The sequence below is a fragment of the Thermobia domestica genome, chromosome 12 (assembly GCF_964235325.1).
Source record: "Thermobia domestica chromosome 12, izTheDome1.hap1.1, whole genome shotgun sequence".
Taxonomy (NCBI): domain Eukaryota; kingdom Metazoa; phylum Arthropoda; class Insecta; order Zygentoma; family Lepismatidae; genus Thermobia; species Thermobia domestica.
In genome coordinates this window covers 21,460,558-21,563,220 of record NC_137465.1, presented here as the reverse complement: position 1 = coordinate 21,563,220, position 102,663 = coordinate 21,460,558, and the positions used below count along the sequence as shown (strand labels likewise).

Here is a 102,663-nt window from a genome sequence, read left to right as displayed (position 1 = left end):
CTTCCTAATAGCTATTGCATTCTTTGTAACATTTTTCACGGACACACTTCTTCAACGTTTGGCTTTATTCCAATTATCGTTTAACGAAAGTCAATAATTATTAAAGAATTGCAATTGATCGGCCCCCAGCCCGGCCCGACCTGAAGAGAAATCAGAGTCGGCCAGCCCAAGCCCGGCCCGGCCCAAAGAAATAACAGTGTCGGCCCGCCCAAGCCCGGCCCGGTCCAAAGAAATAGTAGAATCGGCCCGCCCAAGCCCGGCCCGTGCAGGTCTCTACTATCTAGTGTTAGCAGCAAGAGTAATCTGGAGTAGGTTTCACATGATTCGAAAAATGTTCAAGCCATACACTAAAAATTTGCGGTTGCATCCATCCACTGCCGTTACAAACTAGAAAAAGTTCCTGGACGCACTCCGTCCTTTAGTTCTGGCTTCATCCATTGACCGGGAAATATTAACATGGGTGGAAGCAAGTTACCTCCAGCGTTCGTGCAAATAACTATTGTGACCAAGACACCACAATCTGCAGAGGTGATAGTATCTACTTGCTTCTTCCCTTTCCGTGCTAACACTTCGTTGGATTTCGACTGCACAGCTGTAATGTCTGTTTCATCTACATTAAAAACACGTTGAGATGGATAACGGTGCTCATTATTGACAGTTTCTAGGAAATTGAAAATCTTACCTATATTCACTTTATTAAACTCATGTACTTTACCAATAGATACTGTATTGTCTCAGGTGATCGGACACTTAGTTCCGATCGGAGACTTTGTTAGTAGTGATACGAACAAAGAATGTAGTTGATTTTATTTAATACTATTTTTTAAATATATCCAAATTGGTACGGTATAGTTATATATGTTCAAAACAAAAAAGATGCAGTATCTTTAGAAGAGGATAGAAATAAAATAGTGAGTTAAACATTCTGACAATCAAAAGTGGGTCCTAGTTTAAAATTCTTGAGAAACACTGGCTTAGAGAATAAGGTGCTGATAGAATCGAGCTCAAATTTGAGATGAGAGATTTAACATTTACATTATTTGACTGTATTTATTATATTTGTTTATTTGTTCATATTTATTATATGAGATTACAATCCATTTATTTACATTCATTTATTAAGTGTATTAATTTACAATATAATGCAGCTTTTTTTTAAACATACATTTCATATTTATTTTCTAACGTATTGTTCACATGTTTTGTAACATCTCTGAATTGTTGAATGTCTTACAATACATGATATAAATAATTTAAAAAGTTACATGCAAATAAGTATACATATGGTTATATCATTGTACATTGAATGTTAAATGAAAATTACTTCATTATTATAAATATTGCAACATAGGTTCCAAAAATACATTTTATATATTATTAATTAGCAGAATTGCGTGAGTTTGGTGAGAGGAGGGTGGTTACAGAAGGAAGATTTCTTCCAATGCTTTTCCCGGTGGAAGCGTTCCTAGCATCGCTGCTACGTTCCCTCTTTATGCTTATGTTTAAAATTTTAAATACAGGGTTATTACAAATGATTCATTGAGTATTGTATGAATGTATTTCATAAAGTATTACGTACAAAATAATGTTTCATACATCATTTGAAAAAGCACATTTTCAAGTTTCTTACACATAGTGATGGGTATATTCCCGGGAAGATATTTTTCGGGAATATTCCCAGGGAATATTCCCGAGAAGATTCCCAGAAATGGGAATTTTCCGGAAATTTATGTACAATCACAAAGAAAATTGCATTCTATTACTATATTATGATTTCAAAGTTAAATTCGTTTTTATATCACAGTATATATGTATTTATGTATATATGTATTTATTACTGTTGTCCCCAGGGGAGTCTTTAGAATGTATATTCTGAACGATGTTATGTTATTTTGTTAATATTTTATTATATTTAGAGAGTACGCATAAATGGATATTTATTTTACAATATGTTCTATGAAAGTAAATATGTTTCAAAAATGGTATAGTAAGTCCACATACTTTTAAACAGCTAAACAGTTTAAATTCAGTGGATTTTCTAAACTTGACTCCACTACTGATATTATAAACATATTAAATTTTGAAATGTTATAAACAAATTAGGTTGAGTAACTGCCAGAAGACACATGTCCCACCATTTTGTCAACATTTGCGCATAAATATGTATGTTCACAATATTTGCAAGATACTTTCCTATCTTTATAATTTTGCATGTAACATTGCCACACACGACCTTTCTTCCTGCCCATTTCTCGAAATTTCATGCGTTAATTCACATGTAAAAGAAGTCCGAGTACCTCTTCAGAAATTCGAGTCAGAGTGAGGAGATAGACCGACGTCTATTATTAACGGTGGTTCTGAGTTTATTAATAGTAGTTCATCTCTATTTCAACATAATTCTACATTACTTTACAAAATGGATCCTTTTCGTCATTTGTAAATTAGTACTTTGCTACTTTTGGCTATTGTTTAGCTTTGGGGGGCCAGATTTTGCACCTACTAATTTGCGATATTCTATTCCGATGCGGTTATTTTATGGTTTCATACATTAAACTACGTTACCATCATTAAATTCAGACAGCATTGCCAAGCGAGCGTAAGCGAGTAAAGGCAGGTTAGAGCCCCGCAGGGCACGTTGTTTTCTATCTGAGTTACCAACAATTCACTTTCTTCTCTCACATAAATCACTTCCACTTATCTTTACAATTTGTACAAATTCCCTACTGCCCTAAAACAAATTGTGCTCGATACTTTCTTGACTACTTGAACACCACTATCAACTAATTTCTTCCGTAAATCATCCTACTTTTAATCAGTTTTGGCCCCCCAATACTAAACAATTACCCTACTTTTTAGTGCAAATGGAAATGGAACTTAAATATCATATTATTATTTATATAAAGTACAGTCAAAGGATTTTAAATTTTTTAACCTCCAAATTCTTTAAAACCTATAAGTGAAATGAAATGAAATCTTTAAGTTTTACGTCCCACGGATATGCCGGTTAGGCTAAAGGAGACGGTGATGATGAGTAATGAATGAAATGGTGGAATGAAGAAAGTGGGAGGAAACGGGAGAACCCCGAGAAAACCCACGCACACGGTGTTTGTCCACCACAAAGTTCACTTGGCGGGGGCTGGGATCGAACCCGGGACTCCAAGCACCAGAGGTGAACGCTCTACCACTGAGCCACCGCGGCCCCTAAAACCTATAAGTAAATCATAATATATTAAAATAAAGTAATTAGTCATATTGTTCTTATAATTTGGAAGATAAAGTAAAGAAATGGAAATAAATTTCTTCCCGAGAATTTATAGGCCAGGGAAAAAAAAACGAGAATATTCCCATTTTTTAAATTCCTTCCCACCGGGAATATTCCCACTGCCCATCACTACTACAAATCATTATAAACGTTCTATGTGCGCTCCTCGTGTTACACGACACATCTATGTGGTAGTAAACCTCAGCCCATACATGTTCGAGCATGTCCCTGTCATTGTTCGCTAGCGCAGCAGTGATGCGATCCTTGAGTTCAGCCAATGTTGTCAGCAAAGGTAATACATACACATTGTCTTTCACATATCCCCACAGAAAAACATCACAAACTGTAAGATCAGGAGACCTTGCAGACGATGGTGACGGATTCTGTCTTCACATATTTCATCACACAAAATGCTTTCTGTTGATTATTCGCCATTTTGCAAACTATTATCACCCTGCCACCTGGTGAGTCACAACGGAACTTTCAATGACATAAACAAAACTTTAAAGCAGTGGCGGCGGTTGGACGTTAAAAGTGAGGGGGCAAGACATGATCTGAATATTTGTATATAAATGTTAGTTTTCCTGGTTGTTTCTAACATTTTGTTTGACGAAAGGTTGTATAACTAATAGGATACTATATTTTCAGTTAAAATACCGTATATCGTATATAATAGTTTATTAAGTAAATTGAGAAGAACAACGCAAGTAGATACTAGCCCTTTGTACTCTTAAACAACGAAAGTGTAAGAAGAGATTTGATTCCTTGCTCATGAACATCTTAAAATTCTGTCTGGAAAATTGTGTGATCAGATTATTTAATAAATTTGCAAAACAAATAAATAGAAAAGATAATATTAATCATAGTAATGAATAATGATGTTTGTTTTGCAAAAGTTATATTGAAACTGAGGATTAATGAAAAACTTAATATTTAATTTTACACATGATATTAAATGTATGTTATTACTCTTAGAAAATGAAAGACAGTAAATACTACAAGCATATGCTACGACATTTAAAGAAATATTTGCTTTTGCAACTTCTTGAAATATGTTCGTTGCCATTAGCTGCAGATTTCACTTTCTTGGAACACATCAAAACACAACAATACTTACAATCCACACTTCAGTTATACAAAATAAACTTAAAACCTAGAATTATGTTAAATTTACTAAATTTTATTGCATATACACTCGTATGATCTGTCAGGAAAGTAAATGTACACCTATTTTTCGAGTCTGGCATTCCTGCGCTCCATCCGTGGAGAGTATGAGAATTAAATCAATCAAATGTTTACTGAGGGGCAAAAAGAAAAGCTTAATCTGAATAAGACATTGCAGACGGGCACAAGCTGTGAATACGAATAGTGCATAGTGTAAATAAAGGACGACACCGAAAGAGAAAGCCAGAAACAGCTGTTAAACTTACAAAAAAAGAGTAAAAATTGTCGAAGTGGGAACATAAAACACAAATACAACAAATACGCCGACAACTAAACGATCACCATGCCATGATCTTGGTGTAGTTGTTAAGGTGTTGGCTTACAAATGCAAAGGTCGCCAGTTCGAATCTTAAGCGAGGACTTTTTAAAAATTTTTGTTAATAATACATGCAGCTCATGAGAGATGGTAAAAGAGGTCGTATTTAGTTTTTCGTAGCAATTATTATTGGTAATGTTTAGTACTGATAATACTTTTTGTCTTTGCGTATTGCTTTTATTCTTTTCTTCATTTCCAAAGAGAAGAATATCCGAACAAATGTCACCAAAATTCCTCATATTTTGAATGTAAACGCCATTTGCAATTAGTGAAGAATAAAAATTGAACGTTCCGATGTAGCTGCAAAAAGTAAAAAGAAAAACATGGAAGTGGACCATACTCATGGTTATTAAAAATACAATTTCTACATGCCTTACACCTCCCGACCACGTTTCTACGTTAGCAAGTAAGAGGCTTGTGTTTAGGTTAGGCTCGTCAATACGTTTTGCAAAGGGGCCCGGTTTAGCTCTGACGCACCACAGGTGCCAGAAGGGAGAAAAACACTTTTTCTCTCTCCCTCTGTGTGTCTATTTATCTATCTATTTGTATATATATATAACGCTATTTGTGAATGCCATAACCACCCTAATTTTCAGCGGATTGAGACGAAACTTGGCACAAACATTAATTGTTGAAATATCTTGATGAGTTCGTTAACCAGAATAATCAGATGAAAATGTTCAAAATGGTGGCCCTTCAAACTCTTAAAAAGTTCCAAGGGAACCAAATTTCGCCCATAAATAGGTATTCAGAAAGTTTGAATAAATTTTCCTCTTTTACTGAAATATTTGTGTGCAGAAACTTATTGAAATATTGGCCCCGATTAATCGCCTAAAGAAGGTTCACGCCCTTTTGCTATGATCAGGCTTTTTTTTTTGCAGGAGGGGGTTATTTTCCTATCGGAACAAGATGATTGTTAGTGATGATATGAAATTACACATTGAAAGTGAAGTAACTTGTGTAACGTGTTATTTGAAAGAATAATATAATAAATGTGCATTCCTCTAACACAGAGAACTGTAAATCATGTATTTCGAGTTCGGGAGCCTGAATGGCGAGGAGCGTTATTTGATTTGCTTTTTAGTAACACATTGCATTGCAAATAAAGGTAGGCAACATTAGTGGTAAATAAAATAATAATAATAATAATAATAATAATAATAATAATAATAATAATAATAATAATAATAATAATAATAATAGGTGTTGTTTGTGGCAAGGTAATATCTTAATCAATTCTTCTTAAACGTAATGATTGTAACGCCATATCTCCCTTACAAACAAAATATTAGCAATTTGTATCAAGAGAACGGGAAACTGTAGAGCGATGGGAGCAACGTTGGACAGTATGCACTCATAGTACTCAGAAAAGTAAGCTATTTCAATGCAAAAGGAACGAAGAGTCATTGTCATGGGTACTCATGGGGCCACGGCAGAGCCCTCTTTAGGCAAAGTATCAATAACTTATATCGAGAGGTGATACTGGGATGGGACCAACTTTGGACACCGTGAACCCATAAAGCGCATCGAAAAAAATAGGGGGGGGCGCCAGCCAGCCTTACTTATTTCCACATAATAATATAAAATTATGTTGTCGAAATATACACACGAGTTAGCTGCTAATATTTCATATTATTATTATTATTATATTATTATCGACAGCGTCTTTTCATTACGTGTGCGTGTTTGACATGAAGCCAAAGAGAAGATCCATCATTCGTAGAAAGAATAATAGTCAGTTCCTTTCACTGTGAACGACAACGAAAAATACGAAAAGAGTGGACTACCTGTAGCGTAAAGAAGCAATATTTTCTCTCAAATGGATAAAAAATCAAGCCGAGATTGATTCGAACTCGCATGGACGGCGCGAAAAGCCAGTGCTTTGTCCACTTTTTTTTAACTGACTCACTGAACGTGTTTCAGTAACTTACTTATTGCTAATTTTACTTGCTTCACTCGTTTAACTTGCTTTTTCTAATAACTTATAACGACAGGGACACGAACACAGAAACATCGAGAACAGGAAAAAGTCATAGATGCTCTCCCGCCGGGTATCGAACCCGGAACTCCATACACCAAAGGCGCACGTGCTAGCGACTAGACCAGCGAGAAGGGCACCACTCTCTTCCAGTGTCGTTAGGGATTACAACCACTGTATTGGCAGCTATCACTTCTGTGGGTTGTATACTATGATCACATGTTTCTTCTTTGCTGGAAGAGTAAAACCTACATTATATGTAATACATGAGGTATTTAGACCTACATGCTCTTCATATAATGTAATAAAAGGGTCATGCTGGGAATAAGAAAAAGAACATTCCTTGAACAAAACGGAAACTATTGGCATCAGAAATATTTTTCTACGAGGCATGCGCAGTAGTATATTTCAGAATAGTTACTGTTTTGTTCAGTAAACGAAGAAAGGGGTATAAAAAAGCAAATATGTCGCGTCAACGGGATCGACCAGATTTGACAGGGGCGGAAGCAGATGTATAGTAATACAACAACTTCGCTCAGTTGATACGAGCCGAGCCGGTTGATATCACTACCCGAGTTGGTCTTCTGCTTCGGCTCAAGAATTCGACCGTGCAGGTCTCAGCCTTAATTTTAACAACTACAGTATATACTTATATTGGTGATTACGACATTTGAGGCTGTCTCGTAATAATAATAAAAAACTCTTGTCTTCTCGTTATCTAGACGAGACGAGATACACTAAAATTGCCCCACGAGATGCACCAAAATTACGAGAGGAGACGCACCCTTGCCGTGAGCAACACTAAAAGTATCCCACATTACTGCCTACGTTTCTCATGGCTTTCGGTTTCCAGTCTAATAAGGCCATTATTTCAAAACGAGTTAAAACGAGCTGAACGAGCGAGAGAGCCATTATAAAACTCGACTCAACTCGAAACTCGCCCTCGAAAACAGCGCCTTGGCTTGGAACTCAACTCAAGAAAAATACCTTTGACTCGACTCGGATTGAACTCGAGTCGAGTCGAATTTTGGCTCGACTCCTGCTCATCCCTATTCGTATTTGTATTTTGTTTCCACTTCAACAATTTCTACTCTTTTTTTTCTTCGTTTACCTATTGTTTCTGGATTTCTCTGTCGGTGTCGTCCTTTATTAACACCATGCACTATTCTTATTCCCAGCTTGTGACGCGCTTCAATAATTCAGTTTAGGCTTTTCTCCTTACATTGCTTTGACATGTGATTGATTTAATTCTCACTTTTCGCGCACGACCGACGAAAATGTTTTATTATTATTATTATTATTATTATTATTATTATTATTATTATTATTATTATTATTATTATTTTATTATTATTATACTATTGAACTTGCACGGCGAAATTACTGTATAATACGATATCATTTCAGTAATTTTATTCCATTGTATGTTATTTAATTTATTAATGGGCACTAAATTGTCTCCAGATCAACGAATAAATTAACTACGGCATGCACTTTGGTGGAAATATCATTACATGAACATGTTTGGAACGAACCAATAATCTTATTGTAATGATATTTCCTCCAAAGTGCATGCCGTAGTTAATTTATTCGTTGATCTGGAGACAATTTAGTGCCCATTAATAAACTAAATAACATACAATGGAGTAAAATTACAGAAATGATATCGTATTATACAGTAATTTCGCCGTGCAAGTTCAATAGTATAATAATAATAATAATAATAATAATAATAATAATAATAATAATAATAATAATAATAATAATAATAATAATAAAACATTTTCATCGGTCGTGCGCGGAAAGTGAGAATTAAATCAATCACATGTGAAGTCAATGTAAGGAGAAAAGCCTAAACTGAATAAGACATTGAAGCGGGTCACAAGCTGGGAATAAGAATAGTGCACGGTATAAATAAAGGACGACACCGAAAGAGAAATCCAGAAACAGCAGGTAAAAGGAGAAAAAAGAGTAGACATTGTTGAAGTGGAAACATAAAATACAAACACGAATAGGGATGAGCACAAGTCGAGCCAAAATTCAATTCGACTCGAGTACAATTTGAGTCGAGTCAAAGGTAATTTTCTTGAATTGAGTTCCGAGCCAAGTCGCTGTTTTCGAGGTCGAGTTTCGAGTTGAGTTGAGTTTGATAATGGCTCGCTCGCTCGTTCAGCTCGTTTTAACTCGTTTTGAAATATTGGCCTGATCAGACTGGAAAGCAAAAGCCATGAGAAATGTAAGCAGTAATGTGGAATACTTTTAGTGTTGCTCACGACAGAGGTGCGTCTCATCTCGTAATTTTAGTGCATCTCGTGGGGCAATTTTAGTGTATCTCGTCTCGTCTAGATAACGAGAAGAGAAGAGTTTTTTATTATTATTACGAGACAGCTTCAAATGTCGTAATCACCAATATAAGTATATACTGTAGTTCTTAAAATCAAGGCTGAGATCTGCACGGTCGAATTCTTGAGCCCAAGCAGAAGACCAACTCGGGTAGTGATATCAACCGGCTCGGCTCGTATCAACTGAGCGAACAGCTCTAGTCGGCTCGGTTGGGATGAGCCGATGACCCGAGCCGGCTTAGTTGGAACAAGCCATCGACTCAGCTCAATTGAGCCGATGGCTCGAGCTTTCTCGGTTGGGATAGGTCACCTACTCGGCTCATGTGAACCGGTTCGAGCCAGCTAAGTTGAAACTAGTTCATCAGCACGTTTCAACTCAGCTCAACTAACCCGATGGCTCAAATCGGCTCGGTGTGGTGAGCTGTTGGCTCGGCTCACTTCTCGATTCGGTTCGATATTGAATGAGCTGTAAGCCGAGCCGCTCGAGCCGTTGAGAAGCACAAACCCGGTCCCAGCTGTTTTGAATATGTTTGGATGAAGCCTATAACTTTTAACAATTTTTTGCTCGCGCCCGAATACTTGCCCCTTCGGAACTCAAACCCAAAATGAAATGAAATGAAATCTTTGAGTTTTACGTCCCACGGTTATGCCGGTTAGGCTAAAGGAGACGGTGATAATGAGAGATGAGTGAAATGGTGGAATGAAGAAAGTGGGAGGAAACGAGAGTACCCCGAGAAAACCCACGAGCACGGTATTTGTCCACCACAAAGTTCACTTGGCGGAGGCTGGGATCGAACCCGGGACCCCAAGCACCAGAGGTGAACGCTCTACCACTGAGCCACCGCGCTCCCCAAACTTAAACCCAGAACGTGACCGATGTTCTTGCCTCCTGAAGACTTCCAGACGACCGAGATCGACAGTCAATTAGCTTTTACTATTCAGATACAAACCGTATATCTTTTAAAGATTATACATGGAGTTGATATAATAATAATAATAATAATAATAATAATAATAATAATAATAATAATAATAATAATAATAATAATAATAATAATAATAATAATAATAATAATAAAAGTTTTAAACTTGCCCTGAAATTTGGCAAAACTTACTTACAAGTAGAGATTTCGGGGAAAGGGTTCCGTACCTTCAAGACACACCTCTGCAACTACCAACATTTTAAACTAGAACCTTTCATTGAAGTTTCATGTAGAAAGTATTCTACTGTATGTTTTGCGGAAAATAACTGTAATAAATATAACTTAATATCACGCAACAGTAAGGCATATAATAAACTAATTTTTAGAATATGCAGAGGTAAAAATAAAAGCTTTGCTACAAAAATACCTACACAGAGCATAATTCAATGAGCTCTGAAATACAATGTAACGAAATAGCCTATGAGATTCAGTCTACAGAGCAATTGTTACTTAAGGAATGGACATATTTCGAGAATCAAGACAAGACGGGAAATGTTTACGATACTTTTCGTCTCGTCTCGATTCTCATCTCCAAAGAAAGACGAAAATTTTGATTTAGCCCTGACCCGTCTCGAATGTAAAATGTTAATTCTCATGTTATTTTATTTGTTTTAGAAACGAGATGAGAAACTCCTCTTCTCGTGAGCAACATTAAACCAAACCGAAATATTCTTTCCAAATGTCACGTTTCTCCTTGTAATGGTATGACCTGAGCGATAATTTAGCTTCTAGCTTTTAATCTTCTACGAGATAATAATAATTATTATTATTACTATTATTATTCCTGAAGATTTGATAGTTCAAGTATTGAAACATCCGAGTATTCAAATATCTGAATATAATAAAACGTATGTTATCGCTGATCAATCGCCATGAAAAATTCTAAAGTAAGAAAAAAAATTGCAACGTGCATTCGCAGAAGCACCTTGACCACTGAACCGCGATCGCTACGCGGTAAACGATCCGTCTTTAGTCTGGCTACGTTAGGTTTCTTTGTCTCCGCTTGCAAACTTGTATGTTATATTTTTCGATTCAAAATGTCTTTCGTATTTCTTTTATGAAGTGGGCAAAGTTTACATTAATAACTTGAGTTTTTCTTAAACCACTGGTTCACAAGTTCGTTCTTTCTCCACACGAAACTACAAATATGACAGATTGAATTCTCATACTCCCCATTTCTTTCAAAGCAGTCGCCATTATCTGGTCAAAGACTTATTTCCGCCACGATTCATATTAACCAAAATAAATTCATTTTTCGGAAGCGGAACTTTCACTTTCCGGATTTCGCAAAATTATGGAATTCAGTTATACTCCGGAATTCAGAAGAATTTCGGAACTCGGAAAGAATCCGGAATTTAGAAAATACCGGAATTGAGAAAAACTCCGACTTTCGAAAAAATCCGGATTTTCCGAATTCCGGAATGTTAACGAAATCAGAAATTTCTAAATTCCGGATTTTTCCGAATGCCGAAATTATTACAAAATTGGAATTTTCCGAATTCCGGAATTTGTCCGGCTTTACTTTCGGGAGTCCGAAAACTAATAATTCCCGAACGGGCTATCCCTAGTTTATACACAACCTTTCAGAACACTAAGCTAGTAGCTGTCTACAAACAAACAAGTAATGCAAAGCATGTTGTATCCTGCAATACGTCATGTATTAAAATCCGACACCATGACCCTTTTATTACATTATATGAAGAGCATGTAGGTCTAAATACCTCATGTATTACATATAATGTAGGTTTTACTCTTCCAGCAAAGAAGAAACGTGTGATCATAGTATACAACCCACAGAAGTGATAGCTGGCAATACAGTGGTCGTAATCCCTAACGACACAGGGAGTGAACGTTGCCATCGCCGCTGGTCTAGAGGTTAGCACGTGAGCCTTGGGTGTATGGAGTCTCGGGTTCGATTCTCGGCGGGAGAGCATCTATCATTTTTGACTGTTCTCGATGTTTCTGTGTTCGTGTCACTGCCGTTATGAGTTATTAGAAAAAGCAAGTTAAACGAGTGAAGCAAGTAAAATTAGCAATAAGTAAGTTACTGAAACGCGTTCAGTGAGTAAGTTAAAAAAATAGTGGACAAAGCACTGGCTTTTCGCGCCGTCCATGCGAGTTCGAATCAATCTCGGCTTGATATTTTATCCATTTGAGAGAAAGTATTGTTTCTTTTCGCTACAGCATGGATTTTCTCTTTGGTTTCATGTCAAATATGCTCACGTAATGAAAAGACGCTGTAGATAATAATAATAATAATAATAATAATGATAATAATAATAATAATAATAATAATAATAATAATAATAATATGAAATATTAGTAGCTAACTCGTGTGTGTATTTCGACAATATAATTTTATATTATTATGTGGAAATAAGTAAGGCTGGCTGGCGCCCACCTCCCTAATTTTTTCGATGCGCCTTATGGGTCCACGGTGTCCAACGTTGGTCCCATCCCACTATCACCTCCTGTTTTCTCGATATAAGCTATCGACATTTTCCCTAAAGAGGGCTCTGCCGTGGCCCCATGAGTACCCATGACAATGACTCTTCGTTCCTTTTGCATTGAAATCGCTTACTTTTCTGAGTACTATGAGTGCATACTGTCCAACGTTGCTCCCATCGCTCTACAGTTTCCCGTTCACTCGATATAAATTGCTAATATTTTGTTTGTAAGGGAGATATGGCGTTACAATCATTACGTTTGAAGAAGAACTGAGGAAGATATTGCCTTGCCACAAACAACACCTATTATGATTATTATTATTATTATTATTATTATTATTATTATTATTATTATTATTATTATTATTATTATTTTACTTACCACTAATGTTGCCTACCTTTATTTGCAATGCAATGTGTTACTAAAAAGCAAATCAAATAACACTCCTCGCCATTCAGGCTCCCGAACTCGAAATACATGATTTACAGTTCTCTGTGTTAGAGGAATGCACATTTATTATATTATTCTTTCAAATAACACGTTACACAAGTTACTTCACTTTCAATGTGTAATTTCATATTATCACTAACAATCATCTTGTTCCGATAGGAAAATAACCCCCTCCTGCAAAAAAAAAAAAAAAGCCTGATCATAGCGAAAGGGCGTGAACCTTCTTTAGGCGATTAATCGGGGCCAATATTTCAATAAGTTTCTGCACACAAATATTTCAGTAAAAGAAGAAAATTTATTCAAACTTTCTGAATACCTATTTATGGGCGAAATTTGGTTCCCTTGGAACTTTTTAAGAGTTTGAAGGGCCACCATTTTGAACATTTTCATCTGATTATTCTGGTTAACGAACTCATCAAGATATTTCAACAATTAATGTTTGTGCCAAGTTTCGTCTCAATCCGCTGAAAATTAGGGTGGTTATGGCATTCACAAATAGCGTTATATATATATACAAATAGATAGATAAATAGACACACAGAGGGAGAGAGAAAAAGTGTTTTTCTCTCTTCTCGCACCTGTGGTGCGTCAGAGCTAAACCGGGCCCCTTTGCAAAACGTATTGACGAGCCTAACCTAAACACAAGCCTCTTACTTGCTAACGTAGAAACGTGGTCGGGAGGTGTAAGGCATATAGAAATTGAATTTTTAATAACCATGAGTATGGTCCACTTCCATGTTTTTCTTTTTACTTTTTCAGCTACATCGGAACGTTCAATTTTTATTCTCCACTAATTGCAAATGGCGTTTACATTCAAAATATGAGGGATTTTGGTGGCATTTGTTCGGATATTCTTCTCTTTGGAAATGAAGAAAAGAATAAAAGCAATACGCAAAGACAGAAAGTATTATCAGTACTAAACATTACCAATAATAATTGCTACGAAAAACTAAATACGACCTCTTTTACCATCTCTCATGAGCTGCATGTATTATTAACAAAAATTTTTAAAATGTCCTCGCTTAAGATTCGAACTGGCGACCTTTGCATTTGTAAGCCAACACCTTAACAACTACACCAAGATCATGGCATGGTGATCGTTTAGTTGTCGGCGTATTTGTTGTATTTGTGTTTTATGTTCCCACTTTGACAATTTTTACTCTTTTTTTGTAAGTTTAACAGCTGTTTCTGGCTTTCTCTTTCGGTGTCGTCCTTTATTTACACTATGCACTATTCGTATTCACAGCTTGTGCCCGTCTGCAATGTCTTATTCAGATTAAGCTTTTCTTTTTGCCCCTCAGTAAACATTTGATTGATTTAATTCTCATACTCTCCACGGATGGAGCGCAGGAATGCCAGACTCGAAAAATAGGTGTACATTTACTTTCCTGACAGATCATACATCCTTAAACACAACACTTCATTCGTATATTACACTACAAAACAATGGAAAAGGTAGAAGTTGTTTCGTATCACGCTCTTTTTAATCGATATTCCTTACTTTAGAAAGAAGAAAAGACATTTTAGGAACTGTCAATTTTTGTGCAATTAAAGAATAACTTGTGAAATAGGCCCTACTTTTTTGCATAATGTTCTTTCGATTAGCTTCAAAGCGGCTCACTAACATATCGAGCCCTTGTAAGAAGAAATGAAAGTATGCTGAAATTGTGCTCCAATAGGTTATTTTTTGGGGTTATTTTCTGTGGCGATTAAAACGCAATTACTGTAGCTTTCTTTACTCCACGGGAAGACAACCAATACGTATTCACGCAACAGCAAATATTATATGGCAGCATTTTTTCCTATTAATCAGTAACACATACAAAATCGTTACATTTCCAAATGAAACTATATACATTAATTGGTTACTTAAAAAATGTGCGGGGGCAACTGCCCCCTTTGCCCCCCCAAATCGCCGCCCATGCTTTAAAATATGCCCTTTCGATTCGTTATTAGTACAAATAGGGGTACATTAAATATTTGAACTTATAAGACTTTAAAACCTGATGAATCTCTTGTAATAACCCTGTATATTTACAAGAATAACATTATGAAAATACAATATTAAAGAAATGTTTTAAGGTTACTGAATTACATTAGTGTTTCAAAGCAGTGATTTATGAAAACTTGATATATGTTAGGATATTAATTTATTCAATGAGCGTAAACGTTCTTCAAAATATGATTTTTCTAAAATTTTCTAAGCACATTCTATGTGAGGTTTGTTTTTATTAATCCACATGAAGATTATTTATTATTATTATTAGCCATTCTGCCTTTCGGCAGGTCCTGGGACTAATGAGGATTTTTTTCAATTCTAGATTTGGGCCTGGAAATGTTTCTTCCACTTTTGTTTATCTTCAGCTTCCTTTTTTTAACTCCCAATATTTTCTCCTATCTTTCAAATCATCGATCAGCTGTGTTCTTCTTCCTATTCCTCGTTTCCCTTCCATCTTTCCTTCTATGGCGGTGTGAAGGAGACGATTTCTTCTCAAGATGTGTCCAAGCTAATTGGCCTTTCTACGAAGAATAGTGGCTAGAAATGTCCTCTTTACTCCTATCCGTTTTAAAACATCTTCGTTTGTTGCTCTCTCTGTCCATTTTATCTTCTCCATCTTCCTCCAACACCACATTTCAAAGCTCTCCAAATATTTATCCTCTAACTTCCGTAATGTCCAAGTCTCTGAACCATACAGTCCAATGCTCCATATATAGCACTTGACCAACTTCTTCTTAAGTTCAATATTGAGCCTGCTAGTTAAGGGTGATCTTTTCTTGTTGAATGCTTCTTTAGCTATGGCAATTCTTGATCTGATCTCTTTAGTGCAGCAAGAGTCTCTCGTCAAAATACTTCCCAGATACTTGAAATTATCGACCTCTTCAAGTTCTCTTTGTTCTACTCTGATCCGTAAGGGCGTGTTTCCACGGGATATTCTCATGACTTTGGACTTTTCGATGTTAATTTCCATTTCATACAGTTTTCCAAAGTTATCTATTTTGTGAATCATCTCCTGTAGTCCTCCTTCAGTTTTAGCTATTATAACCGTATTATCTGCATACCTCATCTTCTTAATGATTTGTCTTCCAATCTTGAAGTTTCCAGTTCCCATTAATGCTTCCTTCATTAAACATTTACTGTAAATGCTGAATAATTGGGGCGACAAACTACATCCTTGTCTGACTCCTCGTCCAATCTCCAGATTATTGGTTTCTCCTTCATTCAAGTGCATCTTCACTCGTTGTCCTATGTACAGGTTTTGAATGAGTCGTCGATCTCTTCAGCTGACTCCGATTTCATTAAGTATTTTCAGAAGTTTCGTCCAATTGACTCGGTCGAAAGCTTTTCGCCAGTCGGTGAAGCACAAACATAACTCTTCCTTTAGATCAAGAATTCTTTCTGATATAATTCTCATCAATCTAATAGCATATCTGGTTCCATTTCCTTTCCGGAATCCAAATTGATCTTCTTCTAACCTCTCGTCTATCTTGCTTTCCAGCCGCCTGTTCAGTATGTGTGCAATGATCTTTTCAGTGTGGGGAATTAGGCTAATGGTTCTGTGATCACTGAACTTCTTTGCTTGATTTTTCTTGCAATAATGCAATCATTGTAATATCAAGAAAATGCTTTGGCCATCTTCCACTCAAGTAGAACTTGTTAATAACTGAGGTCAGTACTTTCATTGCATTTTCTCCTAATTCCTTGAGCAAATCTAGTGGTATGTCGTCGTCTCCAGTGAAGATATGTTCCTTTAAAATATGAATCTGTACTACAATCTCGTAATCCACTATTAACCAATACTAATAAGATGAAGAAATATATAACACTTTTTTCGAAATTTCATTAATTTTAATAGATTTTAAGATAAATACCACTTATGATTAGTCCATCTGAAGTAATAGTTTTTAAGAAGAGCCATAGTAGGAAATATATGTAAGATATACTACCTTACTGTATCGGTCTCTGTCTTATGAATTAAACGACTGCACAATTTTTAAAAACCTAAGTAAACCTATTTTATTTTTTCTAGGAAGATACAAGGAATGTTCAATTCAAGGAGTAGCTTGTTTTGCCCAGCAGCTAGGCAAGTATAAATTCCTACAATAGTTATAAGATATAATAGGAAAATATTTGTCCTAAGATTATGATATATTAATGTATGGATCTCACTTCAGTCAACAAATTTTTATCTGTACGAGTAAATCCTTATGCATAATTTCTGAGAAAGTTTACAAAATCTAATTTAAATAGGGAGAGATGTATGAAATAATCAAAGACACACGAACGTAAAAATATGTAAAAGTAGTGTATGCTGGCACTTCATAAACCTCGTCCTCTTCGAAACACTGACACAATGTTCACACTACTGCAATTAAATACCAATTCTACCACAAGTAAAGCATGTGTGCACTGTCCACAAAAATGGAATTAATTCAATACTATATCTAAAACTTATCTCGTGTCGAAAACAAGGAAAAAGAGTCTCTCAAAATTGTTTTGAAATTTGACCCAATTAGAAAGGATGTTCATGGCCATTGGAATCAGAGAAAGAGAATTGCTTTCAAGTTCAATAGGTCTGTTGCATTGTCTAATGTCTTCTGCTTCATTGAGATGATATATGTTTTTATAAACCTGACTCCATCAAAAATAACTATATCATTCTTTCACTCTCTCGATCACGCGATATGACGAAAGTTCGCATTAATGGGTTCATATATTTACATGTGTTAAATTAATAAAGCCAAGAATATGCTTAATGGGTATATTTTGTTCATATTAAGTACACTAATTGCCAGAACTTCGTGAGTTTTCCACTTCTATCTATACATCTTTTCCACTGCCTGGTCGGATTAATCTCTTAACTTTCAATACAGCCGACCGAAACAGAATACCCCCAATTCTGTTACTATTTCCTTATGTTTTTACATAGAAATTAAATTCTTATAAATATTAAGAAATAAACGTAATTTAAAAGGCAAACAAAAACGTTCTTCCCATTCTAGAGCAGTGATAAACAAAGAACAACACAGTGGACGGTAAGTACTTTTAGGCTTCGAAATAATCTACGCCAGCATCGGAGGTGGCTGTGAAGGGAAAGTGGTAATCTGTTGGCACAAGGTCTAGTATGGTGCATGACACAGTGTTTTCCAGGCAAGCTCCTGAAATGTCTTCCGAGTCCTCTTTGCCACACGGGGCTTGGTATTATTGTGCATGAACAGCACACCCTTGCGATAGACCAATACCAGCTTCTGCCGCAATGCACGGTGCACCTTTTCCAATTGTAGAGAGTAGGGAATTAGCAATGATTGTCTGACGAGGTGGAAACACCGCGTGCCGACAATTCCATCATACAGGGAGTATAACCTTTCGGGGGTGCAGAGTTGGTCTTGAGGTGTAAGGACTACGGTTACGTGGCAACAACCAGCATCTGGTACGCTTGGGACTGTCTCAGAGAAGCCACTTTTCTTCACCAGTGAGCAAGCAATCATAGATGGATGTGTTAATAGTGTGTGAGGTACCCACTTGTTTAACTTATATGACTTCCCTATTCCTTGCAGGTGCAGTCTCACTGTTTCGGTGGAAACATGAAAGATTTCTGCAAGTTGATCACATGTTAGTGCTCTGCCTCCATGATAGCTGCTTTCAGGACCACATTATCCAATACATCTGGTCACCCACTGTGAGGTTTCTTCGGAAGCTCACACCTCCCGAACGGAAGTTCTGGAACCATTGTCTTTCGCTGCGTTCGTTCATGGTATTCTTCCCAAATGATGGCAACTGACAGACTTACTTTAAAGTCATTCAACAAACACATCCGAACAAGATCCTTCGATACCTCCGTTTCTCTTCGGCACTGGACGAGCTGTGTTTGCGTAATGTGCCTATATTACTGACGGTCGATAATCAGTCTGACTCCCGTTCCGTTGGCAGAGATGTGCTTAATTTCGTTTGCTCTTTGTGGGCGCGTGATTAATGGGACGTGAAAATCTACAACAATTTTTTGGTTACCTTGTAACATTAATTCAAAGCAACTGTTTTAAGTATTTCTTGTCGATCATTTTGTCGATCATAATGACCTAATACCGATGATATTAATAGAGATTATTTCGATGTAGTAAATTCAATTCAAAGTAATTTGTGAACATTGTGTTTGAAGTACAAGTCACTGTAAATAGCGCTCTATAGAACTGATTAGAACAGATAAACACTAGACGAGCCAAACTGTTTCTTTACAAATAGTAGAAAATTTGAATCATGTCAGCAACAAAACATAACTTGCTATAGAAATCAACATTAATTCACTGGCAATGAAACGCTTATGATGTCCTCATAGTAAACATTTTTATCTGGTTGAAAGCTATAAAAAATGAAGTAGAAACATTGTGTAATAGCGTTCAACTCTATTCAGGGTTGCTGTGATTCTTCATGGAGTGGATGCTCTACACTTCTAAATCAGAATAATTCACCTCTGATATTGTGCCAAAATAATTTTTACAAAATCATTCAAAAACATGAAGTTACAGTATTGATTAATAAAATCTTACCAATACTTGAAGTCACATTGCCCAAGATAGAAATCTGATAAAATATATCTACCAGAGAAGGTAAAAGTTTCCAAGTTAAGTGTAAGGCGCAAAGATACAGTTACATATTTTCCTATTGCTTCAGACTAAAAGTCATTTTATTACAGAAGAAACGACACGTATCCATAACACGAGAAATCAAAGCTAGCTTTGAATAACAATTGTAGAAATTTGAATTCAAACACAAACTCAACAAAAGCGTAAGTCATGAATTATCTTAATCAAATTTTAAAATTGGCACAAGAAAGTCAACATTTGAGGAATTTATTATTTCAAAGAATTTTCTCATTTCAAGTAATATTATTCATTTCAAAAAACAATGGTAATTATAAGAACAATTCAAATATCTCTTCTTCAATATATAATGCTCATTGCAATAAACCATAACATTTCGTTACAATGAATAACCTATAGCTAAATAAATACCCAAATGTGTAGTGCATATTTAATTCCTATTAACTTCATTTTAATCTTATTTCCTGAAATTAGTAATATTTTTCGAGTGGTGCATGAACGAAATACAAGTGATATCGCTATATATATATGGGTAACCAGGGCAAGAGTGAACACTTTTTGTAAATCAAAGAATTGTGGTGGAAGGGTGACAGAGAAAAACGTAATATGTTCTTTATGTGAAAGCCTGTTATCTCTAATAACATATACAGTTTAATTGCGGCAAATCAAGCAGAGGATACAGAGGAATAACATAGTTTTGACGAAGGAAAAATTTTGTACTCTTGCCTCATGTGGTGGGGTAAGAGTAAACAGTGGTTGGGGCAACAATGTATAGTCGAATCAAAACATAGAAACGTAGGCATAAACACCAAAAAATACATTGAATCACAGATATATATATGTGTACTGATTACATGCAACTAAGGAAGTTATAAAATACCAAACAGATTAGTGTCAAATGGAACTGGCAATAAATGTTACTGTATAGCATACATGCTATAATAACAAAATATGAAAATAAGAGAAATCAGTTCAACATTCATCATGAAGCACAAAAATGTTACTTGTGTTGCACACAGTGGTCACACAAGTACATAGACTTCCTTTGACTAGCATTGGAACATTATTCGTGAAACCACTCGCATATGATACAGGAAATCCTCATTTCATCGTTTGGTGTATCTGAAAACAATTTCCCACTGAATTGGCTGGGCGTACCCATGAGTGTGGATGACTTTGATGCGAATTTCTACCGTCTTTTGTGTTCCCGTGCGACATGATGTATGCTCAACAACTCGGGCTGCGAAATTCTAAACGATAATTCAAACGTTTTGTTGGTAGTCTATAGCCGCCAACTTCTGTCTCACCTCTGCAAATGTTTCTTACTCAATGTTACGCGTTGGCTCCTATATTTTCTTTACCCAACTTTAAAACAAGCGGCAAGTGTGAACGTTCACACTTGCCCCGTACACTCTTGCCCCGTTTCAGGTATCTTCCAATAATTGCCTGCCATCTCCCGCCAGAGAACTTTTTTCTTTTGCGTACCACTGATAAGAAATACGAACTTATTCAGGTTTTCCAGGAAATATTTCCAATCCTGCACCTTCAGCTGAAACTACGTTATAAACTGTGACACTTACCTAGGAATCTTTTACTTCTTTCCTTTTGCAACAAACTTCCTACTCTGCTGCTCTTCACACTGCACACACACGGCTCCCCTCCTTTTCCGTTCCTACATGTGTCATGCCGCACTAATTTTCAACATTCGTTTGTTTACCGACGTTCCACTTCTTCGTCAATAGCATTTTCACTCTTGCCTCAGCGATCACTCTTGCCCCAGCGATCACTCTTGCCCTGGTTACCCATACTTCGTTCTTTGAGTATCAAGAAAATATATTTTCCTTTGGGTGAATGTGTTTTTACCTACATATTCCCCACTCACATCTAGAATTAACAAATGTATGGGCCACATTAATAAAAAAAATCGTATGCTGAGTTTCTAGACAAGTAGATACCAATGTTATTCCACGGTAGTGAGTGGACTAGAGTTTTTCGATAACTGAAGAAAATATCTATAAGAAATTTAAAGTGTCCCTTTTGCACAAAATCCATGAAGTGGTGGAAAAATCTATAGCTATAAATGTTTACTTTTTTGAAAATTATTTAGTGATTTGTTCTAGCTGAGATATTATATGAGAACACTCTCCTCCCGAAACATCAAAATGCTGACAATTCAGAAGGTGTATACTGTGATCCACCTCATATTTCCAATCATAAATAAGAAAACTTGAACATCGGAAGAACCACAGAGCACATAATGAAAAAGAATATTCATTCAAACATAAGTGTAAACCACATTCAATTAATCAGTAGTGTGTTTTAAATGACTATTTCCACTAAATTTTGTTTTGTTTGTTTGCTATTCCTTTTTAATACTTTCGGTTTGTTTCTTTGCTGTCCTTTATTAGTGCTTTTGCATTGACAAAGCATAACTTTAAAAATCTCAATGCTGTGAACATAATTGTAGTTAATGTTAAAATTTTAACACATGAAGTTCCTCAATACAAAATACTGTATTTTAAGTGTAAAAACGTGCTTTCATTCTTTCTATTCCTCAGAAACAAAATTAGCTGCAAATTCTATAAATAAGTGCGATTGTATGATCACATGTGATTATATAGATGTGTCTCTGGACAAGGTATATAGCGGAAGGTAAGTCGTTGTTTTATACTCGATTCTGTATGTAGTGTAATCTGAATTCTGTATGTAGTGATTTGTTTATACATTTTCTGTTTTATTTTATGATATACGATTATCTCACAAAGATATTTTTTTAAAAATCTGCAAGCTCGTTTGATATTTTGTCGATGAAATCGTTCAGGATAACATTAGTTGTGTTATAACATTCTTCTTTCAGGAAGTTCCTCGTTCTAGAAGATTACCGTTAGTGGGTTCATTTGTACAGCTCTTTGTTCTAGAGTGCTTCTGGTAGATTTAATGGGATTAAGAATTGAGGAATCTCCTGTTCAAACCATATAATTGATTTACTGACTTTTCAGTGTCTCTGTAACTTACTCATTTGTACGCTTGTAATCCATGTAAACAAATCAAGATTGACTGCACTCAGACAAAAAAAACGTTTCGTGACTGTAAAGTTAGGAATACCTTTCTCCAAGATCTTGACAGAATAACGTTCATGAATTATCGTGTGGATGATAGGTAATGGTACTGGTCCCTATCCCTACTGTTCCCATGATGGCTAATGGTACCGTTCACGAAATGGGCAAGAGTATTATTTTCTTTTCATTTCCTTCGCCATTACCACAGCGCTATAACTCCCATACTATTACAATCACGGATGTGCTGTGGATAAAGTCATGTTTTCAATTCTGTCCACACCATTTATATCTAAAATTACTTGTCACAAAAAATCATCTGGGAACATTACATTGGACTGTCTTTCTTGATTGCAGTCGCATTGTTCTCGTCCCTCATTGTAATAAGGTACGTTGATGGTATAAGATAACATAACACACTTTACTAAATTCCTGGTGTATAATCTAATACTATTAATACTATTAGTTTGACGTGAAATGACTATATGCAGGAAGAATGAACTAAGAAAATAATCAACTTAAGTGAACTGAATACAGATTGACACGATCTAGATCAAAATAAATCTTATTTTGGGCACATTGTATCTCGTAGAGGTCAAAATATATCTTTAAAAAACTTATAAAATACGATTCTAAATATATTATTTTTGCTCGTTGTTTTCGTTTCTTTATACAAGTTGCATTCAACATTTGTAGCTGTTACGTGGGTACTGTGCTAATGGGACGGTACAAGAACAATCAACACTGCTCACGTAAAAATTTAATTAGAATTTTATGAAGACAATTTACAACTGCGTCTATCTCCGAAATACAACAAAACAAGCACTTCCCAGTTAAGATGGATACGTGATTCACTGGCAGAGTTAGTCGTAACTATGCGGAAAGTAATGTTAAAAAACAGAAACGTTCAAAGAGCTAAGTATGAAAATGAAATAATATTATGAAACTTACTTCATTATGTGTCAGTGCTGTTCTATTTGACTACAACCCACTTGATTCAGTTCCCCTCAAATAATCGAATACCCTAGCAATAGGAGACATAGTGATTGCCAAAACACCTGTTATGACGTCCTTGAGTGTTTTATCGTCTGAAAATCGTCGTTCACGCAGAAGACTTTTCAGAAGTAAAAACAGAAAATAATCATATGGAGCTAGATCTAGAGAAAAAGATGGATAGTTAAACTCTAAAGAGCCGCATTCCATGTTAATTGCTTTCAGTTTGCGAACGGTTGAGGTGGAGCAGGACGGTGGACTAGAGCAGCATCATACCAGTCGAATACCTTCCACGGCATTTCTGTTTGACAGTCTTCCGTGAAGACAGGAAAATCTCACCCACCTGTCATTAACTTTTGATATAATCAAAACTGTATGATTGGTTTTATGAACAGCGCTAGGCGAAATAATGAGTTCATGAGTTCATTAACTTTAGAATGGCATTCTTGCAAAATTATGGTCTCCATTTTGGGACATTTCCTTTGAAGGTGCCAGGACCAGTTATCCTTTAATTGATCCCTTTTTCTGCTTAAATTTCTTATCCAAAACTCCACTTGTTAGTATGAAGGTGCATTGTCAAACAGAGCGCACAAATGGTCATGCATTTCTTTAGAATTCTTTTGTGATTTCTTTTGTAGAGAATTTAATCAGAAACCGACGCTGTAATCACGCACTTTTGCTTTAGATCAGCACTATTTTGATCTCTATATTCTCTCAATTCAACTACATAATGCTAACTGATTGATAGTTGCATCTGTAGTAAAATAAGGCAATATTGCATCCACAAGGGTTGCTGGGAAAGTTTCTGCAAACTACTACTGACAGTGACGCAAGTGTTCCTCTGTTATAAAATGGTGAAGAATAGACGTTATGTTTAAATTATCTTTTGTTGTTTATTTATGTCTATTCGTTTATTTTTCAGAATAGTTTGAAGAAGTCGTTTTTAGTGAAAATTGAAATTTTTCTTGAACACTTTAGGGTAATGATTTTTATGAGTTCACCAAAACAATGCATCAAGCGACGTCATTGGGCTTTTAAGGATGAATCATCTCTAATAGGACTGCGTGCAATTGGTTTTCCGAATTCCAGCTTCGTTACACATTTCACAGTGGTCATTGTTGTAAAGGTTGTCTGTTGTAGCTAATACTGTTGATAGTATGCGATAAATAATTGAGAGAGATTCGGAATGTGGCATACCGTGAGATTCAGGCATTCTTGAACATTGACATGAAAGCAATGCACACGATTCTAAACAAGTTGACCGAAGATTAGAACAGGTTCATGTCAATTGGTGTAAAGAACTTCTCAAAAACCTCAACCGAGGTAAGTCAAGTTTGCTGTACTACTTCGTAACAAAAGACGAACCTTGTATGTGTTAATACAAAATCGAAAGTTTTTGAGTGTTTCTAGGTAAGCTGACACCAACAAAAGCTGTTCTTTCTAAGAGCACTGCCAATCAAATAATTACTTGTTTATTTGTTACATCGGACATGTGGCAGCCATAGTCTTAGAAGATCGAAGGACTGTAAATGATAAATAGTATAACCAGCATACAACAATTTGTTTGACAGAAGGCACCAATAAACTGCGTAAAACAAACCATAATCATAGGATCATTCTTCAGCACAACAACACCAGATCCCACTCAGAACTTGACTTTTTTCTTGTGTAAAAATATATCAATTTTGGACGTGAATATTTTGAAAAGCAATGAAACCACTTCCAGAATTCTGTTTTTTTTTTTTTTTTTTTTTTTTTTATTGGCTGCAGAAACTCATCTAGCAGCTCTCGTATAATTAGTGTAGTTATGTTTTTCATACAAATATCAGCATACTTTGAACAAATTGCTGTGAAGAAAAGCAATGAATTATGACTGAATACTATCAAACGGACAAATATTGAAGCCTTTAGAAAATTGCAATTATTTTGATCTTATTGTATCCTCTAATAATGTATTGTGGACTTATACATTTTTCTATTTTTTTCTTTTTACTTATAGGCAAAGCAAAGTTGGTGTTTTTCTTTATTTACTCTCAACATTCCCAAAATTAAGATATAAAATTGACGTTATATTCGGAATGCTAGAAATAGTAGGTAAGATATATCTTTTGTATTTATTTTTTTAATTATTTGCATACTACACTCCGCGATTCTACATAGGAAAACAAATTTGCAGACGTGTGTTCTGAACTTCAAGTGATACATTATCTCCATAGTTGTTTTTGTTACATCTGAAAAGTTGCTAGGTCCTGAACAAATTCTTCAGGGGTAGATGACTCTCAAACTACTAACACAACGAATATAGAGTTAAAATCAGTCTTTTGAAATATTGTAGTAAATAAATTTATATTAATGGGATCAGATGAATGAGTTTCGTTGATATATCTGCTACATGTTAACTGACAGAAAGCTAATTTTTGCCCACAAATTGAGCGTTGTAATGTTAACTTTATTTATTTATAAACTATCTATGGAGGTTCGTCTTCGAACGGGAAGTGTAGGCTTATGGAAATATTAGAGTTCTTCTCCATTGAGATAAGCATTTTAATTTTAAAAAATATGACGAAACCAGGTTCGGAGCAAGTGCTAATTAGGTTCCTAAATTAATTTCAAACAATTCAGCCGTTATCCTGTGATAATGAACAGGTAGTACCGAAAATATTATAGAAATTGTCCTTTTTCTCTTTAGATGCGAAATATCGGAAAATACTGAAGTTCATGTCCACTGTTTCAATAAGTATCATAATGTATCAACTTTCTTCTTCCTAATTTGAGAGACTCGTAAATGGATTATTCTATTTTGGCATACATCTTAAACCCTTTCCTCTCCGTTTGAATACACATTATAATAAAATTGACATTATGGAAAACACGATAGAAGACTGTGAAAAATTTAAAACTGTTTAGAAGTTTGCCCGTAATGATGAGATGTATAACATTTATTTCAGTGTGGTGAGAATTTATAGAAATTGTCCCTTTTATACTTTAATTCCTTTAGGAATATGAAATACATGTCTTCTTACTTTTATTGACAACTTTATATAGAAAATGTTATTTTTCTGACTTGAAAGACTCGTAAGATACTGTATTCTAGGCATATACAGTATGCGGCAAAACAAACAGTACTGAAATCACATCGTTGCCATTTATTTATTTGTTTGTTGTACAACATAATGAAACATAAGAAATATTGTCAAATGGATGTCAACTAAACGTTGCTCAACCCTTATTTAAATTTAAGAAGACTCGTGCCTGCATACCATGTATTCAAAATGTTGACCATTACATCGCACACATTCTTCGTAGTTGCCCTATAGATCCATGGACATGTTAGTGAACATGGGTTGCTGGAACCACAGAACAATGAGCAAATCTTCTCTCTGAACTACGGTATACTGGTAGGGAGTTATCTGTTCGGAAAATGGCTTCCTTCAGCATACTCCATATGTAGGTGTCTGGAGCTCTGAGGCCAGGAAGTGGGAAGGATATGGAAAATCCATTTTGCGGGAAATCAAGCGATGTTCAAATTCTCGTGAGCAGAAGAACAGGTGACCCAGTTGCAATGCCCCTTCTTTCTGCATCCATTGTTATTGTAACGACAGATTTTTGGTGCGGCGGAAACCTCGCAAAAGATGCAAGAATGGATCAATAATCAACTGGCGATCGATGTATCGATCAAGGTACACATGGCTTTCATCACTGAACCATATGTTATTAATGAAGACTTCATGTTCATATGCCACAGCTCTAGAGTAATACAGTAGACGTGGGTGCTCATCTCCTGCAGTAAGATGCTGCTCCACACCGTATGAGCGGAAATAGTGCTCGTCAATAAACACCTTCTCCTCTGTTGTAAATAACATTATCTTTGCGCCAACTGCACACTACGCTAGTCCACACACGGCTGAACACACAGCTCATACCATGTTGCATCTTCACGCCATCCCTACGCGAATTTCAGTACTGTTTGTTTTGCTGCATACTATATTTGAACTCTTCTTCCCTCTTAGATTATGCATTTTATTGAAAGTATTATAATAAAAACCCAGTTCTAGTAAGTACTAGTGCAAAACTTAACTTAAAACGGTTCACCCATTTTCCTGTGCTCACTATCGTTTTGTTTAAAGATATATATCAAATAAAAAAATATTTCTTTGCTTACTGTAAAAGGAACAACCTATTGCCGAACACTCACTACCAGCTGGTTTGTGTAAACAATCCTAAGCTCCTCCATCCCCAACACTTCTAATTAAATTATTAAATTATAGTCCCAATTCAATTATCATTTTTAGTTTTGTTGTTTTCTATTGGATTTCTAGGTACGTATTTTTATTGGCACATAGACTTTTTATTGGCACATAGACAATTTTTAGATAATTACCTATTCATCCTAGCATTTTCCTATGTCATTATTTTTTTGTCATTATGTAATTGTTTTATACCTAATTATATCATAAATACTGTCACAAGTTTGAATGTGAATAACGCAGACAATATTAACACCAAGGCAATGTATTTTGGTCATGTTTTACATTTATGTTGTACACCTGATACACGAATCATTTTTCGAAATGTCTCCCCTTGGCCTTGATGTAGGCACAAAGTCTGTCCGACCACTGGTCAATGGCATTACGTACCACGTCCATGGAAAAATTGTTCACTGCTCGGGTCAAGGATTGTTTCAGACTGTCGACAGATCGATGCCGTTTATGGCAGACCTTTGCCCAAAGACTGCTCAAAGTTTGTAGTCCAACTGGTTAAGATCCGGGCTGCTAGAAGGCCAATCAGTGGTAGGAATGAAGTCGAGGTCGTTCCGTGCCAGCCAGTCCTGGATTGTTTTTGCGTTGTGGCCTGGAGAGGAATCCTGCTGGAAGATCAACCTTTCTCCAGGGAACATGGTAGCAGACAGTGGTTTCACTATAGGTGTTAGCACTGTGTCCTGGTACACCTTGACAGATGTTTTAACACCTTGTTCGCAAAAATACAATTGGGTTGTGCTTGAATAGCTGACTTCTCACCAAACTATCACTGAGGCAGGATGATGTTCCCTCTGAACCCTTGGAGCTTCCTCAGCAGCTGCAGTAGATGACATGGCATACAGTCATTTTGGGCGTTGTAGACCTGCTCAATTGCGAACACCTTTTCGACAGTTAACAGAATATTTCTGTGCAGATTGTTGGCGTAACGCCACAGCAGTCTCTTAAAGACCCTCTGTGATATTAATGTTTGGATCAGAAAGTGACCAGTCCGCCTCTTATACGCCCGTAGATGTAGATCACTCCTGAGCACACGAGACATGGAATTTCTGCTCATTTTCATCTCAGCAGCCATCACTCTTTGTTTTCCAACAGGATTTCTTCAAATTCTTGCTGCGACTGCTTTCTGGACCTGCGTGGTTCGTGCCGTTCGTAGTCTGGCACTCCTTACGCGGTCAGCTGCCGTTCCGGTCTCGGTGTATCGCTGTATGGCGCGATACACGAATCTCTTGCTGATTTATAGGGTTTTCATCACCTGCTGTCTTCCCGACCTTGTGTACTGCTACAGATTTTCGCAATCGCCCCACTTCATCAGAACTCAGTACAATATGAACGTATGTCATGAGCAGTCAAACACACACTACATGCATGTTCCGTTTTATATACAGGTGGCAGCACTGCCGCTCCTGATGCCTACAACTAACTAACTAACTAACTAACTCTATGGCTTATGGAACCCGGAGGTTCAGTGCTGCGTTCACAAAAGCTCTCCACTGACTTCTATCCTTAGCTAATTGCATCCAGTTTCTACTTTGTATTCCTATCTCTGCGAGATCCATCTTAATATTATCCTCCCATCTGCGCCTAGGTCTTCCTAATGGTCGTTTTCCTATGGGTCTACCAGTCAAGACTTTGAAAGCGTTTCTACTTTCTTCCATTCTAGCTACATGACCTGCCCACCTAACCCTCCTAGACTTGACGACCCTAACAATGTTGGGTAAACCGTATAAACTATGTAGTTCCTCGTTATGGAGCTTCCGCCATTCCCCATTCTCGTTCCTCTTGGGTCCGAATATTCTTCTCAGGATCCTGTTCTCAAATACGTTCAGTCTATGTTCTTCCCTACAACGCCACTCCAAACTTTGTGACAGTATGGTATAACTAGGTATATTGTTATTTAGCAAGGCAACGAACACCTTAAAATACAGCGAAATAACTGATGAACAAAGAAGTAATATGTGAATATATTTACATTAGTTTAAACGGAGCTAAATGTCAAATAGAAACATTTCGGATATTAAAATAAAAACAACTTATATTCACGATATGATCATATTGCAAACACTATTTTTGAGCCTCGCTGTGTACTACAAGGGTACAAATTAGCACTTGTATTTTTTTAATTCCCGTTTGTACATAGATCCATAATGCAACAAAAAGTGTATTTACCTAAAATTGCCATTTAGCTTGTTAGACCTAAATACATTCATTTGTGGTAACAATGCTTGTATTGTTTTATGACGCATTATGTGCTTCGATTAAACATACCGTTCGCGTAACATAGGAGTTACGAAAGTCAGAAATAAATCAAATTTCTAATGTAATTTCTTATCTTATTCCGATAATATAGCAGAAGCCCTTGGCATTCTCCTAATGTATTTTTTAAACTTTTTTCTCGTAGTCTCCTTTGGAAGTATTTGCAACTTCTTCTTTGGATTTAGTATACTTTCCATAATTGAGTTGATGTACTTCCTATTGGCTGCGATTTTCTCGATCGTTAACACGTCGTATGGTCGAAAACGTCAAGCTAATCTCAAATTAAGTCACAATATTCGGAGAAATATTCGCCAACAACAACTCCAACATATGAAGCAGTATACAGAAAGACCTAATATGATATTATATCAAAAGGCGAGACTTGAGCATTGGAACAATATGAGAGACAATGGTAAATGTAGATCTGGTTACAATCACAGACGCATTGTTCCATTCGATGGAGATATACATTTAAGGTAAAAAAACTATCGTTTCTTCTTGAATTATATCATGCATTACAAATTCAAACGTGTCAGCGGGATATTGTAATTAATAGATAGTTAGATGGTGTTAGTGCAACATCATTTTAAGTATATTATTATAATTTGAAATGCAATTGAGACAATGTAATTCCTAGTAAAAAAAAATGTGTGTGTTATAAGTATTACTTTAATGTCTTTGCAGCACAGTACTATTTCTACTTGTAATAGTTATTAGTTACATTATTATTGCATTTTCTTCAGTTTATCCCAGTAATTTTGTTGCATATAACTTTCAGTAAAATTCAATTCAAACAGTGGAAAAGACAATTGTATTGTAATATATTTTTTGTAAAGATTGATTTAGTTCTAGAACGTTCCAGCTACTATTATAGTTTAGAGTCGGCACTGGCCTCGGCATGATTTTCGCCACAGGCGGAGTACGGCTGCCGTCGATACTAGGTGTTTTTCCTCTCCAACACTATATGACTAGCTTCTGCCTTGGTGACCCCGCCGATTCTTAACCTCACGAACTGCCACTGCCAGTTTCTAACTTGTACTTTGATTCGTCTCCTCAGTGCATCCTGTCTAATCCATATGAACTCGAACCTAAGTTATCCACTCCGGAAATCCATTGGAATGCCACAACTATAGGTCACTGTGCAAAAACCAAGAACACATTGGCACATATAGCAATTGCCTTGTCTGTTATTTATTGAAAGAAAGTTTCATAAAGATTTCCTTTATATATATTTGTTTGAATTCCTTTAACTCTGAAAGACTGTCGGGTACAGAGTATATAAGCCTTGGATGTAAAACATTTAACCTCATATAGTGATGCTATCGTGTATAAATGCTTTCTACGGTAAGAGTGACTAGGATGCCAGACAGTATAGATCATACTGGAGAGTGCGATTTTAGATGAGAACAAAATGTGAGTGCAAAGTTGGTTTAGGTAAGAGTCTCTAAGACCGACAGTATATTAGGTACAAGAATAGTAATAATGTCCAAAGAGATTAGAGCATAGAGTTCTTTTACAAAAATATCACGAAAAAATGAATAATAGACAGAAATCAATCATACGTGAGACGTATCGCACAACATTGAATAGGATCGTTACCAATATCCGTAACAGCAGAGTGCAAATCCCATTAGACGTCTAGAATGACAAATTCTACAGGTACAATAGAAGTTCTACAATAGTTATATATCTTCCACATCCGCGGTTGAGTTATGGTTTGAAATACTCTGATAACAGCAGTCAACGCAGCAGCGTGAAGAAATGAAGTCAAGATCATGAAACATTAACCCTAATTAATATCTCCCGATTAGTTGTCTAGGTCATTGTTTTCAATAATAGATCGAGTTTATGTGTTGTCGAACCCATACCGATATATACTTCACATATCTACGTACTGTCGTTGACCTAGAGGAAATTGTGAACTGGTGTTGGCGAGAAAGTCATGGTATTGTGTTTATATTGTTATTACTACGAACGGATAAATTACTGCTGCTCATTATGTGGACACTTTATGTGACCAGAAGATATAAATGTACCTTACATACGGCTAGAACTATTCGAAAAGATCAGAACAGACATCACTACTTCGACAGAAAGTCTCACAGAGAGTTTATGTTGAAGTGGTATGATCTCTGAAAGATTCAAAATTGGAACAATTATTGACAAACGTAATAATGCCAGAGTCAATATGGAAGGATATTATTTGCAGTAGTGTTCTACTGTTGATTGTACAAGAGTTACTGCTTGTGTTGAACAGTTCCCTGTAATATTGCGATTTGTAAACCGACACCATTTGAGTAGAGATTAATTCTATGTTACATGTTGAGATCGTCAACTCTTTTACTTTCAATACTATTTTATTATACAAAAGAGATGCTACAGAATTTAAACCAGTGCTGGAAGATTTATACAAGATATCTACATTTGTCCTCAATATATTATACCATTACAATCAAATCATATTTTTCCTAACACAAGTCCTTTAAAAAAATAAGAGGAAAAGAAAGAAAAGAAAAAACTAAGAGTAACATAAATACCATACTGTACGGAAATTGGAAATCCAAATTTCCTACAATTTATTTTGATAATATCCTAATTTCTCACACTTAATATACGTCATTAATAGGGAAATCGGTCTTCTAGATTTCCCACACTTAATATTTCTAAATTATAAAGGGAACTGGTCCTCCAAGTTCCCTATGACTGACAGGTATAACATGTGGATAAGAGGAAGATGGAAAATGTTGTCCCAACGAGCAATAGCTCACTTTAAGGAACTAAGTATTTCTTTTTGCTATTTTTTATGTAGCAATGTGTCAGTATGCACTGTCTTCATTTATCATTTTTATGGCCACTAGATTATTCAGCTATTCGAAAAGTGTTTTTTTTAATTTATTTTTTAAATAAAGGTATTGCTTCTGTGTCCTTTATATCTTTTGGAAGACTGTTATAAGTTTGAGTAATGTTATGCTTATCGCTATTTATATCATACTTTGTTGTATTAGCATTATCAATATCATTCTTTTTTCTAGTATTATAATTATGTACCTCTTTCCTCTTTATTAAAAGTAGATTACTATGTATATTATTTGAAAGTACATTATGGATATACATACAAGATTGAATTTTAATTAATAAATCGAATGGCAGTATATTTGATTCCATAAATAAACTCTTACTTGGATAGTCCATAGGTAGACCATACATTGCTCTAATGGCTTTCTTTTGTAATATTATGAGTGGTTGTATTTTTGATTTATTAGCATGTCCCCAAATAATACACAAATATATCAAATGACTTTGTATATATGCATTGTATACCATTCTTTTTAAGTTCGTTGTTAGTTTTTTTCTCAAGCGGTACATAATACCTACAATGGGAGTAATTTTCTTTTCTAAATTTTTATATGTAGTTTCCAAGTTAGATGTTGATATATTATTATCCCTAAATATGTAGTGTATTCGACTCTTTTCACCTCCAAATTCTTAATTCCAATTTTGCTAGAAAGAATTATCTTTGACAACGGCTTGTGAAAATTATATAATGAGATTTTGCTAAATTTAATAACAACGAGTTTATGCTTAACCAATGATATAATGTAGATAAGTCTTCTTTAATGTATGTTATCAGTTCCTCTACAGTATCAGCTTTATAGAATATAGCACTATCATCAGCAAATAAAGCTATTCTACCTCTTAGCTTAAGCAGATGAACATCATTTACATAAATTAAAAACAGTAACGGTCCCAATATGAAACCTTGTGGAACACCATACTCTATTTGAGCCTCATTACTTTATCTTCCATTTACTAAGACATATTGTGACCTATTAGACAGGTACCTTTTAAACCATGAAAGAGATACCTATGAATCCGAAATTTTCTAGCTTTTGAAGCATCATGTTATGTTTGAGGGTATCAAATGCTTTCTTTAAATCAATAAACAATCCTGCTGCAAGTTTATTGTTATCCAAACATTCTTGAATTTCTACTACAATATCAGTTACAGCATTTAAGGTACTTGATTTTTCCTAAAACAATATTGATATTTATAAAAATCATTTATAGACTCTACAAAAGTTACCACTCTATTATGTACACACTTCTCAATTAATTTGGAAATGCAGCTTAATACTGATATTGGCCTATAATTATTCGGATTTAACTTATCTCCACTTTTATAAAATGGAATGACTTTGGCAGTTTTACATTGCATTGGAAATTCGCCTAGAGTAAAGGAAAGATTTACTAATTCAGATTTTATCACTAATCGATGATTTCAAGAATAGATGAAAATACTAGCAGTTACAGGGGGAAGCTGACGATCGAGGAATGTCCAAGAAACTTTTTCAGAACCTAACTTAAGGAGCGAAAAGAAAATCATATTATTAGCAAAAGCTAAGGCAACCTATGGCTGTTAGTGGGATAAAAACTTATATGAAATTAGGTATTAAGTTATTTTTTATTTGTTTAAGTGAAAATATATCTCCATATAAAAAAGTAAATATGCATATTTAAAAAGTGAAAATAGTTAATATATCTTGTCCTCTTTACTGGCCTAACGGGTAGTCTGTAAGTCTTGAGTTTCAATTCTTGGTGGAAGGGCGCAAAAAAGAATTTCAGGTGAAGTGGTCAATGTCATTAGTCATCGTCTCCTTTAGAATTAAAGGTCATAAAGGTGGGACGTTAAACTTTAAAAAATGTAATTTCACTTACAATTAATTAAACATAATTTTTATGGGTGATAATCAGATGAACAACTAATAATATATAATGAAAATTTATGTAGTTACAAAACAAAATGTTTAATGACAGTGTATCAGCTATTGTATCAAAAACTACAAATAACTTTAAATATATTATTACTAAACTAATTTTAATAATACAAATTATACTAAAGAAACAATTTTACTTTTTTCGGTTCTAAAGCGTCACTGTGGACAAAGACAATGGCAAGATGAACGGACCTACTCGAGAAGTTTTAAATGTGATTCGCAACACAATTGTGGAATTTTTCCAATACTCGTCTCTGGATACTGTAAAATACATAGGAAGACCTCCACATTGGATTTTCAGGTTTGATTATTTGTTACATCACACTAAGTTCGCACGTGCCTTTTTATGTGTAATAAAGTAAAATTAACAGCAATCTTGAGAAAACATCAAATTTTAATATTTTACAGCGTTTTATATTAAAGTAACATATTTGGTCAAATTAGAATCTTATCGTTATAATTCACATTTTATGCTCTTTACATTTCTTACCTATTTACTTGATCAAATATTACGGTTTGTAATGAGGTCGTGAGGAACTTCGTTTCAATTGCTTTCTGGGATTTCTTCCTTTTTCTTCTGCTCTGTCAATCAGACTTCGTACTGATACGTGCACCAATATATGCTAATGGGTTCTGGTTAGAAATCAAAACAAATTTTCCCGAGAAAATTGCCTTCCGCACAAAACAATTAGTGATTTTAATAAATAAACTCTTTCGGACTCGATACAACATACAATTTTTCGATAAAATCGATTCTGGATAATGCTGAACATTGTCGGTAAATTTCTACAAAAGATCAACCAAAAATAATTATTCGACAGCATATTTAGATCAAGTGATTCCAAAATATAATTTAATGCCACTTTCGTTTTTACTCCAGTAAATAGAACCGGTGTGTGAAGATATCTTTTGATTTTCGTTTTCAAATACACCGAATTATTATTTTCGGTTTTGTAAACATAACGGATACGTCGAAATGCACTTTGGTTTTCTGACCAAAGCATATCAAATTAAAGTGTTTACGTTGCGGAACCGAACCCCAACTACATTTCCTGTTCCATTACCATTGAAAACAAAATTTAATGTTTCATTACCATTGACAACTACATTTCCTCTTTCATTACCATTGACATAAATTTTCTGTTCCATTACCATTGACAGATACATTTCCTGTTTCATTACCATTGACAGCTATATTTCCTGTTCCGTTACCATTGACAGTTACATTTCCTGTTCCATTACCATTTGCAACTACATTTCCTGATTCATTACCATTGACAACTACATTTTCTCTTTCATTACCATTGACAACTACATTTCATGTTTCATTACCTTTGACAACTACATTTCCTGTTTCATTACCATTGAAACTATATTTACTGTTCCATTACCATTGAAAATTACATTTTCTGTTTCATTACCATTGATAAATATATTTCCTGTTCCATTACCATTCACAAATAAATTTCTTGTTCATTCCTTTAATTTTCTACGAACATACTTTTTCATTGATCATACGTACACTTCAGTCTAAATGAGAGTGAAGTTTTTACTTGCAGGTGCTTTGGTTGAATAATCTAGTCTATCAGGCTTTTTGTGCGATCAAATCCTGTTTAAGGAATAATCTATTCGTTTCATTATTCATTTGATTACAGCCGTACGTTCATATGATCCCCTTTAGCCTAAACAGAATGTGCGTAGGGTATAAATCTTAAACATGAACAAATAAATATTTCATTTTCGGTTTTTGTCTTTGAAATAAAATAAAAGAAATGACGTCTTTCAATTTAGAGTCAAACGATTATTCCCTTTAGGCTAAAGGAAAGGTATGATTAAAGCAAGTGAATGATGATGGAAATATTGGACAAATTAGAATACGAGAGGAAACGGGAGTAGTGCGAGAAAACCCATAGACACGATCTTGTGCAAAACAAACTTACTTGGGTGGGGATCGAAGTAGGAACACCCATGTACCAGGAAAGCGCTTTACCACTGAACCACTCTGCCTCCGTATTTTAACTTTAATTTAACAAATATTACAATTGAGGGACATAACATCATTGACATTTACACTTTTGGTGTGTTATTGGTATAATACATTTTTGATAATTTATTATACCTGTATCATTAGTATGGTTGAATCAGTTCATCCTTTGTTTCAGATTTAAAAAATTATTTGATATTCCTCATAAAATTTAAACTTACACTATAATTTTATTTAGTCCAATAATTCAAGTGCAACAATAACTGTTAAAGTTATTAGAAAGGATGTATATAAATTAAATATATTTGTTTTACTTTCCAATGTAATAGAACTTGTATTCCTTTCCTGATTCTAAGAGGCGTAAAATAATTGATTTGTAAGAATATTTACATAACAAGTAATTTTATATGATTGAGAAAATGATATTATAATGAAATATGTAAAATAAATACAAACCTAATAATACTAATAACGTTTAAATGCTTGTCTAACGCTTACATTCGGTAGAAATGCATTTGTCGTCGTTTGAAGAAGGAAAAGAAGCGATATTCGAAATCATGGGAATTGCAGCTCGCATGTAGATTTGTGAGACTTTTGGGATGACGACGAGCGTTGTAGCCTAAAGGGCATGAGGGTGAAACTTCAAGTAAATGAAAACAACTATTTAAAAAAAGAAAATCGAGAATATAGGTTTGTGGAAAACCGGGAAACTCATTGGGGTGCTTTTGGATTTCGGATATGTGCGTCATTCCTCTGCTCCTGGGCGTTGACGAGCCATCTCCATGTATCGGCGTCTGCTTCAGATTGGTGTTAAAATTGGATGGTGTATCTCGGATATTGTCCCGTTTGCCGAAGAATGCGCTCAGGAATGTCGTATTAGATTCTTAACGGCACGGTCTCCGGCGCAATGATTGCCCTCTCCACATGAAATTCTCTCGTTTTTTGCTCTCAGTCACACACTCTTCTTTTCCGGATTCTGGAACGTTATATATACAAAACAAAGAAGAAAGATGGCCGTCGACAATGCGGAAATTATTCAAGGTATGCATGTGAAAGAATTGAGGAAGATGAAACGTATAAGGGACTCTCGATTTCTATAGCCTAATTATTACAGTACAAATCAGTTACATAAGATTAAGTTACTTAAAATTGTAATAAATAAAAAAAATGAGGAATCGTCTGCTGAACAATGTGCTATTGTATCACCAGAATTTTATAATATTTACTGTCCGTTTCTAACTATAACAGCTTTTCGTTATTCCCAAGAATAATGAAAAGAAAAATAAAACTGTCACTAAATCTTGAATCGTTTTTAAATTGTGTACTAATAAAAAAACTATGGGGGGATTCAATTTATCTACACTAGTAATAATAGAAATAATTGGAATAATAAATTTAAAATAATTTAGGCCGCATTATGTCAACAGGAATTAACATAACTCACTGCGAATAATCTTAATTTTTTTTAGAAATCTAAAATATTTTCGGAAGCTGGCTATTTATGAAAGTGAAATCCGATAAATCAGTGAAATAACATATTTATCTCTTCTAAAGAAAGTTGGGTCGGAATGGAGAGATCGAAGACTCATAAGAAACATGTATATGAACTAACAAGTAAATGTTAGAATTGCAGAGGAAATGAGAGAAGAGAGTGCAATTGGAAGGGGGTTCGTCAAGGATGGTGTCTCTCGCCTACATTCTTTAATATATATCTAGAAGAGATAATGAGAAAAGAATAATGAAAAACTTCTAATTTTGCTTGTTTGCTAAGAAAAAAAGAAAAAAGATAAATAAATGATTACTTACATAAGTATTACATTTCGGTTCTTTTACGACCCTGTTGTAAACAACCATTTTTACATAAAAACAAAACAAGAGGAAACGATATTTTATGTTCAATATATAAAATATACATTAGGGAGAAAATACAAGAACAGACTTTTAGATACTCACATTCATTTAAGAAACATACTGCACTACATATCTCTGGGGTCCCAGAAAGACCGTACGGTAGTACACAAAGGTTAAACGTACATAAAATGTAATTACTTATGTGGAATCTATAAGGATTTATTTCGAGTCATACATAGTTAATACTTATAAATTATTAATTAAGCAATATCAGCACAATACATAAACTATAGACAATTATCACTATTTACCTATAGGACAGCGTAGTATTTCACAAGCTTTACCACCAACGTACATGAAACGTTCTACCATTAACGCCGTAACGATATTCGGATTTGGACATTATTTTTTTTGTTCAAATCTTAAACTAAAAATGTAAATAGTTAAACTTTTAATTAATCATAATTTTTACTTATGGCATATACAAATTGAAGGTTTGGTTATTAGTATTAATAACTTTAATCCAAATCGTTCATTGAGACATCCAAATGTTCATATTTCACTATGCATATTAATAAATTTAAACTCGGAAGTTTGATAAGAATTGACATTATCCAAAATTTTAAAAAATGTAGAATCAAGTTTAATTTTACATCTCAATGCATTTCAGATTATTTTGGGCTATGATATGGATTACCTTTGCAGTATTTTGTGCTTTGGCAATAAGGTCTCTTTGGTTTACCTACTTCTATAATTCCGTATCTTATGAATTAGTCGAAAATGAACCATCATGGAAGACTGAATTACCTGCAATGTCTATATGTGATTTGGACGATCATATCTGGGATATGTAAGTAAATATTTACAGAAATAAATATGACATACTGTATGGTCTGAATGTGACAAGAATATTTTTAAAGATTTTAAATATTTAGTTTTTGTGTTTGTTTTGCATGAAGTATGTGTATAATTCTTAGAAGTATATGACAACATGGGTAGAGAGTAAATGACAACACACATATTATTCTAGTTAAAAGGGTATTTAACGTACAGAGTACATAAATGAATAAAAAGAAATAAATGACAGAAGTACATATTACAGTGAAATAAAAGCAGCTACAACAAACAAATAACTTATTATTGGAAATAAACGGCGTATCTTTGAACACATTTTTTTTAAATGTCTTGAGAAAAAAGGAAAGGATCTCATTTTTTCACCTTGATATGATTTATTGAATAATAAGTATCATATTTAACAATATTACAGTTACGCAAAAATTATGATTTAAGACTTTGTAACAATTGAGGAGTTCGATGTAAGAATTGTGTAAACGAGGTTAAGTCCTTTTTGCATCCAACGCATAACTGGCTTTTACCATACTTGTTTAGCCTCCTATCAAACTTTCAACTTAATAATTAGGTTCTGGAGGTGAGGGAAGCTCTTTGAATTATGAACAATATCAGCCAGAGTAACGTGAAAAGATCGTTTATCAACAGACAGGACTGTTTCTATTCCACCAAAAGCTGCTCATTTCCCTCCAAACACCGCAATGCATACTGATACCAACGGGAATTAAATGCTGCATATTATATTGTTTTATGTAAGAAAAAACACTTCTTAAATTCTCAACATCATTTTTCTTAAAATGCATATTTCAGACTTCCGCTCTTATTGCATCGAACTCCTCAATTTTAGGAGTCAACTCTATAACCATTATACTATATAATACTCTCGTGCTGACATTACACTCACTAGAATGGTAAGGGTATAATTCTCTACTAGTTTCGTCTTAATATGTGGATGGCTACAGTTTAGTATATATTTTTAAGTTTTCGATAATAGTTTTTATTCCCACCAAAACTACTTACGAAAGTAATCCTTCACATCATTATATTCAGCTTAATAAGATATACCGATTTCTGTATGTCTCAATTTTGGAAGTTTTCTTTTCCGTTATGCTCTAATAATGTTATAGAACTTGACAGAAACATTGTGGTATATCAGTAAAGACATTCACTGAGCACAAGTAACAAACATGAAATGTATGAACACTAACGACTCAGTGGTAGTTTGTCCAAATTCATGAAGCTGTACCTGAGAAATAAAATTCACTCACTGTTACACACTTCACTTCCGATCTAAGTATTAAATCATTCTAGAGCATTAGAGAGTTTCATCTGAACATCCAGAGGTCTCCTCGAACACCATAGAGAATAGTCTGATCACTGTCTGCAGTGGCGTATTTAGGGGGGCTTCCGGGCTTAAGCCCCCCCCCCAAAATCTTACTATAGTAAAATATATGAAATATATTGCAGAATTTTCACATTTTCAGGCAAAGCCACCACCACCCCGAAAGTTAGGAAAGCCCCCCGAAACAATATCGTAAATACGCCACTGACTGTCTGTGTTATAATAAAACGGTAATGTTATATTATAGAAGACAAAAAATACTACTTTAATTCTAAGATCAGCACTTTCACTACAGCAGATGAAAAACAAGCAAAAGAACAAAACTCGCTATCAATGTTGCCATAATGTAAATCCAACATCCTCTCGCCTTGAGCTACGTTGAGGGGACTAGTAACCCAATCACAACGAATACATCATTTATTTCTAATATAAAAAAGATCTAATCTGGTAGGAGGTTTCACTTTTCTACCAGTTCAAGTTGTAACAGTTTGAGGTTTTGTTTCACATTCACTTTTTGTGTTTTTATCACTTACTCCGTCTATTGGTTCATCGCTAGGATAAATTGCTGGTTCTTTCAACATCTGTGGTATCTCATTTTAATGAACTTTCCTGGGGAAAACTCGTTGCATTGGTCTCATCATCAATCCGGTACGTGTCTTCAACCGCACAAGTCGTACTTCACAATCACGTACAGGTAATATTTCTACAACTCTTCCTAAACGCCATTCTAAACGTTTCAGGTTCTCATTTTCTACAAGTACAACATCTCCTATTTTTATTTCACTATGGTCTCTTCTAGACTTCGACTGTTGCACCAACTGTCCCACATACTCACTGCGAAATCTACTGCATAACTGTTCTCTAAGTTTATAACAGTATCTCAACCGTTTTTGTACGTAAACGGATTCCAAGTTGTTGGGATCCGGTATTTCTACTTCCCTAACTTACTGCAGAAACATAGATGGTGTTAAAGCTACGAAATCCGAACTATCATCAAAACATAAGTTAACGACCGACCATTCATGACAGCTTCACGGTCACACAGCACTGTAATGAATTCTTCATAATTTAGCGAAGCCTTCCCAAGTATTCCCCTTAACCGTCCTTTCATTAATCGAATTAAACGCTCCCACCATCCACCCCACCAAGCAGCACTGGCTGAATTGAATTTCCACTTGATGCGTTTCACAGTTGCAAAAGACATTATACATTCCCAATCCAATCTCCTCAATAAATTTTGTGTTCCAACAAAATTCATGCCAATGTCATTGTAAATGATCGAAGGACGGCCTCAATCTTCTAAGGGCTAAAAGAAAGTCACTAGTTGATAATCCGGAAACAAGCTCCAAATGCACTGCTGTATAAACTGCAAGGTAAATATACAAATCCAAGCCTTTCCTCCATCTCGTACTCTTACTGGTGCGGTAAAGTCCACTCCCGTTACTTCGAACACTGCTGCATCTCTGATTCGATCTTCGGGTAGAGCTTCAGGGATTGGTTCCAACTTCTTGGCAGTATATTGTTTACATATGACACATTGTTTTACTATAGATCGAATATTTTTTCGTCCTTTGAGTATCCAAAACTGTTTCTTAATAAACCCTGAACACCAACGTGACAACCTTCCACATGTTTCTCGTAAATTAATCTTTTTACTACTGGATGTGTGCTTGGCAACACAACTAGATAAAGAAACGTTCAACATCTGAAACTTCTGTAATTTTATTTTTTATGCTGATGATTTTGTCATTGTCTTCAAACGGACACAAAGATTTCAAATTTTGTCGCCAACACCCTCAAAGGAATCTGTTTGGATAAGTCTAATAACTGTCTTCTCTGTCGATAACAATTCTTCAACAGACAATTCGTTGTTTCTTCTTTGCTTAGAACGATAATTGTGTATAAATATTTTCATACAATCTATTATGCGAACTAATTTTTCGTACTTACAAGGGTACCGATAATACCAGTCGCTGTCCTTTTCAACATTAAGCATAGCTGATAAGACCGTCTTTTTCTTCTCCTGTGTAATAATTTCTTCTGTGTACTCATACTTCTGTTCTGGCCATCCCTCCTTGGGTCGTCGCAGCCACGAAGGACCTTCCCACTATTTAGACTCAAGCAGTTGTTTTGAAGTACAGCTCCAGGATGTTAAATCCGCCGGATTCATGGTTCCTGGTACATAATATCAAGCTTCTTTTCACTTAATTTTCTGATTTCTTGTACTCGATTCCAAACAAAAGTATTATATTCATCATTCCTTTTAATCCATGCAAGAACTGTTGCAGAATCTGTCCAATACTAAATCTGTATACCTTCAATATTCAAGGCCTCAATCAAAGAAGAAGCTAGTCTCCCTCCAGTAGTAACTGCCAATAGTTCTAATCTTGCTATGGTTGATTTCTTTATAGGAGCAACTCTTGTCTTGGCTGTACTAACTGTACATTAATATTTTCTCTGCTAACAGTTCTAAGAAAACCTGCAGTAGTATAGGCTCTTTCACTTGCATCACAGAAAACATGTAGGCTACAATTTTCTGAATCTCCTTGTATACATCTAGGAAGTAGAAGTTCTTTCAACCAAGGCAATTCATCTACCTACTGTAAAAATTTCTTCCTTACTGCCCGTGGTACTTCTTCGTCCCAACTTAATTCCAATCGCCAAATTTCTTGCAAAAGGATATTTGGACATAACGTGACTGGAGAGGTAATCCCTATGGAGTCAAATATCCGATTTGCAAACTAGAAGATAACCCACTTCATAAGAATCAACCCGTCGCAGCATTCTGGTCTTATTGCCAAAGGTCAGATTTCGTTTCCCACTGTAGACCTAAGACCGGTACTCGGTTGTCTTGTTCCATGTCTCCAATAGACGTGTACTCCCACCCTCTCAGCTCAAATCCAGCTTTCACCATTACTTGAGTACTTTCACTCCTTACGCTGGTGACGCAATTGTCCATATAAAAGCACTTCGAAAGCTGAGCGATGACTTCTCTGGAATATTGGCTTTTTCATTCTCTATGTTTCTCCATTTCTAACTTAAGATGATGTTCTATCACCGCATACAGCAGAAATGAACTACAGTTCACACCAAAAATAACACGCTTGTGACGAAATACCTTTTCGTTTTTCTCCTGGTCTACCCACAAAAATCTTAAAAAGTAATGGTCTCTTTTACAAACACTAATTTATAAAAATGCTCTCTTGATATCGGACACAATTCCAATTCTATTTAACTAAACTTTATCAAAATTGATGGTATCATTTCGATCAAATTAATCCCCTTTTCTAAACACTGATATAATGAAAAATATTTTTCCCTGGCTGACCCGTCGAAACCGGGACATATGTTCGTCGTACTGTTTTCCTTGACTACATGGCGATGAGGCAAATAATGTCCTTCTCTATCCTTTTCTTCGGGTGGAACTTTTTCTATTACGCCATCATATATCCATTCATTCAACACTTGTTGATAGTCCTCGTAACGATGTTCCTTCTTCAACTTATCAATAAGTGTATTCAACCTTCTTTTGCGCATCTCTATATTACTAGGGAGTGTAGGATGTCCTTCTATCTCAGGTAACCAAACTTCGTACCTCTTCTCCTCATTAATAGCTACGGTCTTATTAAAATAATCTATTTCTGCTTGCTGAGCTTCCAATTTTGTTTTCTTTTCCACAGAATCTGTGATACAAAGAACATCTAACCGCCATAAATTTGCTATAGATGCTTCTTTACAAAACATGGACATTGTTGCCATAGACGAGAGTTTAACATCACCATGTACTGTAAACTTTGTCCATTAAAACCGAACCAAGCAATGTTTCCATAGCTGCCAACACAATTCTTTTCCCTGTAAAACGTTTTCCTGCAATATCAGAACCAATTAAAATTTCTACCACGCCAGGGTTCCTGTCGTAAATTTCGACACAAAATTTTTCTAACCCCTGTATCCAAGGACCTTTAACTATTGACGTCTCATTGTCACGTATTGTATCTTCGTTCAGTGCTTCAAAATCGCATGCAAAATCACTTTTCAGACTATACAACCTAACTCGATAACGACTATGTTCATAAAGTGCAGAACAAATACCTCCGAACACATTCTTTTTTTAACAACTCCCTATTTCATTTCTAATGCGGTAGCTGTTAGAACGTACGACCATTGGGAGCCGGTGTCTCTAACTACTCTTACCTCCCTTTCTGTCTCTTGATCCCTTACTTTTGCAACTAATATTTCCAAAAACGTTTCGGCATTCACGTTATTAGTTAATGTATTTTCAATAACTGGTTTCGTTACACTTTGTTTCACTGTACCGTCATTTTCCTTGTTACCTTTTGGTTCCTTGCACATAATGTATGAACGTTGTCCCTCGCACTTGGTGCATTTTAATTTCACTCTACATCTACTGCTAATTGCCCCTGTTTCAGACATTTCAAACAACATCCCTTTACGTTTAACACCTTTGCTTTTTCCTCGAAAGGCCAGTTATGTGCCTTCAAAGACTCTTCGATAACATGAAAATTACTACAAAAAATACATTTCTCTGAGTCACCTTTACAGATCACTAGCTCTGCCGCTGTTGGAACAGTTTCTGTGTGTCTGCTTCAATCCTTCCTTTTGTTTATCGCACTGGAAGTATCTTTCAAATCAAACTCCTCAAGTGTTATCCGCTCTTCCCTTTCAACTTCCTTTCTCACAAACAACATTAAATTTTCTAGTCTATTTTCCACTCTAGATTCTCCATAGTTCGTAATTCCCCTTTGCCATACTCGCAAACGTTCTTCAGGTAAACACGATTCCACTATTGGGTGCAGCATTGCTACGCACTTGTCTGTCGTTACTCCTAATGTACTTCATGCTCGTAATTGTGGCTCAATTTTATCATACAAAGCACTCAGTTCCAATTTATTATTACTGTTCAAATTGCTTAACATCAGTTTTAAAAGTTCCCTCACATACACTTCTACCAATGTATCTTTACAACCAAAACGTGACTTCAAACCTTCAATCACTTTCGGGTAGTTTTCTTCACGTGACGAGAAACTTTCAACAAATTGGCGTGCTTTTGAACCGGGTAGGGTGATCTGAACTAAATACTGGAACTTGTCACTTTTTGCGATATTTGTGTCCGCACCGATTCGATTGAACTGACTCCAAAACGGTAACCAATTCTTTAAAACACCATCAAACTTCATCAATTCAATTACCTGTAAGTTAATATCCCATTTCCTACCTTCTGTCAAAACACTGTCTGTATCACGAGTTGAATTTGATGCATGCTTATCGATCAGCTCTTGAACTTTCGTGAACCATAAAATGTCAGTAGAGTGCTTTGGTTTCCTGAACCAAATCATCTTCTTGGAATTCTTCTTGTAATAACAATTCGATGTATTCATTGTGTGTTTCATCAACCACCCTCTATTTGTCCTCCAATAATCCAAAGTTCACTCTAATTTCGTCAATGTTCACATTCGGGGCATTACAACGCTGTTCCACATTTTTTGCGAATTATGTAAATACAGCTCTCGCCACTGTTCTCACTCTTTTTGCATTTTCTATTATTTAAGTTGTTTCTCAGTCGTGTCACAGTCACCAGATGTTACAATAAAACGTTAATATTATATTATAGATGGCAAAAAATAATACTTTAATTCTAAGATTAGCACTTGCACTACAGCAGATGAAAAAAAGGGCGAAAGAAGAAATAAACAAAAAAAGAACAAAACTCGTTATCAATGTTGCCATAACATAAATCCAACAGTCTGCATACTATTCTTCTGATTATCAAACTTCTGATGTCTTGAAATTTAGCCAAAGTTGATGAGTTAAGTACAACGCCACGAAACGAACACTTTCTTACTTGTTAAAAATCAGCAGCAGTTGATTTGTGACTGATGCCTCAGTTAATTTCGTTCAAGTGAAAATATAGCTCTCTAAAGAACGGAAGATTTTCTATTCGCTTGCTGTAATACTAATCGCATTCGGGTGGCATAAAATTTTGTAATTCACACAAATGTTAGAAATCCTGAGACTTAAAAAAATATTTTACATTATCAGTGACTATAACCATTACATTACCAAATAGTAGAGACTTCGGAGAGAGATTGTATCCTTGAATTTGGGCATAGTAGATGCAACTCTGAAAGCTTGGTTTTTATCTAAAAAGCATCAGGTATAAAATATTCTTGCCGATAATACTAAGAACTTTGCTTTTTGTATTCCTACGAACTCTTCAATGCTCATCCGGCATTTGTCTGTGAGGCGCTTTTTTTTTAAAAAAAAAAAATATGGACTCTTTTTGTAGCTTTTGATGGATACAGGTTAAACTTTCAGCCAAAAAGTTTTCCGATTGGTTCATTCCACTTCACGATTAAGAATATATCATAGTCGGAAACTTCTACAGACATCAAAGAGAACCAGATACGACCATCGAATGTATTCTTCCTTCGACATATGTTGCTACTTCATTTGCTCTTGGCGTGAAAACCTTTTATCGATTAGAAGATTAGTATCAACCCTAACGTAGACGGGGACCTCATATGAGCTCCGAAAATTATTTGTAATTATTAATTAATGCATGTCGTGTTGCTAAGCACATTCGCTTCGCTTGACTTAATTCATAGAAGTTCGTGAGTCTTTTGACACTCGAAACTTTTGTACATGAAATCTCAGGAGCAACCTGTGGTGTCATTACATTTTTTAAGTATAGTCAAGAGTAAATGGAGTGTTCTTTTTTATATAAGCACTTTCTATTATAAAATTGAGAGCTTTAGGTAAGCAAAATTATGCTCCTTTTTATTAAAATGTAAAGTGTTCCCTATTCAAACATTTTGACATAACTTTTTACCTTTTGGAAAATGTGGCGTCTAGTATAAAGTTCGCATATGTGCTTATTGCCACTAGTGAAGTCATTGTTGACATTATCAATTTTGAAATACCTTACAAGTTATTGGGAAAGTACTTTTATGAGAGAAGAGTATGACTAAAATTCCATTTCGCAATTAGGTAATTTATCAATTAGAATCAGTGACATACGCAATTGGAGGATTACGGGTTTTAACCCCCCTCAAGATATTAGGCAGCAATAAACGTTTACCATACTATGATATACACACAAACACCTAAAGTGATATGAACTTGGAAACTTGAACCCATCTTGACGAAATTTTACATATGTTGCTAATTCAAATCACTTTTTGACAGTAAATTTTCAATAATCTCCGATTCAATTATATGTAGTAAGATACTCGTACGACATTAAGTGACATGGTTTTCGTTTCTCCTACTGAGATATATTAACCACTGTCCCTCTCGTAAGCTTTCTTCCGAATTGATGTCGTAGACTGGAAAAATCATAGAGTAGGTGAAAAGATGTTACGGAATCGCGAGATTGATTCCTTCTATGGTAATGGCATTTTCCAAATATTTCAAGAATTATTTTATTTACCAATCCTCAAATCTCAATACTTTTGGAAATATCCACTCTATGATGAAAACCGAATTTTCTACTCCTCGCAAAGAAATCATGAAATCACGTATCTATGTGAAAACACGGTGGTGTAAGTGTTACGGTGTGTGTTGAAATTACAAACGATGGTCGTTCTATCCTGAATTGTTGCATTGGATTCATTCATGCTTCAAACTGAAATTAAAATCCAGATTGCTATACTTGTTTGACAAATGAGAAAAGTCACCTGACCCCTTGCAATTCATGGATGAGGAGTCCTCAATGTCATAGGGCAAACCTGAACATGAAAAAATATTGGAAGAGGCTAAATTGGTTTCAAGGTATGAGTTAAACTTGACAATCCCCAGACTTGAATTCCTACATAAAATGTCTCGCGCCTTCCAAAGGAAGCTTCCATAACCAGGTACACGTATATGCGAATACTTAAGAGGTACTTTGGACACTCCCTGACGAATGTTACCCCCTGTCACAAAATATCATCTTTGTCTTACCAAATACTATGCCATATACAGTTGAAATTTCTTTGTCTTGCCAAATACTATGCCATATATAGTTGAAAGTTTTTGTCTTACCAAATACTATGCCATGTACAGTTGAAATTTCAATTTCTTTGTCTTTCCAAACACTACCATGTATAATTGAAATTTCTTTGCCTTACCAAATACTATGCCTTGTACAGTTGAGATTTCTTTGTCTAAGAAAATGCTATGCCATGTACAGTTGAAATTTGCAATCTACTAAATGTACAATCTTCTGCCAGTTGCCAACACTAGCAATAGTGTATGCAGAGTGTCATCAAGGAAAGGAGTTTCAAGCTTCATAGTTCACATGATTGAATATTTTTATATCTTAATTTAGTATATATTCATTTTCAATAATATCTTGTTCAGGTGAGTTAAAACCTGGAAATCCTCGTTGCGTACGTCACTGATCGCCAGCATTAACAATTGGTGAATGGTGCGTAGCAATGACTATTGTAGCATTGAGTACATTAGTGATACATTAGTAAGTATCTCGACTGATCCAATTTATAATATCATATACCCGCTGGTTCGGAAATTGAAAATGCATCTCAAATTTTAAAAAAATCTCCTAGGTAATCAACCAGAACTTCATAAAAGAAATTTATAAAAATATTGACTTGGTTTATTCAAAGTGTCACTTTTCGGTATCGCAATTACTATATGGCTTGAGAATAATAATAATAACAATAATAATAAAAACAGAAACCAAAAGTAATCGCGAGTGACTGAACCAGTGAAAATTTACAGCAGCAGTGTACCTGAAAACCTCCCAAAAAATAAAAAATGAAAGGCAAATAGTTAATATTATAGCACTCCACTCTCTCTCGTTCATACAATAAAAAAAACTGGTTGGTGAATGCAAGAACATAGCAATTAAACAAATAAATTAAATATTTGGGACAGTTTTACTTAGCTTCAAAAAAATTTTAAATTTAATGTACACTATACAATTAAATATAGACAAACAAAAACAATAGCTAACAATTACTGATCTTTCAACGATTTTGTATAGTATCAAAAGTGGAATTTGCTGTATTTAAATCAATTTAACTTGGACTATAAAACCAAACATTTAATGACCAATAAAGAATTATAAGCTTGAATTGCGAACACCCTTTCTTCGATACAATTTTGTTAACTTTAAATGTAATCGATGTGGAGAATTTTGGCTCAAAAGATATTCAGTGTATAATTTAATTAATAGTTATTTTCTTTTCTTTTTTTACGTGTGCATTCAACACCCAGTGACTATTTCTACTGTTTCCAAGTAATAAAAAAATTTCGTAAGTACTTACAACTTCACATTTGGAAAATTAGAAAGAGAAAGGAAAGTTTTTTACCCCAAAGGCTCCAATCATCTGCTGGCTCCACAGTCTAAGACCTTCTCTTGCTACTACTATAGTGCAACACGATTTAGCAATAAATTTTATTATTTCAGTGCTTATTAATTTTAAACTCCCTGTATATTCTTACTGCGTAATTTTACAGTTAAATAATCTTCCTTTAGTAAGTCTGAATTTAACGTGATTTCTGCCTCAATTCGATCAAACTGGTACTGTAATTTATTTCCCTACTCCTCTTAAAACTCCCTATATAGTCTCGTTAAATTTATTCAATTAGAAATCTACCGTTTATTAAATTAAATAGTTTTGACCTCTTTAACCACTACTCCTAAGACCACTTAATTCAATTTACAGCCACTAACGTATTTACCCACTCTTCTACGTACTAGCTCTATCATTCCACTACGTAGTTTAATTCCAATTTTTAAAAACTTAGAAGAAAGTAGAGAAGTCATTTAGAGATTACTTAATCTTTACAAGCTCACTTTTTTGTTTTAAAAAAATCTATTTTTTTCTCACTTTTTAATCTCACTTTTAGAAATTAATCTCACTTTTAATTGTTAACTTTGTTAACTTCTAGCAACAAGACAGTATAAGAGGAGTCCTAACTCAACTTTGATTAAATTGAGACAGTCTACATAGCCTAACAATTTTGCCTATCAAACTGTAGCAAACAGACGTTAAGTTACTTCTTCATACATTTTTCGAAAAAGAAAAACACTCCGCACTCACTACATTACTTCACGGTATTTTTATATTTTAGATTTTTGCACTGACAAGGAAAGATAAATGTAATACGAATTTCCCGACTTCAACCGTAAGCTGCTTCAACGAAAACTTCCACTAACTCCCTGTATCACCTTCAAACCAAGTGACGAGGCATAGCTTGCACGAGGCAACCGAAGCCACAAAAGGGGGCGTGTTACTCACTATCCCGTCTTCCCGTGCTACGTCATTCAAATACAGAGCTAACGAAAAGGAAAGGTGTTTCGCTTACAACTTCAAGCTTTTACAGAAATAAGAGCGAAAGAAAAAAAACAAAACGAATTCCTTCCTACATAATACAATCCTTTTCCTTTCTTTTTTTTTAAAAAATACTTTAATCAATTTCTTTCTCTGCCCTTTTTAAACAGTAAATTTACTTCACAACAACAGAATTTAATATATATATCATAAAAATAATGTAGCGTATTGGAAATCGCTACAAACACCACTGCCCCGAAAAATATAAAAAATACTACACCAATTTTTTTATATTTCAATTTTGCATGACTGGAAACAATTGAAAAGTCTCTCATTAATAGGAAACATTTTTAAATTCATTATTTAACATTTTATATCAATTGTGTTTCCGGCCGTTGAGTCTTTCTCGAGAAACATTTCACAATTATGTATTAAACCATTTAATATTATTCCACTTTAAGATCTTCAGGCGAATTTGTACTATTCTTCGCTCATCCTCCATGGATATGAACCAATGCTAAACAATGTAAACAATGTTTCAAACCTGGAATTCCATTGGTAAAAGTCAATATCTTTCAGGGTTTCTAATCTTCATAGCATAGGTAGAGAAACAGCTGTTTACATCAATTTTAGTACATCAACAGATTTCCTATAATTATACAAAAACAAAATTTATAATACAGAGAATTACAAACAACTAACGATTAGCACCAATGAAAATGATTTGTGAAAGATGAGATGATTATGGATATGAATGAATTGAAAAATTTAACATTTCTAACAATTCTACCAACTAATTTTAAATCTAATATCTACCCTAACTTAATCTAACTTAATCTAATCTCTATTCTATAGTTACCACTAATTACGTTGATGTTGTTTTGAAGGTTGAACTGCAATGAGTAAAATATTGAATAAGTTGTTCAGGCTTAACATAGAAATCAATTTCTACGTGGAAAGAATTTCTTAACGGTAACATGACTACGTTTAACCTTTGATGGATCGCTTACATCTTCTAACAACAAAGAATTCGGAGTCAGAAACTTGACTATTTTAAACGGACCAACCCATTGGTACATTAACGATTTGGTAACTTTATCTTTCAATGAAGCCTTCTCATTATTTTTCACTAATACAAGGTTCCCAACGTCCAAATTTACTTCCCTTCTAGTTTGTTCAATATCCTCCTTTTCTCCCAGTCTTTACCATATTTTCCAATGCATTTTTCCACACTTCCTCTGAAGTTTCTCCACAAATATCAACGTCCATAACTTTCCATTCAATTTCCAACGGGCTATTAACAATTGTTCCCAAAAATAATTCTGAAGGTACTGCACGCATACCTTCATGTTCACACACATTAAGGTTAAATTGAAGATCTCGTATTACACCACTCCACTGGTTTTGCCGTTCAGCAAAATACGATTTTATGGAGAATTTTAGAGTTTTGATGTAACGTTCCGCCACGTTCACCTCTGGGTGGTAAGGGCTGTTTAATGTGACGAATTCCCAAACTATACAAACATTTTTGAAAGTAATCGGACGTAAAAACGGATGTATTATCACTTGACAGCGATTCGATGAATCCATAACGTGTGAATAAATCACATAATTTATCACTAATTATCTTAGATGACAATTTTCTCAGCCTTTCCAGCATACAAAACCTACTACAATTGTCGATCACTATTAACAAATATGAAAATCCATTGGAAACCGGAAGAGGTCCTAAGCTGTCCACCATCCAGTTCGAATTAATCCTAATACGACACTTGAACCAAGACGACCCATTTTCTTGGAATTCGATGGTTTGGATTTCTGGCACGCTGGACAAGATTTCAGTACTCCTTGACATAATCTACTATCCCAATCCATGTAAATCGATTCATAATCTTCTGCATCGTCTTGTATATACCAGAATGCCCTCCTGTGAAGTTCTGAAGGTCATAGTACTCCACTAGGTTCCTTTGAAGGTCCTTTGGAACAATAATCTTCCACTCATTCCTTTTGGCTTTAGCTTTCTTCAACAAGAATCCATTTCTAATTTGCATATCCGCAATATTCTCACCTCCTTCGATCCTATTAATGTAATTGCTTAGCTCTGGGTCCTTACGGTGCAACTCAGTCAAAGGTTGCAGCTCAAGAATGGTAGTTTCCAAAGGTTAACTAGAACGACACCTTTCCTCTCGGATTTTTCTTCAAGTTTAGGTTCAACTTCAAAATTTAGGTTCAACTTAGGTTCAACTTCAATCATATTGTCTGGACAGAAAGTCGGCGACCTTATTTTCATTTCTTTTTAAATGGTGGATCTTAAAAGAAAATTGAGACAACTGTTCCATTAAAGACCCATATTTTAACAACCTCTTGGAGTTATTGATTATCCAACTCAAGGCTTTATTGTCTGTATAGAGGTCAAACTCTTTAAACAGATAATGTTTAAACCGGACAATGGTTTTTACTAAGCTTAAAACTCAAGCTCATATATAGAACGATGTCTATCAGCTTCACTTAGTCTCTTAGAAAAAAATCCAATTGGACGAAGTTCATTGCTATCATCTCTTTGAGAAATTACCCCTCCTAATCCTCAACTTGAGACATCAACATGGATCACGAACCGTTTATTAAGGTCTGGAACCTTTAGAACTAATTCTTCAACAAAAAGTCTTTTAATTTCTTTGAAGGCAAACTGCTGGGCTTCACCCCACACAAACTTCTTTTTAGTTGACCTCAATTCTGAAATAAGAGCAGCTACTTCCTGAAATCCAGGTACGAAACGAGAGTAGAAAGTTAAAATTCCACAAAAACGCCGAACTCCTCTATGGGTCTTCGGTACTCGTAAATTTAGAATGGCTTCAATCCTTTCGGGTTCATAATAATGTTCTCACCATCTACAATAAATCCAAGATATTTAATTCTTTTTCAAAAAAGAAGGATTTCTCTGGCGAGAGCGTGAGGCCACTTTCCCTAGGACGATCAAGCACCAATGTTATGGATTTCATATGCTCTTCTTTTGTACGATTTGCTATTAAAATGTCATCAAAATAAATAAATATACCATGGTCTTCTAAATCTTCAAAGACATCTTTCATACAACGAGCTAGAATACTTGACCCAAGCTTTATATCTGCAGGCAATTTCTTATATTGATAAGTTCCAATGGGTGTGACAATAGCAGTCAAGTCCCGGCTCTGTTTATCAAACTCAATTTGGAAATAAGCTTTCCGTAAATCACAGATTGACATATAAGAGCATCCCGCAAGGTTTCCCAAGCATTCTTCCATGTTTGGAGTGGTATACACATAGTCAGATAACATACTGTTAAGTTTAACGTAATTGGGAACTAATCTGTGCGAACCATCACGATTCCTAACCAGGAAACACGAGCTACCAAAATTAGAATGATCTACTTTCTCTAAAACATCTTGAGCAACAACTTCTATTATTACATTTTCAAATATCTGACGCTTTTCCCGGGGAATGGGAAAAGGCTTATCCTTAAAGTAACCAAATTCTCGAAGGTAAAGCTTACACTGAAAATTTTTATAACAGCCCACTCTCTCAGTCACAACATCCGGGTAGGAACGCTTTAAAGATTGAACAAATTCCAAAATATCCGAATCAGTCCAAAATTCACTTTCGTCCATTGAAGTTTTAACATCACTGGATTCAACCATATTCGATCTTTCATTTTTATCCCTCGGCAATTCTTCCTCAGTGTGATTTTCACCTATTACAATGTCACTGGAACTACTCATTCCTAACTGTCTTTTAAGTTCCGCAAAACGATGAGAAAACTCTTCCTCTAAAGACACAGACCACTGGTCTTCATTCCTATTAACTGGATCTATACAGTCGGCACCCTTATTTCCTTGATTTACAGAGCTCCCCTTTATCCAAATAAGCGTCTCGATAAGTCTCATCTAATCTATCTGTCCCACGTGAGCTGAAGCAGAGTCCAATTCACACTGAATAGAAACATCTACTTTCTCCATACATCTATGTGAAATCCAGTTCTTATTTCCAGTTAGGTAAATACATACTGGTTTTCTGTCAGCACGATCTGGTTTCTCTCCCGGTAAGTCTTTCTCTTCGATTAGGTTTCTCTCCTAGTATATGTTGCCTATCATTTTCAAAAAAGTCAGCCAATGATGACATTTTACGTAATAATAGATATCTATTACTGTCTCTAAAACAAATTCCATTCCTAGACACATCCAGGATAGCCCTAGTTGATTTTAAAAAAGGCGTTCCCAAAACAACATCACACGGAATCTCAGCAATTTCGAAGAGGCTTATGTCGAATCGCAGTACACCAAAATTTACTTCTATAGTCACCATACGAGGTTCAGTTCTACTAGAACACATCATGGAGTTAATCGCAATTGAGTCTGTTTTCCTACAACTATATTGAGGTTCATCCAACAATGAAACTAAACGAGAACTAATAAGATTAATCGTGCTTCCAGAATCTATACAACACGGTACAGTAACTCCTGCTATTGTTGCTAGGACAAAGGTAGCCGAACTGTCATCCATACTTGCCGGAACCTCTAGTTTCTTATCAGTCATAGGTTTATTCAGTCTTAAGCACCTTCCGTTTCCTCCCGAATTGCCATGAGTGAGAGAAGTAGGGTTGCCTTTATTATTACATTTCCCATTGTTCGTCGAATATTTCTTATTTTTTCCAGAAAAGGCAGAAGTTACAATTTGTTTCGGATTAAAATGTTTATTATCATTTGATTTACCATAATTGAATTTTTGCTTACCAAGTTGTACATCTTTCAATTTCCCACAAATTTCTTCAACACGCGAATTGCCTGAAAGTGCGCTTTTCTTAAGTAATGAACCCATATAATTATAATCTCCCTTAGTGACAAGGCAAAACCTAATATTTTTCACTTTAAACGATAACAATAGCTAACAATTACTGATCTTTCAACGATTTTGTATAGCATCAAAAGTGGAATTTACTGTATTTAAATCAATTTAATTTGGACTATAAAACCAAACATTTAATGACCAATAAAGAATTATAAGCTTGAATTGCGAACACCCATTCTTCGATTCAATTTTATTAACTTTAAATGTAATCGATGTGGAGAATTTTGGCTCAAAAGATATTCAGTGTATAATTTAATTAATAGTTATTTTCTTTTCTTTTTTACGTGTGCATTCAACACCCAGTGACTATTTCTACTGTTTCCAAGTAATAAAAAAAATTTCGTAAGTACTTACCACTTCACATTTGGAAAATTAGAAAGAGAAAGGAAAGTTTTTTTTTACCCCAAAGGTTCCAATCATCTGCTGGCTCCACAGTCTAAGACCTTCTCTTGCTACTACTATAGTGCAACACGATTTAGCAATAAATTTTATTATTTCAGTGCTTATTAATTTTAAACTCCCTGTATATTCTTACTGCGTAATTTTACAGTTAAATAATCTTCCTTTAGTAAGTCTGAATTTAACGTGATTTCTGCCTCAATTCGATCAAACTGGTACTGTAATTTATTTCCCTACTCCTCTTAAAACTCCCTATATAGTCTCGTTAAATTTATCAATTAGAAATCTACCGTTTATTAAATTAAATAGTTTTGACCTCTTTAACCACTACTCCTAAAAAAACGTAATTCAATTTACAGCCACTAACGTATTTACCCACTCTTCTACGTACTAGCTCTATCATTCCACTACGTAGATTAATTCCAATTTTTTAATAACTTCGAAGAAAGTAGAAAAGTTATTCAGAGATTACTTAATCTTTACAAGCTCACTTTTTGTTTTAAAAATCTATTTTTTTCTGACTTTTTAATCTCACTTTTAGAAATTAATCTCACTTTTAATTGTTAACTTTGTTAACTTCTAGCAACAAGACAGTATAAGAGGAGTCCTAACTCAGCTTTGATTAAATTGAGACAGTTGTACATAGCCTAACAATTTTGCCTATCAAACTGTAGCAAACAGACGTTAAGTTATTTCTTCATACATTTTTCGGAAAAGAAAAACACTCTACACTCACTACATTACTTCACGGTATTTTTATATTTTAGATTTTTGCACTGACAAGGAAAGATAAATGTAATACAAATTTCCCGACTTCAACCGTAAGCTGCTGCATGGACGAAAACTTCCACTAACTCCCTGTATCACCTTCAAAGCAAGTGACGAGGCATAGCTAGCACGAAGCAACCGAAGCCACAAAAGGGGGCGTGTCACTCACTATCCCGTCTTCCCGTGCTACGTCATTGAAACACACAGCTAACGAAAAGAAAAGGTGTTTCGCTTACAACTTCAAGCTTTTACAGAAATAAGAGCGAAAGAAAGAAAAACAAAACGAATTCCTTCCTACATAATACAATCCTTTTCCTTTCTTTTTTTTAAAAAGAATACTTTAATCAATTTATTTCTCTGCCCTTTTTAAACAGTAAATTTACTTCACAACAACAGAATTTAATGTATATATCATAAAAATAATGTAGCGTATTGGAAATCGCTACACTATGCACACATTTTCAACTGTGTAAATGCTTATGCCAGGATAGTGAACAGTACTTGCTATTCTGTATGGCATTAATTATTGTAAAATTGTAAACATCATGTATAAATTGCTCTGTGGCACTTTCATCATAATATATTCAATTACACAGCTATAGACTGGCGTTCAATTTATAATTCTCAAATAAATACATGACCTATAGGTGAATCTATGTAAAATTTGACTCCACTATTGACAATAGGCCTCATATAAAACATCCGACTTTCTACGCCAATGAATCAATAGCGGACACCAAAATGTCACAACCTTTATCTGCATCCTTTAGATTTGATAAATAAAACTGCAGTTCTGCACTATGGATTTTTCTTATGGAAAATTACAATCTGTTTATGTTGGTAATATCTCAGTGTTCTCAAATAAGGTACAACTTAGACAGAATTCCGAGTGGTTAAATTTGCTGTAGCACTTGGCTAAATTTGTTATGTTTCAATAGTATCCTTAGTGGACAACTTATACAATACTCACTGCTATTATTTACAGGAAAATTATTTAATATTTTCTTTTTCAGGCCGTGTGAGGAAGTAATACTAGAATGTGTATTGAATGGGATGCCTTTTAATTGCTGTGAATACTTTGAAATTATGCCTACGATTATTGGTAACTGCTATGTCATCAACTCTAGACTAGGAAGGTAATTTGTGTTCTTCATTAGGGTCGCCACTATAGGGAATTAAAGGACGTGAAATTATTAGCCGAATATTATTAGCCGAACTAGAAGGAAAATTATTCGGAAAATGTAGAACGCATTATGCAAATCTTGATTTTTGAGGAAAATACTATTTTGTAAATGAAATCTAAGTCAACAGAATAATACAGTTTACTTATAAATAGTACTTGTATGTTTCTGTTAGGAGATAAGAAATAACAACAAATACAATATACTCTTTAATATTGTAGCCTATTTTAATAAGTCTTCTAGGGCTACCAACCAGGTTAAGGTATTGACATCCGACATTCCGAATGTAGACATTGCATTCATCTTCAAGGATTGTAATGAAGAAACCGGAGATATGGGCACGTATATATGGCGACTATTTAGGACCAGAGCTATGAATGAGGGGTTGTAATTAGCTGAGAGAGATGCTGTCTTCTGATTGGATGACGGATGCTGGCTCCTGATTGGCTGTTGTTGTTGTGGCCACATTGATGACAGCCATTTCTCGTAGCCCCAACAACAGTTAATCAGAAGCCAGCATTGCTCAGCCAATCCGAAAACAGCATTTCCCTCAGCCAATCACAAACCCCCATTCATACCTCTGCTCCTAAATAGTCACCATATATACATACCCATATCTCCAGTTTCTTCATTATAATTCCTGAAGATGAATACAATGTCTGCATTCGAAACATTGAATGTCAATACCTTCATCTGACTGATACCCCGAGAAGCCTCACTAAAATCACGTCTACAGGAAAAAATTCAATTCTTTCATTGTAGTCTATATTTTACATACAGTATATAAATTAATAAATGACCTCTTCCATCAAAATAAATGGGATTATCTGCATCAAATGTTAATGAATTACATACATTTTACTGCCATACAAATTCGTTTACCTTGATTTTCTCAAATATCTTACCCTCAATCTCATTTTTTTAATATAAAAATGTGAAATATCGATTGATATCTGTATTACTTTCGACAATAAATAGTTAAACACAAATTAAACAGTGTAAGTGTTAATTAGAATGTTGACATACAACTCATTAACCACACTGTGTGCTAACTTACTGTTAGTGTAATAGTAAAACAAATGATTAGTAAACTTTAGCTTCAGTTCTTTCTAAATAGGTATTATCCATTTGACGAGTTTGTGCGTTTGTTTTGTAGACTCATTGTGGTGAATTTATATGCTGCTACTAGTTGAAGGAGTGGTGTCAGGGCTTTTCTGCTTTACTTTACAGGATGACCAGAACATACGAGCACCAAAAGTCACTGCATGCTTTATTATGTTGTAATTTTATAGAGCTGATTGTTATAGATTAAAGTGGAAAATGGAAACGAATAAAAATCTTATAAGTAACGTATTCTGAAATTAGAAATACTATATAGACTATTACAACTTTGCAGAAAAGGAACAAAAAGTATTCCCACATTGAATTTAATAAAATAAACAGAAACAGCTGCCTGTGCGTAGACAGAAGTGTAAAAACTGTTTTAAAATTGATATTTTATTCAACCATACTATTACAAGTAAATTTACACTGTAGATCAGTGACGTAAAGGAGGGGTTTGAAGCACTTAAGCCTATCTTTCTTATGATATTAAAAGTTGATTCTCTTCATATGCAGTATATTCTATTCAGTGGCGGCGGTTAGATGTTAAAAGTGGGGGCAAGACATGATCTTAACAATTGTATATCAATGTTAGATTTCCTGATTGTTTCTAACATTGTTTGATGAAAGGTTGTATAACTAATAGGATATTATCTTTTTTCACTTAAAATGCCGTATATCGTATTTCTATTTTATAAAGTAAATTCGTAAGAGCAATACAGGTAGGTACTAGCTCTTTATACTCTTAAACAACGAAAGTGTAAAAAGAGGTTTGAGTTCTTGCTCATGAACATCTTAAAATTCTGTCTGGAAAATTGTGTGATCAGATTATTTAATAAATTTGCTAAACAAAGAAATAGAAGGGACAATATTAATCATAGTAATGAATAATGACGCTTGTTTTGCAGAAGTTATATTGAAACTAGGAATTAATGAACAACTTATACTTTTAATTCCACGCATGCCATTAAATGAATGTTTTTACTCTTAGAAAATGAAATACAGTAAGTACTGCAAGCATATGCTATGACATTTAAGGAAATATGCAATTGCAATATTAATTGCTTTGAATTGCAATTAAAACGCAATTCCTGTAACTTTCTTAACTCCACGGGAAGACAAATATCCAATACGTACTCACGCAACGGCAAATATCATAAGCCACCATTTTTTCTATAAAACAGTAATACATAAAAGAAACCTTTACCAGGTTGTCCACATTCTGGAAAATAAGTGAAAGTCAGGGAAAGGTCAGGGAAGTAAAAATGCATCAGGTGAAGTCAGGGAAATGGCAGATTGGTCAGGGAAAAATCGATTTTTGTCCACTGTTCAATTACTGATTTTATGAAATAGGGTTGATTTCTTTACTGTTACTGGATGCAAAATGTAGTGTCCTCAATGATGGTATTGAGGGAGACAGTGTTCTCTGATATAGTTGTAGAAACTAATTTTCTGCGAAAAACACATATCTAATTGCATCCTGGCATATTTGCTCAAAAGGGTAGACGGTGTTCTAGAAGAATTACATGGTGCCAAGAGGATATCTGGACAAGTGGCTGAGAACGCGAAGAAATAGTATCTCCAGCTCACAGTGAAAGCTCAGACTAAAGAATTTAAAGAACACTCGAATGAATTCATAGCCAATGATAGAGATAGTATTGGACTTGATGAGTTTTTTGTACTTGTCTTAGGAAATGGGAAGAACTTCGTTCACTTATGGTAAGTTATGAAATTGTGTTTTATCTTCTTTCACGGAAACACATTTTTTGAAAGTGGTTTCACAATAAATAAATTCTCATTGTTGACAACTTACAAGAAGAATCTCTGATGGCCTTAACGGATCATATATGATTCTGTGATGAGAATAGTTGTATCATCAGGATTAATAATTACAAGAGGCATGATAAATTCAGTGAGAAGTTCAATGAGACAATATCAGGTGTATTTGGAAAAGAAAAGAGAAATAAATGCTGGAGACAAGAAGAGGAGAGAGAAACGGAAGATTCAGCAACAACTAAAGGAGCTGGAGAAAGAAGAGAAGAAAATTAAACTGCGGAGACAACAAGAAGGATATTCAGATCAAGGAGAAGAAAACTATGCGAGTAAGGATGAAAACACATTTCTAAATGGGTTGCATTTAACAACTGCACCAGCAAAAGTAGCTATGTGTTACATAATGTGTGTGTGTGTTATATATTTTATTTTTTTTTAATAATCAGTAAAATCATGTATGAACTGTTTATTACTATAGGCAATATTATAATGCTGTGTAATCGGTATTATAATGTGTATTTTTTTCATATCATAAGTACTCTGTATACTGCACACTTTCGTTTGTAACTTTACTTTTTGTGTAATATGTAGGCCTAATCAATATCGGCCTAATGCATATGTTTATAAATTTACATTCCTTTGCAAAGAAAATTGAAAAAAGAAAGAAACAGAAGCGGAAGACAACAAGGCCAATTATGGGGGATGTGGAGGCTTCTTTTTTCTATATTTTTAAGTTATTCAGGGGTCAGGGAAATCTGGAACTTTCGTCAAGGAAAGTCAGGGAAAAGTCAGAGATCTTTTCCCCAAATTGTATGGACACCCTGTTTACATTTCCAAATAAAATTATATAAGTTAGGGCGTCACTTCAAAAAAGTGGGGGGCAACTGCCCCCTCTTGCCCCCTCTAATCGCCGCCCATGATTCTATTCATGATCCACGATAATTTAATGTTTCTTATAATTTATCACAAATATTATATAGTCATGTTGGAAACAAAACTTACTTCCCGGAAGCTTAATTTAAAACTACATAAGGTTTCAACAAATAGGTTATGTACTGGATTCTTCTTTCACGAGGAAAGACTCTTTCTCTTAGCATATCTATTAAAATGTATCGCCTACAGATGCGACTAAGAGCATTAATAATATGATGTTGCGAAAATCCTTTTTAATTTTATTCAGCTGCTTAGCCGAATTGTAACGCAGGCGATTTCGTAGTGTGTGGTCTCTGGTTCTACTCCCAATTTCACTAGTAACGTGTTGACCTATCATCAGGAAGGGTCATAGAGGGTTAGTGGTAAAGTACCAGTCTTTGGTTTGATCCTAGCTCGCACCAAGTAGGTTTTGTGGTGAACAAGCACAATAGCGTGAGTTTTCTTGTGTTCATTCGTTACCTTCCAATTTCTTTATTCCAAACTTCATTCATTATCATAATTTTCTTTAGCCTTCAAGGCACAATCTTCGGCCGTAAAACTGAAAGATTTCATTTTCATTTTTTGTCACCACGAGCTAATTGCAAAACTACGTGAATTAAGAAGTAGTGAACTCAGCTCGAGAAAATCAGAAATAATGATATCTGAGAGCTGACCACGCATCACCACATTGAACGTGATATCTGAATAGTCCTTCCATTGTAACGATAGGGACAACTTCTTTCTATCTGTTAACTAATTCATCAGTATTTCAAACCCGTAGGACTATAAACAAAACTGAAAAGAATGAGATTTATTTATTATCTGTCTCCCCTCCAACTCCACTCACCTCTCTATACTGAAATAAAATTCTTAAAGTTATGACACAAGACCACATGGAAGTTTATACGACCAGGCGATGAAGCCGGTAAAGCATGGTTTGTGCATCGCTTTCTACGCTTCTTCATTAATGCCGTTTATTAGCACACGATGTTTTTTTCTGCATCCGTCACTGATATAGACGTATTAAATTAGTGTTTTTAATGCTATTTAGTATTAATTAGACGTATTAAATTAGTGTTTTAATACTATTTAGTATTTTTAAGTTCTATTTTCATATGGGGAAACTAAGTTTGTAGTTACCTACGTGTTTTAATGTTTGATGCCATGTTAAGTAGTTTCCAGTATTCACCTCATAAAGAACTAAAGTACGAGACGACTACTTCCATTAAATTTGAATCGGTTCAACATATCCTTTTGCTTTTCTTGAAAAACTCTATATGGAAGAAATCCCAAGTGGAGCCAATACCTCTTGTATCCCTGTCATATGTTGTCACTTGTAAACAAGGGAATTAGTTCGCAAATTTGCGCACGCACAGATAAATCAAATGAGATAGACCTTTCTTATCTTTCATCATCAACTTTATTTTACAAAACAAAAGTTCTTTTGAAAACTATATATGAACATTTACACTCACTCGCACAATTTTGTACAGCTGAGACATCTATTGATAGGTATATCTCATCATTCTGGATTTTTTCTGTTAAACGTTAAACATATCGTAGAATTTCTAGAAATAGAATACAATAGGTTTTGTGTTTAGTTACAATATGCGTGTTTATGATATCGTTGCAACTTCTGTTTTAAGTTTTTTAAGGAGTCAGTTTGAATACCAGTACTATTTGTACATTCAGTTAGTTTATTGTAGGTTACACTTATCCTATACGTTGATGACCTAGAACATTGTTCCGTAATTTTCTACTATAATAGAAAAAATAAGTATTTATGAATTTTCTCAATTTGGTACATATATTTAAATTCTCAAAGCAATTTCTTGCAATTTCGGATTCTATAAGTCTAAGAATCCCTAAAGGGTTAGTATTTCAAAATTAATACTAAGCGAATAACATTTTCAAGTTCTAGGAGAAATTGCTTGATTGTTCGGAGTTGTGCGTCTCTTTTCAGCAGAGACTATTTTAGATATGGATGGGACTACATCTTAACGTAGGATGCAAAAATAAGAACTCCCACTGGGAATCGAACTCATTTCTAGTTTCCCGAAAGTTCGTACGTTAAAAGTACTGTCACGAAGAAACTCAGCCTGGAATCGAATTAAAGTGGAAAAGAGTAGAAATCCGGAAAATATTTATGCACCATCACACCAGCAGGCTATCCCGTCAACCAAAGTTTTAAGAACTTGTGAATAATAGAATGATAGAAAGTGATTAGTGATGCACTCGTTACAAATCATCTGCACAATTTAATCATAACTATTCTATCTGGCCTTGTTTCCATTTTGTGCTAATATACAATAACACACAGAGCTTGACGTAGCAATATGTAAAAAAAAAACTATCACGTAACAGTTTCAACACAATACCTGTGTCTTCAGCAAACTTCCAATCCTTCTCATCAGACCATTATCACATAGCCTTGCTCAGTGTGTTATTGTGTATTAATTTAATCACAAGCCTCACCTACTGAATAGAGCGCTTGTCCTTAATGCACAGGATCTTTGGTTCAATTTCCGGTAGTGGCCACTGAACGCATTCAGATTTTACCTTTAAACGCAAATTCACGTCTCATTTAGCCTCGGTACTCAAAGGGTATCAACAGCTGACGATAATAATTCAGGAAGGTTAGAAGTCAAGGTATATCGTTAAAGAGTATCCCTTCACTTTAGTGTGGCCCAACTGTTCAAATCGTACATTCCGTTAATCCATGCTTGCAGATTTCTGCCTTTTGTTGCAGAACAATAACGGCAAATCGAAGCTGCTTATTATCCATACCCGAAATTGGTACTCCAATTGCAACAATAGTGAGCAAGTATGAAATCAAACGAGAAACATATCGATGTAAACATTCAAATCGATTAGTTCCATATCACCGATGGAATAGATGTCTTATGTGCATGCATGTTCCAGATCATACAATCACATTCTGAACATTCACAGCATCAACATAAACATTTCCTTATCAACAATATCGTGATATCTTTCCATGGTGATCATCGATATTACACCTTTTGACTTCTTGCCATAGAAGACTGAAGTTACAATGTAACAGAGAATATCATGCATAGCCTGCCGACTTACACGATAATCTCCTTTCTCCAAGAACTCGTATTTCTACAGAAAAATGAATGTACACTCATGTCCAAAATGATTGTCGCATATCTATAACTGTCTTCTTGTAAGAATATAATTTGATAATGATTTTGCAGGGTACTTTTAATACTGATACTGTGTGTATAATCGGGAAATGTATATTTGTGGTAAATTTCATAGGAAAAGAATTATAAATACGAAAAGTAGAATGAGTAAAATAAAATGTTGCTAAATGGACAAGATAGTTTTATTTTCGTTTTATTGTTCTTATTTATTGCTCTTTTGACATGAAATTTTCCACATACATGTCTTTGCCGATTATATCATGCTAACATTATAAGAAATACCGTTCGAATTCGTTATCAAATTATATTCCTACAACAACATATTTATAGACATGCGACAATAATTTTGGACATGAGTGTACATTAATATCTGGCGGTACCATAGCCACAGAATACGTGAGGCATGAATTCTGCTTTGCGCCCCAGGTCAAGTATCGCTCGAAGTAGTTCATGATATGATTTCCGCCTTTGCTTAATATGTGTAAATGGTACGTTGAACATTAGGTTACTGATATATTGGAGATTGTTATAGTCACACTTTTATTCTTCCTGAATAGAAGCATTGCATGCGAACAATGGGGTACCACACACACATGAGAACAAGAGATCATCAATCACTCCCTACGATGACTATTATTCATCGAGTTTCCAATAAAAATATTAATACAAATTGACTTCAAATCAATTCAACCGAGATTTTCTTGCTATCAATACTAAACTTTCGAGTAATTAATTACGCATCATAGCATAATTTTAGTTCTCGTTTTAGTTTTTAGATGATAAAAAATTATTTTAAACAAATCATTTATGAAAACGTTTCCTAAAATAAATAATGAATCATTCTACTTTTGGGTTTAATTCATTCCGAGGATCGAGTGCGTTCAGTAAATGCGTACATGCAACCTAAATATCAATCAACTCGTCTTCAGAAAAAAAAAAGCAATTAGTTCAGATACTGACATTTTCCTTACGTGGTATTTAATTTATCTTCAGGGAAAAGGGATGTCCAGTCGCTCAGAAGAAATATATAGAAAATAAAACTCGAGAAAAACTTGTTAATCTCAAGTAATCTGTCATATGATGGATACAGCAGAATCTCTTACTTGGGGATGCAGGAACTACTATCTGACCTAATGTCAGCTATGTGAAAATTTTGAAGATAACCGTCGACTGAGTGAACGAATCGTGGTTTGCCTAGACAAGAGGATAAGTTGTAAAATGTAAGTTCAAATATAGACACAGATTTTGAAAGGAAATAAATACATGGTTGTTTTCACTTAAATTGTGAATGGTTACAATACCGTAAATGAGTATCAGCAATGATGCACCCACATAGGGGGTTAAACGGCTTGGGACCTCTAAAAACTTTACAATTCTTTTTAAATAATTAAGTGTTTTGCCTGCATAATGAGCACACTCACGATAGTCCGGACATTCGACTTTGGACCCCCATGAAACAAACACTTCTAGGTGCATCGCTGAGTACCAAAGAGGTATTGAGTAGGGTTCTGTCTGATTTTTCCATAGTGAGTCCACTAATCACAGACAAGCGGATCAGGCCAAACATGCTGAGTGCTGACTACTGTGGCAAACCATGACGCCATGTGCGAAACTCGATGGCTGTGCCAAACCTTTGCTACTAACAATATGTTGAATTGTTCTTTCTTCGCACCATGCAGACGACCAAAAGGGATTTCCACAGACCGCAAATTGAAAGATGCTTTTCTGTATGTATTCTTTGTTGTGTATTCAAAGATTGAACATACCCAACATTTACATCAATGAACTATTAAACAAATAAAGTAATTTACACCAAAATGTTGCACTTCTGGTAAACAGAAAAGAGTGCATTGACTTGTATTCTTACAGTACCATTACCACAGCCTAACTTTGTTGTTTAACGTTTTCATTTTCCCTTGGTCAACATAACTTCATTAGTATAAATTATTGTGTACGCATTGCCAGATGCATCATACCCTTGGAAAGCAAATTATGTACGATGTACTGGATTGGTACCAATCACTTTCTTTCGACACGTCGAGTTGTTGATCCATAGGTTGCATGTACACGAACATTGAATACACCATATCCCGGAAAATAAATTGTTTCCTTGTCAAACTTAAAATTAATAGTTCAGATTTCATTAAGTTGATATTAGAAACGCAACTAAAATGTAAACATATTTTAGAGTCTCTGTGTTAAACGTCACCGTGGATAAAAGTACCAAAGTGAATTTCAACTTCAAGACTATTAATTATGGAGGAAAGTTAAGGGTAAGTCTAAAAATAGATAATTTATTTAGAGATTGCTTCTGACAAGAAATTTTCAATTTTTTTTTCGTATTTACATTATAAGCAATTCAATATAAGTTACTTAATCACGCTTGTATAGTTCTGCTTATCACAAGGACTATAAACAAACCTGCTTAACCTTTCTTAGCTATGAGTAAGTTGTATTTTGCTTTCGTCATATTATGTAACAACTAATGTTCTTATTTACATGAGTTCTTTCAAATTATTTTTATGATTAAAGTCACTTCACACACTTCATTATAAGTCAGGAAACGAATATATATGTCACTTTAATGCAAAATTGCATATAGTTTTGGAGATATCAAATCATGATTAGGATGTGCTTTCAAATATAATATAAAACGAGGAAGGATATTTAACTCCTGTTCCCCGATTTAACGATATACTCCACAATAACTTTGGTATATACAAATCAATTTTAATACATATGTTCTAAGACTTGGTCGGAATTTCAAGAGCTTTGAGTTTAAATATGTCAAGAATTAGTTATCAATTTACTTCCTGCACTGATTCGAAACACATTCCATGATAAACTCTGTATAAAATTTTATCCATTTTTGCACGATATGGCGCATATTTCTCTGAGGTTTCTGAATTATTTGCTGTGATTTCTTTATCTAGATCTACCATTTGAAACGATGGTGCTCGAAAATTACTTTAAAATAATCCGATTAATTAACTGATCTATTTATAGATGACTTCTGGCAACGATAAGTCTGTAAAGCCATTAATAAACAGTTAATCACGTGCATGTTTTTTTAAATAAAAGAAATAGTACACAAAGAATAAAGAAATTACAATAGAAAAAGATATTGAACTACATTGTTTTCAGATACAAAATAATATAATATATTTTCTTCACAGAAAAATATTAAACATTATAAAAAATCAGAAAAGAAACAAATGTCTACGATATAAGTTATTAAAAAATACAGTGTAAAATAGAAACAAAAGTATGAAATTAATAATTGTATATGGCGCTAATAAACAAATATTCAAGTATGTATAAGCGATAATGTGTTACTAAAAGAGAATGTGCTACTAATAAGGTGTGCATTCGCCCAGCAGTATTTAGTGATCTAGTAAGGTACTCAGTACCGTTTCAAGTGCTGCTCATATTTTTACCCCTCTCTGAGGGAAGGATTTTCTGAAGTTCTTTAAATTTAGCTACTCTTCAATATGTTAAGTTTTGACTGTGTTAAAATGTTCCAGATTGATATAGTTTTTACTGTCAACGACTTGGAAAGTTAACCCGAATTCTGACTGGGTATACCAACTCCAGAATGGACATTTCCACTGATTTTATTACTCTAAAAAAACTTAAGAGCTAGCTGATTACAGAGAATGCTACCTTTCGCTCATGCGACGATACTAACTAGTCGAAAAATGCGATTGAATTCCGATCTGCTACTCGTGCGCTAAAAACAACGACCACCATGTTTGTACGTCACAGGTCGGTATAGGAGAAAGAGTCTGCTTTACTCACTAGGGAAACGGCTTAGCGAAAGATACGATGCATGTTTTTCAAATGTGTACGACGTTGCAAATAACACAAAGAGTAAGAAAAGTAACAGAATTTAAGGTTTATTTGAAAACCAAACTATTTATTTATTTATTACCAATTATTTGAATATACTTAAAGATCTTAGAACAAAGTTGAAGTGTATTAATTTGCTATATTATTGACATTGTTTGCGGTCTGAGGGAAGAAACTAATTAATATTCTTATGTTACGGTCACCCACCGACGTTATGAAGATAATTTCATTCATTCTTAAGAAAAAAATCAACAATATAAAAGCATAGTTATTTGATAGTAGAGTGCTAATTTCTTAATGCAAGTTCATCGTCGATTCGATAGTTAGGCATCTGAGGGAACTGAGGGAATGCCTAAGGAAATGAATACTGAAAAAACATTTCTCCAAGTAAAAATAATCTAAATTCTTTATTGATTTCAACACAAGGCGCACAAACTTACAATGATAATTATGTTTATGAGCATTCTGATAATTTACCAGTGCCATTATCGAACTACTTTACACATTAGCAATATTATTTCATCACAATATCTTCGCGCTTACTGTCGTTTTCTTTAGCACTTTAATTGTTTATAGTAGTCCATGTGAACATTTACAAATTGGCTGAAGTGTTTTGAGCACATGAGTTAACATTTAAACCAACAAATAAACAGATGTGGTCTCACAGTAATGATAACAAACTAGTTACAGTGGCTTATTACTGAATAAAATAAAATGAAATTTCTACGTTTATGTTTCAAGACTATGTGCTGTAGGCAAAGGAAGACAGATGATTAAAGAGAGTGGATGATTATAAAGGAATCGGTAGTAGTGAATAATTCACTATGGGAAATTTGACCGTGAGCGACTGTTAGTAGACGGTTGTTGCTAAGGTGAATGTAGGCATAGACATGTATTGGAGCAGTGTTGTTAAGTGTTAGAACTCCCCGTGAGAAATTTTCGCCCTGGGAACATTCCCTGGGCGCTGCGTGGTTAGTTGCTAGATGGGAATAACGTATTATGACTATGTGCGTAAGCTCGTTAGTTGCTAGGTGGAATTTGGCCTTGAGTTCTCACGTAAAATTGGGTTGTTATCAAGGAGGTGTAGCATTTCCTGGCTATTCTTATTAGAAGGAAGTTTTAATGTGTATGTATATATATATATATATATATATATATATATATATATATATGTGTGTGTGTGTGTGTGTGTGTGTGTGTGTGTGTGTGTGTAAAGTAGGAGGATCACGTAATGAAAAGTAGCGAATGAAAGGATGATGACGTCGGAAACGGAACGTAGAGCGTACACGTATGTGATTGTGTAGATCATTACACAGGCAGCTTTTACGAAGGAAGAAACGTCAAAGTAAAGATCACATCGTCAATGAATTTATTAGATAAGCTTAATATGCCAACATTAATTCCCTTTACAAAAATGCGAGATTTGCAGATTGGCGTACCATTTCGTATTGTAAACTGTGAGATAATTACTACGATATATGACTGGAAGGCCTGTGTGACATTTGACGGAAGCTAAAAAGTGACTTTACCAGGACGCTCTACTGAAAAATTGGAAGCAGATGATGGTGCATTATTAACATATTTACAAGGTCGAAATGTATGTTTAACATATAAAGGAATGAAGATTAATTTCTCTAGACGTAATATGCACGATCTTGAATTTACTAAATCGGCATCTTCATTGTAAGTGTATGGTGGCATGTATAAACAAGATGAAACATGAATTTTCCTCTTCGTCCTCCCCTTCATGCATGCACAGTCATCTGTATGCATAGTGCCGTTATTCTGTGTTGATCAGCTGCCGGAGTAACATGTCTGAGTGCTTGTGCATCAACTATGGCTACTAAGAAAGAGTACTTGTTAAATGTTGAATATAGACTTAATTCAATGAAAACCAAATTGATTTGTATTAGACTGCATAGTGACACATTTCAACCAGTGATTCGTGTTGATAAAGGCCTTGTGTTTGGAGTGAAGTTAAATTTGGCAGAGTTGGAGAAACTTGTACATTTGACCCCGTTTGTTTCGGACTATTTGAATTCTCCGGACTATTGGACGAAGAAACGAACTGGTGGTGCGAAAACTAATAAGTGAAAAAAATAGTGATGTTAGAGAAGAAAGGAAATCTTCTTCCCGTGGAAACACTATATACTTAAATTCAAGTGATTAGCTTTATTTGTTGGAAATATTACCGTGTATTGAACATGCTGTGAAAAACAGTAAAGCTTGCAGTGTTGTGCTACGTGAATATTTTGACATATTTTGACTTGTGTACAGATACTATTCGTAATCATGTACAATCGCAGTGTCTTACATGTACAGGACTAGCCGAAATTTATACATGTGTGATTGAACAGAATATTAGTAATGGAATGAGCATTAGTTTTCCAAGTGTATCTATTGATAAAAAGAGTGATGTGAACATTGACGGTGAAAGATTAAAATTGGAAATAAAAGTATTTTGCAAACAAAAACTCATAGACTCAATTATGGCTGAATTATTTGATAGCGTACAAATACAGCCATAGTGGAAGGAAACCAATACTCAACCTTTGGACGGTATCGATGAGGTGAACGTCTCTTCATAAAGAAGAAAATTGATTTGTTTTTTATTTATAGTGAACAGTTGTTATAAATTTAAGAATAAAAATATAGTAAAATTGACATTTTTATTTGTGTTTGTGTTCGTTTAATACACTTCAATATGATGGTTTTTTAGTGTACTAATATTCTCTTATGACAAGGAAATCCTAACATATTTTCCTTGTATACTATAAGTATTATTTATGATAATAATGAATTCACATACTTGAAATATTTCTTAAATAAAAGAAAAAGTTAGTATTTGAATTCATTACTGTTATAGAACTGTGTCTTAAGTATGATAAGCATTTTAATTATAAAGAAAACTTAAAAATAATTAATATTAAATTTTAAATCAAATTCCCATCATCATAAAACTAATATAGAATTCACATACTAATTTTAATGTTATGAAAGTATAACTTATTAAATTTATGAATTCATTATTATTATTATTTAATAATATAATCACATCATTGAATTTTAAAAAATCAGTTCTAGATAATTTTTTTTAAAAACAGTATGAAATTCTTTAATTCAATGAGTTTTAAAAGGTACAAAATGTGCTTTATAATATATTTTTTAATTACATAATTGATCATGAAACATATTTATTAGGAAATGGTAGAAAATAATAAATACAACATTCGTTTTCAAAGAAAAAAGAATACAAACCATTTATTGATAATAATATTTACACAAGAAAAAAAGATGGTAAGTATAGTACATCTTTTTTAAGAAAAACGTGTTTAAACAGTTCCTTCTTCATGTTCACTGTGTGAATTAATTAAAAAATGCACTTTTTGTTTACACTCCACACTAAGTTTCATATGATGATGCTGAGGGTGATGATTGAACGTTGATGGACGTCATGCTGTACAATGATGCTGTCAATGCACACGCTGACGATCTTTTATTCTCTGAATTTTCGGCTGTTGTTGATTGAAGAAGGTTGTTATGTGCTAGTTTTTTTTGTAGTACTAACATCATCCTTTATAATATGTTTAGCCTCAATAGACGAATCACTAGTGATGAGACAAAAATTTGGCTTTCTGGAATTACCTTTATGCGCAATTCTACTCCTTGCATTAAAAATTTATTCTCATTAAAAATATCACAATGAAGATGCCCAAGCATGTCAAATTTTGCACTATTTTTTGCTAATTCATAACGTTGTTGAAATTCCTTATTAGCACTAGATGTGCATCCATATGCCTAGCAGTACCTTGAAAGCATAATGCACATTGAAGCCGAGTGGTTTTAGTAGAATCATCATAATTTAACAGTTTTTCGATGTATGATCCATATGAATGATTATGAGATAGAAATGATATCAGTTTGTTATATAAATACACTTCCACTTCACTGAACATAGAATTTAAAAACTCGTTAATAGGAGCCACAGCTTTATCACTCTCACCAAATGCTGATCCATCAGGCTTAACGATTTAAGCTACAATGTAAAGGAGAGTATGTGGTAATCTATGTATTCATCACTTGTTCCTGGGATGACAAATTCTATAGGTGCATTATCAGCTAGTGGAGTGATTGGTTTATATGTAACAACATGATTATCTAATATACTGCTTTGCGTTGGTTTTGTAGAAAAAATGTCTTGTTTACATTTTACACACTCGCAGGATTGATGATGTAAGAAAGCCATGACGATGATTTAATCAAAGATATCGTCTGATAATTTCCTCTTCTTATAAGACTGACTTTTCCTTGTTTTCTGTGTACGTTTCCTCTTGCACTTCTTCTTCTTCCGCTTGATGATGTGTAATGATGAAGGGTTAAAAATGGAATGATGTGTAATTCTTCTTTTCCTTCGCTGATATCCAGATCGTAGCATAGATTTCAGCTTATTTTTAGCTTTTTCTTGCAAGATGGACCTCGCTTCACCATTTGTTCATGAAAGGATTCGATGATAGTTTGTTTATCGATGATGACATCATTAATAACGTTTGCTCCACATTTTAGTGATTTTTTTCCTATTGTTTTAGCTCCTTGTTTTACTAATGGCATGACAGAACGAAATAATCCTCCAAGGAAACTCCCAGTACCATGTCCAACTTGATAAGGTGATCGGTGATCCAACAAAAACGTTTCCAGTTCCAGAAGAGCTTGTTTTTGATAATATTGTAATTATGAATTATTCATAATTATTGATGTTGGCGCACTGGTCGAAAATGTACTTTAACGCATATAGTTCTAAACGTGAATGTCAGTGGAGAGCCTTACTATCTCTTATATCTATTTAGATGTGTTCAAAATGCATCTTTTCAATAGGTACATAATGTGGAGGATTACAACTTTCTATAGCACTACTCCCAAATGTATGATTCACAGGATTCATATTTATGATACGTAATAATGGTGCTACAGTATCTCCAACAAATACGGATTAAATTATATCACAATATACATACATTGTAGATGGAAGTCCTAAACGTAAATTCGGAATTCTTGGGCCTTGTTGCATATCCTTTAAATCAACGTTCCAAACAAATCCCATCATCGCAGTAACACTTGGTGATAATGCAACGTCCACATCTATGTCTTTATGAAGACGTCGTATAAAACAGGTATTATTGTCACGAATGTAGGAAATATGTAAATTAGTGAATCTGTTGTACTTATTAATTACTTTTATCAACTCTGAAATGTCAGTATAATAATAATGTCCAAACTTCCATTCATCACTTTTTGCACGTTTGTAAAAAAAATTATTATATTGTTCATTAATATTTAAAATTGAATGAGGATAGTGAATCTCAACAATAGCCACTTCTCACTTTTCACGGAATTCCATTCTTTGATTAAGTTTAGTAGTGTATGATGTTAAGGTGTTTTCAGGAAAATATTGCATAGAACTATTACTGGGAAGCGTAACGTAAACATGTCCATTAGGTTCCACTGTATTTCTTGATCATCTTCACAGATGATGCAGGTATCCAGGAATCGAAAGAAGAAAGATATCCTTTCCAATGAACAAGATATTCTTTTCTGCTGCCTTTTCTTCTTGTACGGATGATTTTATCTATGTAAAACGTTTTTGATAACGTCACAGGTTCTAATTCCTTATAATTGGTCCAGTAAAATAATTCATCCAGTGGTTCCTTGTTTAAATCTTCTATTTCATAAACAGGTGGATCTCTAGTTATTATCTTCTTCACTTTCAATATTTCCCAAGTCCAATTTTCCATCTTTCCCTTATCAAATGTACGCTTATTTTTCTAGTTTGTACTGTATCGCCAATCTTAAGATGTTTTGAGAAATTCGGATTCTTCTTCTTTTTACTATCATACTGATTATGCCATACTTGTAATAGGTTATTTTGAGAAACATTTGCAGGTGCCATATTAATGCCTGAATGTTAACCTTCATTGTATTTCACAAGAAGAGGTAATACATTTACATAATTATACGTTTGATACTTTGTGAAATACTTGCACATTTTTCTTTTAGAGTTCTGTTAAAACGCTCTACAATACTAGCCTTTATATCAGAATTTTTAGTTGTAATATGTTTTATTTTGTTTTGACGTATATGTTGATTGTTTCAGTAACCATTCTCTTATACAGTGTATAGGAATTTTCTTCTTTGTAGCTATCCACAATGTTTTAGCAATTGAAAATGAAGCAGGGTGTGAAGGGTTGTAACAAATTTTGCTTAATTGTCTGCTTATGGTTTCCATCTTGACCATACTGGACGGTTACATGCATGTTTTCTTTTTCTTATAAAATATACTACTTTCTTCTTCTTCTTCTTTTTCTTCTTATGCTTCTTCGTCGTCTTCTGCAAACGATTTGACGATGATGCTACTGGTGATGCTTTAGTTCGTCGAAAAATATATGACAAACGTTTTGGATTTCCAATAAGCTCTTGGGGTGTGTTATTAGAAGATAAATAAATACAAAATTGTTCCCATCCAGTTGGATTTGTGTTTCCGTGATCGAAACACATCACAAATCAAATCTGCAATGTGAGATCCTTCTAGATTATCACTTTGATGTTCCTTTATTAACCCACGTGATATTATTATCATGTTTCATTCTATGCAGTAGTAATTGAGCTCTTTTACGAAACATTTTCGGTATAGATAACAATATTTTTCCCCTACTTCAGGTTTCTCTGATTTAGTTGACTTAATCGAAAGTGTCACATGTTCTTCTTGTTTTCGTATTAAATGTAAATATTTTTGAAGAGCATTATTATATTGATTCTACTTTTCTTCATTACTAAGAGAAGTTAATTGTAAAATATGTTGCATTTCTTAATCCAAATTAGATTCACGTTTCTCCAGGGCTGATGATGATGATGCTGGTGTTTGTATACGATCGTATACAACTAAAATCGTTTTCTTTTCGTGTTCCGTTGCACTAATGGAATAGTAAACTTGATAATGCAGCACTTAAAATAGGGGCTAATAATGCCGGTAGGAATCTACCCTGTTGCACTAATAAATGCTATTTCTTCTTTTCCATGGAATTTCCTTTGTTCATAATATATTGAAGCGTCCTCTTGTATCGCTTTAATCTAGCTTTCTGTGTCTTAGTAAGAAGTACATTCCCTTTTAATACATTATAACAACATTCGCAAAATACTACGAATCACTGAAGAGTCTGCATTTGCCACTATAGCTTTACGTAATTTAGGATTTGCTTTGCTCAGCGTACGAAGAATACGAAGATATATATATATTTAAAAAAGGGTATTTTCCTATATGTATATATAAATATGTCAAAAAGGATATATATAAATATTTGAAAAGATATAACAATATCGATAAGGAGAAGGAAAGGAGCATACACTTGTCTTTGTTTATTTGTATTGAACATAAAATAAAAAAGAAATTCATCTCGTTACTAATAAAATCATTCCCAATAGTTATAAAATAGTATATATATATATATATATATATATATATATATATATATATATATATATATATATTTCAAATCGTTATAAGAAAAGGTAAGATAGAACTTTATGATGTAAAGGAAACAAAAAGCATACCTTTTCAGTATCACGCGTGTACTAAAACTGATTTTTTACTTCTGCGATAAAATAAACACGTGAGAGAAACAAGTGCATGTTTACAGTTTGCTTCAAGTGTTTTTTGATGGATAAACACTCTCTGCGTGTTTTTTATACTTATTCTTCCGTTTCGAAATTTTCGACTCGATTCCCTGTGGTGATGTTACATGATCTCTAGATTGATTAATATTGCTATATTGATTATTTGAAAGAAGCAGTAGCTCATGATAGAATGTTAACCTTCCGAGCGTGAGTTTCCTGATTATATCCCAGTATACATCAAACGGATTTGAGCAAACACTATATCCATGGTATTTTTACCACCTAGTTCGTCAATATTATTAACGTCTTCCTTGGTTTCGAAGCATAATCGTTAAACAACTTCTAAAACAGTAGTCTAATGATAACCAACAAGTGTGGCAGTGTTTGGAAGTCAGTGAATGTAAAAGTATCAAAACCAATCTCCGTAACCACGAAATCTATCGACTTGACACTAACATAATTTTTCATGTCTCGATAATCCCCTCTGTCCATGACCTGGGATCGAACCAGGGATACCTCGCAATAGAGTTGACTACTCTAGCAACCACGAAAACTATGGATTTAACACTAATATCGGTCATTTTGGATTATGTTACATGTCTTGGTATTCCTACCCCCGTAGTGACTTCCCTGATCCACAACCAAATGCACTGAATGCGATTAAGGTTTCACCATTAATTTCAACGGGCTAGAAAAGTATGGATTTAACATTAATATCAATCAATTTTGAATTATTTTACATGTATCGATAATCCCCACAGTTACGGGTTGTCCCTTAAATTCTATGGGGATAAATTTGAAAGTAAAGTCAACATAAGTTTTACCATTAATCTCAGCGAGCACGGAAACTATGTGTTTGACACTAATATCGGCCATTTTTACATGTCTTTGTATTCCCATCCCTTGTGTCTACCCTGGTCCACAATCATATGTACTAAATGCGATTACAGTTTCACCATTAATCTCAACGACCAAGAAAACTATGGATTGGACACTAATATCGGTCATTTTAGAATCATTTTACTTCTTGATAGCCCCCACTGTTAGGGGTTGTTCCTTAACTCCTGTGGGGGGTAAACTTGAAAGTAAAGTCAATTTGAGTTTTACCATTAATTTCAGTGACCACGGAAACTATGTGTTTGACACTAATATCGGTCATTTTTACATATCTTGGTATCCCCACCCCACTAGTGACCACCCTGATCCACAACCAAATGTACTGAATGCGATTAAAATTTCACCATTAATCTCAACGACCAAGTACACTATGGATTTGACACTAATATCGGTCATTTTTGAATTATTTTTATGTCTTGATAGCCCCCAATGTTACGGTTGTTCCTTAACTCCTGTGTGGGATAAATTTGAAAATAAACGTCAACTTGAGTTTTACCATTAATCATAGCGACCACGAAAACTATGGATTTGACACTAATATCTGTCATTTTACGTCTTGATATCCCCCAACTCCTGGAGTGGTCATCCGGGCGGCCGTGACCGATTGTAATGAAGGCAACAGACAAACTTATATTAATGAGTAATATCACAATTTCTGTACATATATAATATCTATATTGATAACTACCGGTCCATTCTTCTGGCCCTCCACAGGCGTCACACAGTCAGATAGACATAGTGTTTATTTTTATTCATATAACGTGAATTTTAATTTACAACTGAGCTCAGCGACCCCCGAAAACTATGGTTTGGCACTAATATCGATCATTTTGAAATATTTTTACATGTCTTGATATTTCACTCACTGGGGGGACCGCCCTGCCTACCCCCTCCGTAAACAACTGTAATGAAGGCAATAGACAAACTTATCTTAATGTGGTTCTGTTCATGTAATATCTACATTGATAACTAACGGTCCACTCGTCTGCCCTCCACCCTGACGTCACACGAACAGAGAGACAGATAGACATACTGATCATTTTTATTTATATACCGTGAACTTGAATTTACATTTGATCTTAGCGATCCGAAAATTATGGACTTAACACTAATATCGGCCGTTTTGAATTATTTTACATGTTTGGATAATCCACCCCTATTAGGGGGTATTCCTTACCTCATGGGGTGGGATATCTTTGAAAGTAACGTAAACTCGAGTTTACCCCCAAAAATGCTTCGTCTTGGTCTGAGACCATGACCAAATTTTGATAACTTTCGGGTCCCTTGTCTGACCTCCCCCCCGACCACATACATACATGCAGACAGACAGGCAGATAGACACTTTTATTTTAAAGCTATCATATGACATTATCAATGGATAAAACACACTTATCTTCATTCATATTAATATTTTTTAAGATACTGACAGTGATTATTCTTTCCGTTTCGTGTTCAGCATCTGATTTCACACGACGCTCTAGACGTTTTATCGCACGATGGCTAGGAAGAAAATTGAAATACGAAACATCAATATATACGCACACACATACTCTGTAATATTATCTTTTGTTCTTCAAAGAACAACAACATATGTATGTCACTGAATTCAATGTACAACGAAGAGAAGGAACTATCCTTGGTAACCTTCTATGCGTCTTTTTTTTAACGTTAGAATTCTTTGTCATTACCAAGTATGTGTCTCTCGAACTCGAATTCATCGGACGTGAAATTTAATTAATATTATTATTTATTTACTATTAATATTTCTAAGTTCTTGTTTACTTACCTATTTTAATAACTACAGCAGGTAATCATAAATATTGAATTCATCAGGAGACGACTCACTGCACACGTCCACACTGTATCCACTATAATTGATAATTAATTTCCAGTCGTATACAAGCTTTCATTAGGACACACACACACACACTCGCACACGTGATTACCTTCGACAAAACATGTCCTAACAAGAACCTGGGGCTTTATTATGAAATTTATGTATAGAGTATTTTTTCCATGTCATTCAGACTAAAAAAGGTGGTTTTCAAACATTAGTCAAAGCATTATTCAATTTTCAAACACGTCTTCAACTATTCAAGGACACATTAACTACAATCCATTTCTCGGGTGACCTCAAGGACATACTAATTTATAATTCGTTAACATAATTTGACACTTGGCCTATTTGCAAAAGTGATTTTGAATACTAGCCATAACATCGTTTTCTATGGGAATGTGTTTAGAAAAAAATATCTCATCACGGCTTCAATACAGGCATCATCATCATATATTTTAATTTTCGTTTATGTAGTTCTTCATATAACACCTTCACATTGAACACGAGCCCCCTCTAGGACTTAAGTATACGATTTTTCATCTTACGTTGTCAAATTATTATAAAATGCTATGAGAAGCTTCCGTTCTTAGATCATGCTGAATGGAATCCAAATAACAAACTATTCACTCAAAATGTTATGTTTCAACTTGTTTATAGACGCATTTCCGGGGGAATAGGACCAAGGCTAAATTTCGATGCTGTTGCTCTTGCATCAACTTTCATGTGGCACCGAATTCCTGGCACTTGAATATACAATTTCTCATCCTACATTTTCAGAAATGATGAACTACGATATTCATCTTAGCAACCCAGCACCCAGGAATTGTTCCCAGGGCGAAAATTTTCCCACGGAGGGTCCTAACACTTAGCAACAATGCCCCAGTACATGTCCATGCCTACATACGCCTTAGTAACAACCGCCTCGTAACAGTCGCTTAAGGTCAAATTTCCCAAAGTGAATTATTCACTAATTCGGTGGAATGGTGATGTGGGAGGAAACATCTGAATCGCAAAAACCCACGGACACAATGTTGTCCACCACAAATTCATATGGCTTGAATTCGAACCAGTGTCCCTCACACTAGAGGTGAGCGCTCCACTAAGTATTGATGCACTGCGTCCTTTGGTTATGAATGTTTGTGATATGTCATGACAAGTAATGAACACAATATTCTGTTCCAATGAGTGAAACAATATAAGAGAAATCAATCTACTGGAGGAAACTTAACAAAGGCTGAACTCTTCAAACGTTTGCTTTGATTTTTATATATATATGTATATACTTATGGATCTTAGAACACAGAGCGCAATTCTTTCACGATATAATCTTTTGCAAATGTACCACCTTATACTAAACATTAATCATCTCCATTGCTGAATGCACACTTGTAGCCACCCGAAAAATGTAGGGGGGCCGGTAGAAGTTAGGGGGGCTAATCCAACCATATTATAGTTCATCATCATATTATAGTTTATTTGGAAGCCTACCTTGAAAATTTTAGGAGGTGACTAAAAATTTAGGAGAGCTGCCTCCCGTGGATACGGGCCTGGTTGAAGGGGAAAAAGAATATAAATAAACTTATGTCTGTATACTTATAACACTATTTCGTGTGAAGTTATTGGAAAGAAAAAACTGAAGTTTCAAAGTAACATAAGTAACACATAATGAATTTCTGTCAATATTCCTCTTGTTAAGGCTTGAAAACTCCTGAACGCCAGATAGTCAAGGCGATTGGAAACAGGAGTCTGGCTCCTAAATAAGTTAAATCAGAAATAAAATTATGAACGCCTATGTATGAAATTGTATTATTATTGTGCCTAGGCTTGAGAACCGGCGCCTAGGTCACAAGAAAAATTCTCGAGTACTTGTTTCTGATGGTCTTTCGGCAGCCTAACCATCTGTCTGCCTCTATTCGCTACAGCTTCAAACCACCGCGGTGATCACAAAGCATTTCCGTTGTAGAAATATAGTAAGGCAGTAAAGGGCTATATAATATGATTCTTGTAGCAATAAGATAAGAGTAGTTGTAGCAATGGTGGGGGTGACCAATTGCTAATATGAAGAATAAATAGTAGAAAGAATGAAAGGATGTAATAGGATATGAATATTTTTAAAAGGGTTAAGAGCTTTTTGGTACAGAAAGTGCTTATTTGTAGCCGTAGTATAATAGGATGGAGATTAACAACAAATCTTCAAAATAAAGAAAAGCCATAATATGTTGGCCTAGATATTCTCAGTGCTTAAACTCCAATGTTTTTGGGGTAATACAATAGTAAAGTGTCTTTCTTAAGTGTAAAAGTATCTAAAATATTTGTAATGATAGAACATTACAAATGACCATTAATGTGTTTCAAGCTAGGAAAATAGGTCTTATTAATACGTTACGTTTATATACAGTAAATGTATTACTTATTTTGTCATTTTTCCTTTCACTATTCTACTAAACTTACGTAGTTTGCAGTAATAAACTGTAATATGAAAAGATTCCCTGAAGTTTCTAATGCGACTCACAGAGCGATACGGTAGAGACCTGCACGGGCCCGGGCCGGCCCGAGGCCCGAAGCCCGGCCCGGCCCGCGGGCCGGGAATGGGCGGGCCGACTCTGTCATTTCTTTGGGCCGGGCCGGGCTTGGGCGGGCCGACATTGTTATTTTTTGGGCCGGGCCGGGCTTGGGCTGGCCGACACTGATTTCTCTTCAGGTCGGGCCGGACTGGGGCCGATCAATTGCAATTCTTTAATAATTATTGACTTTCGTTAAACGATAATTGGAATAAAGCCAAACGTTGAAGAAGTATGTCCGTGAAAAATGTTATAAAGAATGCAATATATATTTACAGTTTGTGTTGCTTAGTGGCTCCACTTTCACTATAGAGGATTGCAGGCATTATGCGGTAAATTGAGCTCTGACCTTGACCTTCCCTGAACTCAAAATATAAAAAGAAGGGGTGGGAATATTTTGCCTGTCGCTAAACAATATTGTCATCTTCACTTTATGCTATAAATCAATTAAGTTAGATTTTTGTTACAGGGAATGGAGATTTGTTCTCTCGATGACAGGCAAAGTTCTAGGAGGCAATGGTACCATTCGGGAGGCAAGCGTCAGGTTGTGAACCAGAGTTTAGAAAATGTTTCTGAGGGTTAGGTCAAATTTAGTACTAAATTTTGAGAAAGATTCGGGCTCGAGCTAATTTTTTTAAAAAAATTTATCGGGCCGGGGTCGGGCCAAAAACTTTTAAAATTTATCGGGCCCGGGCCGGGCTTGGGCCAAGAATTTTGAAAAACTTATCGGGCCGGGCCGGGCTCGGGCCGAAAATATCCAAAACTGTTAGGGCCCGGGCTGGGCCGGGCCTAGGCACGTTCGGGCTGGATTGGGCTCGGGCCGAAAAATTCGGCCCATGCAGGTCTCTACGATACGGGCCTGTGACGTCACGCCAAAACCTTTGTCTGTGTTGTCGTGACGTAAGCAGTTCATTTTTCCATTCTTTGAAGCTTTGCATCTCAGTAACGAAGAAATATTTTTCTGAGATTTTTGGGTATATTGAAGATTAGTTCTACACGATCATGTTTTTAAATTACAACCTTTGGTCAAAAAGGAAACGCCCATTATCTAGTGATCTTGCGCTTCCTTTGTGAAGATACAAAAAAATACAACAATCTACTAGATAAATATGTTATTTCTAACCTTATAACTGCCTTTATTTTAAAAAATCCGGAGAGGAATAATCTAAATTGCTTGTTTCTCCTAATATAAGACATTTGAATTTGTTTTAAAATGCTGTAAGATGTTCGCTGTAAATTAAAATGAAAATAAATCTAATGCAAGTACTTTGAACTCTTTCCAAGCTCTTTGATTGCTTATTGTGAAAATCAGAATAGGCTGAATATCAATAGTTAAGATTTGAAAATACGAGTACTTCGATAAATTTAATCTTCAGAGATATCGGTAAAAATCTTTCTTAGATGATTAAATATATGGCAGGTGTTGAATGGATCTATAAACTACTTTTATTTGATAGAACTACGGAAGATTTGGGTTTAGTGTGATCCTCAAGCTTTTGAGAGCTCCATAGAATAAAATTGACAGTAACGGACAATTTTATATTTGGGAACTTGAATGTAGTAATACAAAACAAGATTCTTAGTGAGACAATTAAAACGTATTGAGATTTTATTGCATTAATTATGTTGAAGTATGAAAATTATTTTAAATTTGTTTTGGGCCGTTTATGAGTATTATTCGACATTTTGACACATCCATGATTTCCAGTATTACGATCCCGACGAACGTCCATGTGTTTAGTTTCTCTGCATTTACTTCCAAACCTATGTCTCTGCAAGTATTAAATAATATCTCTGCATTTTTTTATTGTTCTCCTATCATCCCCTATTATATTTACATCATCAGCATATATCATAACCTGGTGAATACCATTTAACTCTAGGCTCTGGTTGTTGTCTTTGATTTTCCTAATAGCGTGCTTCAGAACAAGGTTGAATAATAATAGGGACAACACATCTTCTTATTTCAGGCCATTATCGACGTGAAAGCTCGTGGACAAAAATTCTGGTACTGTGACTTTACTTTGGGATTCAAATAAATAACAAGTTTTCTCGGTATTCCAAATTCTATAAGAATGTTGTACAATGTTTCCCTCCTAACTGAGTCATAGACCTGTCTGAAATCAATAAATAATTTATTTGCTGGGTTTGTATTACCATTTCTTTTCGAGTATTTGTCGATTTTGTAAATATTGGGTCGATAGTTGATCGATTTCGCCTAAATTTGCACTTATAATCTCCAATAATCTCATCTGCGTATGGAGTTAATCTTGCTAATAGAATGTTTGAGAGGATTTAATAGGATATTGACAGAAGAGAGATGCATGGATAATTATTACAATCAGTTTGTCGCCTTTCTTGTGAATTGGAACAATGATTCACTTTTCCCACTTTTATCTTGATTTCTCCTTGTTCCAGATAAAGAAAATGAGTGTGTTGACATGGTTTTTAAATCTTAGTGTAAGATCTATTTTGTTAAGCTCTGAGAGAAACTTCAGTAAAAGATTTTGAAAATGAAATGTCAACAAAATTACCAAAGGTAGACTTGATCTCCCTGTGCACTGAAGAAGTCATATTTTGGTGAGAGGAAAGAAACATATATATGCAAATCGTCCGGATAATTCTCATATTAACAATAGAATAAAATTTTACGGGCATCGTTAATGCAAATGGCGAAGAAAATAGTACGTATCTAACAAATTATTTGTTTTTTAACACTCTCTAATTGGTTATTAATAAATATTTGGAAATTTGAGAAAGTACGAAAATGGTACTGATTGGACGATAGTCAGCTTTATTTGTCAAAATTATTTTTATCTGTGTTTTGTTTTAGCTCCGTAACGCTTAAAATAGACATTAGTTAGAAGAGAGAGGATAAATTCACATCATCTTAGAAAAGCATGCTAACCACAACTTTTCTTGAAACTAACCCATTTTCGTAAAACAATAACTATGCTTTATTTTATGCTTTTCAAACTTCCTAATGAAGTATATTTCTTTCGATTGATATCACTTAAAGGAAGAGAGAAGACCGCTTAAAATTTAAGACCACGGTTCAGTGCAACTTTTGTTTCAGAAAATACGATTTTATATCTAAGAATTACTCGTGTTGGCTGGTATTAAAATTGGTGAAGGGTAAGGTGATGAAAATCTTTAACAAGGAAAAAAAAAGAAAACTTAGCTTGAGTATACAACACACAGCATTACTAGTTTAAACCCTTGAATGTGTAATCCTGTTAATTCTTTTGTTGTCATAATACTGTATGATTGGGTTTGGAACTAATTGTTTATATTTACTATATGAAATAATTGAACAGCTCGTGGAAGACAGCGGTAAGCGCCACTTTCAGTGAAATTGAGATGTTAGGTGAAATACGTTGAGATCGGACTACAACACAGTTTGTATTGCGAGCGGTGATAATGATTAGGAATAATGTAAGTAAAAGGCAAAAGACAAACCTATCTCTAGGAAGTACTTTCGAAGAACATCGTCTTCCTCGTCAACCTAGACACAATTCAAAAAGGGATTTAAACCATAAAAAGAATTTTAAAAATGTACGAAGTAAAAATCTTTTTGTCATTATAATTAGACATATGTTAATATTCTATTAACTAAACATATGTTAATAGTCTAATTAACTTTGTACATTTTAAAATTCTTTTTATTGTTTAAATACTATTTGAAGTGTGCCTAGGCTGACCATGAAGACGATGTTCTTTGAAAGAACTTTCTTTTCTTTTATTATTATATGCAAAAGAGATGCTACAGAATTTAGACCAGTGCTGGAAGATTTATACAAGATATCTACATTTGTCCTCAATATATTATACCATTACAATCAAAACATATTTTTACTAACACAAGTCCTTTAAAAAAATAAGACGAAAAGAAATAAAAGAAAAAACAAAGGGTAACATAAATTGGAAATTCAAATCTCCTACAATTTATTTGATAATATCCTAATTTCTCACACTTAATATACGTCATTAATAGGGAAATCGGTCTTCCAGATTTCCCACACTTAATATTTCTAAATTATGAAGGGAACTAGTCCTCCAAGTTCCCTATGACTGACAGGTATAACATGTGGATAGTAGAAGATAGAAAATGTCCCAACGAGCAATAGCTCACTTTAAGGAACTAAGTATTTCTTTTTGCTATTTTTTATGTAGTAATGTGTCAGTATTCACTGTCTTCATTTATCATTTTTATGGCTACTAGATTATTCAGCAAATTTAATCGAAAAGTGTTTTTTGATTTCTTTTTTAAAATAAAGATATTGCTTTTTTGTCCTTTATATCTTTTAGCAGACTATTATAAGTTTGTGTAAAGTTATGATTAACGCTATTAATACCATATTTTGTTGTATTAACATTATTAATATCAATATCATTCTTTTTTCTAGTATTGTAATTATGTACCTCTTTCCTCTTTATTAAAAGTAGATTACTATGTATATTATTTGAAAGTACATTATGGACATACATACAGGATTGAATTTTAATTAATAAATCGAATGGCAGTATATTTGATTCCATACATAAACTCTTACTTGGATAGTCCATAGGTCGACCATACATGGCTTTCTTTTGTAATATTATGAGTGGTTGTATTTTTAATTTATTTACATGTCCCCAAATAATACACAAATATATCAAATGACTTTGTATATATGCATTGTATACCATTCTTTTTAAGTTCGGTTTCTTTTCTAAATTCTTAATATGTAATTCCCAAGTTAGATGTTGATCTATTATTATCCCTAAATATGTAGTGTATTCGAATATTTTCACCTTCAAATTCTTAATTCCAATTTTGTTAGAAAGAATTCTGGAGATTAGGTTTGTTTCTTGCCGTGATTATTAGCCTTTTACTTACAGTTTTATGTAGTCTAATATCCGAAATGTACAGCGTGATCCGGAAGTGGACGTACCCCTAATTGATGTTTTCTGACTGTTTTAGATTTTACCCACATTTGTTTGGTAGCATTGCTTGGCATTGTCTGTTAACATTGGTTGGCATTGTCTGACAACATTGCTATCCATGTTGTCTGTCTCCAGTTCTTAAAAAAGCAAGAATGTACCAAATAATAATGTATTTTATTCATTGCAGTTTAGACTTATGAACCCGTTTGACACTATCATCACTTTTGAAAATAAGAAAATGAGAGAGTTTGCCTTCGATAAATTTATTGCAATGTTCTCAATAAAAGATGAAGGAGCAGATATTGATGTTCATGCCGTACCTATTGATTCAAGAAGATGTAAGTTTGTTGAGGAAAATGAAGGATTATGGATTACGAAATTCTACAGCTATACAGCATGCATATCACAGTGCATATTGGATAAGAAACTTGAGTTATGCAACTGCACAGATCGGCAAGCAGGATTCAACAAAGGTACTTGTTATATTTATGATATGTGTGGGTATTCTTAAATGGAAGATTATTCGATATGAATGTTCAATAAATTTTACTATAATTGTATTTATAAGCAACTGAGGAGTCAACTCTTGCTCAATAAGATTAATCAAAAATGTTAATTATACCCATATGCATGAATTTTTGCTTTGGATATTCTTGAAGAAAAGTCGAATTACAGTTACAGAACCTCTCCTGTATCCGTCTCCTTAATACCCTACCCACAAATATACTTTCCATCTGCCTATAACTATTACGTCCCTCCTTCCTCCCTTTCTTCAGAATGGAATTGCTTCAAATACTTTAAAGTAAATGTCATGAGTATTGGTTTTATAAATAATAACCCGTTTACTGATTTATGTTACCTCACATCCAAAGTATTAAATACATCTACTTGCAACTTAAATATGTACATATTTATGTTACCCCCTTGTCAAAGGCTAAGTTCTTCAAAGTTGTTAGTACTTTCATAACCAATGTGTGAGGTACGGAATATGACACTGAAAGAAAACGACCGCTCCACAATTATTATATAATTAGCAGAAATACATTCAGATGGCATTTAACATTCGAAATGTCATTATACCAATACGTCGGTGGAGTGATTAATTTAAAACATAACCTCCAAAACACTTGGCAATTGCAGTTTTGTAACTAGTTTCAGATGCGTAGTACGATTTTTGATGTGCAAGTGAAGGTCCAGAAGACCTAGTACTACTAGAAGTGTTGCTTCTTCAGCTATGGTTTCAGCCAACTGGAATCAATTTTTACACCTTTGTGAACTATATAGCGGCAGAAAATTAGTATTTGTATTAGAATGTGTGTTGAACTTGTGATCTATAATTAACTTGCGTTACGAATTGCTAATATAGTAATTTGAAACCTAATAAAATAATGGGAACGCCTTGTGTAAGTACTTGTAGTAATGACAACGTTCCTTCGTGACGTGCCTTCGATTCGATCCTTTGTGAGATATCATATGATTCGGATGTCGTTAAGAGTCTTCATCCCGGCGAAATTAAAATACCGCTAATTTTGCAGTAATTATGTGATATCTTCAAATAGATAAAAGATAATTGAAATATGAAACAAGAACGCCCTAGAAAATATTATTTTGCGTGAGGTACCGTTATCACAAGTCACCTAGTGGCTTTCTGTTTTCAGCTGTTTAGAAACGCGAAAATAAATGCCGATTTTCAAAATGGCTCCAAATCGAAAGCAGATAAGTGAGTCGTGATAACGGTTTCTCATGTAAAGTGATATTGTCTAGGGTGCTCTTGTTGCACATTTCGATTATCTTTTATCTATTTGAAGATCTCACATAATTACTGTAAAATTAGCGGTATTTTAATTTCGCCGGGATGAAGACTCTTAAGCTGTAGGTCCGCGTCTCATATAACCTCGGTGCTATAAGCACGCAACATTTCAATCCAACAAAGTTATGATATCGATGTAGTCAGAAGCGTTGCATGTTTTTGTATGGTTTCAATGTTAAATTTCTGTAAAAGGTGATATGTGTATTACGTGATTCATATGAAATTAAATACATTTTCGTACTCAATATCTTCTGAAAATAGTAAAATATTCAATTTTGTTCTTATTAATTCAAAATATATTACATTATGATTATAGCTTGGTAGTATTCGGCACTAACGTACTTTGAATTTTCATTGCGTAGTACTTTTAGCTTGTGCTATTACTGATGTAGAGGCCTGCAAAATTAAGATGTTTGTGATATTGTAGCGTCATTAGTTGGTAACACTGAATAACAAATGGAGTATTAAATGTTTTGATTGAAGATATATATTTAAAAATGTGATAGTCTGACGTAATTGGTTTTGAAAACATACAACTTTATATTTGGTACCAAAACATGTAATCTGGTCATACAACAGAATATGTTTTAAAAATCTCCTTGCATCCTATAAATTTTCAGTGTTTTTCCCCTCTTATTTTTAAAACAAATGGCCGATCAAATATGAAGTTTTCTCTTTCGTTCACCTTTTTGAGGGATAATCTTAAAAATTATTACCACGAATAAGCTAACGATACTACATTGGTGAAAATGAAAATTTTAGTCAACTTTCAAGACTTCTTATGCAATAACAGTATTCAAAATAAAAGACTACAATTATGTGTAGCATTTTCCCATCTCTTTCTGCTGGAATGCCAAATATTCCTACATAATGCAAAGCTCTCGTACTCATATTTATTTGCAATTATACATAAGAGTTCTGAAGAAACGGATAATTTTGCTATAGCTATTTTTTACGTAAAACTCCGAACGAAACTCACTCATTACATCTGTAAACATCTCTTTCAGGATTTATACAAAAGACATTACTTATGCAATATTCTACGAGTTTCTAATACGTTATTAATAAATAAACATCAAACAAAATAATCAGTGGTGTTCGTAATAGAATATTTTTCTATTATAAGTCTTCACTTATACTCTCGAATTTAGATGTCGCTGTGAGGACTTATCTTTGTAAAGAATCACAAAAATCTTTAGAAAATAATATTTGGCTCGATAAACGCTTTGTTTTCTGGAGCTCTGCATGTATTACCGAATGTACTAACGTAGAAAGATCATCCAGAAAAATTTAGTTAATCGAAAGCATCTAAAAAATACGTTCAAGTCTCGATTCTATTTCTTTCGCAATCGAAAACAAGTAATAGTATTTGTCAAAACGCACTCCAACCTACAAAAATCTTCTAAAGACTTAGCACACTACTACAAAAACCTAAAGACTTACCACACCATTATAAAACCTTCTAAAAACTTACGACACTACTACAAAAACCTTCTCAAGACTTAGCACACCACTACAAAAATCTTATAAAGACTTAGCACTTCACTACAAAAATCTGCTAAACACTTAGCACACAATTACAAAAACCTTCTAAAGACTTAGCACATCACTACAAAAAGCTTCTAAAGACTTATCACACCATTACAAAAACCTTCTAAAGACTTAGCACACAATTACAATACCTTCTGAAGACTTAGCACACCACTACAAAAACCTTCCAAATACTTAGCATACCATTACAAAACTTCATAAATTTTACGGATTCTGTACTTCAATTTGTTTTATCTTTATTCTAAATTGATCTGGTTTTTATATAAAGATACTCTTAAAAGTCTATATACAGGGTGGACTACTTATCATGATACATATTCTAACTCTTAAATTAATAAACAGAAAAGTTGACATTTCGTACTATGCAAATAACGATATCGGAGCATTTTTGGTTTATTCGACAATACCAGCGAACAGTCTTACCAACTGAACACAAAGTTGTATTTTTCAAATGGCACTACGTCAAGGTATTACATATTTCAAATCTACATGTAAAACGAAAAATTGCAACTCTACACTTATTATACAGTGTTGCAAGCTAAGGGCGCTACAGCATTACAAACATCGAAAAACAACAAATTTTTATCCGAGTCTCCAAAGTACTAACTTCAGTCATGGAGACGTGGTTCCAGGCATCTAAAGCACCTTAGTGTCAAATACTAGAGTCATCACATGACGTATATCGAACAGGTAGAAATAAAGTTTTCAAAGGGCTGTAGTTCATAAAGGTTTAGATAAGTGCTACATCCAATTACGTAGATAGTTTTCAATAGAAAACCAATAAAAATCCAAACCTGTTTACTTCAATTTGATATCCCAAACTATTCCGGAAATATGAAAAATGTTAAAATGATGTACCAAATTTCACAGAAGTAAATCCCACCGGGTCTGCATCTCTAGGCTCCTAACTATGAAAACATTTACGATCACTCCAATCCCAATCATTTCACGGATTCAACCTGTTGTATATAAGTTATTAGGACGTAATATTGAATGTAATTTATAAGAAAAAGACTTTTATGCATTGGGAAACCTGTAACGTCCAAATATTCACCACAAACTTATAGTCGTATCGACATAAACACACAAACAAGTGTGGAGCAGGAAACCAATTTACACTAAAGTCAAAAGAGGCGCAGAGAAGGCATACGAACTGGTCGAGCGGTTTCGGTCAGGAGTCTATCAATCAGAAGTTTATGTGTTCAAACCTTGTAGGAAGTATTCGTTTTGTTTTTTTTCTTAAAAGTGTGTTCCTATTTTCATCAAAGGACTGAGAACATTTCTTTGAATTAATCTTTGGCAACTACTTTTCTCTCAAATTCGATTAGAAGAGAGCATTATATGAATTGCAAATCTAAAATCCATAGCTGAGAACAAAATATTAACTTTGTTCAATATTTCATTATTATCCTTTGATTTGTAATGAAAAACTAATTATAAGCATTGATGATTTCAGAAGATTCTCCCCGGAGGATGGTCAATATATGAATGAGAGAAAACTGATAAAACATTAGTCCACTTTGAGCATGATCGAAGATAACTTATGGCCACGAAGAGAAAAAATTATGTCGATAGGGTCTTAAATTCTCCCATAGGTCATGCCCTGAAATCATCACTGTAGAAAGGTTTCCTTAACAAATACAATATTACATTTATTTTTCGTTCTACGTTTTGAAATGGAAAAATCATAATTTTAAAGAGAATTATAATACGATGAGTATAAAGATTTATACAACTAATGAAGTAAATATTCTTGTGTAAGTTATCGATTTCTAATCGGATTAAAACTCGAATATTCGTTTGTATCGCACTGTAAAGTAAATCCTCTCTATATATAATTCTTACTAGAAAGTATGTTTAACATGTCTTATTTGAAAGCAAAGATATGGCTATGATTTTATTATTATTATTATTATTATTATTATTATTATTATTATTATTATTATTATTATTATTATTATTATTATTATTATTATTATTATTATTATTATTATTTAAAGTACGAAGTTTCAAATCGGGCGATGCAGTATTTACGTAAACTAAATGATAATATAGACGATGATGATATATAAATTACTTGATAATATTAAGTAGTCCACTATACATTTGCGAGGTTTTGCTTTGGGAAATGAAGTGTATACAACATTGAATAGTAAAAGTATTACAATAAAAATATATTATTAAAAATATTGATTAAGTAATTGGAGTTAAACATGCTTTCCAGTGAGAATTATATAGACAGAGGATTTACTTTACAGTGCGATAAAATCGAATATTTGAGTCTTAATCCGATTAGAAATCGATAACTTACACAAGAATATTTACTTCATTAGTTCTATAAATCTTTATACTTATCATATTATAATTCTCTTTAAAATTATGATTTTTCCATTTCAAAACGTAGAACGAAAAATAAATGTAATATTGTATTTGTTAAGGAAACCTTTCTACAATGATGATTTCAGGGCATGACCTATGGGAGAATTTAAGACCCTATCGACATATTTTTTTCTCTTCGTGGCCATAAGTTATCTTCGATCATGCTCAAAGTGGACTAATGTTTTATCAGTTTTCTCTCATTCATATATTGACCATCCTCCGGGAAGAATCTTCTGAAATCATCAATGCTTATAATTAGCTTTTCATTACAAATCAAAGGATAATAATGAAATATTGAACATACTTAATATTTTGTTCTCAGCTATGGATTTTAGATTTGCAATTCATATAATGCTCCCTTCTAATCGAATTTGAGAGAAAAGTAGTTGCCAAAGATTTATTCAAAGAAATGTTCTCAGTCCTCTGATGAAAATAGGAACACAGTTTTAAGAAAAAACAAAACGAATACTTCCTACAAGGTTTGAACACATAAACTTGATTGATAGACTCGTGACCGAAACCGCCCGACAAGTTCGTATTCTGCGTCTCTTTTGACTTTGTGTAAATTGGTTTCCTGCTCCACACTTGTGTGTGTGTGTGTGTGTGTGTGTGTGTGTGTGTGTTTATGTCGATACGACTATAAGTTTGTTTTGAATATTTGGACGTTACAGGTTGTTGTGTGACTAAATTTATTTGTTCTTGGAAAAAAAAAGTAAAGAAGTTTCAGCAGAAGTAAGCCTCTGGTATAGGTAACTATCTTAGAAGTTTACGAGCTGGCTACCTTGTCTCATGACTGTTCAGTGGAGGGTGCTGCCCTCTACGAGCTTTCGTGGTTATGCAGCTAACCTCCCCTCTTCAGTTATGAAGATCGGGTATGTATAGTTACACCTACTTTTTCGTTTGTAGGCAATTTTCATTATAAAGCATGTTATATATAAGAAATTTGTATTATTTGGTGTTGAGTGATAATTTGAAAGTGAATAGTGATTTAAAGTCGTTAAATGAGAATTACACGAATGTTGAGTTTTGAGAAAAGTGAATTTGAAAAGGAAAATTGTCTTGTTAACCTGCTTGACTTACCTAAAACCAAATTGAATTGGACGATTAGATGTTAAAACAAGAGGACATTTGGTATGTATTTATTATTTTTTTATTATTGGCATGCAGACTAAAAAGGAACATTTATTTGGAATTTACCTTATATAATGTGATAACATGCTTTACAGATATTTATTTCATAAATTGTTGTTTAAATGAATTCGCGGATAGTCAAATTTGTTTGATATTTAACCTGAATTTGCTTGAGTTAATAATCTCTTTTTTGAGTAGTTGTTTTCACATTTGTTTTCGATTTTGGAATTCTAATAAAATTTGTTATATTTGTTTCGTTGAAAATCTCATCTTTGCTTCTATCTATAACCTGAGAAAAAACCGCAAAACGTACTATCCGAGCGGTTTAGTATTAATTTACTTAGATACCGCAACAAGGTCTCCCAATGCATAAAAGTCTTTTTCGTATAAATTATATTCAATATTACGTCCTAATAACTTATATACAACAGGTTGAACCCGTGAAATGATTGGCGTTGGAGTGATCGTAAATGTCTTCATAGTTAGGAGCCTAGATATGCAAACCCGCTTAACGTGGGGATTTACTTCTGTGAAATTTGGTAATCTTAAAATGGCGTAGCTGTAGTAATTTTTAAAAAACACCTCTTGATTTACTTTTATTCTATAACAATATATCAATACTTTTTGGTAGATCTAATTGCAACAAGTTTTCGTAATTATATAATTAAAAGCATTGTTCCAAACTTTTCAAGTATTTGCCATCTTCAAAATGGTTTGAAATTTCAAGTTTGCGTAAAGAGCACTATGATTTTCATGTTTATTAGAAGCCAATTATGCAGTTGGATGATGTACTAATTTAAGCAGTCTTTCGAAATAAAAGCTTTAAAGAAAGTCAAATTTTCAATCCGTTGGACTTTTGTCTCTATTAATTCGAAATCGATTATCATACCGTTATCATAGTATTAAACACTAAGATACTTTGAATGTGCGTTTCTTTGTCCGTCCCACTTGCATTTTTATTGCGATAACGCCACTAAAATCCTTATATATTGTATATTGTTTCCTGTACATCGTATCATGCTGTATTATATCATCCTTAGTTTGCAACACTACATAGCAAATCTGATATTGTAAGTTACAGTGTGTATATTTGAAATACGCAATAACCTGATGTAATACTGTTTGAAAAATTGTAACGTTATGTTAAGTTGGCAACGCTGTTAATCTTGTGGTATGGCGTGGTCTGTCAAACAATATATCCTTGCAAAAATTTTCATGGCATATAACTTCAGCATTTTCTGTTGATAAGTTTAAAACTTACAGAGGCATATCGTGATGAATGGTCCCACTAGAATCAAGTTTATTACTTACAAGTGTAGGTAGTATTATATTATATAAAGGTGTATGTGTTAAGCAACTCACTTGTAACGTTACTATAAAGTACATAAAATAAGTTCCATGATTTGTTTCGATTCAGCAACTTACCGACTATCTTAATCAGCCACATATATATCATTTTCAGCACTTTCATGTGGAGACTAAAGGCCGTGCCCTACCTTGCAGTGAACATGTGAAATAAATGGAATCAAACATAAAAAGGCAAAAGTGAACGAATAAGAACGTGTATAATAAAACAAAACGACATGTAAAATTCTCAATGACCGAAGTAATTCTTACATTGCTATAATAATGTCGATATTGTAAATGCAGCTACTACCAGTTATTATGGAAACTATTATGTATTGATGTGAATGGGAGGTTTGTTTTGATATGTGATGAGAATCTTACTTCAAGAACACAACACAATGATTGACCAAAGTCACCCATCTATCGTCACAAATACCGCACATTCAGCAAACATACAAGGGTAACAAAAAGAGTCAGGCGGCAGAGTGTTCTTGAACAACGTAGTAAACATATGCAACGTGGAAAATATACAATTACAACTTATTTTCCTTTACCAATACAAACTCATGCATTCTGCACAGCAATTAGTTAACAGTGCATTTATGTCAATGCTTGAATTAACACACCATTTATTGTTGTTCTGTCACATTTTGATCCGGTGACACAACATTAGCCCCATGGACACCGACCACCATCATACTCGGATGAGTCTCTCAGAAACCGTTACAGGAGACCCTTGGAAAGTGTTCGAACCATTGCAGACGAGTTCGCCACACACCACACCACTGTCGTTTGGTGCCTTCATGCCATTGCAGACGAGTTAGGCATACGCCATACCACTGTCGTTCGGTGTCTCGGTATCTCCATAACATTGCAGACAGTTAGGTATACACTATACCACTGTCGTTCAGTGACTCCATGCAGTTGCAGACCAGTTAGGCATATATTGTACCACTGTTGTTAGGCTATTTCGTGCAATCGTAAAAGTCAAGAAGTTGAACTTCATAGGTGCCACATGAATTGACACTGGTCAACAAGAATTACCATCTGGAAATGTTCAATTCTCTGAGTGCAAAAAGTAACCGAAAAAGCTTCATCGGACCGTCATATCAGATTAGAATGGGGTCTGTTATGACGATTGTAAGCGGTCAGGAGAATGGTTGGATGTTATGACTGTCCAGGACAGTTTCCTAAACAAGTTCTACTCCCACAGAAGCTGTTTGATGATCTGGGGTGAAAGTCATCCATCAGGCGAGGTGACACCACTTCTTCAGGCAAAGCGAAACTATCAATGCACACAATTACAGTGGTTAGCTTCATTAAAAATTCACCGTAAACTTGTCCGCAGGTACCTATCGATGGTAAACAGACAATGGTCCATATGCTTGATGATTTGTGAGATATGTATCACATATCTCACAAAGGAAAATGCGGGCTCTGGATGAAATGCAGTATGAATCCATTACTCCCATCTTATTTTGCCGCTACTTTTCCCAGTGACCACAAACTCTTTTGGCAACTCAATTACTTCTTGGGATGGTAGACTTTCCCTGATGACCGTGCAGTATAACGTGCAAGACTTCGTATCGTAGGCTACATACTCCTTTCGGCATCGACTCGAATCTTTGACTGCAGCAAAGTATGTGATTGATGTCGGCGACCACTTTGATTAACTATGTACTGTAGTTACCTAGTATTTCGGCATTTTGAGTTGTCGCATCTGAAGAGTCATTCCATCTACATCAACTTAATAAATATGGAAATTTTGGTCATACTTATTTCCCTTCTCATAATAACTGCCTTATCAGCGTGAGATTATATCAATCTTCAGCAAGTTGAGGTTTGTCTTTGGTAAAAAAGAAAATAATCAACATTGGTTCAACCACTTTGGCGTAATGGTATAACACAAGCAGTTACTTGATTTTACTTAGATAGATAAATGTCACACTTTCCACATATGAATAAAAGTTTGATTATATTTACTATTTAATTATGTTATGTGAGTATAAACGTAGAAGAAATAACTTGTAAATTTAAGCATATAGGCGAGAGCTGTTTGCATGGTTGCTTGTATGAACAAAATCTCTTTAATAATACCTAACATACTGTAGTATGAGTGATCCCTTGAAATTACCCTGTATTGTTTAATATCCGTTAGGAGTATACTAACATGAGTTTTTGTTATGTTTTCTAAAGACACTTATACTAATGAAAATGTAAAATCAATTAAATTAATATTTTACTTCTTTTAACATGCTTTCAATAGTAGTTAATAATAAAATTATATATAAGCAATGCATTATTATTGTTCATACATTATTAAGATGTTAACAAAAACAAGGAAACATCAAATTATATTTAGTTAAATTATTAGGAAGGTTATCTTAGGTATGTTGTTTATTGTTTTAATTTGAAGCCTCATATCGATAAATATAATTATGTTTATTGGATACGTTTCAAGTAGTTATACCTGTAAATCAGTTTAGCAACTTAGAGTAAGTTAGTATTGTATGCTTTTTAAAACTCTCATTAAAAATGTATTATAATTTCATATCTTAATAATGATCCTAAAAATTACATTTATAATGTGTATTTTTCAGCACGACAACCACTGTGCGACGAAAGGGGCCTTGATTGCCTAAACAAGTTCCAAGGTAATGCACATTTAATTTCCCATTCAATTCAATAACAACATAATACTGTAGAACGTTTGAGTACGATACACATTTGTTTTATTTTTTAATATCTTACATTTTTATTTATTTACATTGAATTTGTACTTGTTTTATACTGTATAGCATGGATATTAGCTGCTACATAAGAAACAATTATCTATAATTTATATTTGATATTATAATACATTTTATAAGGAGTACATGATTCTGTATAACAGCTTTTTCAAATAAATGATCTAACATGCCAATAGAAATGCAGAAGTTAACTTTTTTAACGGTACATGTTGAACATCTTGTACAAGTGTACTATTCTGAGCTTCTCATGTATAATTCTTGACAATTCTCAACCAAACTTACAATACGGTAATTTTTTTATCAAAATATTTTAGGATTTATTTTAAATAAAAAAAATCATCCATTTTGTGTGTGAATGGGAATGAATTTAAAACACTTATTGCGTTGCCCCTTTGAATGGCAAGGCTTACCCGTTGGAAAAGGAAATTTTTGTTCCTAGGGTCACCTGACATTAATTAAAGCTGCCCCCAAATTTGTCAAAAATTTACTTGTTTCTTTACTAAAAACACCCATGGTTTCAGTAGCAAAAGCAATGAAAAAATGATCTTTTAATTTGGAATATTTCAAATGCTTTCGTTTACTAGCTGCCTCGGCTGCACTTCCTGCTTCCTCGCTGGTTAATGTTATGTATGAGGGTGCGAAAGTGTGTACGCATGTAACATCCCACACTAGACTTTGGCCTCTTTTCCAGGGAATTAAAGTAATTCCGTCTGGTCTTTTGCCATCATCCCGTAACATTCCTGTTGGTTCCAAAATGCTAGGAATGTCTATGCTGGCGAGAGTTTGCTTTAATATTTGGTTTAGTTCTCCGTGGCGTGAAAATCTCCCACTGCTTGTGATGCAACTCAAAGCATGAAGACCTTTACTTAATTTCTGTAAATTCTGCGATGGAGATTGATGATTTTGCATCTGACGTCTAATGACATCTCAAAGATGTTCAGTCGGTTAAGGTCGGGTGAGTTTTGGGGCCATTGTAGCAATAAAAAATTATCGCTATGCTCATTGAGCTATTGCAGAACAATGTTTGCCTTGTGACAAGGAGCGTTATCCTGCTGATAGATAGCATTCACAGCTGAAAAATAACCGGTATGAATAGGTGTACCTGACCAGCAATGACTTGCCGGTAAATAGAAGCCGTCATGACGCATTCCACACACACTACTGGCCCCATGATTGCCAAAGTGAAGTCTTCCCAAATCATAACGGATCCACCACTGGCTTATCGTAGTCCTGCTGTGCACGTCTCAAACAACTGTTCCCTGGAAGACGACAAATTATGACTTGTTCATCGATGTGATGATGCACAGTATTGTGACTTATCAGACCATGCAAGTTGTGCCATCGCTTGGCAATCTAATGACAATGGGCACGTGTCCATTCCAGTCGCTATAGATATTTGCGTGCAGTTAACATTGGACTGTACACGTGTGGACTGTCGGGTAATTTATGTGTTTAGACACACCCATCCTTTGTCCATTATAAGCTACGTGTAACATATTTAATGAGATGTGGCAGCCCCATGTCTTATGATTAGTGCTAGTTTTTTTTAGTTTCTTTTTCTCCTTGAGAAAACACTAACCACGGTAGCTTGCTTTCTCCTAGATTCTCGTTCCCAGCCGTAGGTTGAATCTGCCCCTTATCAATCTTAATTTGGCCCCTATCAAACTCTGATATACCGCCAGCCTTCCCCATTCTACACAGATTGATCGAGTGAAACCCCTGTCCCCATCTGGCCAGAGGTTCTGCTGTGTTCCATGACTCTAACATTAGCCCAACAACTGGGTTCAATAATGTAATAATGTTTTGGCTGGTCAGTGTATACCGTTCCTTCTACGAAGACACACCTGAGGAACAAGAATGTCCATAGTCGCAACGTTGTGTCTGAATGGCTTGCCGCTGAGTATGAAAACACATGTGCAATGTAAATGTTAGAACACTAAAAAAGTGTGGTAAGCACTGTAACTTTCAAGAACATAGTTGCACTTACATGTTAACCTGATTCACATCTCGGTCACTGTCCAGTAGAAACGTTTCAATACTATACTCATATTGTGATAGCTCGAGAAATAGCACTTAAACAAGAAAAAGAAAAAAGATTAAATATTTTATTCATTTATAACTTCAAAATTATTATTATTATTATTATTATTATTATTATTATTATTATTATTATTATTATTATTGTAGGGGTTTATTCTTCTCTGATATCTTATGTAATTTTTGCTTGTAGAAACCGTTGAACCTTAAAAATATTTGATATAAAATATTGGAACCGTAATACTTCGGATTTCGAGAACTTTCTCCTTTCCCTTTCCTGAATTTTGAAGTTTTGTCTGTCATTCATAACAAATTAATCCATCTTTCTTTTATTGAAATTTCAGAAATATTAAGTGTAGTCCTTAAATCACCATATATTTTATATTTATCAGAATATGACCAAAGTGAGATTTTCAAATTACACTGTTCAACAACGAAAATGTAAATTGAACAAAATCAGCTAATTCTTATTGATTTTGTGGACCTGATCACGAATTTGAAAGTTATTTTCGAATATTAGCTCTACTTTTCGTTTTACAGGCATGTCTAATAATAACGCTTTAAAAATAAATATATTCGCTTCGTTTGGGGTATAATGTTACACTGATCCGGCAACACTGGAGAAACTATATGAACGCTTGGTTTCATTGTGTTCCTTATCTCAGTAGTGTTCTGCTATTGTTAGAAAAGACAGGTTTAGTGCAGTTATCAGCGTTTTGGGTGTGACGTTTGTGTAGTGCAGGACATAAAAATACAACTACAAGTACGCAAAAATACTGGTATTTCGTATGTATATTTTTAAATAGTTGTCGGAACTATTTCAAGTGACATTTTGAGGATTTCAATAAACAAAAATGCCGCGAAATTGTGTAAACAGTGCGGATAGCTTCTACTACGTGTGTGGGGAAGTGACATTTTCCTCACAAAAGCAGACTATAACACCACTAATTAGAAAAGCATATCAATATTACTTTGGTTGTAAAATTGGAGACCAAGATAAATCTTGGGCACCCCACATTGTGTGTAACACTTGTGCCAGCAATCTAAGAAATTGGATTAATGGGAAGGAGCGCTCAATGCCTTTTGCAGTGCCCATGATTTGGAGGGAGCCAAGCGACCACATCAGAGACTGTTATTTTTGTATGGTTCCTTCCGTCAAGAAGGGAATTTCCACGAAGAAGAAGCGGGCCTTGATCTATCCTAACATTCCTTCTGCAATGCGCCCTGTTCCACATGGAGAAGGACTACCTGTTCGTGACCCACCTAAAGAATACGATCTTTTTTTCTGATGATGATCAAGAAGTTGAAGCTCCTGAATCAAGTACTTCGAAGGACCCTACGTTTGTTGTAGAAGAACCTCCATGTGAACCACATAGACTTACTCAGGAGGAACTAAGTGATCTAATCAGAGACTTGGACCTCTCGAAAAGCAAAGCCGAAATTTTAGCGTCACGCTTAAAGCAATGGAATTTATTGCAAGGAAAAAACAAATATTTCAGTGTATCGGAATAGGGAGATGTTCACTTCATTTTTTACTATGGAAGACACACTTGTGGCATGTACAGATGTAAATGGTCTCATGAGGGCACTTAAAATTAATTACGAACCTACGGAGTGGAAGCTCTTTATAGATTCGTCCAAGGTGAGTTTAAAGGCAGTGCTTTTACATATTGGAAATGAACTTCCTTCAATTTCTGTAGGTTACGCAGTTCATATGAAGGAATCTTATGAAAACTTGAAACGTTTACTTCAAACCATGAAATATTACGATTTTCAGTGGCTCATTTGTGGTGACCTTAAAGTAATAGCACTGTTGCTAGGTATGCAGTTAGGGTATACAAAGTATTGTTGTTTTATATGTGAATGGGACAGTAGAGATCGTGGATCTCATTACGTCGAAAGTGATTGGAGTACCAGAGAAACTTTTCAGCCGGGAGTGAAAAAAGTGCAGCATGAACCACTGGTAGATCGTAACTGAATTTTGCTTCCCCCTCTACATATTAAATTAGGTCTTATGAAAAGTTTTCTTAAGAGCATGAACCAAGAGGATGAGGCCTATAAGTACCTAAGAGAACAATTCCCTCGATTAAGTGATGCCAAAGTTAAAGAGGGTGTTTTTATAGGGCCACAGATTAGGCAACTATTCAAAGATCACAAGTTCGACGAAATTCTCCAAGGTGAGGATAAAGCTGCGTGGGAAAGCTTGAAGAGTGTTTGTTCACAGTTCTTCGGAAGACACCGAGCAACAAATTACAAACAACTGGTAGCAAAGTTGTTATTGTGCTACGAAAATCTTGGCTGCAATATGTCTCTAAAACTCCACTTTCTTCATTCACATCTAGACTTCTTTCCCGAAGATTGTGGAGCAGTAAGTGACGAACATGGTGAGCGTTTCCACCAAGATATTGCAGCCATGGAGAAGAGATATGAGGGAAAGTGGAGTTCTAACATATTGGCCGACTACTGTTGGACTAT

General features: G+C 34.5%; 1 protein-coding gene across 1 annotated transcript; it reads left to right on the top strand.

Moving 5' to 3' along the window:
* Window positions 1-22,162: 22,162 nt before the first annotated feature.
* On the top strand, window positions 22,163-87,513 carry LOC145666353 (uncharacterized). Its single transcript, XM_081733492.1, has 7 exons — window positions 22,163-22,252; window positions 25,649-25,743; window positions 30,307-30,637; window positions 35,091-35,237; window positions 39,442-39,621; window positions 58,325-58,447; window positions 87,371-87,513. The coding sequence occupies exons 1-7, from the start codon at window positions 22,200-22,202 to the stop codon at window positions 87,381-87,383; spliced, it is 942 nt and encodes a 313-aa protein (XP_081589618.1). The 5' UTR covers window positions 22,163-22,199; the 3' UTR covers window positions 87,384-87,513.
* Window positions 87,514-102,663: the final 15,150 nt, after the last annotated feature.

Coding starts and splice junctions, on each gene's coding strand:
- LOC145666353 (XM_081733492.1), top strand. CDS start 22,200: ATGATCACATGTGATTATATAGATGTGTCTCTGGACAAGGTATATAGC. Junction 25,744..30,306: donor CGGAATGCTAGAAATAGTAG/GTAAGATATATC, acceptor TTTTTCTCGTAG/TCTCCTTTGGAAGTATTTGC. Junction 35,238..39,441: donor CCTCCACATTGGATTTTCAG/GTTTGATTATTT, acceptor AATGCATTTCAG/ATTATTTTGGGCTATGATAT.